This window comes from Myotis yumanensis, unplaced genomic scaffold (assembly GCF_028538775.1).
Source record: "Myotis yumanensis isolate MYYU_CA2020_CCGP unplaced genomic scaffold, mMyoYum1.0.hap1 SCAF_14, whole genome shotgun sequence".
NCBI classification, from domain to species: Eukaryota; Metazoa; Chordata; class Mammalia; order Chiroptera; family Vespertilionidae; genus Myotis; species Myotis yumanensis.
In genome coordinates, this window is record NW_027223765.1 from 26866859 (window position 1) to 27011037 (window position 144179).

Genomic DNA, 144179 nt, shown 5'->3' on the forward strand with positions numbered 1-144179 from the left:
GCAGCAAAATCTCAGACATATGCCAAAACAATTTCTTCACTGATACAGCTCCTAGGGCAGTTGAAACTAAAGAGAAACTGAACAAATGGGACTACATCAAAATAAAAAGCTTCTGCACAGCAAAAGAAACCATCAACAAAACAACAAGAAAACCCACCTCGTGGGAAAACATATTTGCCAACGTCATATCTGATAAGGGCTTAATCTCCAAAATTTATAGGGAACTCATACAACTTAACAAAAAGAAGATAAACAATCCAATCAAAAAATGGGCAAAGGATCTAAATAGACACCTTTCAAAAGAGGACATTCAGAAAGCCAAGAGACATATGAAAACATGCTCAAAGTCACTAATCATCCGAGAGATGCAAATCAAAACAACAATGAGGTACCATCTCACACCTGTCAGAATGGCCATCATCAACAAATCAACAAACGACAAGTGCTGGAGAGGATGTGGAGAAAAAGGAACACTTGTGCACTGCTGGTGGGAATGCAGACTGGTGCAGCCACTATGGAAGGCAGTATGGAGGTTCCTCAAAAAATTGGAAATGGAACTCCCATTTGACCCTGTGATCCCACTCCTAGGAATATATCCCAAGAAACCAGAAACACCAATCAGAAAGGATATATGCACCCAGATGTTCATAGCAGCACAATTCACCATAGCTAAGTTCTGGAAACAGCCTAAGTGCCCATCAGTAGATGAATGGATTAGAAAGCTGTGGTACATCTACACGATGGAATACTATGCTGCTGTTAAAAAGAAGGAACTCCTACCATTTGCAACATCATGGATGGAACTGGAGAGCATTATGCTAAGTGAAACAAGCCAGTCAATGAAGGAAAAATACCACATGATCTCACTCATTCATGGATAATAAAGACCATTACAAACTTTTGAACAATAATAGATACAGAGGCAGAGCTGCCTCAAACTGATTGTCAAACTGCAGTGGGAAGGCCAGAGAGAGTTGGGGGACAGGAGGGAGGGGAGTAAGAGATCAACCGAAGGACTTGTATGCATGCATATAAGCATAACTAATGGACATAAGACACTGGGGGGTAAGGGAGGGTAGGGGTTTGTCAAGGGGGGGGGGGGAAAGGATACTTATGTAATACCCTTTGTAATACTTTAAGAGAAAAATTAAAAAAAAAAAAAAAAAAAAAAAAAGAAACTGAAACCTGTATGTATTGCTAGTAGGAATGTAATATAGTACAGCCACTTTGGAAAATAGTTTATAAATTCTTCAAAATACTTAATAAAGGGTTACCACATAACCCAGCAATTCCACTCCTAGATATCTACCCAAGAGAAATAAAATGCCCACACAAAACTTGCACACAAATGCTTACAGAAGCATTACTCATAATATCCCAAAGTGCAAATAATCCAAATGTCCATCAAATGATGACTGGGTGGTGTAGCATATACAATAAAATATTATTCAACTATAAAAATAAATGAAATACTGATACATGCTATAACATGGATAAACCTTGAAAACATTATGCTAGGTGAGAGAAGCCAGTCACATATGATATGATCCCATTTATATGAAATCACCAGAATAGGCAAATCTGTAAAGATAAAATAAGTAAATAATTAGTAATTGCCTGTGTGTTGGAGAGGAGAATGGGGAATGACTGCTAACAGGTACAAGTTTTCTTTCTGGAACTATGAAAATGTTCTAAAACTAGATTATGGTGATAGCTGCAGAACTCTGTAACTATAGCAAAATCATGGATTGTTTTAATGTTTATTATTTAAACAGATGAACATTATGTTATGCAAATACCTCAATAAAGCTGTTAAAATCAATATTCCTATATACCAGCAATAAAAGCAGAAGAAGATGCATTGACCATAATGTGAACAAATATCAAATAGCTAGGAATAAATCTAACAGAACATTGGCAAGACCTGGCTAAAAAAATGATAAATTTTGTTAAAGAGAAAATCAGAAGACCTAAAAAGAAATGTCATGATCACTGGCTCAAAAATTCATATTAAAAGAATGGACTTTTTGTTTCTGATTTGGCATGTGGAGAGTTTATCACCCCATCCTCATATAAGAAAAATGCTGGACAAACTGAAAACCAACAGCTCATCTTAGATGTACAGAGAGTTAAGGTCATAGGGTAAACAGCTGCCCCAAACCCTGGAGCAATAGACAACCTACCCGGAGAATTCCAGGAGCAGATGCCCGCAGCTGGAGCCAGGAATGGTAGGAACACTTCAACAAAATTGCCAAATTGTCGGAGGCTCAGCATAGATGGGTTTGAGAGTAAAAACTTCGGAGGGGGCCATCTTGGGGATCCCCCACACTTTTATGAATTTTACCTCCGGAACCAACCAGGTTTTCACTGTGAAGATTGGAGAAGGGCTCCCTTGTGCTTCAGGTAGGGAAGGGGGAAAGGAACCATTTTGGAACATGCCCAGACCTTTCTGTTCTCCTTAACATGACTTGCCCTCAAGGGAAACTATTTTACTAGAGCCTAACTGACTTGAGTTTTACCAAAGCCTAACCAACCTGTGGAAAGGGACATCGTCAACTCCAGTCCCTTTCAGGCGTCCTGTCTGTTAAAGGGAGAGGGAACGCAGAAGCACTTGTAAGCTCAGGGACAAAGGCCTACCAAAAGATTGAGACCTAATCATAGAACCACAGAGTGTTCCCCCCACCCCATCCCCCAGAACTTAGAACTCCTGTACAGCAAAAGAGATTACAGCTAAAAGACTGCAAGCCTCAGATCCTATTTAAGAAAGAGTCTGTAAAGAAACCCAAAGGCAGCACAGGAGACAAACAAGAACACTAGAGGAAATTTGAGCCTCTGATACCACAGCTACAGCAAGCAGTACGCATAGCAACTCCTAGCCAGATAAACAAAACTTCACACTCATGTCCTATCAGTTCTTTTATGCATCATGTCCAACTTTCAACAAAAAATTCCAAGCATGCTAAAAGGCAAAAAGCACAATCTGGAGAAACAAAGAAATCATCAGAACCAGACTCAGATAGGACAGAGATTTTGGAATTATCAGTGAGAATTTAATATAACTATAATGAATGTGCTGAGGGCTCTAATGGAGAAAAAATGGACAACATTGAACAGATGGGTAATGTAACTAGAGCAACGGAAACTCTAAGATAGAATCGAACAGAAATGCTAGGAATCAGAAACACTCTAACAGAAATGAAGAATGTTTTTGATTGGTTCATCAGTACACTGGACATGACCAAGGAAACAATCAGTGCGTTTGAAAATATGTTAATAGGAATTTCCTAAATGAAAAAGCAAAGAGAAAAAAGAAACAGAATATCCAAGACCTGTGGCACAGTTACAAAGGGGGTAACATATGTGTAATAGGAATACCGGAAGGAGAAAGAAAAAAAACACAGAAGAAATATGTGAAGTGAAAGGATGTCCATTTGCTCTAATTTGATCTCCATGCATTCCCAACCAAACTACACAATAGGTTTTATTTTGTTTTTTTCTAGAACTTGACAAGCTGATTCTAAAATATATACAGAAATACAAAAAGCTAAGAGCCCAGATCTCTTACAGAAAAACAAAATGGAAAAACTTGCCCTATCAGATATGAAGACACTACAAAACTATTATAGTACAGAACGTGTGCATACATAGCTCATAAACCCACATAAATAGACTAGATTCAGGAAAATGGTAGCACTGCAGAACAATGGAGAATGGGTGGCCTGTCTGATAAATTATTCTGGAGCCATAAAATACCCACATGAGCCCTGTCAGAGGAGCTCAGTTAGTTGAGCGTCATCCTGTGCATGGAAGGGTTGCCGGTTCAATTCCCGGTCAGGGCACAAACCTGGGTTTCAGGATTGATCCCCAGCCGGGGAGTGTGTGGAAGGTAGCCAAGTGATGTTTCTCTCTCACATGGATGTTTCCGTCTTACAATGATGTTTCTCTCACATTGATGTTTCTCTCTCTCTCTCTTTCTCTCTCTCCCTCCCTTCCTCTCTCTAAGCATGTCCTCAGGTGAGGATTAAAAATAAAATGGAGAAGAAAAAAGTATCGATATGACATGCTATACACTTTAAGCTCACACCATACAATGTTACATGTCAAATTTATTCAACAAAAATGAATAAAATAAAGCCTTATTAAAAAAATACCCACAAGAAATGCAAATGAAACTTAACTCCTATAATCAAACCATGCACAAATGTCAACTCCAGGTGGACTATGGACCTAAATGTAAAATGCAAAACAATAAAGATTTTAGGAGATAGTGTAGAAGCATATTTCTAACTATAGGATAAATATTATTTAAAAATAAGGCACAAAACCAGTACCACAAAGGTAAAGGTTGATAAATTTGACTACATTAAGGAAAAAAATATGTTCCTCAAAAGATGTCATCAAAGCAGTGAAAAGGCAAGCAGAGTGGGAGAAAATATTTTCAATATATGTAACTGACAAAGGGTCGTATATCTTATATCTAAAGAATTCCTATAATTCATAAAGAAAAGGCAGACAAATAATTTAAAAATGAGCAAAGGGGTGAACAGGTATTTAAAAGAGGCTACCCTGCCCTGACAGGTTTGGCTCAGTGGATAGAGCGTCAGCCTGCGGACTGAAGGGTCCCAGGTTCGATTCTAGTCAAGGTCATGTACCTTGTTTGCAGGCACATCCCCAATAGGGAGTGTGCAGGAGGCAGCTGATTGATGTTTCTAACTCTCTATCCCTCTCCCTTCCTCTCTGTACAAAATCAATAAAATATATATTTTTAAAAAGGCGCTACCCAAATGAGAGAGAGACAAAAAGGTGTTCAAGCTCATTAGTAATCCCCCTAATGAGATACCACTATACCTCCACCTGACTGGTTAAAATGTAAGTTTCAAAACACATAGTAAAGTATGAAGAGATCCAAGTTGCAGAACAGAAGGCACACTAAACAAATAACAGCGATAACCTATGATGGGAAGTATCAAGGCCACGCCGCAATAACTCACTGGCTTACAGCCAGTCTGCGTAACTGCAGAGAGCCCTGTGAACACAGATTCAAATGAAAACAACACTTCAAGGAACTCTCCCAGTTCCTGGAAACAACATCTGAAGGCGAAGGTGGAGAGCCCTGAAATTCCTCCCCACTGGTTCTCTCCAGGGCCCTTGAGTCAGCCTCTCCAGAGAGTGTGATAGATCCCCTGACATGAGAACCAAGAAATGTTCCTTCCTTCTTTGCCCCAAACAGTAAGATGGACCTTTCACAGGGGGAGGCAGGTAGGACAAGGTATAGCCTTTTACTAACTGGTTAAACTGTTTATTCTCTGGACAAGGCTCCTCAATGTGTGATAACTTAATGATTACTGCTAACTGAACTATAATGAGAGTAGGGCTATCTGTGGTTCCTTTAGGCATGCTGACAATTTTTGTACAGAAATTTGTAAAGAAACCAGTGGAACCAGGTGTTTGGCATTTTCATCCAATGCAAAGGTGTCATGCATTTGGAATGTGCTTATCTCTTCCTAAAAGGGGGAGGGGACATAAGCTTACTGATAGAGGTGTCCTACTTTGGGAAACAAGGGACAAATGTGGGCTTCCTGGTAGGGACATAGACCAATAGAAAGCAGAGAGTTCTAGAACAGGCAAGAGAGCAGAGACAAGCCAGCTGAGGTTGGGAAGGGCTTCCCACAGCACAGCATGGAATGAGCACTTAATGAATGGCAGTGATCAAGGTGGTCCTGAGGATGGGGGAGGAAATAGAATGTGGGACCCTGTGTTGTGTCTAGAACGCGGTTCTCAACCTGTGGGTCGCGACCCCTTTCACAGGGGTCGCCTAAGACCATCAGAAAACACATATATAATTACATATTGTTTTTGTGATTAATCACTATGCTTTAATTATGTTCAATTTGTAACAATGAAAATACATCCTGCATATCAGATATTTACATTACGATTCATAACAGTAGCAAAATTACAGTTATGAAGTAGCAACGAAAATAATTTTATGGTTGGGGGTCACCACAACATGAGGAACTCTATTAAAGGGTTGTGGCATTAGGAAGGTTGAGAACCACTGTTCCAGAATAACATAGCTAAGCTCTATGTTTCTCAGAATGCCCTTCCCTGGAGAGTAGCAGCTTAGATTTGACCACAAGTAATGTGTTCCAGAACTCTGGATACACCGCTGTCTCTGGCCAGAACACTGCCCACATCTCCTCCCCCGAGGCAACTCTACTTTTCCTCAAAACATCGCTCCTAGGAAGCCTTCCTGACACCCCAGTGCTGAATGTGGGACCCCTCCCTCATGCTGCCCTCTCCTGGATCTTCACCACACTGTGCCTGTATATGCTTACTGTCCTTTGAGAGCCACCATCACATTCTGCAGTGGTGTTTGCTGAATAAACAGAAAGAAAGAGGAAGGGAGGAGTGTCATAGTCCTTTATAAACAGTGATGAGAACTTACTAATGTGAGGTTGGTATTATCAGCCATAAATGAAAAAAGAGAGGTAAAGAATGAAAGCAGGAAAAGGGAAGAGGCGGGGTGGGAGACGAAGGGAAGGTAGAGAACCAGAGACAGAGGACTTTTGAGGAGAGAAGGTGAAGGGCAAGCTACCCAGATCCACAGGCTTCCTGTGAGAGCAGACATGAGGTGGGTGGGATCACCAGCTTCCCAGATCTGCTGCTGACCAGCAGGAGGAAAGAGTAGGGTAAGAGGGCTGGTCAGCTTCTCTTTCTCTGTTCCTTATTTCCGCTCTTTCTCACTGTGGCCTCAGCCCTTCTGGGGCTGGCCTGTAGGTAGATAGATGGCGGAGGCGGTGTTAGAATCAGACTACCTCCAAAGAAATTCTCTGAAATGCCTTCTTCCCAGCTCTTCCCTCATTCTTAAATGAAACATCCCTCGGCCTTTTTCATTGTAAATTATGCATGTGGTAGTCTGTCTCAGACTTGCTTGGAATTTGATTGTCTCTCACATTGTTGATTCAGTCAAACTGAACAGGACAGAGAGAGTCCCATTTCAACACTGATTACACTAGTGACAAATGGCAAGCGAAAATAAACATTACAGCACTAAGCATGAAAAAGGGGGCCACTGGTGGAGTCTGAAAACATGACATGGAACCATTCTAGTGGGCAGAGCAGAGGAGAGGAGACAACCAGAGGAGATGAAAACCATTGCTCACTGGGGGTCTGGGAAGACATTGAGGTTCGAAGGTGTAGGCACAGCGGGCAGGAGCCAATAGGGGGAGAAATCAGGGTGAATCCTAGGTCTGTCTGGAAAGAGTTGTGTTCAAGAGCACATTCACTCTGTTTTCTTGTTAATCCTCACCCAAGGATATTTTTTCCATCGAATTTTAGAAAGAGTGTAAGGGAGGGAGGGAGAGAGGGAAAGGGAGAGAGGAAGGGAGGGAGGGAGGGGGGGAGAGAGAGAGAGAGAGAGAGAGAGAGAGACAGAGAGACAGAGAAAGAAAAAAACATCAATGCAAGAGAGACATATGGATTGGCTATCTCCCCCATGTGCCCCAACTAGGGCAGGGGATCGAACCTGCAACCTAGGTATGTGCCCCTGACCAGGTATCAAATCCATGACCCTTTGGTGCATGGGATGATGCTCCAACTACTGAGCCAAATTTGTAAAACCCTCCAGCCAGGGTTTGCTTCTTTCTTGAGTGGGCAGAACAACAAGCCAACATGGTATGGCTGAACCAGAGAGTGTCCCATAAAAGAAGTTGGACAGGATCTCTGGGGAAGGATGGGGCTCCAAGAAAAGGCTTCCCCCATTGTACCAAGTGGGAGGTATGTTCTGACCATGGGCCCCAAATGAAATCCTGCCAGTCAAGAATGACCAGTCAGTCCTGTCCAAGCCTCCCACTTAGAACAGAGGGCTATTGAAGAAAGAGATCAATATGATGGTAGAGAAGACCAATACCAACCACCTATGGGAATAGAAAATAATTTCTAAAACATCTACTAAGCATCTTTATGAAATTCTAGGTTTTTCGCCTGGCCGGTGTGGCTCAGTGGTTGAGCTTCAACCTATAAACCAGGAGGTCATGGTTCAATTCCAAGTCAGGCCATATGCCCAGGTTGTGGGATCAATCCCCATTAGGAGATGTGCAGGAGGCAGCCGATCGATGATTCTCTCTCATCATTGATGTTTCCATCTCTCTCTCTCCCTCTCCCTTCCCTCTCTAAATCAATAAAAAAAATTTAAAAAAAAGAAATTCTAAGTTTTTCTTTTGTAGACAAAGAAAAAAAAGTCATGAAAGAGAAAATAAAAAAACAATAAAATGTTCTTGAAAATTAAAAATGTAATTGTCAAACTAAAAAAATGCAAAGAAGAAATACATGCCAGAGAAATACAGGGAGAATCTGAATTGTGTGGCTTCGGGGTGAGGGCTGGAGGGACGGCTGACACTGTCCCTGTGTTGAGCCCTCCCCAACACGACCAAACCTAATTCTGCATCAGCTTGGTGATCTCCATTACCTCCACCCTGACAACTCCCTGAGACTCTTGTCTCATTCAGTCTGCACTCCACCAGGGGCTCTATAAACAGCCGAGCCCTATGGCAGCCAGCAGGTGGCAGCAGCTCTCAGGGCGCTTTGGGCCCTGACCTGCCCCAAGCCTAGTACTGGTGGCAGCTGGCCTCTCCTGCAGCATGGTCCTTCCTATGCACATCCATCCAGACCCAACAAAGGTGGCTATCAACTGTGAATCACTTTGCAGCTCCTAACTGGTAGCCCCGGGCCAGTCACAGGCAGCATCTGACACTGACCACATGGGATTCCCTCCCAAGATACTCCAGAACCAACACACCCAGTGGCTAGTTTCAGACCACAAAAACAAAACAAACAAACAAAAAAACCCACCACCCAATTAGCTCCACAAAGCAGCACACCCAAAGAGAGGTAACAGTAGGTATAAGACCCCACTGTGGTGAATCCCTCTGTAGGGTCAGCCCCAACACAGTAGCTCCTCCACTGTGGTTATGGCCAAACCTCACAGCCAGTCAGCCTGAAGGTCAATCCCACTGATGTGCCAATAGCAATCAAGGCTCAACTACAACAGGAGGGCACACACAACCCACACAAGGGACATTCCAGATGATCAGGGAGACTGCACCACTGGGCCCCACAGGACACCTACTACATAAAGCCACCCTGCCAAGACTGGGAAAGGTAGCAGATCTACCTAATATATAAAAACAAACACAGAGAGGCAGCCAAAATGGGGAGACAAAGAAACATGTCCCAAATGAAAGACCGGGAGAAATATCCAGAAAAAGAGTTTAATGAAATGGATGCAGTAAGTCTACCACCAGATAGAGAGTTCATAACATTGGTTATAAAGATGCTCAAGAAACTTAATGAGAACTTCAATAGAGATAGTAAACATTAAAAACGACATAGAAACCATACATAAGAACCAGTCAAAAATGAAGATACAATAACTGAAATGAAGACTACACTAGAAGGTGTCAATAGCAGATAAGATGAAGCAGAGGATGGAATCAGCAATCTAGAATACAGAGTAGCAGAAAACACTCATTCAGAATAGCAAAAAGAAAAAGACTTTTAAAAAATGATGATAGTTTAAGGGACCTCTGCAACAACATCAAGCATAACAACATTTGCATCATAAGGCTATAAGTAGGAGAAGAGAGAGAAAGGGATTGAGACTTTACTTGAAGAAATAATGACTGAAAATTTCCTTAACCTGGTCAAGGAAATAAACATACAAGTCCAGGAAGTACAGAAAGTCTCAAACAAGATGAAGTCCACACCAAGACACATCATAATTAAAATAGCAAAGGGTAGAGATAATAAGAGAATCTTATAAGCAGGAAGAGAAAGACGGTTACCCACAAGGGAACTCCCATAAGACTGTCAGCTGATTTCTCAACAGAAATATTCTTGCACATTCTCTTCCAAGTAAATTTTAGAATAAGCTTGTGAAGTTCCTTTTATTTTACATTCACTTATTCCTTTATGTAGACCTGAGTTCCTGACCTATATTATTTTCCTCATTATTTCTAAAGAATTTCTTTGAACATTTTTTGCAAGGGAGGTCTACTGGCAACAAATTCCAATTTTTATTTGTCTGAGAAAGTCTTTATTTCTCTTTCAGTTTTGAAGAATAATTCTGCAGGGTAAAGAATTATAGGTTGGTAGGATTCTTTTTTCTCTCAACACTTTAGTTTCATTCCTCTCTTTTCTTGCTTGTATGGTTTCTGGTGAGATATAATTCGTATCTTTGTTCCTCTAAAGGTAAGGTTTTTTTCCTTTGGATCTTTTCAGAATATTTTTTTTGGATTTACTATAGTTTGAAATTGATATGCTTAAATCTATGGGGTTTTTGGGGGGAGGGGGCGGGGAGGGGGGGTCAGGGTCTGATTATCATTCTTGGTGTTTTCTCAGTTTCCTAGTTCCTAGATCTGTGATTTGGTGTCTGACATTAATTTGGGGAAACCTCCAGTCATGTTTTAAGTATTTAGGTTTCTTTCTTTCTTCTCCTTCTAATATTCCCATATCACATATGTTACACCTTTTGTAGTTGTCCCACAGTCCTTGGGCATTTATTTTTTTTCAGCCATTATTCTGATTTTCAGTTTTGGAGGTTTCTATTGATATGACCTCAAGCTCAGATTCTTTCCATAGCAGTCTAATAAGCTTATCAAAGGAATTCTTCCTTCTGTTAGTATTTCGAGCTCTAGCATTGCTTCTTCTACTTACACTGCCCACTGCTCTTGCTTGCTATCTACTTTATCCATTAGAGGCCTCAGCATATCAATTATTATTGCTTTAAATTCCTGGTCTGATAATTCCAACATCCCTGCCATGTCTGGGTCTGATGCTTGCTCTATGTCTTCAAATTGTTTTTTGCCTTTTAGTATACCTTGTATTTTTTTTTTCTTGATAGCTAGACATGATGTACTGGGTATAATGAACTGCTATAAACAGTTATTATGGCTTATTGGAAGGCTATTGATTCTGGTAAGTTATTCTTTATTAGGCCTTTTGTTTTTTAAAATCAGTTCTATTAGTTTGTCTAGTAGTTTTATCAGTTCTAATTGAGACTCAGCAAAAGCACAAGCAGTTTCAAGAAATGGGATTAACAGATTTAGATTAAAAAGGCATACGTACAGTGATTAAAAAACTAAAGACGCAGTGGAAAACATAAGCAACTACTTAGAAAAAAAGATATATGTTTTAGAAGGGAAAGAAAGCTTTTAGGAATGAAAAACACAGCCATTAAACTTTAAAAACCCAAATCCATTAAAAAGTAGAAGAGCCACAACTGAAAAAAAAAGAATTGATGAATCAGAAGGTAGGGTACAAAATGTTACCCAGAGTGCAGTACCAAGTTAAAATGAGGAAAATATTAGAGAGAGGTTAAGAGGCAGAAGATAGAACACGAAGCGGCAACATCCCCCTTCAAAAATATTTTCTTTCCCTTTTTTTGTTAGGGTTTAATTAACCTGACAGTAAACTCTAGTCCTAAACCTACAGCTTGGCATTTTCCTCCGAGACAACAGGAAGTTAAGCAAATGCTTAATGTAGCAAGTACACGTTATAAAAAATACGTTTTCCTTAGATCTTCAAAAACAATTTCAAAGCCACTTGGTATCTGGTATCTGTGGCTAGATGAGAAAGTATGTAACAAAGGTACTGTGCACTTTCTAATTTCACTGCATAAAAAAATAAAAAATAAATAAAGGAATAAATCAATCCTGGGGCAGGAAGGCGGGAAGGCCACTTGTCATGAAGTCACCATGGCGGTTGCCAGTGGTTCCCTGTCATGGTAGGTCAGCCAACAGTATCAAGTCTTCCGAAGGACATTCTAGGTGGTGTTTGTGCTGGTGAATTAGAGCAGGGAGTTGGTGATGTCTAGGTCATGGGTCATTTCCTTAGTGGCTCATGGCCACAGGCAGCAGCCCAACCCCAGTAGGCGCCTGTGGTCTCAGGTCTGGGTCCAGAGGTCAGGGCCATTGGTCCGAAGTTGTTGCCACTACTAGAAAAGCAACTCTAGACACTCTAGTCTAGCTAGATAGATTGTGTAGGTGCATAAATACGAGTGAATGTATGAACAGATGAGCCAGACATGAATTTTTTGGTCTGTTAGATTGTAAGCTCCCCAAGCAAAGAAGAACCACTCCACCTTCTCCTTTGCAACTTCTTTTAGCACTTAGGGTTTATTAAATATATGATTTCTTGGAGCAAAGAGTAATTTTACTGACCAAACAAAGGTAGTCTTCAGCATCGTGGGGACACAGATGTGGGAGAGGAAAGGTACCCATATCATCAGTGGAATTCATGTAAAAACTCCTTATACATGGCCATCTCACCCTGTAGATCAACATTAATGATTATCTGGCTGGCTGGCTGGCTCTCTCTCTCCTTCACTCCTTCCCTCCCAGTTTCTTTCAGGAATGTGTCTTAGAAACCATCTCTGGCATACCTTTCTCTAAGAATTTTTACATACATTTACATTTTTTTCCTGCCAGTAGGAACTCTTGGAATAATGAATGCCGTATCTGTATTTCTCATTGGACGTGGGAAGACTACCTTTGTTTGGTCAGTAAAATTACTCTTTGCTCCAAGAAATCATATATTTAATAAACCCTAAGTGCTAAAAGAAGTTGCAAAGGAGAAGGTGGAGTGGTTCTTCTTTGCTTGGGGAGCTTACAATCTAACAGACCAAAAAATTCATGTCTTTGAGACTTCTGGGCAAGATGGCACAGTGAGTAAATGTGGTACTCACCTCCTCCCACAACCACATCAAAATTACAACTAAACTACCAAAAAACCATCATTCAGAACTGCCTGAAATATGGCTGAATGGAAGTCCCATAACTAGGGAATTAAAGAAGCAGCCGCATGGAGACTGGTAGGAGGGGTGAAGACAGGGGACTGGCTAGTCCCACACCCACAGACCATAAATAGAACAAAGCCCAGGGGATCCAGGGTGGCAGAGGACAGTAATGTTGGCCAGAGGGAGAGATGAGAAAGCTCTTCTGAAAGTCCAGGTAGTCCTGTCTAGCATAACCACCCTGGCCATGGTTTGTTTCCTGGGGCTTCCCCCTCACCCAGTTTCCAGAGTAGAGAGGTGATGCTTCCTGTGCAATTCCCTCTGGAATTCTTGTGCAGGCTTGTGGGGTCTCCAGCTGTTCTGGAGCATCAAGCTGTGCCATACTTGTCCACTGTGGTGATCCAGATAGGTCCTTGGTCAGGAAGATCCCGTCACAGGATGGCTCAGGCAGCTGTGAGGAGAGTGGACTGAAGTGGGGGAGGCTGGAGGGCAGCCTGTTAGGAAGAGATTGTAGTTGTCCAGGTGAAAGCCTGGACCAGAGGGGGTGGTGATGAAGTGAAGTGGGGGACACAGAGACACATTTTAGGAGTAAGGGGATGAGAGAGAGAGAGGAACCGAGGCTGGTCTCTCTTACTGACTGAGTGGCATGGAGTGCTGTCATCTGAACGACAGACTTCCAAGTCGGAAGTGTAGGAGGTGACTGTGCGACCGCCCAGAGTGCTTCTTCCCTCCGTGGGAAACCTCAGGGAAGAGAGTGATGTCTGCTCTCCTGAGGGGGGAGGAGGACCCTGGGATGACTGGATGGGAGTGTGAGAGGGGCCACTCCTCAGGTCCAGCCTCAGCAGGGACTTCCCGCAGACTCGGGGCCAGAGTCTCTGAGCCAGCTCCAGGGAGGCTGTGGGAGGTCCGGCCTGGTGAGACCATCTCAGGCCTGCCCCTCAGCTTCTCCCAGCTCCTGCCTGGGGCAGCCATGCAGTCAGGGCCTGGGGGCCTGGCCAGACTCCTCACCATCCTGAGAAGAGAAATCCCCCTTGACCTATGTGATGCAGCTTTCCACAAAATGAGCATTTTTCACTTTTTACCTCTGGGAAATAGAGTATTTGTTTTCCAAGAAACAGATTCTTGGATAGAAAGGGCTGGATTTACAAGTAAAAGTTTTAATAAAAATAGGAAGGTGGGGAACAGAGGAAAGCAGTCTGACTGATTCCAGCTGATGCTGCAGTAGTTTCCTCACTGTGAGGACGAGGCCCTCACACCCTGGGACCGGGTTACACCCTGGGACCGGGTGGTCTGGCCCCTGGGTTTAGAGGGGCAAGGGTTGGGGAAGGGGGGCTTGAAGTTCATAGATGCAGTTTCTCCTCACCCCACTGGGGCCAATTAGGAAACCAAATTCAAGGACAGAAGTGATGGCCACTCATGGGCAATGGTTTGAGCCATTCCTCCTTAGAGCCAGGGCCACTGCCCCTTCATGTCTTTGGAGCTGCCCTCCCTAAATGGGACTTTTGGGTTTTACAAGGTCCTTGAAGAAGGCTCTCTGGGGCTGGAACCTGGGGGTGTCCACAGCTCCAGAGCCTTTCCTCCCACACACACACGTCACCGTAACTCCTGCTTATGTGCCCTAGGTGCCCCTTTGCCCTCCCCACACTACCGACTATGAGGACAGGATGGCCGCCTTGCCTTCCTATTACCAGGGCCTGGCAGAGTGTCTTAGCTGTTCTAGTTGAATGAACAGACCAAAGAACAGATCCCTCCGGTACAGTATAAACTTATTGTTCCTGATGATAAGGAGAAACAGCCAACTTTTATTTCCCTAAAAACCCCTTCCCTACTCAAGGCCTGGCAGGAAGATCAGCAATGATGGGGTTGTATTCCTTCCCACGGCTCTGCCCCCACAGGTCACAGCCTCGGCACTGAACCAGCATGGCAAGCAGCCAGGTTAGTGTCCTGATCTGCCCATTCTGTTCCCCTGCACATGCATGACCAGCTGATGGTAGCTCACATCCAGGACAGCTATGGTCCAGTGTGAAAAGAAGAGAAGAGATGGGCCAATCAGATTGCCTCAAAAGTTTGATACAAAAATAAGTATAGAAACTGCCTGTTAGTAGTAGATATGTAGTGTATATATAATAGGTTAGAAAGGCCAAACTGGTCCAATGTAAGGTTAAGTTACAAACTATAACTAAGCAAAGAAGAAGACAGCTGGTATCCCGACAGAAACAAAGAGACTTTAAGAGGCTAGGGACCAAGGATGGCCTTTGGGAGAGATGACACGTGGGGTGGTTTTTATAGGTGAGGGGAGGAGTATGGATTGATGGGAAGGGGGGTATGAACACCGATTTAGTATTAGGTAGCGAGGAAGGGAGGAGAGAAGGTGAGACAGCCAGGGGCCAGATGGTGAAGGGTACTCAGTGCCAAGACAGGAGGTCTGACCACTGTGCAGGGTACACCAAACATGCCCTGTGACTGCCTCAACTCTGCAAACCCCCACCTCACCATGTCCACCTCCTACACCCATGGCTCCACCACAGGTCGTGTCTCCCAGAACTAAGCCACCTCTACATCCAGCTCTAGCTCCTGCTCTAACCATGAACAACTAATTCCTATCCCAACCACTTCCTCCTTTAGTCTCACATCTACTCTGCAACCTCCTGGACTCAAGGCTTCCAAGGCCCACGATAGCCTGGCCTACCTACCTTGCCCAGCTGGAGCTCTTAGCTGACCCCCTGAACTACATACACCTCAACACCCTAAACTCTCTTGCACTGCTATCCTCACACCTGTCCGGAAGAACTCAACCCTTCATCCACCAACCTACAGTTACCTTCATCTTCTGTGGCAGATTGCTTGCTGGCCCCCCAAATCTATTCTTTTTCCATAGGAATAGGGTTTTAGTTGGGAACGTGGCTGCCCAGCTAGACCCATTTCCCAGACTTCCTTGCGCTAGGTGCCTACGTTCTCACCAATGAAATATGAGCAGAAGTGATGTGTACAACTTCTCTCTTTCTTACCTAAAGGGAAACTATTTGCTTTCCACTTCTCTTACCTCCTTTCAGAGCCCCAGCATTGGCCATGCAGCCATGTTACCATAGTCTACGGAACGGCAGAACAAGACCGAAGGGACCTAGGACTCTGAGTGGTTCTGGAAATTGAGCTACTCCACCAGCTGTGGACTATAAGGTGAGAGAGAAATACACATGTATCTTATATAATCCACTCCTTGTTGTAACAGATTCTATTGTAGTCAAATCCGTGGAGAAAGTGCCATAACCAAACAGGACAATACCACCATACATTTCTTATCTCCAACCTCAGCTCAGTGCCACTTTTGTTTGATCTTCAGCTCCCTTGCAAACTGCCCCCAATAACGGCTTCCAATTCTCATGATGTTTATCAGAGGTCTATCCAACTCCTTACATTTCTACAAATGTTGAGACCACCAAGTAGGGTCTCCCACCCCATCCCAGCCCCTCCTGCAGTCCTGTTGGTAAAGGTGTCTTCTCTGTGCTCTGGACAGACTCCCTGGATTAAAATCACAGCTCCACTATGTATTACCTGTGCAACCTATCTCAGCCTCCCTTCCCTCTACTTTAAAATGAAGATGATGACAATGCTTCCTAAGAGGCATGTGAGGATTAAATGAGATAACACAGGTAAAGTAAGCAGTGCAATGCCTTGCACACAGTAAGCAATGGCCACCTGTCACTAACATTGCTATAACAAGCGTGACCACACCACTACCCGATGGAAGCCCTCCACTGATTCCATCACCTACAAAACAGTCTAAACTTCTTAGTATGTCAGGCCCTTCACGACACATCTGCCATTTGCCTCCTGAATCTTCTCTCTTGCCACTCTCTGCCTTGAATACTATGCTCCAATAATACCAAACTGCCCACAGATCTAAAAAAATCAAATCAAATCAATGTTTACTAATTCGACAGCTGTGAATTAAAATGTCCACTTTTGGAGCATTAATTTATTTGGAGCACACTCCAATAACTAATCCCTCTTCCTGGGAAGGAACACCTACCTCCTTAAGAGAGAAAGAGCCTATTTTTCATCTTGTGTCTAGAAAGTGATACTGAATTCAGTTTCCTTAATGGTAAAAGTATTAGGTTATTCTCCTTTCAGCTCTAAAATGCAATGCTATGCTAAGGTGGCTAGAGGGGGAAAAAAACATTTTAATAGCTCCTTTTAAATCATATTATATTATTAAAATGAACTTGAAATATCACATCCTGTGGAAAGGAAATGAGGTTCCTTTAAGAGGGACATGCAATACATGAGCCAGATGCTGAGGCTGGCAATAAAGGGATGTTGAAGAACAGGAAGAAGTTCCCAGTGGCCAGAGGACGGTGGGGACAGGGGAAGGCCCTTGGGTGGAGGCAATACCAGGTTTCCACAAAGCCTAGCAGCGCCAGGGCTTCCTTTTCCTGCCTTCCCAGAAGGGGCAAGCAGGACCCTGGGGAGCCCTTCACACAAGACAAGCGTCTGCTTAGCTGACCAAGAATGTCTATCAGGTCAAAGAAAGCCGCCCTTCTTTCTGCTAAGTCATCTGTGGGTCTTTCTCAGGAAGAAAAAAGAAAAAACAAAAGGGCAAAGGCCAGAGGGACACTGCCTAGAGATTCCAACACAAAACTTAAACTACAGGAATAGCAAGACACTGCACTTCCTGATGAAGAGATTAAGGTCAAGTCAAACCCATTTGGCCTGAGGAAAGTCAGCGTTAGAGGAAGTTTATTCAGAACATTAAATAACGCTGGTGCTTTTCTGTTGCCAGGGCCCATGACAAGCCCTCCAGTCTCTGGAGTATCTTGTTGAGAGAGAGAGAGAGAGAGAGAGAGAGAGAGAGAGAGAGAGAGAGAGGGAGAGAGAGAGAGAAACATTGAGAACTGAACCTGAGACCCTTCAGTGCGTGAGCCAACACTCTAACCACTGAACAATACTGGCAGAGCTAAAAAATAAATATTGACATCTGTTCTTTGAAGGGTTAGGAGATATCTTCTACTAAGCCCTCTAGGCCTGGTTAGCCTGAATTACTTAAAGAACATCACTCTCAGAAAAAAAACAGAACCCACGGATTGTTTACTGATATATAAAATGTACAAAGTCATGCATGGCATAACATTTCTATCCATGACAGACCACATATACAAGAAGTCCTATAAGTTTATAATGGAGCTGAAAAATTCCTACTCCTAGTAATACAGCAGCTTAAGGTCATATGTAGCTCAACGCATTACTCATGTATTTGTGGTGATGCTGGTGTAAACAAGCCTACTGCGCTGCCAGTCGTATAATATTTGCACAACAACGGAGTCACCGAAGGACACTTTTCCCAGAAGGTATTCTGTCGGTTAAGTGGCACGTGACTGGACTAAATACAGTTATACAAGATAACTGTATTGTGTCCCAGAAAATTAAGTTCAATGTTGTCCTGAAATATTAAAGGCGAAATTGAATGTAGAAACAAAAATTATTAATAAGCAACTGTTTAAATTTTTCTTTTTAGCCCCATAAATTATATCACCTCCTTTTTACTGTATGGTGTTGGCATGAGTGAGGGGCATGGGAGAATAACACCGGGGAAACAATCTTCAAAGTTGATGAATTACGTCGTGTGTAACTCCAAACAAAGTTGGCCTTGTAGAGAAGCTTGAAGCAGAATTTGCAATCAGGCTTAATTATAGGCAGTCCTCGACGTACGTCATTTCGTGGTTACGTTGCCATCTCCCATTTATTTATATTAAAGATGTACATATGTGCTTTATGTTTTTTATTATTTATTTACCACAATTAAAGGTCAGGAATTGTTATCTTTCTTTTAAATTTTTTTTACTGTTTCACTTCATTACATACTGCTGTGTATGTGCTCCATGTGAGTGACGTAGGTGCTTATGTAGGTGGGTTCCGACTTACAGCGAAAATCACATTACGTTGCGCCGTAGGAACGGATCTCCGACGTAACCTGAGGACCTACTGTATTCCTGTGACCAAAGAAAAAGCAGGAAAATAAAGTAAAAAGGGTGTTGGGAAATGAGGATGGGGGTGCTTAAGCCAGCTCTGCAGGGGGATATGGTCTTCCCCACCAATCTGTCTCTTTTTATCTCATGCCTTCTTGGTTTATATTGCATAAAAAAAACTTCCATTTGAATACAAATATTACCGGTGTTAAAACACAATACTTTAAATATGAGATAATCCTTTGAAGGACTTAGTTTTTTTTTTCTTTTAAGCCTCTAATTGCTCTCTTATGTAAATTTAGATATTTTTACTCATCAATGCATTAAATATTCAAGCCTACCATATGTCAAGTGCTAATGAAGCAATGGAGATTGAGATCTCAGGGAAACACAAGTTTCTACCCTCAGAGATGCACAGCCAAGTGGTTAAAATAAATAACCACATGTGCCCCCGTCTTACCTTTGTGGGCGTGCACACCCAGGGAAGAGGCTGAAAAGCTCCTGCAGGGGCAGGGGAAGGTGTCAGAGGAGACTCCTGGAGCCGGGCAATCTAACCCGAAGCCTGGCATTCTAAGAGCAGCAGCACATGCAAAAGAAGGAACAGGTGGAACAGCAGTAGTGAGCCAGCCGGTGGAGAAGCAAGGGAACTGCAGAGACTGCACCCAGGAGTTCTCATCCCCACCCTGAAGGCTCCGGAAACTGCTGAAGAGTGTCAAGCAGGAACGCAGCAGCTCCGCATGGGAGTGTGGGAAGCGTTACTCTGGCAGAGGCTGGCTGGAAGGGTTAAGGGCCAAGAGCAGTTAGCAGTTACAGAGGCAACAGGGAAAAGATGGCAGCTAGCCAGACACTGTGATGGGTCTGAGGTTCTAGGTTAGTCAACTCAATAGAATGTCATTCAGTGGGAATGTTTCACGTTTTGTTTACCGCCTCCCCTCACCCTCACATTATTTCCCCATTAAAACCATAACCTTTACCACAACCAAAGGGACTGGGAGGTAGAGGGCAGAGGCTTTCATGCCTGTTGACCAAAGGGCAAGAGGCATGTCCCATACTCCACAGGGGTTTTTCTCCCTCTACTGGGTCATTCCTGTTAGCCTGTGAAAGAAACATTCTCTGGTACCCGTATCTTCATCTGGAAAACAAACACGCTCTCCTCCCTGTCCCCCACTCCCACCAAAAAACCCCTCCCAGAACACTTCTTTGACCTTCCCTAGTTACCACTCCATTTCCCAATAGCTCTGACGACAGAAGAATCTCCCTTTTCCCATGTGTTCACACCTCAACCTGCTCTGATCCCTGCTGGTGTTGTCAATACTTGTACCCTCCAAACGCCAAGTCCCACAGAAGATTCTCTCTCCACTGGAAACATTTTCTTCCCTGAGTTTCCACGACATCTCATTTTCCTGTTTTTGTTGTTGCTTTTTCCAACAGCAGTGGCTTCTTCTCAGTCTTCCTCTCATACCATTGAATGCCGGTGTGCTTAGGACTCAGGCCTAGGACCTCCTCTCCATCCACACCATTACCTGAAGCAAGTTCATCCAGTGCCATGGCTTTTAAAGATCAACTACATTACATTCCTCCACTTACATGTTCAATGAGACCTCTTCCCTGAGCTATACGCTCATATATCTACTCCATTCAGATGACCATTTGGCAACCCAAACACAGCCTACCACAAATTACTGATCCCCCTGCCACGGCAAAATCCTGTTCCTCCTAGGGTTTTTTCCGTCTCATTATATAGCTTAAGCCATACAGTCAGATGCTCAAGCCCCAAACAAATTAGTCATCCCTGATCACTCTCTTTCCTTCTCCACTCCACCCTGTCTGTTACCTTCAAAACGTATCTCCAATCTGTCCCTCCAATCTCCCAAACCACTATACTTTCTTTCCTAAACTGTGTAACAGTTTCTTAAAAGTCTCATGACTCTTGCCTTTGTCTTCCTACAATGCAATCTTCACAAAAGAGTTGGCATAACCTTTTTTAAAATGACAAATCAGCTCATGTCAGTCAATCCCTTACTGAAAAAAAAATCCTTAAAATTTCATTGTATGTAAATAAAATATAAATATGCCCAATAGCTTGTAAGGCCCTGCTGCCCGTGCATGTCTCCCAGACTTCATGCGGAACCCGCCCTTCCCTGACTACAGTCCGGTCACACCGACCTCTGTTCTCTTCTTCCAGCAGCAGCCGCTGGAGGATAAACAGGAAGGGCTGAGCCTAGAGGCACACTTGTTCCTGCTTTAAGTCCTCTGCAATTATGTCCCTTCTCAATGCTGTCTTCTTGGCATTCAGATCTCAACTCAAATGCCACCTGCTCAGAGAAGCCTGGCTAAATACTACATCTAAAGTTATAATACCACTCTACTTTATTTTCATAGCACTTAGCAAAATCTAAAGTTTATTATCTGCTTCTCCTAACTAGAATATTAGCCCTAGAAAGGGCAGAACCTCATCTGTCTTGTTCCCTGCATATCTTAGAGCCAAATATACAGTGGGCACTCAACACATACATACTGAATAAATAGCCAATCCTCCTTGCTTCTACAAATAAAATATTCTTATAATAGTGGTGTTACAAGAAAGGACAGAGGGGTGACTAGAGCCAGCTTATAATATTATGTCAGTGCTTTGTCAATTTGTTTCTTTCCTATAAAAATATCATTTTCTGCAAAGTCTGCTCAGTGACCTTCACAATCTACGACAAAACAACTGGGAGAACAGCCGGGAAAATCTAACTGCTCTTTTCTTCCTATGGCAATGACTCCACGTAGGTTGGCAAGAAAAATCTCTTTAAATTCTTAAACCACCTACTATGAAACAAATATACATACATACAACAGCTTACAATCAAATTCATAAGGATAAAGGCACCACCAGCCCAGCTAATGGACAGCACCTCTTACTACTCGCTAACTTGGGAAAGAAGTCAGATGTCATTACTTTTTCTTTTGAGCTGACCTTGTACATAGAACTGTGACTTCTAAACAGTGCACTAAACTGAACACAAAAAAAAGAATGCGCTGAATGTTGGAAGGGAAGCCAGCGTTGTACATTATACCATAGTTAGTGCTAAACAATATGTGTTGATTGGATGCCTTCTAAGATTGCGAATGAAAACATCTATAACTTACAAAGAGTTCAAAGAGTTTTTTAACAACTGGACATTCAGGGTGTTGAGTACTTCATAAAACCAAACAGCCAGTGTTAATAAATCGTACATAGAAAAACCATGCTCTTGGCCTGTTTGTGACAGAGGATGGACTGTGTGAGCTATTTTTTCCAGATGTGCTGCTAATTCATAAAGCTTCTTTAGCAACAGCAAAGGCCTCCAACTGCTACGCATTCCCCCTTGTACACTTATGAGGATGGGAGTAGCGGAGGCACCTTTAGGCCTAACCATCTAGGAGGCCCATTCAACTATGCATTAGGCCAACTATAACCAAGCACCAATACACACACACCCCTAATTTAAAGGTTCTGGAGAAAAGTGTCAGTGTTGTGACACTTCTTTGTAATCATAATTCCAACTTTTTATTGGAACCTGAAGGCTGAGTAGAATAGCTGTAATTGTATCAGGGGCTGAAGGCCTTAGCAAAACACTCATGAAATACAACATCCTATCTACCTGCTGCATGTTCAAACCAATCATTGACTAGGAACGATATTTTCAATACTGCCATAACAGAAAACAAATCCTTTAATTTTTCAAGTGTTTTAAAAAACAATTTTATACTTGTCAGCCTTGAAGATAAGCACAAAATTTACCAGTTTACATTTTTTTAACTCACAACTTGAGCACCCACTCTGTGCATAGCACTAGTCTAGGTGCTACAAAGGGATTCCTAACCTTAGAAAACGTGACTTCACTCTCTGAAATTGTATTATCACCTTTTCCAGAGAGTGAAAATAAATAAAATCACCATTTACTACTGACTTGCTCCAAACATACTTCTGGCTCCTGGAAAAGCTAATATCTGACAAATTTATGATGTTTCAATGAACTCAACTCCTACTTCCTCAAAAGTAAAAAAACAGAACTTCTTTTCATTAAAAAAATAAAAAACAATTTTCCATGAAAGGGCAGTTTCCATTTCTAATAAGTATTTTTTTTATTTCTTTTTTCATTCTAGCTTTTCAGTTTTCTTCCTCCAATATTGCCTTTTCTTGTACAAGGCAAACCAGACATCTTTGTATGCTGTTGTTCTTTTCCTAAGAAAAAGTACTTCATCTCGAAGACAAACCATTCCCAAGACTAGTGATAAATATTTTTAAAACTTTAAAGGTGAATCACCTACATTTTACCTTGATGAAGTAAAAAAAGTAAAAAGCAGTTGGCACTAAAATGGCTATTCCAAGTGTTTAAACAATTTTAAAAACTGTTTATTTATTTTGTAAGAAGGTACCCCTAGTCCAAAGTAACTATGTTTTAAAAGTTTTTGGCCAAAAAATTTACAAAAACCTTTTCAGTTCAACCTAATAAAAGTGATATCTAGAAAACATTCCCCATTATTAAGTCTGTCTTTAAAAGTTCAGAGTCTAATGCATTTCTAAGGCACAGTGTTCTGGAAGACGAATGTGCTTCTGCTGGCGTCGCGGGATGGGTGAAGCGTCCATGGCTGGCTCCCAGTGAGCCAGGCGGGCAGTTTCTGCCTGGATGCTGTGGGATGTGACAGTCAAACATAGGCCCCCAGGGCTGCGTGGAACTCCGTGAGACACTGTACCAGCTGCTGGAACTTGGGCCTCTCCTCCGGATCCAAGGCCCAGCAACAAGCCATCACAGCAAATCTGCAGAGTAACAGAGATGGTATAGTGACGATGCAGTACTCCGAATTTTTTAGTAGATTTGATGCCAGTTATGTTTTCTGTCCACATATGGGCGTGGAGAGGATGACATATTAAAAATCAATCACCGTTACTACCTGTTGGGAACTCTACAACGAAAAGAAGCTAAAAGGAGTTATGTGAATTTTACATGTGGATTTTAATTCTTCATGAGAGCATACCAAAATATATCAGCAGATACAGAGACTTCATGTAAATACCTGTGTCATCCTGTAACGTATGTTCTGAGAGAAAGAACCTGGAGGAAGAGGAAGCTTTAGGTAAGCTCTAAGAACCTTGGGTCTTCAGGAAAATCAGGGCAAACGCTGTCACCTGCTGTGATGCAGAAACCTCAGGGGATTCTAGCACGAGATGACAGTCACCCTTGCACTCAATCACCCCTGACCGAGTCCCATTACAGGGGAAGTTGAGCTATGTGATAAAAGCAGGAAACAGGAACTATTTCACTTACCAGCTCAAAACATCTTTATATATCAATTGACACCAACTGGCACAGCAAGAGGACAACAAGAAAGCCTTTTTATAACTAAACTCGTGGTCCAGTGCACAAATTTGTGCACATCGAAAGGAAATTAATTAGAAGAAATATTTTAATATCGCTATTCGCCCTTTCTTTATAACAGAAGTGTCAACCAAATTCATGATCAACAGTGACAGATCAAAACACACATGTGCGATTGGCACCAGCAAGAGCTTTATATGTATCGTGCATGCATGAGTCAACCTAGCCCTTTATATACATAGAATAAACTTGCTTAATTAGACCTGCTTTCTGATTTAGCTAAACTTTTTCCAGCCCAGTGAAGCACCCCAACTTCGCTTTCAGGTAATTGTCAGCAACACAGCAGTAAATATCAATATGAAGCAGATTATTATTGTAGATCACACAGGGAGAACAAAGGGTAAAATATTTAACTGCAGCAGTGTTTGATTATATTCTGTGCAGTGAGAAAACCTGAAGTCATTTTCAAGGTCCACCATTTCTTACTTCTTTTCAGGTGGGTCAAGTTTTAAGCTTTCTAAATCTCTGTTTTTTGGCTCATGAAAATAGGATTCCACCGAGTCTCCTATCTACCTACTCCAGGACTTCTCTGAGGATCAAATGAGATGAGGCATGGGAAAATGCTTCATAGACATTTGGTTACAGTGTGAAATGTTTCCACCTGGCTATACAGCAAGTTGGGTTCCTGGACTGAAGAAACTCCAAGGAGGCTAGTTGCTAGGAAGAGGAAGCCGGGAGTTGCTATGTGACGTCATTATACAGTGCCCACAGCGACCATTTCCAGGCTGGACTGGGCTGTGAGCCACATTTTGTGCCATGGGGTCTTGGCAGCATTTGCTGCAATTTGGTGGGCTGTTGCTCTGGGGTGGTGGCAGGGCCTGTGTCCCACTTGGGGGAAGCCGAGTGTTGCTTTGTGGGCACCAGGTCCACAGTGCCATTTCTCTTTAAATGGCCAGTGCGTATCATGGTAGCTCCTGCATTGAGCGTCTGCCCCCTGGTGGTCAGTGCATGTCATAGCGACCAGTCAGATGGTCGGACACTTAGCATATTAGCCTTTTGTATATATAGATATGTCCTTAAGACTCTACTAGTATAAATAAAAGTTATCCTTCACTCTGCATAGAGTAACCCACATAAAGTTCAGTGTTTTCTCACTACGTACATTAGTCTCTTGGATGGATTAAGCGCTACAAACATAAGATGCAAAAAGTCCTAATGTCAAATGCGTTAAAGAGTGGACGAGCCTGGCTGACTCTGTGGTTCTCTGGAAGAGTCTAACTCACGTCTGAAGAGTCATTATTCTCAAAGGGAAGCCTTTGGACATCTGCTGCTTTTCTTTTATCCCAACATCGTGAAAGGAATGAAACCCATGTCTTCAAGCACAGAAAAACTTACAGTTCATCAGGACAGTTGATAGGCTGGGCTATTCGGTAACCGTCTTTCAGGTACGCAGCCATCTCAAAGGGGTCGATGTCCACATAGGGCGTTTGGCCCAGAGTCATGAGCTCCCACAGCGTCACTCCGAAGGCCCACTGAGGAGAAGGAAAGCATAGGAGGGGTATTTAGAACAGTTGTCAGAGTGCTGCTGCCTGTGGCCCGGTACAGACTCCAAACAGCAGATTCACCAACTCTTAGGGAAAGCAAAATATTATCTACCACGCCCAGTTAGTTTATCTTGCTGGGACAAAAAAAAAGCATTTGTGGATTCATCCTTTAATGTGAATATCATTAATGGGTATTCTAAGGTGATTAGATACATTGGAAAAATTTTTTTTTACTGTTGATTATAAGTTTTCCTAGTATGAAACTTTGTTACTTTAAATACTGTAGCTCGTATCCACAATTGAGAAGTGGAAAATGAATATAACTTTAGCCTAACTGGAGGGAAGAGCATCCTGAATCAGTGAAATATGCAAAATATGTAAAATATAGAATGCCATGGGTTTTTTACTATATTCACATAATTTAAATTAACAAGTATCTGAGAAGATATCTCCCAACCTTGCTTGAGTAAAAGATCAGATTTATTTAAAAGTAACCTGTGAACTACTGACAGGAGCAGAACTCCTAAGCAGAGGCCACAGTACTCATTCCTGGTCACCCTGGCTACCCGTGGCTCCTGGGAGCGTGTGGAGGGCAGGCAAGATGTCTACACAGAGCTGCTGCCACATGGCCGGGAAGGACGCACAGAGGGGCTCCCGCTGATCTGCTGCCACATGTGAGCCCCAAGGTCAGAAAGGAGGCACAAAAGAGGACACCTGTGTACCCTGGTATCCTGTTTATGCCCTTTCAAGTTCTAGAAGTTGTGTATCCTGTATCTCACTTAAGTTTCACAACAAACCAGTGAGAATCATTGGCAGCCTGATTTTACAGGTGAGGAAACTGAGGCTGAGAAATAACTTGCCTCAAAAATTTTTGAGTGAAGGAGAAAAAAAAAAGGAAAAAAATAAAATGAAAAACACACAAGACAAAAACAAGCCTGTTTACAAAATCTGAGCATAGTGCATTAAATTTTATGTTACTATTTTTTCAATAACATAATCTTGAAATACTCCCTAAAATATAAAGGTTTTTTTTTTTAAAAAAAGCCTATATTAAAGAATAAAAGTTTTATTTCTTATAATCTTTGTAAACAAAAAAACAATGGAACGATATCTTACAGAATATTTAAAAAACTGCTACTGGAGAATACTACACCAAATCAAAATATACTTCAAAAATGAAAGCAAACTACAGTTTTTCAGACAAACAAAAGCTGAGCGAATGTCACCAGGAGCCTGCACTGCAAGACCCAGGAGAGCAGCTCTTCACGTGGAAAGAAAGAACCCCAGACGGAAACGTGGACCAGAACAAAGAATGGAGAGAGGGCTGAAAACATACCAGTAACAACTAGGTATTTTTCCCTCTTGTGAAAATGTCCTCACTAGATTGTTTACAGCAACAACCGCAACCCTGCACTGTGGGGTTTATAATACCTAGACAAGTACAATGCATGCCCATGATAGCACTGAGGATGGACGGGGTGAGTGGAACTATTTCATTGCAAGCTGCTTATATTAAACATGAAGTGGCAGAGTATTATTTGAAAGTAGGTCTATATTGTAAACCCTACAACAGGTTTCCCAGCCTCAGCCCTCCCGAGACCCTGGGGTGGGGAATTCTTTGCCGAGAGAGGTTTTGTGCTTTGGAGGATGTTGCACAGCACCCCAAGTTGTGATAACTAAAAACGCCTCCAGACATTGCTGAAGGTCTCCTGCCTGGGGGATGGGGGTGTGGGGTATGGTAAATTGCCTCCTTCCCCCCAGTTGAGAAACACTAAAGTAGACTGATCAAAGAAAGAAAGACACAGATTACCAATATCAGGAATGAAAGAGGGAACGTCACTACAGATCCTATGGACATAAAAAAATACTACGAACTCAGCTTTATGCCAATAAATGTAATGTTAGAGGGACAAATTCCTTGAAATACACAAATTACCCAAACAGACACAAGAACAACTTGAAAATACTTATAGCCCTATACCGATTAAAGAAAGAGTTCATAATTAAAAATCTTTCCACACACAAGAAACTATGTATCCAAACAGTTTCACTGGGTGAATTCTATCCAACTTGAAAGAAAAAAAAAAAACAAAAAACAGATCGTATTAGTTTCTTAGAGCTGCCACAACAAAGTGCCATAAACTGGGTGGCTTAACAGAATTTACTTTCTCACAGCTCTGCAGGCCAGGAGTCCAGCACGAAGGTGTCGGCAGGGCTATGCCCCAGCTGAAGCCTGTGGGGAGCATCCTTCCTGACCTGCTCCTAGTTCTGGTGGTTTGCTGGCAATCCTTGGTGAAATGCAGCTGAAACATTTCAATCTCTGCCTGTTCTCAAACGACATTCTTCCCTCAAATATCATGGGGTCTCTTCTTATAAGGATATTAGTCATACTGGATTAAATAGTCTACCCTAAATGAGTATGACTTCATCTTAACATTTTACTGTAATGACCCTATTCCCAAATAAAGCCACATTCTGAGGTACTGCACCTATTTTGTGTGTGTGTGGGGGGGGGGGGGGGGGGGGGACACAATTCAATCCACAACACAACCCTACACTAACTCTTCCGGAAGGAGGGCACACTTCTCAACTCATTTTGAGGCCAGCATTACAAGAAATACCAAAACCAAAGCGTTCAGCCTTTTGGAACTTAGTATCTTTTTCATTAACAGTGACCATTTGGGAGCAGTAATGCCCATCCTTGAGGTCTGTGCTTTTTGGTGGTGGTGGAGTGGGGCGACAGGAAATTGATGGAGATGGATGTATACATTTTGAATCTCCACAGAAGCAGAGTCTACTGGTTTAAGGGGACCATTCTATTCCACTTAAAAAAATGAAAAAACGCTGTCAAGTTAATAAAAGTTAAAGGAAGCTGCATGCTTACATATAGGTATTTACTTGTCTACTTCAATACCTTCCTCTCCATGAACTTTTTAAAAAACTATATATTTTATTGATTTTTTACAGAGAGGAAGGGAGAGGGACAGAGAGCCAGAAACATCGATGAGAGAGAAGCATCGATCAGCTGCCTCCTGCACACTCCCCACTGGGGATGTGCCCGCAACCAAGGTACATGCCCTTGACCGGAATCGAACCTTGGACCCTTGAGTCCGCAGGCCGACGCTCTATTCACTGAGCCAAACCGGTTAGGGCTCCATGAACTTTTAGTACTGACACTGATTAGTACAAATGATGCTAAATTTTTAAAATTGTGCCCAACTTCCATCGGGAAGGTAGTGCACTACACAGAATAGAACCCAAAGAAGGGAAACTGGTTAGAAGGGATTTCCCTCCCCTGGAGCAGCTGTGGGGAAGGATAATCAATCCAACCAGAGTTTGGAGGAAGAAATGGTGGGAAGCAATAACATATGGATACTGCCACTTTGTACACGGGAGTAGCTCCATCCCCACAAGGGAGGAACATTCTAACAATTTCGGACGGTAAGGGACTTCCACAGTCATGCCAGTGGTGTCTGAGACCCGGAGTGCGCACAGGTACCGCAACAGTTCAATGAGTAGAAACTGACTTTTAAAAATTACTTCTTTTGCATTGTTTTGTCCACATTATCGCTGAGCATTCACGCAAGGTTCTCATATTAAAAATTGCAATGCTAATAAATGCCCAAAAAGGACAATAAAGCCAAAGGGTGCACTGCAGTTTCATTTCCTTAAAAGCCAACAAGTGATTAATTACATGTTGGCTCACCAACCCTTCAAAAAAAATCAAGACCAATAGCACAAGGATGATTTGTGGAAAACTTGTTCTCTGAAAGTCTTCTGATAACTGGACCATTTAAAACTCAGACAGACTTATTCTATAATTTCCTTTTGTTTGACGTCATTGGAAAGGGAGTGATAAGAAGGTCAAGTTGTTTTTTCCAGAGTTTTATAAAAGGCTGCGGCTACTGTTAGAAGGGTCTCAAGGTCTGGGCCGTTCTTACTCAGTGCTATTCTTACTAAATGTTAAAATGTGGTTGAGTATTTTGCAGATGCAGCTGTAAACAGAATGAACTAACAGGAACTCAACCAGATAAGGAAAGCCAATCACAATGAAGAAATCAACATGTATTTGACCACATAGTGTATATAAGCAAGGCCTAAGCCTCCTTGCAGAGAGGCAGAGCTATGGCTGCGAGTCCCATCTTTGTCACTTGCTGAAAGAAAATAAAACTACCAACAGCCCTGAACCCCTTGAGTTCAGTAACACTATGTCCACTTAAAGAACATTTAGAGAAGAACAAATTCTATTCATTTTATTCCTCTTCTCACAACTTATTTTATAGATTTTTAATATACAGGATATAAAGCATTCTTTTCAACTAACAACGTATTCTGATGTGACTTGTCAAAAACTGTATAGATAAAATTATTTCTTACTCTATTATGTCATGTTAACTAACGGTGGGGCTACTAAGAGATTTCCATGCTGTTACTTCAGGAACTTAAAATGCAAGGCTGAGCTCAGTATACTACATGGATGAGAAAAAAATGTTGTCAAATTCTTGATTATTCTATCTGACCACAGTAAGAGCATAATTAAGTGTTCTATGGCTAGGCCTTTCTGTTAATACTAGATACCTAACATCCCTTTCTCGTGGAAAGTGGAAATGGGTTCCAATCACCAAAGTGCAATTAATTTAATTGGGCCAAGGGCTTTCCAAGCCTGACTAACAAGAATTATTATCTGGGGTACTTGTTTAAAGTATAGACTTCCCAGTCCTATCTTCAAAGTTCTGAGGCCTGGAACACAGTATTTTTAACAAGAATCCTAGCTGTGTCTTAAGAGCCAGCAAATTCAGGTACTCGTCTTAGATATGTTAGCGGAGGTGGTCAGATCACAAAGACCTTTTTCATTTTTATTGTAGGATGGCCGACACACAATGACCTGCGCATAAAGTGTTCGATTTGATAAGTTCTGACCTATGTATACACCCCAGAAGCCACTGCCACATCAAGAAAATAAACACCTCCATAACTTCCAAAAGATTCTTCCTGCTCTAACCCTTTCCCATCCACTCCTACGTAACCATCGGCTTTCTGTCATTATAGATTAGTTTGTATTTTCTAAAATTATATATAAATGAAATATTTAAACTGTACACTTTTTTTTTTTTGCCGAGCTTCTTTCACTCAGAATAAGGATTCTGAGATTTATCCCTGGCACAGCACGTTTCAACAGTTCATCCTTTTTCGTTGTTGAATAAGTAGTCCATTGTATGAATATAGTGATTTGTTTATCCATTTACCGGTTGGACACCTGGATTATTTCCAGGTTTAGCTACTAAAAATAAAGCTGCTATGAACATTTGTGTACAAGTATTTGTAAGGACATATGCTTTCATTTATCCAGCAGAAAAATGACTGATATGGTACATATACGCTTAAATTTTTAAGAAACTGCCAAAATGTTTTCCAAAGTGAATGTACATATTAGATCTCCGCCAGCAGTGCAGGAGCTATAGTCCTCCATATCCTTGTAAACAGTCTTTTCCATTTTAGTCATACTGATGGATGTGTAATGGTATTTCATTGTGGTTTCAGTTTGCACTTTTGCCGATGACTAATGATGTTGACCCTATTTTCATGTGATTATTTGCCATTCATATATCTTTGCTGGTGAAGTGTCTCTTCAAATATTTGCCCATTTTTGTCTTGGGTTGCTTTGTTATTACTGAGTTTTGAGAGTACTTTTATATATCCTGCATATATGTCCTTTATCAGATGTGTTGCAAATATTTTCTCCATATGACTTGTCTTTTCATTCTCAACACTATTTCAAAAAGCACAAATTTTAAATTTTTATGAAGTCTAAATTGTTCTTTAATAGGTCTTGGTGTCTTATCTATGAAATCTTTAACACAAAGTCCCAAGATTTTCTTCTAAGTACGTTTCTAGACACTTTATAGTTTTAGATTTTAAATTTGGTCTATAGTCTATTGAGTTAATTTTGTGTATGGAGGAAGGTATGGATCCAAGTTCATTTTTCTGTAGTTGGATACCCATTGCTCCAGGACTGTGTGTTTAACAGAAAATTCTCTCTCCATTGAATTGCCTATGCACTTTTGTTGCAAATTAGTTGACCGTACATTATGTGGGTCAACTTTTAGATACTCTATTTTGTTCCACTGATCTGTCTACCTTAAGGCTAATACCAGTCTGTCTTGGTTACTATAATTTGAAATCAGACCTCCAATTCTGTTCTTTTCAAAGCTGTAGTGGCTACCCTAGGTCCTATTATGTTCACATGAATTTTAGAATTAACCTGCCAATTTCTACCAAAAAAATTTAAAAGCTTGCAAAGATTTTTTGGGGACTATGTTAAATCTTTATGTCAACTTGGAAAGAACAAATATCTTAACATTAAGTTTTCTAACCAGTAAACATGGTATACTTTTCCATTTATACACGTCTTTAATTTCTCATAAGGATGTTTTATAGCTTTCATTGTATAGGTCTTCATATGTTTTGTCAGATATATTTTTAAGAATTTCATATTTTTGATGCTTTTTATGTTTTAAAAAAACCTTTGATTTCTGATTTTTCATTATTAGTGTACAATAATCCAACAAATTATTGTGCATTGATCTTGTATCCTGAAATCTTTATAAACTCATCTGTTAGTTCTAGTAGCTATTTTGTGTATCTCATTGGATTTTCTTCATAGATGGTCATATCCACAAATAGTACTTTTTCCTGTCCAATCTTTTATTGCCGATTATTTCCTCTTCTTGCTTTAGTGTGCTGGCTGCAACCTCAAGTACAATACTGAAGAGAAGTGATGAGAGTGGGTATCCCTCTTGTCCCTGTTATCAGGTAAAGAGCATTGTCTTTCAGCAGGAAGTATGATGCTAGCTGTAGATTTTGGTTTTTGTAGATGCCCATAATCAGATTGAGGGAGTTCTCTTCTATTCCTAGACTGCTAGCAAATTTTATTAGGAATGAACTTTGAATTTTCTTCTAATACTTTTCTGCATCTATTGAGATGATCATCTGGTTTTTCTTTTTTAGTATGTTAATACAGAAAATTTACCATTTTGAAATGGTAAAACAAACTTGTATTCTTGGGATAAAGCCTAATGTGGTCATACTATTTTTAAAATATATTTTTGAATTCTATTTACTAAATGTTAGGTTAAAATTTTTGAATTTAGAATCATGAGAAATAATGAGCTATAGTTTTCTTCTCATCTTTGTCTGGTATTGTTTCAGGTAATGCTAACCTTATAGGATGAATTAGAAAGTATTTTTTTCTCAATTTTCTGAAAATTATATAGAATATGTATTATTTCTTCCTGGAATGGTTGGAGGTACTCAACAGTGCCCTAGAATTCATTATGGACCTAGAGTTTTCTTTTAGGACAGGCTTTTAGTTAAAGACTCAATTTGTTTAATGTGTATATAGGGCTATTCTAATTATCTACTCCCTGAGTGAGCTTTGAAAGTTCTTCTCTTCCAAAGAATCTGTCTGTGTCTAAATTTATTGGGAAACAGTTGTTCATAATATTTTACTAATGAATACCTATGAGAACCTATATTACCTCTTATTCATTATATTGTTAATTTGTAACCTCTTTTTTTTCTTAGTCTGGAAAGAGATTTATTGTTAATGATATAATTAAAGAGTTAAGCATTGGCTTCACTGATTTTCTCTCTTGTTTTTCTGTTTTGCATTTCACTGTCTTCTATTAAATCTTTATTATTTTCCTTTATCTACTTACTTGGTTTTTAATTTGTTCTTTTTCTAGTTTCTTAATTTGAAAACTAAGATCACTAATTTGAGACTTTTCTCCTTTTCTAATATTGATGTTTATTAGTATATATCACCAAATTTTGAAATGTGTTTAATTCAAGTCTAAATACTTTATAATTTCCCTTTTGCTTTTTTCTTTGACACATGAACTATCTAGAAGTATATTATTTAGTTTCTAAATATTTGGGGATTTTCTAGATTCCTATTTCTTATTTTTAAATCAATTACATTGTATTCACAAAACCCTACATTTTATGAATTAAATCTTTTTGAATTAATGACTTACTTTATGGCCCAGAATATGGTCTAGCTTAGTAAATATTCCATGTGCTCTTGAGAAGAATATGCATCCTGCTGTTGTTGGAATGGAGTGTTCTATAATTGTTAATTAGATCTAGTCGGTTGACACTGTCATTCAACTTACTGACTTTCTATTTGGTCACTTCCTGAGAGGGCTTGGAAATGTTTTCAATTATCTTTTAAAGAGATATAAATAATAAGAAAAAAACTTATGTATTACCCATGCAGTTACCATTTCTGGTGCCCTTTGTTCCTTTGTATAGATCCGTATTTCCACATGGTATCATTGGTTCCTAAAGGATTTCCTTCAACATTTCTTGTAGTGTGGGTTTGCTGGTGATGAATTTTTTTTAGCTATTTTGTTCTGAAAAAGTCTTTATTTCTCCTTCATTTTTGAAAGATACTTTCCTGGTTACAGAACTCTATGTTCATAGCTTTTTCTTACAGTGCTTTAAAAACGCTGCTTCACTGTTTTCTCCCTTGCATTGCTTCCAATGAGGTATTTGCTACCATCCTTTCCTTGGTCCCTTTGTTAAACATATTAACATGTAGTTTTGTTTTTCTGGTTGCTTTTAATATTTTCTTTTTATCACTAGTTTTGAGCAATGTGACTATGTGCTGTGGTTTAGTTTCTTCAGGTTTCCTGTGTTTGGGGTTTGCTGAGTCCTTAGATCTATGGGTTTATATTTTTCCCCAAATTTGGAATTATTTCAGTGGTTACTTCTTCATTATTCTTTCTATCCACCCAACCCTCCACTCATGTCTTTGGGGACCTCAATTACACACATACTCAGCAAACTGAAGCTGTCCACCAGCTCAGTAAGAGATCCTTCTTCAGGAATTTTCTGTATCTTCTCTTTCCTATCTCTTGCTTTACTTCCATCTCAGAAGGGAGGTGGACTTCCTCCTGTGCCAAGACTGTATCTTTACCTGGACTCCTGGGCGCACTCACCCATCATCTCTTAGACCTCCCCTCCAATAACCACGTTTCCAACCTCTTTCTCCCTCTTGCTTCCCTGGCCTAAAAACAAACCAAACAACCCAACATAATAAAAACAAAACGCAAAAAATAACAAAATAGAGCCTCTCTTGATCCTGCCATCCCATCAAGCTATGATCTTTTCATTTCTCTTCATAGCTGAACTTCAAAGTGTAATATATTTATTGCCGCCATGTTTTCACCTTCCACAGTGTCAAATATCACATCTATCTTTAATGATTTACTAAAGTTGCTTGTTCAAAAGCCTCTTTCTTCACTCGTCACCCCCCCCCCCCCATGATTTCCTCATTCTTTCTGACCAATGCAAATATGTTTACAGACTAGATTCTCCTTGAAACTATTTCCTTCCCCAGCTTATATGACACAGCATTCTCTGGATTCTCTTCCTATCTCTCCATTTTCTTTCTTTTCTCACTAATGAAAAACAAACAGTCCCTATTCCCTTGGCTTTCTTCTCTCTAGATATTCACTACCTCTAGGGTCAAATGCTCTAGTTCATTCAATCACCACTTGTAGGAAGTTAATGTCCAGTTTCTAATATCTTGCTTCTATGCCTGTACAGAATTCCAGACCCACATTCTTAAACTCAACATGCCCCATATCAAATTAATCATGTTTCCCCAAACCAGATATTCTACCCACTGTCTTCAATTATGTTGCATCTTCACAGTGGCTTAGGATTTATTGCAACAGCATAACTAAATAAAAGTACAAATCAAAGATTGCACTCAAGTTTTCAGAAACATGGGCCCTGAGTAAAAAGGCACAGTAGACATTTATGCAATAGATCTAATAGTTAAAAGGGTAGGTGGGTGGGGAGCTCTAGCCACGAAGGTGAATTAATAAATCATTTACTCAGATAATAACTGTGGTCAAGAGAACAAATGGGATATCTGATGGGAAGTCTATGGGAGTGGGACAAGGAGAAATGTGAGGATTCAACATGGAAATAGAGAGAAGAGGCCAGTGTAAGGCCATTCAGGACTCTTTCACACAGTCAAGTACACAGCTCTCCAAAGATAAGATCAGTACTGCTGGCTGAGACTGTTCTTAAAATAAATGACCCCAAAGGCATATATATGGATGTCAACTTCAATTCTGTAACTATGGAACATCTGCTAAGGGAAAATAAGTAAGGCAGTGTTCCCATTGCCCATTCTGGGGAGAATGACTTGTCCATAAATATATGGGGCAGCATGTGATAGGTGGTATTAGGTCGGTACAAAATTCTCTGGGGAATTGAAAAGACAAAATCAAAGGTCATAAAGGGCCTTGGCAAGGTGGTTCAGTTGGTTGGAGCGTGGTCCCATGCACCAAAAGGTTGCAGGTTTGATCCTTGGTTGGGGAGAGTACGAGAGGCAACTAACTGATGTTTTTCTCTCTAAAACCAATGAAAAACATTCTCAGGTGAGGATTAAAAAAAGGTCATAAAAGGCCTTGGTATGTTTGGAACCAGCAAGAATTCCAGATTTGCTGTAATGCAGAATATAAGGAAATGTACAGGGGATTTATGAAGCTAAAAAAGGACTAGGATAATAAGATTAAGGAATAGAGGCTCTAAAAAACAGGGGAAGGAGTTTGGATCTTTAAACCTTCATTTTGAAGAAATATTCATGGAGAAATATTCCTAGCAGTGGAAGATTGCGTTTACTAGACTTATTAACATTAAGCAATTTTCACAAGTTTTCAAAACTGACACTCCACTGTGCACAAGATATAGGCTTTATTAGTATATATCTCTTCTAAATATCCAATTTTTAAAGATTTTATTATTCTGTGAATTTTAATTTTTCAGACACATTTTCTAGGCCTTTTCAATAGCTGTAACTGAAATATACAACTACAGGATTATGTTACTCTAAAAAAGTTTTACTACTTAAACTTTAAGATCCAATAAATTTATACAAGTAACCCTTGAAGGGATCGGGTCCTTTTAATAATTCTTCAATGTTAACTATTAACGAAAACTCTTAATACTCCTCCAGATTTTATCACTGTGGCTAATATTTTTTTATTCCAGCTAAACAACATACCCAGATGTACAATGACTATATAAAATGCATTGATTGCATCACATATCAAATTCAGTACGTGTTGCTAACACAACTTTAAAAATCAGCTATCTTTAGGCATAATATTACACGTGACTGAAAAGATACTCCTACTGCTGTAAATCTGTCCTAGGCTCTGTGATTAGGGAAGACAGAAGAGCCAACATTGGATGCCTACCAGGCAGGCATACATTTCTGCTATTCATGGCATGTTCCTCCACTGTCCCAGATGCCAAGACACTGCTCCACCAGAGCACTGGGTCTATCTGAAGGGAGTGTTACATACAAAGGGCAGGGCAGGAATGCTAACAAGATCTCTTAAGGAAAATATCTATTCTTAGGGAGAGCCAAACACAGGAAATACATCAGGGCAATTACTCAATCAAAAAATAGCAACTGGTCACCTCTGAAAATATATTAACTGTTCTTGAAGTGAACCCATTTATTCCTCATTCCCAGGAAATATTAGGGCTAATAAATACTTTTAAATAAAACTAAACAGTATCTTAATTTTAAACTTCAAATCTTTATTTCCTAGTGTCTGAATAATACTATTATCTCTTTAGCTTTTCCGTAATGCCTTTATATCAATTCCTCTTAACCTGAATTTCATATTTAAACAGTAAGTCTAAGATTATTGATATATAAAATCTGCAACCATAATGGCAGCAAATACATATTAGGCATCTCAGCATTATTCTAAAATTAATAATGAAGATAAAACATAAAACAAAAAGTTTTCTAGAGGGATTGAGAAAAAAAGAGAAAGAGCTCACGGACACGGACAACAGTGCGGTGACTGTGTGGGGTGGGGAGGTGGAGAAGGGTATAGCGGATATAATGGTGATGGGGAGGGGAAAGGATTCTCTGAAAAGTACAGTTTTATCTTTGATACTAGAGTAGTTTTAGGTCAAAAGACCAATCCTCAGGGGTAAGTTATGAATGTGAGTTTCTCCTGCTCAGGTCTGCTCAGGGCGTGGCCATGACTTTCCCAGGGACCAGGCAGTGCTTACAGGTAATAAGAAGCCCTCTCCTTTAAATGTCCTACCCAGGTAACTTCACAGATCTCCCTCCTCCGGGCAATGCTTCATGTTTACAAAATAAACAGTATGGAGGCCCTGCACCCTAAAAACTGTTCCAATATCTTAAAGGATCTCCTTGTGGCCATAAACCACACTGATGTGATTAGCATTAAAACCATTTCCTTGACTTGTTTATCCCAAGAAAATGCTTTTTAAACACAATGTAATACCATAAAGACAAGAAAACCAACAAGAACGAAACTCTTAATTGTGCATTCTTGGTTGCATTTAGTCTCTTAATAAAAGATAGTCTTTTAACAGCAGAATTGTTAGCTACAATTAGCTAAAGAATTCAAAGAAGATATAAATCAAAAAATTATTTTCAAATAAAGGAAAAGAAAGTCACCAAAAAAAAATCTATGATGGAATTCACATCTGATGAAAACAGAATAAAAACAATATCCAGAAATTCTTAAGAATGCCCATGATGACATCATATCTTAAAATAATGTTTGAAGGAGATTTATAACTAGTCAAATCTAGTTGTGCGCATTTCCTAAGTTCAACAGTTAAAAGCTGATATTAGCTTTATAAGAATCTTGACATATTGAAATATAGAATCTTTCCATTAAAAATTGTGAAAACACAACCCAGAGATAGAATGTATTATTTGTATGATGGAAAACATTAGTATATTCCTAAAAAAATCATGTAGAGTTATTAACTAAAAAAAACCAAAAAAACAAAAAACACAAATGTTAAAAGGACAAAGAAAATGTCCCCTCCAAGGCAGTAATATAATTAGTTGTTACATTTATACCTAAAATATGTATTTTACATGTGTAGGGACTCTGGTGGGAGTGAGGTTATATTATTTGTTTTGCATGTGAATCTGCATGATGTTTTTCAGCCCAAAAACAGAAAATTAAGTATAGCTTTTAAACTCCCAACTCCATCCATAAAGAAAAAAAGCATAATGATTATACCTATACATTTTCCTGATTTATACTATTATTTTTAAATATATTTTGAATTATAGTTAACATACAATATTATATTAGTTTCAGGTGTACAATACAATGATGCAGTATTTATACTAATAAAAGGGTAACATGCTAATTAGATCGGACATCTTCTGGACATCCTTCCGGACAAAGCTATGGTGGCTGGGCCGAGGCAGAGGTGGTTAGAGGTGATGAGGCCAGCAGGGGAGAGCAGTTAGGGGGATCAGACCGGCAGGCGGGTGAGCGGTTAGGAGCTAGCGGTCCCAGATTGAGAGAGAGATGTCCAACTACTGGCATTCGGACATCCCCCAAGGGGTCCTGGATTGGAGAGGGTGCAGAAATGGCTGAGGGACGCCCCCATGCACGAATTTCATGCACAGGGGCCTCTAGTATACAGTATTTATATACCTTATGAAGTGATCCACAATAAGTCTAGTAACCATCTGTCCATTACAAAGTTATTACAATATTAATAATTTTGCTGTTATTAAAACTATTCCCTATGCTGTACATTACACTCGCAAACATTTATAACTGGAATTTTGTACTTAATTACCTCCCCCTCTGGGAACCATCAGTTTGTTCTCTGTATCTATGGGACTGTTTCTGTTTCATATTTTTCTTTTTTAAATCATGGTGTGTGTTTTTAATGTTTTTATTGATTTCAGAGAGGAAGGGAGAGGAACAGAGAAATAGAAACATCCATGATGGAGAGAATCACTGATCAGCTGTCTCCTGCATGCCCTATACAGGGGATCAAGCCTGCAACCCAGGCATGTGCCCTGACTGGGAATCAAACCGTGGCCTTCTGGTTGGTGGGTTGACACTCAACCACTGAGCTACACCAGATAGGCCACACAGCTTTATATTTAATCTCTTCATTAAGAGTAGTACATATTGCATTTGGGTGGTGAATTATCTTTCCTTTTTATCAAGTAATTTTTATTATTATTATCATTGATGTAGCTGATTTAAGAATTCAAAAAATATTCAATCCTATAAAATTGAAAAACAGGATTTTTACACTAACAGCAACATCATAGTCTTAGGAAACAAAAGGGTATTCCTCTTCCTTTAAACCTCAATTATCCAAGGCAAAAGATACTAGTATTTGGGAGGGTTCGATACCCAGTCAGGGCACGAGCCTGGGTTTGGGCTTGATCCCCAGTAGGAGGCGTGCAGGAGGCAGCCCATTGATGATTCTCTCTCATCACTGATGTTGCTATCTCTCGCTCCCTCTCCCTTCCTCTCTGAAATCAATAAAAATATATTTAAAAAAACAAAAAAACTGTATTTTAAAACCAAAGTTAAACCTGTTTTCCCCCACACCCTATAAACAAAGCTTTGCTTAATGTAGAAACTGGTGAAGAATTCCAGCTACGATTCAGAACTCCTGACTAAAGATTTGGTAACCCTAAAAACAAGCACCCTATCAAATAGTACAATTGGTCCTTACTGTCATTCAATACAGTAGCTGTGTGCTGGCCTAAAACTCCAATTCTGTTTTCTCTTTTTATATTATTTGAGAAAAATCAAAAAACAAAAAAGCAACCCTTCTCCCTAAAGAAAGCTTCCAGGTTTTCTTTAGATGCTTTGCATATTTGTACTGTTTTACTTGAAATTGTAACTTCTTGACAATGTTAGAGAAGTTTTATTCTATTATGAAAGCTCTGAGGAAACAGAGGCCTAGTTCCCCACTGCTATACAAGCTGAGCCCTTAGGGTTCAGATCTGAGAGACTAGATGTATTTTCCCACCCAAGCCTCTGGCTGGGAACAGCTATGGCAAGAAGTTTTTATACACTGTGAACTTGTGCAGCTGCTCCTCAAGGAAAACCTCCCTTCCTCATTATCACTCATATTTACTCTGCCTGTATGACAAGTGTCAGATATGTTGTTTTTTTCCCCTGAGAGTGGTTGATTTTAAGTTAAGTTAAAACAAAGTCTTTTGAAGATATGCACAATAGAAGACTTTAATTAACAGAAAAAAGGCAAAAGACAACGTAAGTAAATTGTTCACCCACATCAAGTGAACACATTTAATCAAGACACTTGGTATATAAAAAGGCACCCTATTATCAAATAACTATCCTCGCTTCTGAAAAAGAAAAAAAGGTAATTAGATTTTAATTAATAAGAGAGGGTTTCTCCCCTTATCAAATCATTCTAATGTCAAGGATTTTAAATGAAAATATCAAGTTTTTAATACAGAAGTCTTAAATAATTTCAATTACTGAATGATCACTGATCATTCAGTGTTTGCAGTTAACACAAAAATTATGATGGCAATTGCTTCTTTTTTAAAGTATGTTTTTATTGATTTTAGAGGCAGAGAGAGAAATAACAATGATGAGATAGAATCATTGATCAGCTATATCCTGCACACCCTAGGGCAGCCGTGGGCAAACTATGGCCCGTTTGAAATGAATAAAACTAAAAAAAAAAAGGACCGTACCCTTTTATGTAATGATGTTTACTTTGAATTTATATTAGTTCACACAAACACTCCATCCATGCTTTTGTTCCGGCCCTCCGGTCCAGTTTAAGAACCCATTGTGGCCCTCGAGTCAAAAAGTTTGCCCACCCCTGCCCTAGGGGATCAAGCCCCCAACACAGGCATGTACCCTGACCGGGAATCGAACCATGACCTCCTGGTTCATGGGTCAACTATTCAACCACTGAGGCACACCAGCCAGGCACAACTGTTTATTTTATTCCACAATCCCATTTATCCCAAAATACTTCTTTATACCTACACTCTGAATGTTTCAAAAAGCTACTTTGTGACCAAAAATATGTTTCCATAGCTCCCTGTACTTATACCTACCTTATCTGCAGTTTAAGTTAACCTCTGAATATTCACTACAATAAAGTCCAGTAAGAGACAGGAAAATAAATTCATCTTTCAAAACAGAATAAAAAGTGACAGAATTTAAAAATGCCTGCAAAATACCCATAAGTATATGTGACTTCTGAAACTGAACATCACTAAGTATAAAGAATCCCACTACATGATCTGCTCGAGTGGGCAGACCACCCAGAAGCTGACAGAGGGAAAGAGTGACATCGGAAAGAGTGACATCTGAGGAATTATAAATTACACAGGTCGTAATACTTAGGAGAGGTCATTTTAAAAAAGAAAACAGTAAATTTTTGTGATCTTGGGACCACTTAGTCATTCTGAGACTTCAATGAGAAAATAAAAATAATCAAATATTGTAACCTCTCTAAGCCTCAATGTTGTCACCTTTAATACTGAGATAATAGTAGTTAGTTAGCTGCCCCATAGTGTTAACAGTGCTCCTCATCGGGTTATTGTGAGATGCCACACAACGATGGACCATAGTTTGGGTCACAGCTTCTCTCTGTAAACTGGCTGACTGAGCTAACTACACTTGCTTTCTCAATGAGAAATTTCAGGGAAAAGTTACTAGATTTCAATAATAATAATAATAATGGTAATTATTATTATTATTTTAAAACAGAAAGCCTTGTTTCCATTTTGTTGAAATCCGGGCCCCAGCACTTACCACATCACTAGCGCTGGAGAACTCATTATTAACCAGACTTTCCAGAGCCATCCACCGAACTGGCCTGTTTTCGTTGTCCCCCAGACAGTGGTAGTCCATGGGGAACAAATCTCTGGAGAGGGCATTGTCTGTGATCTTAACTTGAAGTGTGTCATCAATGCTGAAACGTAAAGATACAAATATCAAATGCAATCAGGATATTTAAAAAATATAGGTCACAGTGACTCTTAAATACACGTAATTCCCACTGTGATTTCTGGAAAGCACCCCAAATCCAAGGAACACTAAACATCGGCTGACAGCGATGAGCCTGTGGCACCTACACACAGTTCCTAGCAGCCAGGTCTTTGTGGATGACTTCCCTTCTGGCCAGATAGCTCATTCCACAGGCAATCTGAATAGCCATGTGTACCAGGTCTTGCTGAGAAATTGCCTGTGGGAACAGAAAATGACAATGTTTGCAGTTAGCACAAAAATTATGATGGCAGCTGCTTATTTTATTCCATAATCCCACTCTATCCCAAAATACTTTTAATACTTACACGCTGTTTGTTTTTTTTAAAGCTACTTTTGACTAGGAATACATTCCTTGTACTTCTAGCTACTATAGTCCTTACTCTGTAAAATAATTTACCATTTCCTTCTCTCATCTGTTAGGTATATATCTCCCCAGCATCCAGCACACAGAGCAGCTAGTTGCTCATAAGTGTCTGCTCAATGCTGAACACACAAGGTAACATTTCAGATGCTTATTACTCAACAACCAGTTCTTTTCTTCTCAAATAGTTTTTAGTAGGAGATTATCCCCTAGGGACCATTTTCAGATGACGACAAGCCTACAGCTCTCTCCACGCTGGGGTGCTCCCTGGAGCCAGGATGCCCGTTCTGTGGGCGGAGGAATGACTTTCCTCCCCAAGTGATGCTGGGGCTTTAGCCTCCAACCACTGGTTAGGAACCAGCTTTAATCCTGCCCGTTTACAAAGTATGTCAAACATATTAAGCCAAATACTCAATGCAGCCTCTGAATCCATGTTCTCCTGGCAACCGTAGTAAGTACATTATTATAACATCTTGAAACAAACTTAATGGGGCTACAAGGTACAGCGGCAGCAAACACCTACTAGGTTTTGGCACCACTACCATCACGATGCGTTTGCAATGTGACTAATGCTTCACAGCTATGGCACAAGCAGTGCAGAGAAAGAAATGCTTAGATGACAAACATCGTACAGCCGTGAAATGACTGGGAGGGTGTTACTGGGAGGGTGTTACAGAGATTTTGAGGTGATTCTAAATAAACACACAATGGGTAGACAAGGAAAAACTTCAGCATCAGCAAAGTGTACACCTTTAGGCAGGAATCATAAAGCAATCTTCCTCTAGACCAGCGGTTCTCAACCCGTGGGTCGCGACCCCTTTGGGGGTCGAACGACCCTTTCACAGGGGTCGCCTAAGACCATCAGAAAACACATATATAATTACATATTGTTTTTGTGATTAATCACTATGCTTTAATTATGTTCAATTTGTAACAATGAAAATATATCCTGCATATCAGATATTTACATTACGATTCATAACAGTAGCAGAATTACAGTTATGAAGTAGCAACGAAAATAATTTTATGGTTGGGGGTCACCACAACATGAGGAACTGTATTAAAGGGTCGCAGCATTAGGAAGGTTGAGAACCACTGCTCTAGACCAACAGGTTATACCTTCTGATTCACTTTGAGTTTCTTTTTGCAGGTCTTCACACAGAGTATAGTTAAGAATGTAAACATCTGCTTTCAAAGACAATATCAGAAACTACTGGTAAATAACTGGTACTTGGCAAATTTTCTCACCTGAGGATTATTGGCCTCTACTAATTTGCACTGCCGTAAAAACAATTTTAGATTCCCCCAATTCATGTAAGGCAATATCACCATGGGCTTTTCTCCTTCTTCTATACACACATGGGTAATAGGAAGAAGATTTCTATAAAATAATCAGAAATCAGGAGAAACACAAGTGAAAAAACTTCAGGAGCTTACTTGGAATAAACAGCAATACAATAAAGAAAACCTAAAATAAAATAAGAATTATCTCTAACATATGTACTTAGAAACATGATTACCATTAAAAACATAAAATTATAAATGCTCCTTTAAAGCAGACTTTAACATTTCCCATAGATGCACTCTCTCGATGGGGAAAGTTATAAACTCAAAGCTGGTTCCTGTGGACTGAATTCTCTGGAGACACATCTGGCCACACTCAATCTTTACTCTAAAGGATAATTAGAGACAAATGTTTGACTATGAGAACATTATGATAATAACCGATTCTGTCCATCATCACACTTTTAAAAAAGGCCTGATGCAGACGGTGGACAAGAGTATGACAATCAAGAAGGCCTTTCAGAGGCTGAAACTGTCGCAAAAGCCAAGACGGTCTTAGTTGGTCGCATGGTATTTAGAATCCAATTTCCAAAACCATAATTTATCATTAACTGTCTGTGCGACCATCTCTTTTGGCCTTAGTTTCCATACCTCTAACATAGGAATCCCACCAACCATAAGATGTTGCTGTAACGTGCAAAGTTAAGCATGTGGTAAACAATCTTATTCCTTTTTTCATTTCTATGGCACAATAAATACATTTCACCCTACTGCCTAATTGGTATCTGGAAATAACCGTTAATTTTTCCCACAGTTATGTGACTTTTTATATAATTACCTTATCTTCCCCACTAAGCTGAAAACTCCTAGAAGGCAAAAACTAACACGGACTCTTATTTTTACACCTAATGCCTCATATTTTATATCACAGAAAGCAAGCATTTAATAAATAGTTGATAAACACAGAAATAATATAGCTTTAAAAACATTCCTGTTCCTTAACTTAGCATAATCTGCTTCCAAACATGTTTAATAAGGAAAAAAGCTACAAGAGCAAGTACAATTACTATTAATTACAAAAAGTTGCAAACCACTTGAATGTCCAAAAGGTCAGTAAAGAAGAGCTGTTACGAGAACATGAGTAAAAGCTGATCTCGTAGGAAAGCAAGACACAAAAGTCACCTGTTTGCAGGGTAATTACAGTCATGGGAGGTGAGGGAGGGATAAAACTGCACAGAAAGATGCCACGATTAAGGAGTTGTTGTGTTGAGTTGTGGGACTCTGGATCAGTTCTATCTTGCTTTTCTGCATTTCCTAAACTGTCTCAATTGAGCATACGTGTTTCTCTTTTAAACCCACCATCACATTGTGGCCTGACCATCAGTGTGCATGTGAAAGCTGTGGGCTCCCCTTGTGTGTGCAGGAGTTCCCAGAGGGGAAGCACTGGCTCGAGGGGCTGGGGAAATGTGGACTCAGACAAGTAAACCTGTATGCGGTAACCTCTCCGTAAGGCTTCTGCTTGCACTGCAGCCTGAGAGGGGCAGTGACGATGAGTCCCACTTCGCAGGCAGAAGTGAAGAGAGAGGTTAGGTAATGTCAAGGTCAAAAAGCAAGTACACAAAGAATAAAAAGCAAATCTTCATCTGATTCCAAAACCCTCACACTTCCCCCGGGACATTTCCTCCCAGGGGAACAAAAGGGAGCACAGGGGAGATGAATACTCCTGGAAGTCCCATGCACACTACAGTGACTATAGCCAGTGTGCCCTCAGGATTAAGTGAGCATTCCAGGGGGGATGTGAAGAGGTGCCCAAGCTCTTTACCACCACCTCCCCCCAAATTATTCCTCTGCTCCTTTCCTCACGACTGCAATTCCCTGAGCAGAGTTTAAGGCATTTATCCAGGCACAGCAAGTTTGCTAGAGGAGACCACATCATTTTTCAATCATCAGAGGATTAAAATCCCCTCTGGGAAAGGTAACAAGTGGCACGAAAATGTTTCAAGGTACAAATGGCTGCTCTTCATTCCACCCATTTCATAAAGTAAAGGAGGACAAGGAGGAAGGTCTGTGATCGAAGAAGAGTGGATGAGAGCAGAAGCAGGTGCCGTAGAGAAGAACACGGTGGAAGAAGGGTGGGTTCTGTGGGAACTTAGGCGAGAACTGCATCCAGCTCTCAGTCTGCCGAGTGTCCTTGCAGAGTCCGAGCTGGAAGGCAGCGATGCTCAGCCTTTTCATCTAGTGGCACACATAAAGTACTAAAATTCTGCGGCACCCCCAAAAAACACTTTTTGCTGATCTGACCAAAAAAAAAGTGTAATTTTGATTCATTCACACCAACAGCTATTGTGTTGGCTCAGAAGGTAAAAGCTTTTTGTCATAGCTCTATGAAGAAGACCAATATCAAGCTTTTAAAAAAGCTCTTTAGCCCTGGCCGGTGTGGCTCAGTTGGTTGGGGGTCATCCCATGCATCAAAAGGTTGCTGGTTCGATTCCCAATCAGGGCATATGCCCAGATTTCAGGTTTGATCCCAGCAGGGGGCATTCCGGAGGCAGCTGATCATGTTCTACTCTCATACCAATGTTTTTCTTTCCCTCTCTCTAAAAATCAATAAAACATATATTTTAAAAGCTCTTCATATAGAACTACAAGTATCTTTTTAAAAATCATACTATGAATGCCCTAGCCAGTTTGGCTCAGTAGATAGAGCGTTGGCCTGCGGACCAAAGGGTCCTGGGTTCGGTTCCAGTCAAGGGCACATACCTTGGTTGCAGGCTCCTCCCTGGCCCAGGCCCTGGTCGAGGCTCTTGCAGGAGGCAACCAATCGATGTGTTTCTCTCACATCGATGTTTCTCTCTGTCTTTCCCTCTCTCTTCTACTCTCCCTAAAAAAATCTATGGAAAAATATCCTCGGGTGAGGATTAAAAACAACAACAACAACAAAAATCATGCTATGACCTAACAAGAGATTGGTTAAATGAAATGTGGTAGCACACGGATTTAATGAACTACTAAGTAGCCTTTTTAAATGTGGTCATGAATTTATAGTGACTGACATGAAAAGTTAGATATTGTTTTGTTATACCAAGAAGCATGTTAACCTTGCTAAGGATAATAACAGTATATAATTATATAGAAAGATTTTTTTTTAATATATTTTATTGATTTTTTAGAGAGAGGAAGGGAGAGGGATAGAGAGTTAAAAACATCGATGAGAGAGAAACATCGATCAGCTGCCTCTTGCACACCCCTTACCGGGGATGTGCCTGCAACCAAGGTACATGCCCTTGGCCGGAATCGAACCTGAGACCATTCAGTCCGCAGGCCGACGCTCTATCCACTGAGCCAAACTGGTTAGGGCATAGAAAGATATTCTTTTAAATGAATCAAAAGTGTTAAGGTGTCCAATTTACTTTAAAATACTTCCACACTCACAAATATCTACCATCTATCTAGACAGATGTTACACATACACTTAAATGTACACATGCAAATAAAAATGGCAAAATGTTAATAACTAACAATGAATTTAGGAGGCAGTCTTTTCGTGTTTATTATTCTTGACTTCAGCATTCTCTAGGTTCAAAAATTTCATAACAAAGTTTTTTAGCACATATACTATCATTATTCTATTTTTAAAGGGAAATATGCACATAAATATGTATAAACTCTCCAATGCTTAGCTATGATTATCCAGATGTGGGCTTATATGCTCTTGTATAGACTTGATTGCATTTTTAAATTTTATGCTATGAGCATGGCTTTCCCTTTTATACTCAGAGAAAACCCAAACTATCCAAAAAGACACTATTCAATTCAGAACACATCACAATGTTCTTAAAATAAAGATGTGAAGTACAGTGCCACCATGCTTAACAAGTGCTGGTGGCTTTTCCTCTCACCTGTGATGAAGGCCTCGCAGCTTACAACTTTCAGTGAGCATCATTGTCACCTGAATTTCAGAAGCTTGATCTACGTCAAGAAAAAGACATTATTTTGAATGACAATACTGTATATACATATGGCATTACTATTCTCTGCTTTTAGTAAATAATTGTCTCAAGTAAATTTAAATAGGTCTTGCTTAAAATTCTATTGCAGTAGGTAGTGTCTTGTTGAATAGGTCAATACTAACAGAAGTCATTAAAGATAAATCTGACTACATAAAACTTAGAAATTAAGGTCCTATAAACAAAGTAGAGAAGTTAATAACAGATTGGAAGAATATCTGCAACACATAAGGCATACAAAGGGCTAATTTCCTTTTCCTTTCTGTCCCCCTTCTTTAAAGAGTTTATACAAATCAATAAGAAAAAAAAATTAAAGAGAAGGCATTTCTCCACTCTTTGAAAAGAACATTTCCAGTAAGCAAAAAGTATATTTTCATTATAAAATTAAAAATGAGTGTCATTCTTTAAAAAAAGGTCATAGATGCCAAAAACATGAGTATACCCTTAAAAACACTTTCAAAGAAACCATAAAAATAGTTTTTACTGTCAACAGTAAAATTAGTAATAACAGTAAAAATAGTAATAATAATTTATAAAGCTTCTGACCAATGCAATATTAGAGGGAGGAGAAGATACAAAGATTGGCAAAGCCAAGATCCACATCCCAGCCCTACCTAGTAAAATGCAAAACCAACAGTAAAATCGGGACCACTGAGCTCAGGCACTAGGATTACATGTCACATTCACTCCTTAAAGCTGATAAATTGCAAATTTCATTTACTTCCAACTCTAACAGATGTTTAATTTACTTCCCTCTCCCACGACTTGTTATTAGTGTCCCTTTCCAGGAAGCTTCACTTAGTTAAGACTTTTGTCGGAATGTCAAATACGTGGACAAAAAGCCAAGGATGTGGAACACTTGGTACTTCTTTGGAAACGGTGATCCACACCAATGTCCAGTGAAATAAACTCTAGTTGTCTAAAAACTGCTAAACATTTAGGATCACTCAGTAAACGACAGGCTGTGCCTTATTATTAGTCTTTCTGTAATCTAAATAATTTTTAACAAAATTATAGCCAGACTATTTGGGGGCTGGCAGGATGTTTTTAGGATAAAAAACTAGTAATCACTGGAGGGCCACACCAGTTGGTAAGCGTATACCACTTTCCCATTAACTGGTACAGAGACCCAAATAGAACAAAAGGTAATTTCAGGATGTGTCATTTTATGCATAGTATTTTTTCAGTTCTTAACTTTGATATAAACATGTTCTATTAAGTAAGAGATACCTGAACTGGATGATGATCTAAGAAAACATTGAATTGGAGAAAAAATAATTTTACCCACTTATTAAGAAAAAAATAATTTTCCTGGATCCCTTTTCCAGTCTAGTCCTAGTCTTTTAATTTTAAATACTGAAAGATCTATTTTCAAGATGGATACGTTTGAAAAGGATATCATAAAATAATTCACACTGTAAAAGCTACGAGAGAACAAAATGATATAAAAAAACATTCACAAGTTACAAAAGATTAGCTATTAAATAAGAACTTAACACAAAAAAACTCAAATTAATTCATTTATTTTATTAAATTCAATTTCATAATCCTGTGTGAAATATTCAGATTCCTAACTTTAATCTCTAGAAATTTATATTGGAATATCTATTAAGTGTCTTTGCAAAACTATGAATTTTTTAAGCCAAAGTTTGCCCTAAGGTAAAGGTCAATGATCATTTCAAAACATATTATTTTTGCATTTAAGCTGCACTTCTAATTGTGTGGCATGTAACAAAGCATAGAGATTTGCGAAAGTACTTTCAGTTATATATAGGCTTAATTAAGAAATAAACATAACATTGTAAAAAAATAAATCTCAGAGAAAATCATGTGAAGTTATCTAACGATTTGGAGGCAAGGACTGTGGTCAAAGCACTTCCTCTTTGTTTCCAAGCAAATCATGACCATATATTGGCTAAGGACTCACTGTGCTTTCTCCTGTTTCCTCCTGGCTCAAAGAGAACATTGCCATCACAGTGGCTAGGCGTAGAACCAAGCAAGTGACTCCAATTCAAGTGTATACGGAAAGAGAAGCCTTATCTTGTGAAACAGTCCCAGCATCCACATTGTGTTTCCTTATCACTATTATTTCCTTCTTTCTCCCCTTCCAACCCTTTATCAACCCAATTCTGTACAGAAATCTCTTTTGTTAATTCAAGATTCATTCAGGACTAATTAATAACAGCCCAGGCTAAACTGTCCAAATAATATTTATAAAGCCCAGAAGAAATACTAGAATTAAGGGGAAATGTTTCCTTAAAAAATGGGGAAAGTGTAACCAAAGGCAGTGGTTATTAAACGTAGAGTTCAAAGTTTATATTTACGAAGAGTACTATGTACACTATCCCTCAAAACTAGACAGAAAATCTGGTGGGACCTGATTTAAATGTTAACCTTTAAAGTTATTTTGGGGCTAGAAAAAGTGGGTGAATAATATAAGTACTGAACAATATACTGAGTTAAACCATTTACTTAGAAAAGATAAAAAGTGTGAGTGTGTGTTTGTACCACCCTTAAACAAGCAATTTTGCTAAATTCAAAGAAATCAAATCCCAAAGAATTTTTGTTAGATTAGTACAACCCAACTTTTTAGAAACAATAAACATGTGTCCATGAATCACTTTAAGTAAATTTAGAAACATGTTCTTACAAACTAACTTTGTAAACTTCATAAAGTTGTCACCTCCTACTCATAAAATTGAATTTAATTTTGCCCTTAATTTCTGCATTCAAAATGCTAAATTTGTTTTTTCAAAATTATTATCTTATCATCTCAATCTATATCAGTGTCAGACACTAAGCACCTTATAAATTACCACATTTTTCTTTCTCTTAAATACTAAGAATTATTTAAGCTCTTAGAAACATCAATTATAAATAATTAAAATTCGAATGTTTTAAAGTCTTACTAGTATTTAATTTATATTAGGGAATAAGCCATATATAAATAATATTCTAATATATTCTGTTAGGAAATCTCTAACTAAAAAATTTATGTAAATCATGCCCTAGCGGTGTGACTCAGTTGATGGGGCACCATTCCATGCACTGAGGAGTGGCCAGTTCGGTTCCCAGTCAGGGTGCATGCCCAGGTTTGGGCTTGATCCCTGGTCGGGTTTGTGCAGGAAGCAGCTGCATGATCAATGCTTCACTCTCACACCGATATTTCTCTCACTGCCTATTCCTTCCTCTCTAAAAATTTCCATTAAAAAAAAATCTTTTAAAATGTTGATATAGCCGAACCGGTTTGGCTCAGTGGATAGAGCGTCGGCCTGCAGACTCAAGGGTCCCGGGTTCGATTCCGGTCAAGGGCATGTAACCTGGTTGCGGGCACATCCCCAGTGGGGGGCGTGCAGGAGGCAGCTGATCGATCTCTCTCATCAATGTTTCTAACTCTCTATCCCTCTCCCTTCTTCTCTGTAAAAAATCAATAAAATATATTTAAAAAAAAAATGTTGATATAAATCAATAATTGAAAAAGTAGGTATCACATTTCTCGAGGTGGTTAATATATTCATGAAAATATAAACTAGTATTACACCTTTTAGAAAACAATCTGGCAATATCTTTCAAAAAAAATTTTTTTTTTCTTTCAAAATTTTAAATGTAATACCTCTTGGGCAGCCAAGTCCAACTACGGCCATACATGCAAAACTATACCAAGACATGCCCACACATGGCCACATGGATATGGATATTTTCTGCAGCATTATGTAGCAAAGGCAGGGGCAGTAGGAAGGAAATTCACATAAGGTACAGTGGGTCATCCCTTTTTAAAAAATCATTACCTGAGGATATTATTTCTATTGATTCTAGAGAGAGAGGGAAGGGAAGAGAAAGAGAGAGAGAGAAAGAGAGGCGGAGAGAGAAACATTAATTGGTTGCCTGCTATATGTGCTCTGACTGGGAATCAAACCTACAACCCCTTGGAACATGGGATGATGCTCCAACCAACTGAGCCAGGGCTCATCTTTTTTCTTTATAGTGTTCAGTACTGGGCAGGTAGAGAGAGAGGAGGGAAAACTGTAACAATGTTGTTTTTCTAACTGAATTTATTGGGGTCACACTGGTTAATAAAATGATGTAATAATTCTATAACATATCATCTGTATATTGTACAATGTATTCACCACCCCAAGTCAAGTCTCCTGTCAACATTTATCACCCCTATGCTCTCTTCTACTCCCCCTCACCACCTTTAACAATGTTTTTTTAAGGGTGAAAACCAAAGATTTTTAACTTAGGAAAACCACAATATTATATGTAGCAATAATGAAGTCAAGTGGATGCAGTTTAACTAAAAGCCTGAGTAATATCTAATAAATGTTTAAGGTCTTAATTTATTAGGCTTCTATACCTTAATGAGAACTACCCAAAGCTCCTTAATAGTCTCATATGAGCTAAATTAACATGGACTGATTTATAAAGGTCTGGCACACACTGAGAATTTAAGGCAGAATTTAGCTGGTATGAGCCACCTTAAACAGGAAAGCATTATGGAAATAGTATGGAAAAAATTCCTACCTTTAACTGTTTTTACAAATGCTTGCTTTTCTTTATTTGGATCTTTTTCATCTATTAAAATCCCATGGAAAATACGCCCAAAAGTACCTAAACGGGAAAGAAATGAGAGATCATAAAATAACCTTCATAAAATTATAAGTACAAAACTTTCTGTCACAATATAACTTAAACATAACAAGAGTGTATGTGATCAACAACATTACTATAGCCCTGGAGTAAGAAGACCCAAATCTTTGTTCTTTTAATGACTGTTAGAAGTTCTTTGTTACTATGAAATAATTTGCTTTCACCCTAGCTGATTTGGCTCAGTGGATAGAGCGTCGGCCTTCGGACTAAGGAGTCCCAGGTTTGATTCCGGTCAAGGGCACATGCCCAGGTTTCAGGCTCGATCCTCAGTAGGGGGCATGCAGGAGGCAGTCAATCAATGATTCTCTCTCATCATTGATGTTTCTATCTCTCTCCCTCTCCCTTTCTCTCTGAAATAAATAAAAATATATTTTTTTAAAAAGAAATAATTTGCTTTCAGAAATACCAGATCTCACAAGTACATGAGAATTCTTTCTGAATTATCCTAAATAAACCAGTGATACAGCCAGGAGCACTGAAGCTCAGCAGTGGGGTATCCACAGAGGCATCTGAATTTCTGGGCTTAGCCTCAACACAATGACAAAGGAGAGAAATGGACTATTCTCACACATTCAAAAACAGACACAAAACATCTGCATTGGTTAATTACTATTTGCCACTGGGGACAGTTCAAGATCCCCAATTAGCTGTGATTGACCTACTGCATCCCAACCAACAGATAAATTCAAATGCCTCATGCATCCAAAACATTCCTAACCGAATTACAGAGGGGGGTGGTGGTGGAGGGGCGCGGGGGGGGGGGGGGGGGGGGGAGTAACTGTATTTAACAACTTGAAGAGCTCAACAAAGTATTTATTATTAATTTCTGTCCTCCTCTTTCACCATCTCTCCAATCAATATCCTAAAACTCAAAGCAAGGACCAACAAGTGGGGAAGGAAAGGGTACTAATATCTATCTAACACCTAAATGTGTTAGTTGATTTAATGTGCATCATTTCATTGTAACTAGCCTAAGAGTAGACCGGGTAGTCCAAATTTACAGAAGAGAAAATTGGACACAGATATATGAAGTGATTTATCCAAGGTTGTAGGAATGGAACTGGAAGTTGGGTGTAACTCCAAAGCCCATGCACGCTCCTTCTGCTAGAACCCCACACTATATGCCACAGAGAAAATTACTTAGACTATTTCAAAGAGGTCTACTAGGTTGTGATAATCTTTAAATAAGAACTAAACAGAAAGAAAATATACTTTAAAGGGAACAAGCATTAATATAAGTGCTTTAATCTACTTGAAAATCAAGAATTACACCAAAGCCGTACTAAGTCGAATTAAAGATCTAAAGAAGGGAAAAATAAAATCAGTTTTATAAAGGAAATAAATTATGCACTGCTTTCTATCCTTAGACATAAAATCAAATTCTTAAAATTTGAAACAAAAAATGTGTTAGTGCTAACATTAAATCTTCTGTGAAAACCTGATTTTGAGATAATAAATACCTTCTTGGAGTACATCTTTTAGAGTTATCCTCTCCCTGGAGATTGCTATATCCTTCACCTTAGCTTTGGCCTCCAAAAGAGTGACACTTCTTAGGTCGTTCTTCTCTATTCGCAGGGTAGGATAACCTGAGGAGCCAACAAAGCCAAACCAAGAAATATAAATACCCTTAGTATGGCATCACGGTCAATTAGGTCGGTTAGGACCTCAGGATTCAAGTCACAGGAATGAATGAATGTGCACACACACGAACAGGGGAAATTATTTATGTAGGCCATACTTAATTTTAAAGAAAAACTTTTCCACCTACCCCAAAATCTCAAAATGAAGAATTAAAATAAGAAACACTAAAAATAATATTACCATTACTGCCACTTCAATTGCCTTTCAGCCAAATGAAACAAGCTTTGATTCATGGAATTCAATTTAATCCATCTTATGGACTGTTTGCTTCCCAAAAGATTTTCTAACATAGTCTCCTAACAAAAGAACTTTTCAAAGGAAGATGTTTGTAAAAATGTCTAACAAAATGTGTACTCAATTTAATCATTCTGATATCCATGGAGCCTAGTCCTACCATTGTGAGATTCATATTTGTTTTTCTTTTGTTTTTTTTTTATATATATATATTTTTTATTTTTGCTAAAAGTATTACAAAGGGTATTACATAAGTGCCCTTTTTATCCCCCCCACCCTTGACAAACCCCTGCCCTCCCTTACCCCCCAGTGTCTTATGTCCATTAGTTATGCTTATATAGATGCATACAAGTCCTTCGGTTGATCTCTTACTCCCCTCCCTCCTGTCCCCCAACCCTCCCTGGCCTTCCCACTGCAGTTTGACAATCAGTTTGAGGCAGTTCTGCCTCTTATCTATTATTGTTCAAAAGTTTGTAATGGTCTTTATTATCCATGAATGAGTGAGATCATGTGGTGTTTGTTTTTCAGTACCCTTAACTCTCACTCATTTTTTAATATGACAGCAAAAAAAAAAAAAAAATTCTAGCCATAATTAAAATTTTCATGCCCCCTCTCCCCCAAACAAGTTAGAATAAAAGGAAGATCCAGTGTTAGCAAGGGGAAATTGGAATGGTATCTCCAATGGTTTGTTTGCTTTGGGAGAGATTGGGAAGAAAATCCCAGAAGTATTAGTGGACCTAGATAGTGGTCATCAATGGCTGCTAGAAGAATGACATGCAAGGCTGTGGGGAACTTCATGATGGATGGATTAGCCTGACAACCCGATTGCACTATCAGCAGTTTGACCAAGACATGCCTAGTAGTGAGTATCTGTATCTGTTTAATCCTGCCTAGAGTTCTCTGAGTTTCTTGGACCTATGGTCTGTTGGGTTTTGTTATTTTGGAAAACTCTTGGCCATTATGTCTTCAAATATTTTTTTCTGCTCCTTTTTCTTTTCTTTTTTTAATTTATAAACAAATGTATTTCCATTGAGTTTTTTCAAAAAGTATTCGTCTTATCATATATAATAAATAATCTATCTACTTAAGGTTATAGTCACAAAAACAAGGAAATTTTTTATTGATGGTAACTAAAAAAGTATTTTAATAAATAAATGTATTCCCACTGACTTTTTAAAAAAGTATTTTGCTTTTAGCTTATACAATAATTGAATTATCTGCCTCTTTAAGGTTATATCCACCATCACAAATTGACTCCCAAGAGCAAAGCTTGACATTTGAACATTAAAAGCAATGTTTTGTTTATGCTGAATAGTCTGGACTACTTTCACATTCATCATCATGTTTCCTGAAGAGCATATATTTCTTTCTTTTGTTGGTGGTCATGGCAATTACTGTTAAGATTTCTTTTAAATTTATTTTCATCTAGAGTGCCCCCTCTACCCGCCCCCCTTTTTTTTCTTGCCACGATCTTATTAAAGAAACCCGGTCAGTTATTCCAAAGAATATCTGGCATCTGCTTTTTCGAATATCATTTAACTTTTGCATTTCTTGTAAATTGTAAATCAGTTCTATCACCTTCATTAGATCTGGTAGGTCCAGGTAACTCTTGAGGGTGGGAGGAGAAACAAGCCCAGGGCCGGTGCCTTACAACCGTGAATATAAAGTATCTGTCCTACTTTTTGTGATGCTAGATTCATGAGTGGATTCAGGTGTGACAATATGATCCCTCAAATGGTAAAGTTCCCATTTCCCTTTGTTCACAGGGATTTAAATATTGATGAACTTTTCCTGAATCAAACATTTTATTGGGATTACAAATATAATTTCTAACTCTACGATTTCTTCCATATTTATCAGCTGAGAGTCTTCTGTGAAGAAACATTTTCCTCATGAACCAGCACTATCTGGTTACTCTGAAATACCGTCATGGAGCCAGCTGTTAGAGTAAGGTATTGCTGGTGCCTTAGTTACCTGAAAATGATCAATTTTTTTAAAAGGTATCATTATGAGCCCATGGATTTATACAGTTTATGTTAAAATCCATTGTCGTCAACATCGTTTTAGATGCTCAAAAGGGCCCATTTTGGGAGCTCTTCAAGTCTTTCGCAGCTCCCTTGATTTTTGGCTCAGCAACAGTTTTATCTGGTCCATTCCTGATTAAATCCTGGAACCATGCATTTCGTCAAAGAACTCCGGTTCTTTTTTTGGGAAACGGTATTGAAAGACCACAATAGGGCAGTGGGTGAAGAACAGATATTCTTAGTATTAGTTCACTAAAGAAAAATGCTAGCCCAAGGAAGGTAACAGTTAATGCCTATAAGAACCTAATTCATCAACAGCTCCAATGAGTGGAGCCCTGACTTGTGACCTAGTGTCTATCTTGATGTTGCCTTGTTCCTTATTTGTATGGTGACTGATTCCTCTCTGTCTATATTATACTCTGTGAATGATAATTTCCCATCTACATGTTCCACTATAAGAACTTTTATCAAAATCCTGTTCAAGCCCTGGCCAGTGTTGCTATGTGGTTACTACATTGGCCCACACACTGTTGGGTCATGGGATCAATTCCTGGTCAAGGGCATGTACCTGTGTTGCAGGTTCAATACCTGGCCCTGGTTGGGATGTGTGTGTGAGGCAACCAATTGATGTTTCTCTCTCACATCAATGTTTTTTCCCCCTCCCTCCTCCATTCTCTCTAAAAATATCCTTGGGTAAACTTTAACAAAACAAAACAAAACCCTTATTCAAAAAAACAGGAAATCAGATCTCGAGCTCTCAATTCTAATAGCAGCTAGTGTCCTATCCAGATTAGGAAACAATGTAAAGTCCTTACCATAGCCCATCAGACCACCAAACAATGTATTAAAATCCAAGTCTCTGTCTTCATGCAGCTCTATGGCTACCTAAATACCTGAAAACCTTCCTTCCGAATTTCTATAGGAGTGATTTTATAGCTCTTTAATATAATTAATCTATGGAAATCTCCACGAAACTAAATATAGCAATTAAATGTAAATTTTATTTTCATACTCCAATTCCAGAATGTTTCATTCAATGCTCCAGAAAGCAAAAGTTGAGGATCAAGCCTAATTCTGCAACCAGACACTATGTACGTAGTATGGTACACTTGTCCTGTAAGTAACTAACCACACAGGACCACTGACAGACAGACCACGGACAACTTTAGTAAATCAACTTTAGAATTAAATTAACTCTTACTGGTGATAGGAGTTGCATTGTTGGGTGTGTCGGCTCTCAGATACTGAGTCGTCTGGGTAGATGGCTGAGACAGCCCTTGGGAACTGCTGCTGGCACTGATGCTGCAAACAATTAAGAGAAATATTTGGCATGTCAGCTTCAATGAGAAATGTCCTTTCTCCAATCACACAAAAAGCATGCAGACATTATAACTAGCTTAAAGTCCTGACAGAGATGGCAATAATGCATGGATCTCCATCACAAATGTTTCACATTGAAAATTTTAACTACCTCATAATGCAAAGCTGGATTTTTTCTTTCCCTTCTACTTACACAATCATCAAGCAGGTTCACCTATCAAAGTCATTCAGAAATGTAGGTGCCAGTCCTAAGATACCACAGATAATAGCTGTCCTGAACCTCATACAACGATAATATTTTACGGAACTATGAATAACCTCTTACAAAAAGAGTCCATGCCATTCAATTAGATTGTTTTTAAGAAAAGGAATAGAAAGATAGGTCTCTTTTAATGATGGTCCAAAATCAAATGGCATACAGATGAGGGAATAACAGAGCATTTACAAATTATTATTACTAATTATTTTTGTTATTACTAATATTATGCATCCCAAGCCTTAGAATGACAAGGAAGCACAAGACACCTGTTTTTGGAGTGCTACTCAAAGATCACCCAGAAAACAAAGTTGTTAAAAGTCCAGGATTCAATAACAAGGAGGGAAAAGAAGCATCCCCATCCCCCAAAAGGGGGGAAATAAGGAACTTCAATTTATTTCCCATAAAATAAAACGAAAAATAACCTACACCCAGGACTTTTTGAGGCTCAAGTTGTATAATATATATGAAAACACTAGTTAAACATTCCCTTCCAACCAACATACACTAGTGGGAGAATGCTCAGACCCCAAATTATTTACTATCTCCAGTAGGTGGCACTCTTGTACCAACTCAGAATTCTTGAAAATACTGTGGGCATACCAAGATGTTATGAGTATGTCCATGCCAATTTTTTGTTTGTTCAACAGATATTTAGTGAGTCCCTACAATGAGTAAAGCACTACGTTAAGTGGTTAAACAAACCTTTAAACCCCAGACTTACTGTTAAAAGAGAGGCGAGCAGCAGTCGGGGATCCACCCCTGGTAACTATTAAACCCATAACCTATATACCTGTATCACATGAGGTAGAAAACGGGATAAAAATGTACGCTTTCTAGCACTTAATAGTTTAAAACCAGTCTAAATAAATTACCTAATTTGATTTTCATAATCAAGTAAGATTAGTTATGGGGATATTAACTCTGCTTCAGAGTTGAAGTTAGAAGTTAGGGCAAAGAGCATCATTTTCCTTCACAGCACTTATTACAATTTGTTTCTCTGTCTTCTCTGTAACTTTATTTTATTCATCCCACAAATATTTGTTAAGTGTCTACTACATGCCAGATGCTGTGCTGGGTGCTGGGGACCCGGCAGTAGACATAATATACAAAGACACCCCTCGTGAAGCTGGACAGCAGGGATTTCTTCTTCACTATCCGCCTTGCCCAGGCCGCTGTCAGGCCCTGAGGCGGGGAGAGTGCCTGCCTGTTCACTCCTTCCTGCCCAGCACTGAAGCCAGCGCCCGGAACTGCAGGCCCAGGGGGCCCAACCGAGCCTCAGTGACAGCTCAGTGAACAACTACTGACTCGATCACTGAGCAGAGAAAACCATACTTCCTTGTAACAAAAAGACAGAACAGTTGCTTCTGACATGAGTTGGTGATATATACCGAAAGAGGCAAAGAATTATTGGCATAACGCAAAGGTTGGGAATGTCCAGGCCGCGGGCGACAGTATAAGGCCCGAGAAATCACTTGGTCTGGCCCTGCCTCATTCCCGTTACCTCATTTCTCCCTCAGTGCTGCCAGGGCATTAGGGGTGAGTTAATTAAATGCTTGACCAAATATAGCAGGCTAATTTTTAAGTTGTTAATTTTGCATGGCCCATGAATGATGTTATGAAATATCCAAATAGCCCTTGGCAGAAAAAAGGTTCCCCACCCCTGGTATAACAGAATGGTTTTTGCCTCTCTCTACTCATTCTTCATTCAACAAATTTTCCATCCGACATTCATTCGGCTGAGACCTGTTAGGCACTAGATAAAGAAACAAAAAGAAATACAGGTGACCTTGTCACTCATTAATCATGGTGAGGGTGGTGGGGTAATGGAGATAATGGAAAATGAAGATATTGCAAAATAGCAAGTTCAAGTACCCACAAACGAGGAACGAACTTCCCTGCAGTCACAAGCGAACAGGGGAAGACCACAGTGTGGGATGCTCTGCACCCACTGGGGCAGGGCCTCGGAGTGAACGTGGTGAGAAGCTCTGCCTCTCAGGACAGTCTCACCCGGCATAGGACTGAGACGGAAAGATCACCTCGGGTGTCAGGACAGGGACAGCTACACACATGGGACCCAAGTGCTCCTGGCAGGAGCACCACCCAGGGAGTTTCCTTCTCTGCCTCTAAAGAAACTCTGTGTGTAGCAAGACTCGGCTCCTGGCTGCCTGGAATCGAGGAACTCTCCATCACCCCTGCCCCAGGAATTCCATGGAGCCACGGGTCCTGTCAAACCGCACAGGGCTGCTGCGAGGATTAGGGGAAATAACGGGGGTCAAGCATGTGTAACAGCGCCTGGCACGCAGCAAATGCTTCGTACAGTTACAATATGAGTTACTGCAATAATGAGTCTCCTGCTGCTCTGCCCTGGTGCTAGCACTGCTGTCCTGGAAAAGTTAATCGCTTTAAGCCTGTGTGTTCATCTTTATAATGAGGACAATTTCACACTGTAGGTGACGTGAGTGTCAAATCAGATCATACATGTGAAGTGCTTGTACAGTGCCGGTGAACAGAAAACACGCAATACAGCAGCAGCCACTGCGATCTCAGTGGGCCCTGTGCAGAGGGAAGTATGTGTCTCTTAAATGCTCTTGGATTACTGGACGGGAACTTTCTAGTCACCCCTGTTAGCTTGCCAGGCACATCATAAATAGTGGCTAACAGAACAGAAAAAAGCTGAAGGAATTAGTCCATCACTACTAACACACCGAACTTTTCTGAAAACAAAAATCGTAATAATGGCACTCACTATATGTAAGTTCACAACATCCCCAGTAAGTATGTGCCATTATTATCTCTGCTTTAGAGACGAGGAAAACTGACACATAAAGAGGCGACATAACATACTTGAGGCCAGAAAGCTAGTAAGCAGGACACCAGAATTCAGAGACGCTCTGGCTCCAGAGGCCAAGCTCTTAACTACTACGCTATGCTCTGAAAACAGGTGACAGTGTAAGCTGCTTTTATTCAGGCAATGTCTGGAAACACCCACCCGAAAGCTAGAGAGAACTGGGACCAATTCATGGGTGGTAACAGATTATTTCCACAGGCAGAGGTATATGCCCCGAGGAATCTGGAAGTGCCTGCACAGCTCTGGCCGATGTGGGCTCCCAGCCCTGGCACTCATATAATACATGTAAAGTGCTCGTACAGTGCTGGTAAACAGAAAACACTCAATACAACAGCAGCTTTCCTTGAGGCAAGCACTCAAGGGAAATGTGTGCATGGAGACTGACCTCCAAGTGTCATGCTCTTCATTGCCCTCTAACTCTACCTGTTCCCTCACCTCATTTCTCCCTCGGCGCTTCCAAAGACCATTTCTTCCTCTATAAAACCGAAGTCTAACTTCAGCACCACCATACATACAAAACATATGCTGAAACACATCACCCATGTATTTCTCTTTTCATTCGCATCTCCTTTCTCGTTTTTTCTCGACTCAGGTAAAGAAAGGAAAACAATGGGAACAGAGGGAACTTCAGGGCAGGTGCTGAATTCAACCAGGCTCCCTGTCCCCTGGGGCTTTGTGCCACAAATGTGCTTACCCAACGTATGAACAACACTGTTAGGACTGGGGATTCAGCAATAAGTAACACACACTGCTTTCTAACTGGAAAAAGCTTACATTCTAGTAGGAGAGAGAAGTACACAGAGAAATGATTTCAGGAGGAAAAGGTATAGAAATTGTTACCCCAAAGAGAGAGAGACAGAAAGGGAGGGGGAGAGAGAGAGAGAGAGAGAGAGAGAGAGAGAGAGAGAGAGAGAGAGAGAGAGAAGAGCAAAATGGGGAGTTGGGAGGCTTAGAAAAGACTTCCTGAAAGAGATGACAAGAAAGCTGTAATGTGAAGAATGAACAGGGTTTGGACTGGTGGAAATGTAGGGAGCCTGGTGGACCAAAGGAAACTGTGAAAAAAAAGTCCCAAAGGGCAGAGTGTAGGGCTGAAGTGAGGGACAATAATCACCTGACCAGAGCAGCTGGAAAGAACATGGACAGAAAGGGGGAAAGGTTCAAGGAACACGGGAGATACACCGCTGCATAAAGCAGGGCTTTGACAGCCAACCCCTGCAGCTGGGGATGTCTTCAGTCAGCAACTGGGAATCCCGGAGGCGGGAAACGAGAATCGTGTCTTGGAAAAATAAAACTGTCTATCACTCCTTCTTGACCTCTCACCCTATCCTGGTGGTAATGTCTTCCTTGACATCTCTGACTCACCCAGGCTAGGACCAGCACCTTTTGTATCCCACACTATAATTCACATACCATAATCATCAACTTCATAAAACTTCATAATTATGGGTTCATGTCAAAGATTAAATACCTGAAGCTAAGGGGTATATCATTAATTTTATTATTCCCAGCACTTAGCATATATAACCTAGTTCAGTGGTCGGCAAACTGCGGCTCGCAAGCCACATGCGGCTCTTTGGCCCCTTGAGTGTGGCTCTTCCACAAAATACCACGTGCGGGCGCGCATGAACAGTGTGATTGAAACTTCATGGCCCATGCACAGAAGTCGGTATTTTGTGGAAGAGCCACACTCAAGGGGCCAAAGAGCCGCGTGTGGCTCTCGAGCCACAGTTTGCCGACCACGGACCTAGTTTATCTCAAAGGTTACACGTTAAAATCATCCAGAAGCTTTAAGAAAAAAAAATGATGCCCAAACACCGCCTCAGACCAATTATGTCAGACTCTCTGGAAGGTGGGACCCAAGGACTGGTATGTTTTAAAAGTTTATCCATGATTCTAACGTGCAACCAGGTTGAGAACCAATGGTTTAAATTATAGCAGATTCTCAACAAATGTTTACAGGGGCTCGGCCGGAATGGTTCAGTGGTTGAGCGTCGACCCATGAACCAAAAGGTCACCAGTTTGATTCCGGGTCGGGGCATGTGCCCAGGGTTGTGGGCTCAATCTCCAGTAGGGGACCTGCAGGAGGCAGCTGATTAATGTTTCCCTCTCACCAATGTTTCTATCTCTCTATCCCTTTCTCTCTCTCAAATCAATAAAAACATCTTTTTTTAAAAGAAATGTTACTGGATGGATGGATGGATGGATGGATGGGTAGATGGATGAATGGACAGATGGATAATGATGGAGGAACAAAGCAGGAGGAAGAAACAGGGCTATTTTTAAAAGGTAGCAGGAGTCTGGTGTAGGGTCACATCAAAGTGGTTGAGGTGGAAATTTTGATCTCGACTTCTCTACCAACTAATAAACTGTAATTTCTGACTTCACAAATTAAAAAAAAGATTAGAGAAACACAACGACAGCAATCACAAAGACAGTAATTTTTCCTTTGCTTAGGGACTTGATCATCCTCCCTCCCTCCCTTGCACCACTGTACACCAGAGTGCGTGGGTGTCTGTGGGCTCCCAGGCAAATGCAGATAACTGCTTTTATTTCCTTACTTTCCCAAAATATGTACAATACCTGTCATCCAGTTCAATCCTTTTCATACTATGAAGGTGCAAAACAGCTAATATTATTGCTACGAGAAATATTACTGCACAGCAAACCCCTACGCTGATATAAAACACACGCGTAGAAGTGGTGGGAGCTGCATGTACAGGATCATCTGAAATAAAAATGAAAAGCACATCAAGCTTTTTAAACAAATTCACCAATTGCTTTGTGACCCAATATGCACTATAAGAATCCTGTTCTTTGTAAAAAAAGATTTTCATTTCATGTGTCCATTCTCTGATAAGATCAGTTACCGGTAGTGTGTTGATGTAAGCTCACACAATTTTTTAAATGTTTTGTTGTAGCTTTTCAGAAAAATTTTTAAATAGAACTTTTGGTTAATGAGTATAAAAGTCACAGTGGCTCCATATAATAAACCACCTGCAGTGATGGAAATGTCCTATGTGAGCCGGCCAATACAGCAGCCACTGGCCACCTGTGGCTACTAAGCACTTGAAACATAGCTAGTGCAACTGAGAAACTGAAGAATTACTTTTATTGCATTATAATTAAAGTTAAATAACTGCATATGGTTAGGAGTTATCATATTGGACAGCACAGATCTCTAGATCCTCATACTTCCTCAGCAGTGATGCTGAAGTAGGCAGATCAGCCAACCACCCTGCTCCCAGGACAAGGAATATACAACACAGCAACCCATATGTTTAAAAACAACAACAATAAGCATTTAACTTTTTTCTCTTTTGAGAGCAACAAATTATTTTGCTTATCTGTTTTTAAAGATAAAAGCAGAAAAACAAGACTAATCATGAAATAAAATAATATTTCGCGTTATATTATTCAAAAGGGAGAGAGAAAGGAAGGAAGCCTCGGCAATAGAGAAAATAACTCAGAAGACAGACATACACACAGAAGCAAACTGAGAAAGAGACAAAGAAAAATGAGGAACAGAGTGGAAGACAGAGAACAGAACTGGTGTGATTGGAGATTTAAGTAAGTTTTGATGAGTACTTCATCAAAGTAATTCTACTGAATAAAGCCTGAGGAATTTGGGTTTTATCCCAAGTGAGATGGGAAATCATTGCAAGGTTCAAGCAAAAGAATGACACACATTATCACAGTTGAAGAAAAAACAAAGACGACTGACTGCACGCTGTGTAGAGACTGCTGTGGGGGCAGCAGAGCAGATGCACGGAGAGAGTGAGAGGTCCAAGAAAGAGACAGCAGAGGCTGGAGCAAGAGTGTGGAGTGGAGAGAGAAGTGAATGGATTGGGAAGCAGATTAACAGGCCTTGCTCGTGGATTATACTGAAGTAGAAAGAAAAAGAGGAATTAAAGCTTTGGCTTAAAGAATCAGGTAGAGAGTGGCACCTCTACAAAGACAAGGAGGAAGCAGGCCAGGGGAGAAGAACCCAGAGCTTTGTTCTGTCCGAGAATACTTCGTGCGCCTCTATGTGACGTTGTCAAGTGTGGGGATAAGTTAGGCCAAAAGATACAAGTTAGAGCTTTCAAGCCCATGGGGAAAACATTGCTTTCTAAAACTTACACTTGGAGTCCACAAACAATAAATCCGAACAGATTAATGCAAAGAGACCAAATGGCTTCTTGGTCCTCCAGACCTGACTGCACAAGTACAATCTAGTTATCTTTTAAGGTACTGCTATTAAAACTACCTCAGGGAGAGTAGGTCTCAATGATGCGTCCATGTCAGAAAAGGAAAATGGAAGTCTAAGTTACTATCTAAATACAACCATTACCATAAAAACAAAAAAATTACTTTGAGTTTCTGCTCTGTAGGTTTAAATAACATAGCATCTGTCTTTAAGCTGATACTTTCACCTGGAAGAAATTAGCTGAGGGTTAGGTCCAGGTCACAAATCAGATTTTCTAACCTGCTAAAGAGATGAAGATCTTACATGTATTTCACCTTCACACTTTAATAATTATAACCATCTGCAATGTGATATGAATTCTTGCTTAAAAGTTTTTCTAGATCACTTGTTATGAAATATATTAGAGGCCCGATGCACGAATTTGTGCACCAGTGGGTTCCCTCGGCCTGGCCTGCGGGATCAGGCCAAAACCAGCTCTCCGACATCCCCAGAGGGGGCTTGGATTTCGAGAAGGCGCAGGCCAGGCTGAGGGACCCCACCGGTGCACGTTCAGGGATGCAGGAGGTTGGTCTGCCAGGGAGGGACCGTGGGAGGGCTCCAGGGCATGTCCAGCCCGTCTCCCTCAGTCCTGATCAGCTGGACCTCAGCAGCAAGCTAACCTACCAGTCGGAGCATCTGCCCCTTGGTGGTCAGTGCAACTGGTCGACTAGTCGACTGCCCCCTGGTGGTCTGTGCACATCATAGCGAGCGGTTGAGTGGCCTTAGCATATCATTAGTATATTACACTTTGATTGAACAGCCGACCGACAACTGGACACTTAGCATATTAGGCTTTTATTATATCGGATATGAATTTTACCTCTGGAAATGTGTAGTATTCTAGTAATTTCATCTGAATATACCAATCTACAAAACAGCAAATTAAACAGCATGGTGTTTATCTTTTGACAAACTGGAAACCTCAAGGCCTCCAAGCTTCATGTAATCATGTTCATTTCCAATCACCATTTTTCATTCCTAATGAAGGAGAAGGATAATACAGAAACACTTACAAATAGTTCTGCTAGTGTTTTTGTCCAATGCTGAAGTTTTTACTTCTTCAAGTTCTGAATTAAAAAGGAGATAGAAAATGCTTTAGAAATTATTTTCTGTGAAAATCCTTAAATATTATAATTACATTTTCTAAATTTTCTCTAACATAGTTTTATGTTATAGCAGAACACTGCCTGAACTAAGATATTTGTTGCAAACATAATACTAAGATATTGTTTCTAACCTGCTAAAGAGATGAAGATCTTACACGTATTTCATATTCACACTTTAATTATAACCATTTGAAATGTAATATGAATTCTTGCTTAAAAGTTGCTTAAAACATAATAAATGATAGATTATTATTCTGATAATCATCACTATAATCATCATTAACCAAAGAGTGATCCTTATAGATAGATGCTCAATGAAAAGGGGTTTCTGTGCCCAGCTGGTGTAGCTCAGTGGCTGAGTGTTGACCCATGAACAAGGAGGACATGGTTCAATTCCCAGTCAGGGCACATACCTGGGTTGCAGGCTATATTCCCAGTAAGGGGCACGCAGGAGACAGCTGATCAACGATTCTCTCTCAGCATTGATGTTTCTATCTCTCTCTCTCTCCCTCTCCCTTCCTCTCTCTAAAATCAATAATATATTTTTTAAAAATGATAAAATAAATGGGTTTAATGCTGTAAAGTACTTGGAACATTATAAGCATAATAATTTGAGTAACAAATTATTCAAAAGCAAAATCACCTAATATTTACCCACAAATGGTATTCTAAGCTTTAGGCTAGATTCGATTTAAAACAAACAATACACACCTCTGAAACAGGTTATTATGCCCAATTTTTAGATTAAAAAACCTCTGAGATTTGGATTAAGTAATTTGTCCCAACCTTCTGCCAAGAGCAGAGCCATAATTCTAACCCCGGTCTCTCTGACCTCAGGCAATGCTTCTGTACAGTAGTAACTTTATAAGAGAAATACAATAAATACTCCTTTACTGGGGCCCCTGTCAGAATCACCTGATTTCTTTAAGTCTTTAATTACTACAGTGCTATTTCGCATTCCTAATATAAGATTCCCTCGCAATTCTGGCAAAAGATTTTGAGAAAGCAGGAGCTGTGGGGGGCCTGGTTCCTGGCTAGAAGATGACCTGGCGATTACCTTGGAATTTCATTTGGCAGTGTTCTTCCTTTCCTCATTTACAATTATAATAGAGATTTGGTTACAAATCTGTAAAAAACACTACAAAATCTATTTTTGACCTTCTTACAATCTATATAGAATACATAAATTGGTAAATAAATTCCTTACTTTTGTAGCACATTTTCCTTCGCTTAAAATTTAAGACTGTAAAGTTTTTTGAAGAGGTTACTGTCAAGTTGAGCTGCATTAGAATCATAACCTCAGAATCTACTTTGCCAGTACAGGAAAGCTCAACCCGGAACACTGTTTAAAAAAAGAAAAAGAAAACTTATTTTAATTTTCTAAAATTCAACACTAAAGCCCATCAAATATCTTTAAATTATTTGATTTTTGTTTTAATAAAACTAAAAATACATAAAATTTTAAGTAGAAACTTTCAGAAGACTTATCTTCAGGCTACACAGCTTGAGACATTATTTCATTTATTACAAACGTAAAAGTTAGTGTTAAAGAACAAACCAAGAAATAAGTGGAGAGATAATTATTTCCAACTTTTGCTCATGATATTAATATCACTTTGTCTCATATGTTCGCTTACTGCAGCGGTTCTCAACCTGTGGGTCGCGACCCCTCTGGGGGTCAAACGACCCTTACACAGGGGTCGCCTAAGACCATCGGAAAACACATATATAATTACATATTGTTTTTGTGATTAATCACTATGCTTTAACTATGTTCAATTTGTAACAATGAAATTGGGGGTCACCACAACATGAGGAACTGTATTAAAGGGTCACGGCATTAGGAAGGTTGAGAACCACTGTCTTACTGTGATATAGTTAAGCTACAGAAACATAAAGCAAACACTGCCACCTTACCAGCCACGTCGACTATAATAAACATTACTTGATAAAAAGGAAAGACAATTCACCACCTGAATTCATTATGTACTGCTCTTAATGAAGAGATTAAATATAAAACTGTGTGGCATGACCAGTATGGTCCGTGGTTGAGTATCAACCCATGAACTAGGAGGTCACGGTTCAATTCCCAGTCAGGGAACATGTCTGGGTTGCAGGCTCGATCCCAAGTGAGGGGCATGCAGGAGGCAGCCAATCAATGATTCTCTCATCACTGATGTTTCTCTCTCTCTCTCTCCCTCTCCCATTCTCTCTCTGAAATCAATCAAAATATATAACAGTGAATAAGACTGCCAAGAAGACTTCCTCAACACCACTGTGGCTTATACTTCCAAGTTTCAATAATTTCCATTTTCTTAAAATTTCACAGCTTCAGGAACCTTTCTCAAAAGGATGGTCCAAAAGTAATTAAATGGATGTAAATATGACACTTCAATAATTTACTCAGACAAGCCCCGAGTGCCTATCCCAGGCCAGATGTTATGCTAGGTGCCAAGGATAGAGAGTTGAAAAAGACAGCACCTGCCCTTTGGGTGGTCACAGGCTAGCAGGGAGAGAACAAAAACAAAGAATTACAAGATAATGTCTATCTGTTCAAAAATAGTGAAATAAAGCTTCTATGGGGAAGCAAGAACAGAAGAAAGGGTTAACAATTGGAGGGAGAGGAGGAGGCAGGAAAAGAACAGTGCAGATTTTGAGACTTGTAGACTATTACATGTGAGTGGGAGTTCACAAGAGGAAAAGATGGTTCCAAATACAGAGACCAGCACATGCAAAGGTGTGGATATCAGAACTGCATGGATTTGGAGCTGCTGGAACACTGGGGCAAGTGCAGCAACAAGGCCAGACAGCAAGGGGCAGACGGTCAACCTACAGCATGCTGGGTAGAGCGTCTGGGATGCATTCAGTTGATGGAGGTGGGGGACACGGTGTGGGAATTACTCCCAGAGGAGCAAGACCAAACACGGGGACCCACACAGAGGCCAATGCCAGCAATGCAGAAAAGGAGGTAAGGAAGAGCTGAGCACAGACAGTTCTGGAGGCGATGGAAAAGAGGGAATGGTTTAAAAGACAGTACAAATCATCAATATTTATAAAAATTACTTTTCAAAGTACTTGTATATCTTATGCCTATCAAGTAAGATGCACCACACAGCAGTAAGGAATAGAAATTGTTCTTTTTGGGGTAGGGGAGACACAGTTGTAATCAGTGGGGTAAACACTGTCTTTGAGACTCACCTGATAAAGTGCGTGGAACTTCCCCCTGAGCAGAAATGTTGACCTGGGGCATGTCCATTGCCACAAAGTTGTCTACTTGGAATCCCAGCTTATATTCAACCTGTAAAATGGAGAAATAAACAAACTGGACCTGTGATAACAGAAGGGACACTGATAACCTGACTTCACTGATTTGGCTCATTAATGAATACGTGCGCCTTTCATGTGTACAATCTAGCTATAAACAATGCAAATAGAAACAGTCCTAGGAATTTTCAACTGGACACAAATTCAGCCCAGTAAGCCACTGTCTACTTCCTATCCACCACATTCCTGTAAATCTGCCATGTAGATTTCAGAAATTCTGCTGAGAACTACACAGCCATTGAAAAGGAAGCCCTGGAGAGCCCCTGAGATGTGTAATTCACAGACCAAGATTAGCCCAGCAATGCCTTCTCTGGCTGATAAAAGCCAAGCTCTGATGGGCTACATGTGGCTGGCAGACCCACTCCCACAAGCAGATTCCAAGGCTGGAATTTCTAATAGAATATCTAAGCCACAGTCTCTAGTCCAACTTTCACCATTAAGCAAATTCATGGTTGGATGTCCATCTAACTTCTGAATCTGTTTCTCAAGTGAGTCAGAATCCAAAAGGGAAAAGAGGTGATTAAGAAGTTATCTCTGGAATACCAATATTTATCTATCAAATACCTGCCCTACACAGTTTGACTTAAAAGAACCAACCAGCATCAATGTATAAATAGTCTTGCTGCTTAGAAAGATGTTCATGGAAGAAACAGCTCAAACCGCAAAGCAATAGTTGAAATTCAGAATGGCTGCCACCTTCAATAAGGCCATATATCTCTCATTAGTCTTTGTTCTGCCCATGGGACCTTTTTCTCCTTTTTAAATCCTCATTCAAGGACATTTTTTTCATTGAATCCAGAGAGAGAGGAAAGGAGAGAGAGAGAGACAGAGAGAGAGAGAGAGAGAGAGAGAGAGAACACCATCAATTGGCTGTTTCCCATTGAGGTTCGAACCTGTAACCTCAGTATGTGCCCCAACTGGGAATCGACCTCACGATCCTTTGGTGTGTGGGACAATGCCCTCACCATGAGCCACACTGGCCAGGGCCCATGGAGTCTTGATAAGACTATTAGTAGTACCTGCTCCCATTCAGGGGTCACAAGAGCAGCTTTGGTGGAAGGCTAGGATAGATGGAAGCCAAGGGGCAGTAGGTTGGGAAAAGAGTAGCAGGAAAGAGGTTCAAGAACCCATTCTTTAAAAAAAAATTTAAATTTTCAATTATAGTTAACATACAATATTATATTCACTTCAGGTGTATAACATAGTGATTAGACATTTATGTAACTTACAAAGTGGTCACCCCAATAAGTCTAGTACCCATCTGACATGATGCATAGTTATTATGATATTAATGACTACATTCCCTATACTGTACTTTATCATTGGCAATTTGCAAATCTTCTTTAAGAAACAATGAGGAAGAATTGGAACCAGGCAGTAGCTGGGAGGGGGGGCGGGGGCGGGGTGGAATCCCAAAGCTTTTTTGTCTTCTTTTATCAATGGGAGGTATTCCCAATGTATATGCTAATGAAAAAAGCCAATGAAATGGGACATCATAAAATGAAAGGAAACTGGGAAAAAGGATCATCCCATATGTAAGACAGGGGTGGGGAACCTTTTTCCTGCCAAGGGCCATTTGGATATTTATAACATCATTCAAGAACTATACAAAATTATCAACTTAAAAATTAGCCTGCTATATTTGGTCAAACATTTAATGAACTCACCCCTAATGCCTTGGCAGGCCAGACCAAATGATTTCGTAGACCTTATATGGCCCGCTGGCCGGAAAATGTTCCCCACCCCTGCTATAAGAGAACGGACTGGCCTTTGGTATGGCTCCAGGGAAGGGGGTGTCTACCCATGGATAAGAAAAGGGACTCAATCCAATGAATTTAACTCTCTGGGTTCCTCCTTTCACACTCTATCTGAAAGCCCCTGAATGCTGTAGGGAGATGCCAACGTTAAACTACTGCTTTGCAGTTACAGGAGGTATACAGATTACTGTTAACGGCTGTATTTGATAAGTGCAACTGTTTATAAAGGAAATGTTCTTGCTGCTGCACATCAGTAAGTGACTTAGTGGTACCTTGGCTAGAAAGGGTGCACTCTCACCTTAGCACAAGACAGGGTCACTGCCACCAGGAGGTGCTAGCAGGCTTTTCAACAATTCTCATTCGCTAACAGTGAGAGAATGCACTCATGTATCCCTGTATCCACGCTATCTCTGAACAGGACCATACATGGAGAGCAAGTGCACACATTGGCAGTCAGCAGGAACTGGGTTTGGAACCGTTAGACTATGTGATCCTTAGGAAAATTGTTAACTTTTCCAAGTTTCAGTTGTTGTAAACTGAAGACAAAGGAACCCATTGTGAGGATCAAACAGGGAAACAGGACAATTAACGCAGCACATCTGTCAGTGTGGCACAGGTTCCTCTTGATGTGGCATCAGCAGTTATTCCAGAGTAGCTGCCCTATGGTCCCGCTGCACTTCCCATAAGCACCAACCTACTCCTGACCCTAGAGGTCCTGACAGCCTTCCTGTGCTCTGCCAAGATCACTGCTGCAGCCCTTCTGTTTGGTCCCCCACCCTGAGAACCCCACTATTCTAAACAGCCCTCACACTCTTAGCCTCATCACAAATGTCTTCCCCACCTTGTCCCCCAACCTGGCTTTCCTCAGAAGTCGTGTCCTCCTGTTTATCATTCAGTTCGTACAACACCTGACCCTCAGGGACTAGGCAGTAGGGGCAGCATTCTTTTAGAATCATTAGGTCCTTTCTGGACATCCCTTCCTCATGCAAAACCACCTACACGCTGAAGCTTGCAAGTTCTACTCATAACAGCTCTTCCTCATGCCATCAACATGAACAGACTCAGGTCTTTGCAGAGGCCTTCGCCCTTGGCTCACTGTATCTCCTGCCATCTTCCTGGTGGCTCCAATATTCAATATTCCTACCTACTAAAGAACTTGCTCCATAACCAAACAGTGCAAAAATCCCACTCTATCAAAGATCCCATCACTACCTCTGATTCCTACATAACTAGGTCTTTGTCTCTATTCTAATTCAGCCAACATTTATGAAGCACATTTATAAGCAGGGGCTGTGCTCACAGCTGAGATGTAATAGCCAATTATTTCCCTCCTTCCCAGCCCAGCCAGGGACCTGGTTTCACTTTCCACATCAAAGAAGACAATGTTACTGACACTGTCATATCAACACCGTAGGTTCACTCCCATCCCCCTTAGAGGGCAGCCCCAGCTCCTGATGCCCCTCACTCTACTCCTGCTACCCAGCACTGCCAGAGGCGATCACATCCCAGGGGAGAAGGGTGCTCTCACACAACGTTGACTCCAGGCCCAGGGTAGGCCCTTAATCCTGCTCAGCTATCCTTCCTCATCAACCCTCTCTCCCTAGTTTTCTCATTCCAAACTTTACAGGACCTCATGCTTCACCGCCTGCTGCTCTGCCTGCTTCCTCACTCAACAACGTTCTTTTCTCCTTTGGTGACCACAGAGGAGCCCCCTTTCTGCCTTTCTTTTCAGCACGAGGAGGATCTGTTAGAACACCCATCCTTTGCACCCAGTCCCAAGGAAAGATCTATTCTCCTCTATCTGACAAATGACAAACCCTTCTATCGAGCACTCTAGGTTCCAGCCCATGGTGATCTCATATTACCAACCAGTCTTCCTCACTCTCCTCTATCTTCAATCCTCTCATGTGCCCAATTACCTACTACACATATCTACCTAACAACCTTATAGCCCTCAATGTAACAGATTCGAAGCCAAACTTATGTTTCCCCACACGTACTGTCTCCTTTACTGGAGGACTCAGTTATTATAAGCAGAGGCACAGCTAACCAGGGACCAGAACCCCTAGGGAAGCCGAGAACAGCACACGGGGTCAGGGCCATAACTGCAGTGCCCAGGACAGGAGTGGGGAGAAGGGCAAGAGGCGGGGAAGTGAGCTTGTGAGTGGAGCCGGGTAGAGGAGAAGTGGCACGAGGAGAGGTGGTGAAGGGGCTCAGTAACAGGTTTGAGAAGGACAACCCTGCTACCAGAATCGCAGCCTGGCAGAGGAAGTCTGCAGGTGTGGAAGCCTGCCTTTTGCTGGCTCCCTTTTTGAGGGTCCCTCAAAACATGTGAGGCATTCATTAGGCAGCAGTTCTCTTCTCCCTCTGGAATCTTTAAGATACAAAGTTTAAAACTGCAGTTTCGGGGGTCAGGGAAGAAACTGTCCTCCGTTAAATCCCTTTTCTGTACTTTGGCGTGTACTGATCTATACGGAATCACACTTGCCAATAATCCTTTGAAGAAACTGATCTGCTCTACAGCTAGCATTCATAATCTACGGCAACAAAGGAATTCTGAACAGCAGTTGTTTGTCAGAAAAGAATGAACCAAAAGACTTCAGAAAAGAAACTAGAGAAAATATAAATATTTGAGTAAGCTAAAAAATAAACATTTTTGGCAATCTTCCCTTACTTGGAAATGAATGGCAACTGCAAATAGGCAACCGATGAGTAAAGCCATTTCCTTCTGAAACATAGTACAGATTTAAAGTGAATACACTTGCCCACAGCCTAACAGACTTTTAATTTCTCTGAATTTCTCACAGAAGCCCCACTCTGCTGGGGACACTGCAGACAGCTCCCCGGCGCTGCTGTTGGAACTCTGGACCAGTTCCCTGCAGACCCTCCTGACAATGATGAAAATTTCCTGAAACCAGAGAACAGCTATGGGGTGGGCATGTGTAGGGGAGGTATTCTGCTACCCTTTCATATATTGTTGCATTTCAGCTATCTAAAATATAGACACTTAACAAATGCAGGGTTGTTTTTTTTTCTGGACATAGGAGAATGTTCCGGAATACAGAAGAAACTAATTATTTGTTAAAACAACGCAGTAGCTTTTGCTTTTTTAAAAGTGTGTGGCCTTGTGAAAGAGAAGCAATATCAGAGTTCTCATCCCATCTGGAAATGCAATTAGCCAATGGTATTTATCCACCACTCACTACGGCAATGTGACACATATCGAAAATAAGATACAGCTCCAGCCTCCGAGGAGACCACAGTCTGTTTGGCAAGACAAAACAGAGTTGTGTAAACACTGAAGAACAGCACTATGAGCAAAAGCTTTGATGTGTGAAAATGTAAAAATTTCTACAATGTGAACTGACATACCAACGAGCTCAGGGATCTTTGGAAGCAAATATTGCATCTTCTGGCACAGTCTGAACAGGCAAGAACCAAGAGCTTCTGATCAAGTGTCAGAGCTTGGGAGCCATGGCTCTCCTTCTGAAAGCTCATGACTACATCCCAGGGCCAACATGACCAGGTGAAGAACCTTCTCTATGTCCCTCCTGCCTTCTTGCATGACTTTCCCATTTCAAGTCAACTCTACTTCCTGCTTCCTCCCAAATATGAGTCTTAGTTTCCTCTTATAGTAACTGATCAATAAACCAAAGTACAACCATATAATAGTATCTGATACAGTCATCTAGAGGGGAAAAAAGTTCAACTCGATAAGCAATGAGACACTTTACTGGAATACACTAAAAAATATGCAGTATATTACTTGTTCAAAAATGCGCACACACACACACCTTATCCACACACAGAGCATCTCCAGAAGGGGAGGCTAGAATCAGGGAACAGTGGTTGCCACAGGGAAGGGGACTAGGTGGCTGGATTGCTTGGGATGGTACTAAGAAGGAGTGAGAGACTTATTTTTCACTATATCCCCCTTGTGCCTTTTGAATTTTGTACTATGAGCATATATTGAATATTCAAAAGATTGATTTTGAAAATTAAAAACTTCAATTAACCAACTGTGCTAAAATCGCCAGAGATTATGACCTAAAACTGGAATTATGAGCTCCAATGGTGGTCAAAGCCTGAAACTAGATTCACACACCCCCATTTCTTAGTTTTTTTTATTATAAAATGTTTTACGATACAAGATGATTACTTTTCTCTAAATGCTTATACCTGTTACAGGTGAACTTGTGAAATTAGTTTAGCTATATAGTTAAGCTATGAATTCCATTCATTTATTCACATTTACAGCTTTATTCAGAGTAAAACACCTGAAAAAGCCCATGTGTGCAACTGGTGTCAAATGTACCCAGGCTATGTTTTCATGCTCGTAGAAACAGGAAATTCACAGCTCCTAAAGGAGCACACTGTAATTCTAAAAAGCTCTACTGTTCACAAGTTCCCTGTCTGATGAGCTGTGCCCTGTGGCTTTTACCCCCTGCATCTCTTCTGCAGTCAGTTAAGGAGCACCTGTAACTAAGTACCAGGTGCCACACCAGGCACCGAGGACACAGAGAAATATGAAAGGGATTCCCCCCTGGGGTGCTGAGCTTCGAGGAGGAACGCAGAAAAGAAATCACTACAACACTCTCAGAACATGATGAGGGCTGTGGGGGACAACACTCTTAGAACATGATGAGGGCTGTGGGGGACACACTCTTAGAACATGATGAAGGCTGTGGGAGACAACACTCTTAGAACATGATGAGGGCTGTGGGGGAGGAAACAGCAACGTACTGTGGGGACAGAAAAGGGCACTGACACCGCCAAGGAGAGGTGACACCGAGTCTTATGGTTTTATGAGATAAGTGCGAGTTAATGAGATAAAGAATGAAGAAAGCACATTTCTAGCAGAGCCAATAGCAGCATGTAACAGAGCACAGGCCATTCAAGAAATTGCCAAACAGACAAAATGGCACTAACCAATTAGCTGGAGAGACACAGAAGAGAACGGCAGGGACGAGATCGTGAAGGCTTCCTAACTGGATCCTGGTGACAACGGAGAACCTGGAGCAGCTCTGTGCTGGGTGCACCAAAAGGCCACCCAGAGGCAAGACCATTTACAAGATCATTTGCATATGTAGGTAAGAAATAAATGAGGGTCCAAACTAAGGATGAGGCATCAGGTCCCGACATAGGGAGGAAATTAATTTAAGGTGTAATTATGAGAAAGAAGCAACTAGACTTGAAAGGTCTAAGAGGAGAAGTCTAGGATCCTGTCTGGGCTTCTGGCCTAGCCATGTAACTAGATGGTGACACCCTCCAATAAGTCAGGGAACTTCTGCAGTACCAAGAATGTCCTACCAGCAACGGCAGCCCAAATGTGCACTAATGATAGTATTTAATATCTGCCACAGAAGTAGTTTAGAAATTATGCTGTACACGACAATGTGAAGAAAATGGGTGCACAATAGAGCTATGCAACATGTACCCCAGGCCAACACTGCTTCCCATTCAAACGTGTGTTCACCTGAGCTCCTTCTTCTATCTACACTCCTCTACTCCAAGTTCCTCCCATGACAGGCTCCTAAAAACTCCTCATGCACCCTCTAACAGTGATGTCAGATCCCTGAAACTAATTCCAAATAAAATCATTAGTGTGTGTGTGTGTGTGTGTGTGTGTGTATACACACATATATATATTAATCTCTATTGTTGAAAGTATTAAATATGCCCCCCACCTCCCCCTATTGTTTAATTTAGTTCAATGGTAACTGTGACATCCCACGTTGTCTTTTTAGCTACAGGTCCCCCCATACACTTGCCCAGGAAACATTCTCATAATATATCAGCATTCTTTTTTCCTAAGTGAGCCCAGAAATAGTCCCCTTGCTCAAGGTTAGTAGAGTACCTAGAATAGAATCTCTACTACTTCATTAGATTTGTCTCTATTTTAAAAATCCATCTATTACTTGTTTTTATATTCATCAACATTAAAGGTAGGAAAGGTAACAAATGATTGATTACCTATCAGTTTTTTTTGGAGAACACAGAAGCTTCTCTGCCTGAAAGCTATTCACAGAAACTGGATCTCAGAGTTGCAAGGAAACTTAAAATTCAAGACCCGCCACTCCACTAATGCTTGAATTCCTTCTACAACAGTTCTACCAGGTGGCTGCCCAGTGCAGATCTGACTGCTCTCCGTGACAGCACTGGCTGGAAAGTGAAACCTATTTTTAGCAGATATGCAAAAACTAGTGGTTGAAAGTGTGGTAAGGAATGGGATTTTTAAATACAATTTCAAATTCTCTCTCCACAATTACTTGTCCATCACAAAGAAGAAAACAGCAGTGTGAAAAACCTGGTGAACTGGGTGATCAGAGTTAACAGCACCAGCGATGGAACAAGCTGGCAGTGTGTGCACTGTGAAGAACAGCACTTCTGTGGTGTTTACAGCCAGAGACGTTCCTGAATCGAATCAAGAGGAAACCTCAGACAACTCAAAATGAAGGACTTTCCACAAAATAACTGGCCTGTATGTCTCCAAAGCGTCAAGGTCAAGAAACACAAACAAAGGCCACGGATATATCCAGTTTAAGAGGGGCCTAAAGGGACATCAACCAATTGCATGCATGATCCTAAATCAGGTGAAAAGAGCTATAAAGATTTGGATAACTGACAAAATGTGAGTCCTGTGGTAAAATAATATTAGTGTATCAGTGTTAAGTTTCCTGACAATATTAGTGTATCAGTATTAAGTTTCCTGACTTTGACCATGTTGTGTAAAGACTGTCCTTGTTCTCAGAAAATATACACTGATGTATTTAAGGTTAAAGGGATGTGATGCTTGCAATTCCCTTCCACATAGTCAAGGGGGAAAAAGTGTGGTCATGTGAGAGTGGGGAGAAAGAAAGATAGAATGAATGATAAAATAAGTAAAGGAACAAACCAGTAACAACTAGTGAATCTGGGTAAAGAATATATGAGAATTCTTTTTACTATACTTATAATTTTTCTTTATGTTTGAAATAATCAAAATTAAGTTTACCAGTCCTCTCCAAATAAGGTCACATAATCTTTATGCAAGAATACTGAAAAATGTGTAAGCCGGGTTTCCTTGAAGAATTCAGGTGCACACTCATTGAAACGGACATATTTCAGATTAAAATGTCTCAGGTGAACCTTTTCTGAATTATCAATACCACACCCAGGTTATTATGTACTAAATGTCCTTAATTATTTCACATGAATTTTTCTCTCTTCACCTCTGTTTCTGCATTTATCTACTCCTAAAAAAGAACCCCCATATTAGAATACCCCAAGGCAACAATGCTGGACAGCTGGGGTGCACAGGCAGTAAGGCATACATGTTTTACCCAGGATCCAACTAACAACTTTAACCACGACATTCCTGCAGCTATGTTTTAGTGCATGTATGTGTATGTGTGTACTGTTTCTATAAAGTATGCATGAGTATATATAAGAAGAATATATGCTTATTTTTATAATCATTTTTACCTATACTTACTCACTTTGTAAGGAATGTTGGTTCATTGGTACCATCTTGGGAGAGGGAAGGGAGAAATAAAGTGGCATTGTAAATCAAAATTTTTTAAACATAAACATTTTTGACCTAATCATTTCTTAGTGATAATTTACTATTCAGAAATAATGCCACAAATGCACAAAAATTTCTGAACAAAGATGTTCTTAATGTGTACACATATATACACACATATACACACACACACATTTTTCCTGTTTCTATAGTCATCAATAACAAAGGTAGAAACAGCAACTACCAGTTGTTTTCATCATCCTGTTACCATGGATTCTGCCTGCCAAATGAAGTGAAGGAAACTATTTGTAGGAGTGAAAGGAAGCACTGTTTGAAATAGTAAAATGCTATTAAAAATCCATGTGTCAATGAGGCACTTAAATAACTATAAATCATACTTCCTTACAATATCATATTACAAAGCCACTAAAGAGAATGAGTTAAATCTATAAGTAGAGAAATGGAAAAATGCCAAGATATAGTATTAGGTAGGGGGGAAATACTGTACAACACATGTGTCATAAAATCCCCTTTTTGTTTAAAAAGAGGGGGAAAAAATGAGCCTTGAAGTATACCAAACTATAAACAATTATTACTTCTGGGTACAGATCTACAAAGTTTTAAAAGTTCTTAAAACAATTCTATAATATTTGAATTTTCCCAAAAACCACTATTGCTTTACAAGTAGAAATAAAAATCTATATTAAAGTGGTCAAATTTAAAAGACTGTGCAAAAATACAGAACAGCCACCACTTTACAATACTTAAAAAAACACACACACACACTCCAGCCCAGCTGGCGTGGCTCAGCGGCTGAGCATTGGCCTATGAACCAGGAGGTCAGGGTTTGATTCCCAGTCAGGGTACATGTTCGGCTCAATCCCCAGTGGGGGGTGTGCAGGAAGCAGCTGATCGATGATTCTCTCTCATCATTGATGTTTCGCTCCCTCCCTCCCTCCCTCCCTCCCTCCCTCCCTCCCTCCCCCCCTCCCCCCTTCTCTTTCTCCCTATCCCCTCCTCTCTGAAATCAATAAAACATACATTTTAAAAAAGCACACTCTGACAATAGGTATTCTTATTTGTTTTTGAGTAGCAAAATTATTTTTATTTCCCAAATAAAATCCTACTCAGAAGCCTATTACAAAGCTGAACCCAGGAGGTGGGCTCCACACTGAGCCTCTCACTCTTTGACTTTTGAGAAAACTTGTATTCAAGGAGTCTGGGAAATGTGAATAATTCAGCAAACCAAGCAAGATGTGCCTTAGGGTTAAGGGAGCTTAACCACAGCACACATGGGTGCCTGAAGCAGCTGCACCTCACTTCCACCGTTTCTCCATAGATGGGAGAACTATATCCATTATATCAAACATGTCTAAAACCCCTATCTCACCAATTCCCCCACCCTCGCTCATGTTGCTTCACCGTAACAGCATAGTCATTAGCAGGTGCAAATGCCCCTTCAAACTAGACCTTCATCCCTGCTTGAAAAGCCTGAAGGGATGTAAGTGTTCTGTCATAAGCTAGGCACATAAATGATGGCTACCACATTTTAAAAGACTTGAGGAAGCCTAGAGGAATAGGCTAAAGATTTAAAATAAAAATCTGAAAGGACCCAGTACTGCTACAGCCCTCCACCCACTGACCCTTTGTGCAGATACAGCCCTTGCCTCAGCCCAGGGCCTAGGTGGGGCTAGCTTGGCATCTTTGGTTGACCACGCTCTTACCTTGGACTTTGCATGCCAAGTGAAGTGCAGGAAATTTGTCTCACTGGGTACTAACAGGTTAAAGGATAGAGCGTAGTGACTAACAAGGTCATTTCTCACATAATAAAGTTCTGCATCGAGACCTAGAAAAAAAAATAAAGAAAAAATAATTAAACTCCTAAAAATACTCTCAAAATCATTAACCATCAGTATTTCAAGTACAAATAATAGAGTGAAAATAAAACTGATGAACACACACGTCGCAAATGTCTCCCATGGTGCTGCCTTATGAAGCAGGAAGGACACCGGGCTCCATCAACACCCACAAAGATGAAGAAACGGGTTCCAAACAATTAAGTAGTTACCTGGCTAAACACAGGGTGCTGGAACCAGAACTTGGTAACCAACACTCTTCCTTTTGGACACAGTGCTTCTCAGAGTAACGCCTACAAACACTAGCCCCTTCTCCCCCCAGAACTGATGGGGCTTTAGGAAGAGAGTCAAATGGAAGGAAGAAAGGCACCTGGGTGAGAACACTGGTGTGAGCCAAGGCCTCAAGCCGCCCAGCCAGAGAGGACCTCGGCCTGCAGCCTGCTCCACAGGCATGACGCCTGGTGGCTCTGCAGCACGGACCACAGCACACTCACAACAGTTGTTGCACAAACATACATCCTCCCCCCTACCTGGACTATAAGGTGGAGCAAACCATGTTTCTCCTTGTATTCTCACACAGTTTTCTGCACAAAGTAGATGCTCGACAAATACTTGTTAAACAATGAGTTAGTACTGCAGATAAAGGAGAAATAATCGGGACGCCTGAGAAATGCTGGGGCAGTCACTCAAATTTCACTCATTCCCACACCACCTTCTTAAGCAGGGCCACATCCAACTTCCAACACATACCACGTTCTCCAATTTTGTCATACTCCTTCATCCTTCATGCATTTAATATTTTTCTTTAAAATTGATTCAGTTTTTAAAACAAAAATTTTAAAGGCCTAAGTTCATCACTTTCTTGAATAAAAAATCAGTAATAACTGTGAAAAAAAAACAAGGTAACTGCCAAAAATATCAATTAAAAAATAAAATAATATTACTAAATTCTAGCTAAATACTCGTGTCCATCAAAGAAGTGAGCTTGAGCCCTTACAAAAAGGGGGTGGGGGAGTTAGCAAGTGTTTAAGAGAGGTAAAGAATCAAACAGAGACTTTTCCATGATAATCCAAAATAACTGAAAGAATAAAAGCAGGGAGTAACTTTCTCTCAGTTGATTTATTGTTGTTTAAAGTTGTGTTCAGCTGTCCTTCTAGTAATGCATGACCTATGTATTTCATGCATTGGAGGGGGAAAGATACAGGTAAACCAACTGAAATGTAAATTTCATATTTACTGAGCCTATTCATGGGTCTTACACCTCTAGTATGCAGAGGAGTCAAGATGGGGGTCTCACACCTCCTAAGAGAGGAGACATAGAAACAACTGCTGCAGGCACTGTTCCTATAAAATGAGTTTGTCTCATTTCTGAACTAAATCTAATATAATCATCAATTTGGAAATAAGATTTGAGGCTTCCGTAGGGGAAAGCTGCTGCACTGGCTGTGTAGCACTGTTTTATTCATCCTATAGAGCAGTGGTTCTCAACCTTCTGGTTCCTCATGTTGTGACCCAACCATAAAATTATTTTCATTGCTACTTCATAACTGTAATGTTGCTACTGTTATGAATCGTAGTGTAAATATCTGATATGCAGGATGGTCTTAGGCGACCCCTGTGAAAGGGTCGTTCGACCGCCAAAGGGGTCGCGACCCACAGGTTGAGAACCGCTACTATAGAGGTTACCGAAGGCAATGGGAGAAGGTTCTAGAGGTCTTCAGCAAAAGGCTCTGCCTGCTGGCAGGACAGGAAGTGCCAGCAAACATCTGGAGGGAGGATTGGAGGTGCTACAGAAAGGGAGAAAAGGAGGAGAAAGAGGGTGATAAGATGGGAGAAAGGAGGAAAAGCAACAAGAAAGCTGGGAACAAAGAAAACAGTGCAATCACAATAATTGCAAGTAGCATAAATTGATAGGTTAAAAAAAAGAAGAAAAGCAAAGAAGTAAATGAGGCACTATTAATAAACATGAGACAAACTAGAACTTAAGGTGAAAGACTTTACATTAATAAATCCATTAATATCAAATTTATTAATAAGAAAATTGTCTTATTAATAAAAAACATAAGAAGGTATAATAGTACAACTAACAAAAGAGTTTTAAATAGAGAAAGCAAAAACTGATAGAAAAAAAAAATCAAGAAGAAACAGACAAATAAGTCCACAATAATAGTTGGAAACTAACAGGCTCTCAGAATACAACAGATCAAAACAGATAAAAATTTAGTGTGAATATATGATTTGAACAATACAATGTGGGACAAGAAACAAGGAGGGTTAATGAATTAGACCATACACATTAAAAATGATGGATTCTAACTAGAAATAACACAGGTTACCTTTTCTGATCAAATACCATGATAAAGAAATTAACCGTAAGATAGAATAAAGCCAAAAGATGATTATTTGGGAAGGTCAATTAAATAGTTAAAACCTTTGCAAGACTGATTAAGAAAAAAAAGAGATAATACAAATTACCAATATTAGGAACAAAGAGGGAATATCATTACAAGTCCTATAGATGTTAAAAATATAAAAATATTATAAAGCTTATGACAATAAAGTCAATAACATATAAAATAGAAAAATCTTTGAAAAACAAAATTTACCAGAACTGACAAAGAATTAAAAATCCAAATAATTAAAAACCTTTCCTCAAAGCTCCAGGTCTGGATAAATTCTATCAAACATTTAAAAAAGATATAATACCAATCTGACATAAACTCTTTCAAAAAATAGTTGAAGAAAATGCTTCCTAATTCATTTTATGAAACCAGTATCACACTGATATTAAGACCTAACGAAAACATAAGAAAATTATAGACAGGCATCTCTAATGAACATAGGTACAAACATTCTCCATAAAACATTAGCAAACTGAATCCAGCAATATATATAAAAAGAATAAAACATCATGACCAAGTGTATATGAAAGGTTAACCTTTAAAAATCAACATAATTGATTTATTAAATTCTTATTTCTAAGATCAGAAACTAGGCAAGGATGTCCACTTCATCATTTCTACTCAACCTTGTATTGGAGGTCCTAGCCAATGTATTAAGACAAGACAAAAGCATAAAGTTAAACCATACACCTATTCTATGACCCAGTAGTTCCACTCCTAGGTAGTTATCCAAAAGAAATGAAAACATATGTCCACATAAAATACTTGTACATGAATGTTTACAGCACTTTTATGCAGAATAGCCCAAACTGGAAACAATACAAATGTCCATGTTGGACAACCAATTTTGATATATTTGTACAATGGAGTACTATTCCGCAATAAAAATTAACTATTGAGGCTTTGTAACAAAAGGGGTAAGTCTCAAAGACTGTATGAGTGAAGAAAGAAGCTATACACAAGAGTATATACTATATAATTCTATTTACATAAAGTTCTAGAACAGGCAAAACTAATTGATGCTGATAGAAATCAGATAAGTGTGACTACCTGGGAAGGGGGGTGGGAGGAAGACTGGTGAACTGATTGCAAAGGGGCACCAGGGAACTTTCTGGGATGATGGAAATGCTCTATTTCTAGTTGGGGTAGTGTATGCATTTTCCAAAACTCAAACAGCTATACACATTAAATCTGAGCATTTCATTACATGTAGTAAAGTTTGCCTAAAATTTTTAAGAGAAGGGGGGAAAAAAGAGTCAACAACAGATTTTACCTCTTTGTTCTAATCTTAAAAAGCTTACATACCACAGAATGTTACTAGCACTAAGATAAAAGTTTTAGGAAAACTAATTAACCTCACATAATCAACAACTTCCGAATTTATACTTTAAACATCTTCCACAGAGAAAAAGAACTCTGGTCCTAATAAATAGCATTATAATGTTATTACTGGTAATAATAACAGCAATGTGTAAATATTTAAGTTTCCCAGACACAGTTCAAAGTATCAAGAACATACCTATAGGAGTTCTGTAAATCCAACTGCCTAAAATAGCTAGGTTAAAAAGAGCTGTAAGCATAAAAGAAATAAAGAACAAAAGGAGAACACATCCTCAAGCCAGTCACTCAATCATTTAATAATTTATGGTTTATGTCCTACTTGAAATTCTCTAAATTCTTACCTCTCGTGAAACTGAGGGATACAGCCAATTCCCTTTCCAACATCCTGGGGACATCTGTTCTCCCCAAATTGCTCAAGGTCTCTCCTATTCTATCAACTCAAACTCTGGATAGAAACCATGGTTCCTAACTAGTAAACATTCTTTGGAGCACCTATGAACAACTTCACAACGTTCTAATTGACGGCTCGGCAAAGATTGGAGTCTGTAACTTTCTTAACCTTAAAACCTATCTGGACTTCAACTTTTGCTGGCATGCTTACTACCTGGTCATCCATCCATGATCCCTTCTCGTCAATGACTCTTCTGTATACTGTCATCCCCTAATGCAGGGGTGGGCAAACTTTTTGACTCGAGGGCCACAATGGGTTCTTAAACTGGACCGGAGGGCCGGAACAAAAGCATGGATGGAGTGTTTGTGTGAACTAATATAAATTCAAAGTAAACATCATTACATAAAAGGGTACGGTCTTTTTTTTTTTTTAGTTTTATTCATTTCAAACGGGCCGGATCCAGCCCGTGGGCCGTAGTTTGCCCACGGCTGCCCTAATGCCACTGTGACATCCATAATCACCTCACCTTCTTGAAGCATCACTGGCCCTGTAGAGACCGAAGGACCCATTCTCCTACCCTCAGTGGGCACTGCCCTGGATCCCTATGACCTCTTCAGATGATTATCTGAGCATCCTATTAAAAGTCCTGTTTCCATTTAGGCACATGCCATCAAACTATGCCACCTTCTATCCTCCCATTATCTTAGCTACCTCATTCCCTGAGGACTCTGGAACCAGTTTACTAGTATAAGGTTTCTACACATCCTTCTCCTGTGACTTAATATGACAGACTCCAATGTCCCTGAGACCAACTCACTCTCAACCTGTCCTTCAATGGTCTTTTTATTCTTCAACTCCAACAACTTTTATCCAAACCAAAGCAATCCATTTCTATGAACAGTAACAATATATAAATTGCTCCACCTCCCAAACCTTGAACTGTATATCTCAATAGCTAGTAGCTCTTTAGCTCCTTCCCTTTATTGTTGTTACACTAGCTGTTCTCTAGGCTCATTTCTCCAGTGTCTATAATCCTCTCTTTCTCCCATTCTATTATACCAGTGGTCGGCAAACTGTGGCTCGCCAGCCACATGCAGCTCTTCGGCCCCTTGAGTGTGGCTCTTCCTAAGCCTTAGGAGTACCCTAATGAAGTTAATAACAATGTACCTACCTATATAGTTTAAGTTTAAAAAATTTGGCTCTCAAAAGAAATTTCAATTGTTGTACTGTTGATATTTGGCTCTGTTGACTAATGAGTTTGCCGACCATTGTATTATACCAATTATTTCTCATTTTCTTCTTACCGGCCTCAATACCAATTACTTCAGGTACTTATCAGTACTTTCAACTTTTCCCCACCAGCCTATGTCAGATAAGCATATGCCACCGTAAAAACACCCAATTTTGAACTGACTTGATTCCCCTACTTTGTGTTTTCTCTGGTGGTATAATTGAATACTGCATAATCCTGGATGAAGCCATTCCCACAAATTAGAGTCAGTACAAAACCATAACTACTATCCTCAACAAATAAATTAACATTCATAAGCTGCTGACAGTTTGGAGCCCTGTGACCCACCAAAATATATTGAAAATTTGAAATTCACTGCAACTGAGGTATTGAAATTGTAATGCAATCGCTAAACAAGCTGCTGTTTTCTGACTACAGATTTTGAGGACATTTGTTTTGAAATAAACATTCTTTATTAACTAAGGTAGTTAACTCCTAGTTGGGAAGAGTTTGAATTTTTTCAAAGAAACCATTAAAATGAGATGCAAAGTTTTGCCTATCAAATTAGCAAATATAGTCTGTTCTGTCCTAAGACAGGTTCCTGTAAAAACCAATTGGCTTATAAGTGGTTAGTAAATAAAATAACAATTGCCCATATAACATAGAAATTGTGTGGGCTACCATTTGAATTTTCCCAGGCAAGGGGAACTGGAAACGCTGGTAAAGAAGTACAATATTCAGTGGGAAAGGGAAAGACCCTTACTCGGCTCAGATGCTAGCAGGCAGAAGCCCCCTAGCCCTATTTTAAGAAAACTAAAAATGAGCACCTGAACCCAGAGCTCCCCGCTCAGAGGAGCACTGCCAGCCTGTGCATGGATCCTGGATCCCAGCAAGCTGTACTTCCTCTTGTGCCATCTCTATGGCAGCCCCAGCAGCCTAGAAAGGTACCCTCAGCTGCACTATTCCAAGGCGATGCAAGCCAGCAATTTCCATCCTGTTATCTATTAATATCTTTAACTCTCCTCTGAGGCAGCCTCAGCCACTATAAGTGGTTTGACTGGGCTATCCAAGTTATCTCATAAGGTACCAATTATACTTTTGTTAGTACTTGTTTGAAAATTGCAGAGGTCTTGAGTGGTTTACCCTTAACCTTATTTTTCCCATAAAGTCTGTTGTTTTTAGTGAATAAGTAATCTTAAAGGCGTTTTTTTTTTTAAAGGAATGTATTTGATGTAGTAACAGAAACACTTATATTCTTTAAATATAATATTAAATGTTAGGCAGGGTATGGTAAGTAAGCAATTTGTGAATATATATCAAAGTTCTGTAAATATTTATACTCTTTGATCCAGTGATTCCACTTCTAAAAATCTATCCTAATGAAACCAAATATAGATACAAATTCTTATATAAAAAGGTATTAATCAAAGCAATATTTAAAATTGAAGAAAGAATATATATGACTGGCCTTAGAGCATTGATTAATAAACTATAATGCATCCATAATAGAGAACAATAGTTTTCACGGTTGCTTTTCTTTGGAGGAGAAGAGATGGTACCCCAAGCCGCTATATCCCTTCAATCAAATCCTCCCTGTTCATCTATGTGACATATTGAGCTTCCCCTATAAAGACAGGCTTTAAGGACCAAAAAATACTGAAAAAGACCAGGAAGCCATGAACAGCACTACTGTAATAAATTTTAATGAACTGGGTTTTGCTTAGAGTGTAACATTAAATAAAAACAGGTAAGATATGAACTGCATACAGCAAATTTTTAATATGTCTGACTTAGAATAGTTCTTACACATAACAGGTAATAATAAATATCCAGTGGATTAAAGTTAAAAGCATATGTATATGTACAACGTGTGTGCTCCATTTCTCAAAAAAGAAAGGAAACACCAAAATAATATTAACAGTGGTTAATGATGAGTGGTGAATTATGGGTTACTTTTATTGCATACTTTTGTTTTTTTCTTCTCTTAGCTTTAAGTTAACTGAAAAAAATCGTTTTCAAAAAAGTTTAAAGAAATACACATACAGCTGCAGCAATTAACTAAACAAAAATCCAATTACTGCCTAAAATAATACATAAAGGCCAGTGGGAGCTAGAGAAAGCCCTCAAACAATAAAACACAGTTGAAAAAAAAAATCACACCATTACATTGGTAACGGTAACATCTATGATATATCAAGATTAACACTAGTAATAATAAGTTATTAAAACTTTCCTCTGCCCTGACCGGTTTGGCTCAGTGGATAGAGTGTCGGCCTGCGGACTGAAGGGTCCCAGGTTCAATTCCAGCCAAGGGCATGTACCTTGGTTGCGGGCACATACCCAGTAGGAGGTGTGCAGGAGGCAGCTGATCGATGTTTCTCTCTCATCGATGTTTCTAACTCTCTATCCCTCTCTCTTCCTCTCTGTAAAAAATCAATAAAATATATTAAAAAAAAAAAAAAAACTTTCCTCTGACTTTCCCTTAAAGTACCTAAATATACTAAAAGGTAAAATTTGGCAAAGCACTATGAACTGAAGAGAGAACATGAAAACTCAGAAAGAATTTCCACACTAATCATTGACAACAGGATTGAGAAGAAAATTCTTAGACTACCCATCCTCACTATTTAATGAGAATAACATGGTAAAGAAACCTAATTATGGAGACAGGCCATCTTCATGGATTGGAAGACTTACTATTTATTGTTAAGGTGGCAATACTACCCAAAGGGATCTATCAGTACAATCCCTATCAAAATTCTAACCATCTTTTTTTTTTTTTTGCAGACATGGAAAAGCAGATTCTCAAATTAATATGAAATTGCAAGTAGCCACCAAGAGCCAAAGAATCTTGAAAACTGAGAACACAATTGAAGAATTCACACTTCCCCATTTCAAAACTCACCACAAACCCACAGAAACCAAAACATTGTGGTACCAACATAACTAGGACATACACACCAAGCCCAGAAATAAGCCTATATATTTCTAGTCAACTGATTTGTGGCAAGGATGCCAAAACCATTTAATGGGGAAAGAATAGCTTTCTTCAACAAATGGTGCTGGGAGAAGTAGATATTCACAGGCAAAATAATGAAATCAGACCATTACCAAATACCATAAATAAAAACTAATGAAAATAGATCAACAACCTAAATATAAGTCGTTATGCTAAAAAACTCTTAGAAGAAAACATAGGGCTTCATGACTTTGGATGTGGCAATGGATTCTCAGATATGGCATTAAAAGCATGAGCAACAGTAGTAGATAAGTTGGACTTCATAAAAATGAAAAGCTTCTGTGCATCAACATTATCAAGAAGGTGAGAACAACCTAAAGAATGGAGGAAAATGTTTGCAAATTATGTATCTGATAAAGGCCCAGTATCCATAATATATAAAGAACTCATACCTCAACAACAAAAAGACAACTCAGCCTGGCCAGCATGGCTCAGTGGTTGAGCATCGACCTATGAACCAGGAGGTCACGGTTCCATTCAGGGCACATACCCAGGTAGTGGGCTCAATCCCTAGTAAGGGGTGTGCAGGAGGCAGCCAATCAATGATTCCCTCTCATCATTGATGTTTCCATCTCTCTCTCCCTCTCCCTTCCTCTCTGAAATTAATAAAAATATTAAAAAGACAACTCAATTATGGGCAAGGGACTTGAATAGACGTTTCTCCAAAGATACACAAATGGCCAACAAACATATGAAAAGATGCTCAACATCATTAATCATTAGGGAAATGCATATCAAAACCATAACGAGGTATCACTTCACATCCACTAGGATAGTGTTAATTTAAAAAATAAAAATAAACAGAAAATACCAAGTGTAAGCGAGGATGTAGAGAAATTAGAACCTTTGTACACACTGCTGGTGGGAATGCAAAATGATTCAGCCACTGTGAAAAACAGTTTGGTGGTTCCTCAAAAGTTAAACAAAGAATTACCATATGACCCACAATTCCACTCCTCGATATACATCCAAAATTGAAAACAGGTACTCGCCGAAACCGGTTTGGCTCAGTGGATGGAGCGCCGGCATGCGGACTGAAAGGTCCCAGGTTCGATTCCGGTCAAGGGCATGTACCTGGGTTGCGGGCACATCCCCAGTAGGAGATGTGCAGGAGGCGGCTGGTCGATGTTTCTCTCTCATCGATGTTTCTAACTCTCTATCTCTCTCTCCCTTCCTCTCTGTAAAAAATCAATAAAATATATTAAAAAAAAAAAAAAAGAAAACAGGTACTCAATCAAGTGCATTTATACATGTGCTCATGATAGCATTATTCATAATAGTGACAATGTGGAACTAGTCCTAATGTCCATTGACAGATAAATGAATAAATAAATTGTGGTGTATATATAGAATGAAATATTATTCAGCCATAGAAAGGAATGAAGTACTGATACATGCTACAATGTGGATGAACCTCTAAAACATTATGCTAAATAAAAGCCAGACACAAAAGGTCTCATACTGTATGATTCCATTTATATGAAACATACAGAATAGATAAATCCATAGAGATAGAATGCAAATTGGTCATTGCCAGAGGCTGGGGAAAAGGGGAGTGAGAAGAAACTGCTTAATGGGTAAGGAGTTTTACTTTGAGCGTTGGAAATGTTTCTTAGTTTGATAGAGTTGGTGGTTGTACAACTACACATATACATACTAAATGTTATTGAATTGTTCACTTTAAAGTGATTAATTTTATGTTATGCAAATTTGACTTAAAAAAGTTATTATTTTTTAAAAAGAAAAGAAAAAGGGTTGACCCCTGACCCATAAATGGGGAGGGAGTATAATAAAACCGGCTTCCAGAGACGTGAAAGGATTATGAGGAAACTATCACTTATGAGAGAAAAAGAGGTTTCAGTTAAACTGAAGAGATAAAGAAGCACTATGAAGAGTCAGAGACGTCCAAACAAAACTGGAGCTCCGGAGATGATAGTGAAAGACCAGCAGGAAAGAGGACAGAGCAGGTGAAATAGAGTGGGTAGAGGGAGGAAAAGGCCTCTGCTGGAAGGCAGACAGGAACAGGAGTGGACAGCTGTGGATTGATGAGGTAGCATTTTATTAGAAAGCACAGAACTGTTCTCTTCTAACCTAGTTGTTCAATTACCATCACCAGGCTGCCAATTCCAGCAAAGTAGGAATGTTGCTCTCTTGTTAGAAAATATGACATTTGTTCATAACTTCAAACATCCAAAATCCAAGCTGAAAAACCAAAGTTATTCCTGCAAAACTCAACACCCATTAAGAAAAATCCTTTTTTCCCTAGACAATCCTAAGTTCAAACTTAATTCAGATGTGTATTTATTCTACATGACCTGGCCTGTCTAGCTCAAGTTCAAATAATTTAATAGTTCAAAATTTTTTCCAAATGATCTTAAAAGTTAACTACATAGCCCTAACCGGTTTGGATCAGTGGATAGAGTGTCGGCCTGTGGACTGAAGGGTCCCAGGTTCGAATCCGATCAAGAGTATGTACCTTGGTTGAGGGCACATCCCCAGTGGTGAGTGTACAGGAGGCAGCTGAATCGATGTTTCTCTCTCATTGATGTTTCTAACTCTGTATCCCTCTCCCTCTCCCTTCCTCTCTATAAAAAAAATCAATAAAATATATATATATATATAAAATTATTTATAAAAATAAAGTTAACTACGTATTTCCCAAAGCTACAACATTGGTTGTTGAGTGTCACTGAGCAAGCCATCTCCCTTTATAAAAAGAGTGACCTTTACAGCACTTGACGAAATACATTCCAGGGAGTTGTTCACATGTCTGTCTTCCCCAATACCTCACAAGCAGGGTTCAATCTTAGAACTGGTAGCTACTCAAATGTTAGACGCATGAATGGCTGGCTGTTGGTAAAAGTCAACTACATCAAAGATGGATTCTGAGGAACTGAATGCAATGGATTTTCTGTGTATGTGTTTTAAATTCAGAAATCAGTTAAGGCAAGAAGATAAAAGTGATATCACAGAAAGAGAACTAAAGCAGGGTTTTGTTAATCAGTAGCTGAGTGACTTTTGGCAATCAATCCTTTAACCACCTTCTCCAGGCATCAATTTTCTCAACTCTAAAACAAGGGAGGTAAACCAGATGATGTTAATGTCCCTCCCCAGCCACAAAATCCTATTATTCTATGATATCATCCACGGTTTCCAAATGTCAGCCAAAACTCCATTATTCTATGATATCATCCATGGTTTCCAAATGCTAGTCAAACTCAAGTAAAAAAATGTATTTAGTCAAAATAATCTAGGTTCTGAGGATAGTATGGTATATGAGCCAAAGGGGAAAAAGCCAAAATCACTTAATACGTATGAAATCATTAAATACTCTATAGTTTAACCGACGCTAAAAGATAATATGGAGCTCTTATTTCAAATTTTTCTAGTTTATAGAAACTAACACGCTGAAACAGATATAATAAAATAATTTGTCCATCAGAATCTAATAAATCTATAGTCAAATTATACCAAGAAAATTAGCTGAGACCTAATATTTAACTAGAAAAGGCATGTCTTCATAACTAAAGAAGAAAAGGCACATAAATCTTCCATCGCCATAGCTGTTTAAACAATAATCTTGTAGATTAAATACAATTTTTCATGTAATCCTCTGTCCATTCAGCACTGGCCTCCTATCCTCAGGTGACCTAAAGTGCCTTGGTAGAGCTGGGTTGAGGTGTATACATGTACACACAGAGAGTATAGAAAAGAAATAAAGTGAGTTTCTAAGAGAAAGAAGATATGCAGGATCAACAAGAGAAGGCAAGGTAAATATGCCACCACCCTCCACACCCTCCCTCCAGGAGGCCTCCACATCTCCTTCCTAAGACTGGACTAGCCTCCTCAAAGGAAAGGCAAGTGGACCCATCCCCTTTTAGACCCTGAGAGGTAAATGGGGAGTCAGTTTCAAGGAAGGGAATCTCCTGATCCTCCCCAAAAGCCAGGCATCTGCAGTCACTGCGCACCTTTCCTCACTTGGCCACTTCAGGAAGAAAACATAATATGAGGTCAAAATCAATAGTTCACTTAACAACAATCCACTGGAGTGGCCCATAGTTACCACTGCATTAACAAACCAAGCTACAGGGTGCAAAGATCCACTTAGCAAGCATCTGTGCCCCCACACCCCGCCTCTTTTCCAGAGATTACATTTCAGATCCCTGAAACTGGAAGCCCAAAGCTGTCCACCTCCCTAATACCTGTGATAATATCATCTTTGGAAGAAGTTATGTGAAATCAGAGGGAAAGCAAGGTCACTTGTGATTTCAAATGGATGACTCGGATGATGCACTATCACCTTCCCTGTGGGAAAATACTACGGCAGTTGGAGAAGAAATTACAGAGGAGCTGGACGCTAAAATACATGATCAGGGAACAAGATTTCACCTCCAATTAATATATTTGTCATCTGTTTAAAAACCCATAAAAGAATTCCCACAAAGATGTGATTTGTACCACAACTGCACAGATGTTAAAGTTGATTCCCAAATCCTATCCAAGGATAATAAGAAATAAGAACATAACCCATGATCTCCATCACTATAACATAAAATATGAAGCATGCCCTGCCATAGTGCCAGAATCTGGTAAAAAGATACTGGGAAAGCCCTGGCTGGTTTGGCTCAGTGCATAGAGCGTTGGCCTGCGGACTGAACTGGTCTCGGGTTCAGTTCAGGTCAGGGGCACGAGCCCAGGCTGCGGGCACGATCCCCAGTAAGGAGCGTGCAGGAGGAAGCCAATCAATGATACTCTCTCATGATTGATGTTTCTCTCTCTTTCTCTCGCCTTCTCCCTTCCTCTCTGAAATCAATAAAAAAATATATATATCTTTAAAAAGATACTGGGAAATAATTTGTCAGTGGTTCCTGCCCTATAACAGAGATTTAGCAATTTACACATAGTTTGACATAATCACCATTCAACTTCTTTCACAGGCAACTCCTAACAGGAGCATGCTCCACACAGTCAGCTGTGGAGGCCATCAATAACTTAGAGTTTGCTGTTACGTTCATGGTCTCAAAGCACAATGGAAAACTCACAAACACATTTCTCCCTGCCAGCAACAGGAAGCACTGCAAAGTGCTAACTTGGAGTCCAGATCCAAAGCTACCTGAACTATTTTCTCAGGCAAGTCACTTAGCGCTCTGCTAGAAGTCAGTTCCATGAAGGCAAAGATCTTTATTTGTTTTATTCACCAGAATACGTCCCATACCCCCCAAATACAGCCTAGTATACACTCAATAAATAATTGTTCAGGGAGTGGTAAATGTTGCTACTAAAGGCAATCAATCAACCATGTGATATCTAAATGACCTCTCTTTTTTAACACTCTATGATTCTAGTTTTCATCCAAAAACATGCAAATCCCCCACCAATAACTAAAATAAGTTGTTTTGCCAATTATGTAGCATTTTCACATACATCATAGCAACTATGGTAATACTCATCCTATTGTTGGTTGAAAAGCATCTTAATATGAAGAAACCCACCCACACTCAGAAACATTAATTACTTGCCTACACAAATAGCAGGAGAAGATGGAATTAAAACTCAATATGCAGATTCCAAGTCCAATATTGTCCCACACCATGTTATCTACTATATACCTATACTTATGTAACCATGCATGCATACATACAAAGCCTTGGAATTTTTTTCTTTAAATTTGACTAAGTTCTCTCCTTTAACAAATAATTTAAGGAGTTAAACAACTGTGGGAAAGATGCAAACAATAAAAAAGATAATCCTTGGTCATTTCCAATTCTGGACCAAATAGAATAACAGGACCAGATTAACCCTCTCATCTGAAACAACCAAAAAACAGACAAAATATATGAGTTCATAAAGAAAAAGACAGCTATAATATGTAGGACAAAGAACCAGGGTTACCCTCCAGCCTTCAGCTGAGTGCTAATCAGAGCAAGCACAGAAAAAGGATAAAAGGTAAGTGTCTAGCTAGCACCTACACAGGATCTGAAACATTGCCTATTCCCACCAGCCAGACTGGAAAGCCTCATGATTCACAGGTCACTGGAGAAAGGACACAGAATAGACTTGACTAAGTAGTGGGGGATAATTAGACCTACACTGAGCACTGCTCCTGTGCTACCTAACAAGTCTTACAAGCAAGACCTGAAAGCATCAAACTTTTTACAAGTAACCTAACTGAGTCCTAGAACAAAAGCCAAGAATATTTAGCCCGGCTGGAGTCGCTCAGTAGTTGAATGTCGACCAATGAACCAGGGGCTCATGGTTGGATTCCCAGTCAGGGCACATCCCCAGGTTGTGGGCTTGACCCCCAATAGGGGGCGTGCAAGAGGCAGCCGATCAATGATTCTCTCTCATCATTAATGCTTCTCTCACTATCCCTTCCTCTCTGAAATCAATAAAGAAAGATATTTTTTAAAAGCCAAGAATATTTATACAAATACAAAAATATCCAGCACCCACCAGGAAAAACTCACAATGTGTCTCATCCAGTCAAAAACTACCAGGCATGAGAGATAGAGAGATAGATAGATAGATAGATAGATCAATTGAAACCAACCTAGAACTGGCACAGATGTTAGAATGAGCAGACAAGGACATTTAAACAACTTGGAACAATTATTATAACTGTAATTCACATGATCAAAAGTTAAATAGAGACCTGAAAGATATAAAAAGACCCAAATCAAAGTTATGAGATGTATGAGATGAAAAAATACACTGGATAGAATTAACAGCAGGTTAGGCATTTCAGACGAAAAGATTAGAAATTATATTTCCCAGCTTTTAATTACTGGAAAAGACCAGAATCTCCCTTGAATACTTCACACCCTTTAACTGGAGTGTGTACCAAGAGTCTCCTGAGAGACTGCTATGTGCCAAGATATGAGGTGGCCTTAGTGCAGTAGAGGAAAGAGAATGTGATGGGTACAGTGACAGGGATTTGTTGTAGAGGGTATAGAGTACTATGGAAGCCAAGATGGGGGCACCTTACCCAGGGAGTGGGATACAAGGAACAGAGTCTTGGGGAAATTAAGCAACTTCAAAGAAAATAAGCTATTAAAAACTAATTTATTTAAACTTCCATTCATAAGTATACGTTCAGTCCAATTCCCCTTTTGAGACTTATCAGACAATGAGAAATGACCAAGAGAATGATGACCCCAGTAAGGTATAAGACAGTGAATAAAAAAAATAAAAAAGGTAGGATTCATTCACTGATCTTTTACTGAGCATCTAATACATACGAGGTTTTAGGTGGTAGGGATATAGAGTAATAATATAAATAAGGTCTCTACTCAAAGAAAATAAACTTTCCTATGGGAGGGAGGGGGGATAGAAACAACAAAAGTATTAATTGCTTAAAATAAAACAGGGTGAGAGAACAAAATGGCACAACCCTAGAAAGGCAAGGCTCTGAGAAAGTGGCATTTTCAGTTGAGACCAAGAAGGCTCCAACCATGTAAAGATCTGGGAAAGTATGTGAGGCAGAGCAACCACGTAATGCAGACCCCAGGGTGAGAAGGCGCATGGCACCAGATAACTAACCACATGGCAGGGTTAGGAGAGTGTCAGGCAAGAGTATCAATATAAACATCCATTTATAAACCAGGAAGACCTGAACAGCCTAGATATTTGATATGTACCAATTATTGTTTATTTCTTAGGTATAACAATAATTATTATAAATTTTGAAAGGGGCTCTATCTTTTAGAGATACATAATAAAAAGTTTTACAAAATTTTATGTCTGGGTTTGCTTCAAAAGAATTGAAGTGAAGGATGGGGAAGTGAGGGCAAGGGAGTGGACTGGGGAGTGGAGTGGTATAGACAAAACAAAATTGGCCATGAGTTATTGTTTGAGATTTTCCATAATGAATTTTTTTTTAAAGCAAACTTATTTAAAAGATCAGGGGAGTATTTATAAATATAAATGCCCACTACTCAGGGTTTTTTTTTTTAGGGTAGAAAAACTATTCTGTATGATAATCTGGTGGATACATGACCCTGTACATTTGTCAAAACCCATAAAACATTAAGAACCTTAAAGCAAATTTTTTAAAATTCTGTAGGACAAGCATGTCAAACTCAAAGGCTAACACAGACCAAATAAGCAAGGTTTAAGTTTATGTGGGCTGCAAAAAAACAAAAGCTTAAATTTTCATAGAAACATAGGTTTATTTCAATAGAGACATGCTGAATACAAAGGGCTGAAATAAATGAGTAATTGTTAACATAAATAGAACATTTTAATAAAAATTAATATTTTTTCTTGAACTTAGTTTACCAGACACTGAATAACTGCACATATTAATAAGTACAACGCAAATAAACCTATTTTTCTTGTTCTCTGAAAGCGAAATATTTCCTGTTACGCACACCAAACAAGTCATACAAGACAAGACTAATGACATGGCAATTGGTGCTAAAATATTTGCTGCTAGTATTAATGGAGAGAAACGGTGCACCTGTGCAAAGGGGCGTAAGATAAATGAATGCAACACGATTATAGTAATCAGTCATTAGCGAACATTGTAGTTCATTATTAATAATTATGTATAACAGGATATTGCAAAAATTAAGTTACGAAATTTTTATTAAAACGTTTCTTACATACCATTATATTGTCTGGGCCGCAAAAATACTTGTTGTGGGCCACATGCAGCCTGTGGGCCACGAGTTTGACATGCTTGCTGTAGGAGGTCAGTGAATGCAGGATGAAATACAGAATGTAACAGATGCCCCCTTCCAGAACCAGCTTTTGTCGGACTCAGATGCACCCATAAGCTTTCAACAGGTGCCCCTGCAAGGCCCCCAAAGTCCAAGAATCCCATGCACAGTATACAAAACTTACAAAGTTTTAGGTGCTTATTATGTGGGGTACCCATGCCTTTGTCTAGCAAAAGGCCCTAAGGCTTTCACACACAAAAAGGTTGAGAACCACTGACATTACCCTTGCCAGCAACTTCCTAGCTAAAAACTGAACTGCTTTTGCTCTTAAACCTAATGGTACCATCTCACTGCAGTCATTTGGATTCCCTGCAAAGACACAGCCATTACCATAAGCAAATAATAAATATCACCAGTGAATTTCACAACTCTGGAAATTGTAACAGGCACCCAAAAAAAGGGGTGGAAAATTATGTGTAAGCTTCCTTTAATCTAAAGAATGAAAAATAAACTGTCAATTAACTGATGACTCTCCATTGACTGTAAAATGGTTCCAATTTCAGAGATGTTCAAATGTAGAAAAACTATCCATTTTACAATCAATGAAACATGGCATTCAAAAGGTTCATTAGCTGTGGCCCATCTCGGATCTCCTAAACAAACTGCTCAGAGTAGGTCTAGGAATCTGTGTTTTGTTTATGTCCCTCGGATGATTCTGGCCAGATAAAAGACTAAACTGCTAACCTTCAGGGGCAGCACAATAGAGAAAGCATGTGCTCTGGAGTCACAGAGCCCCAGACATCTCTGTGACCTCCAGCAAATTCTGTAATTCCCCAGAGCCTCAGCTTTATCTGTACAAAAATGTCAATGCCACCTAACTCCTACAGTTGACAAAAGAGAACACACTTGAAGTACTTGTCACCCAGCAAGAGGTGCACTAAAACAGACGTATTTATACAAGAACATATTTATTTATGAACCAGACATAACTTACTTCTCTTAACGAATGAGACCTATGAAATTACTTGTCAGAAATATTCTACGATTCACACTGTCCCTCTCTAGGCACAGTAAAAAGAATCCTTCGATAAGTAGTACGTATTATGTAACTCAGCAATACGCATGCATTTTTTTTTTTTGGCACATTTTAAGAGGCCCTACATAAATGAAAGCTGTTTAAAAACATTTTAATTAGAAATATTATACTTGATTTACATTAAAAAAAATAACACCTCCAAAAAGCATACTTTTAAGTGTGATATAATTTCAGAGTAGCTAATGGCTCTGTTTCATGTCCAAGTTTTTGTGTGCTTTAGTTTTAGTTTTTGTAGAGCTGGCGAGTTTTTTCAGCACACTGGCATAACTACATTAAAACCCCAAAAGTAATGCTGTGGAACTCCTCAGTTCACGGTGCTCAAAGAATACCTCCATGTTTTCATTTGTTTCTAAAGTGACTCTTAAAATCTGAAAAGTATTTTAGGCAGCACCTTCAGAACTGGCTAGTCAACTCAGGATGTGACTCATAGGGGACAGGTTTAGTTATAATTGGATAGGGTTCTCCCACATGTGTAGCACGAAAAAGGAAAAAATAACTCAAAACCCACAATTGCACAATGTCTCACTCAGCCTTGCTCTCCCAATGAAGAACACATGGATTCAAACTGATGCTGCGTCAATGCCACCAACCCCACCCAGAAGGCCCAGGGTGAGGAGGTTGCTGCAGGGTGCTAACCCACCTCCACCAGCACCCCACCTCCTGGGGGTTTCGGCAGTGGTAGGTTATGCCAGACTCAACAGCAGAGAGGACACCCTCATGCCCTCCCACACCGAGCACTTGGCCTGAGGTTGAAGAGGAAAGAAAGATGCTGGCGGAAGAGGAACACATGGCTCATCTCATTTTTCTTTCCCTCAACCACTTCCCAAAAAGAGAGAGTCCTTCCATTCAGCTGCCCAAATCTGAAACCCTGGATTCCTCTCTGACTCCTTCCTTTTCTTTAACCCTCAGGTCTCCACTAAGTCGCCTACAAACTCCCTGTAAATTCCTCACAAATCCATCCCACCCCTTCAACTGCCCTAGTTGATCCCCTTATCACAAGGCTGGCTTTGTCCCAGTTCCCAGATCCAGCTTTTCAGTCTACAAACCCCCATTCTCACTGGGGCCAAAGCTATCTTTTCTATAACTCAGTCCTGACTGTGCACACTCCTTTCCTAAGTTCTTCTATAGCTCCTCATTACCTATAAGATAAATTCAAATTCCCAATCCAATCTTAACCTACCTCCCAGCGTTATATTCTACCACTCTCTGACTTTGCCAATTTTTTTTTTTTCATCTTAACCACATGAGGGGCTTTCTACTCCTTGATTTCCCACACCTCTGCTTCCACAGGACTATGGCTTTGGTCATACTCTTTTCTCTGCCTAGCATGAACTGTTTCTCTTTTCTGCCTATCTAACTCATCCTTCCAGATGACACTCAAATGTCTCCTTTCCTGGAACGCCTTTCCTGAAACTCTCTAAGCTTCTCCCCTCCCTCCTATAGTCAAAAGTCATCACAATAACTTACTTACATCAACCAGCAATATAACTCTTATGTCAGTGTTACAGTCGTAGATATAAGTCTTCCCTACAAAATTCTAAGTTCCTCAAGAAAAGTTTAATAATTTCGAATCACCATTTTCTACCACAATATGGGCTTCAAAATTCTTCACTGGACTGATATGGAGAGCAATGACCTCAACTAGCATTGACCTGATTTTAAATAAGATGCGAACAATGAATGCTTAACTCTTCCAGGGGAAGCAAGTTGTCCAGAGCGAAATTCTAATTGGTGGGAGGCAGAGTCTATTCTTAGAAGTCCCTCTAACCACTACAGATTCCCTATCACCACCAATACTGCTGTCATGACCAGTTTATACCATACCCCCCACTCACCAGCATGTTATTCCTAAACCTCAGCACTGCCCCAGCCACATGCCACTTGCACAAGCTCTGGACTTCAGGAAACTCACTTAGAGACCATGGGAGGATGCTGACAGGATCCGGACTACAGCAAGCACACGTGACAGCAGGCTTGCAGATTCTACTCTCTGAGTATTTTGGTTAATAGCTCCTCCAGAGTTGACAAAGCGACAGTAGGGATTCAGGACTCAGGCAGGACTTAGTCAAGAGTCCTCGCTACCCCAAGGGCCCAGAATCAGAGTCCTCATCAGTAAAAGGAAGAAATGGATGCCTAGAATGCATCCATGTTAAGAAGAGTAAATGAGAGCAATGAAGCAGGGCCCTGGGGCACATCTGATGAAAAGCTCCTGAGGCTTTGGAGTCTCTGGACCAATGGGCTTCCGTCAGGACTGCATGTCCACTACCAAGGAACTGGGCTGGTCACATACCTCCTCCAAGTCTGTTTCCTCATCTGTAAAGCGGAAATAACAGTACATACCTAACACGGTGACTGTCTTAGGACCTGACACAGACAAAAGATCCACTCGTCAGCAGCTTTCTAAAGTGTTGGCTGCTACTTCAGCCACCACTACTGGTCTTCATAGCGTTATTACCAAAAACTGCTACGCAGCGCCAGTTAGTTCTTCAATAGTCAAAGCCAACCCTAAGCGCCACTTACACATTAGGGAATGACCACTAGCCTTTATCCCCATGTCCTCCCAAAACTCCCCTAAAATGATAGCAATGAAAGCATAAAGGCATTAAACCACAAAGACAAACAGAAAGGAAAAGAAGACAACAACACATCATACATTTCAACAACTTTTGCAAGAAGTTAAGCAGTTGAAGGAAAGGTCACTGACCCTCAGGACTCCTGAGGGGCTCAGCATTGGAGCCACCAAAGGCCTGACAAAGGGGGAGCTTCTGCAGGAGCTATTCAAAGCAGTTGGGCCCCCAGGTCCAGTAGGAGACCTAAAGTTGTTTTTGAAAAAACTGAGCCACGTTGGCAGGAGCACTGTAAACAGAAGTCAAAATCTAACCCACACCCAGGCTGCTGGTGTATTGCCAAACATACCAGAGGTAAGAAATTGGAGGTGTCTTCTCTGTAGACACTAGTCCCAAAGAAGATGTGAAAGTGCTGATATGTGGTGGAGATTCCACCTGCACCCCAAGAGTAGTCAAATTAGACCACCAGAGCTCATGCACACACACACACACACACACATGCTTTCTCTTACCTAATCAACTTTTCAGCATCTCGCTCTTAATAACAGACTGCCAAGGGTCACCAGACATTTATGATATAAACAAATGTAAAAAGAACCCTGAAATTAACAACACACTGGAGGAAGCAGAATATTAAAAACATATTAAATATGTAGAAAAATTAAAAACAACATGCACACACACCTCAAAGATAAGGGAAGATAATCCTATATAATAAAAGGGTAATGTGCAAATTGACCGAATAGTGGAATGACTGGTCGCTATGAAGCACACTGGCCACCGGGAGGCAGACACTTAATGCAGGAGCTGCCCTCTGGTGCTCAGTGCGCTCCCACAGGGGGAGCACCATTCAGCCAGAAGCTGGGCTCATGGCTGGTGAGCGCAGTGGTGATGGCAGGAGCCTCTCCCGCCTCCGCGGCAGGACTAAGGATGTCCGACTGACAGCTTAGGCCCGCTCCCCAAGGAGCGGCTGTCAGTCAGACATCCCCCGAGGACTCCCGGACTGGGAAAGGACACAGGCCAGGCTGAGGAACACCCCTTCCCCTGCACCCCCGCCCCCGCCACCCCGAGTGCACAAATGTTCTAGTACATTTATAAAATAAGAATAAAATGGAAATGGACACAGAGAACAAAAAGAGCTTATAAAATTTAAAAACATCATTAAAGTTTTATTTTATTTTGTTAATCCTCACCTGAGAATATTTTTTCATTGATTTTTAGAGAGAGAGTGGAAGGGAAGAAGAGAGACAGAGAGAGAGAGAAATACCAAAGTGAGAGAGACACATGGTTGCCTCCTGCACATGCCCTGACCAGGGCTGGGGATAGAGACTGCAACCAAGGACTGTGTCCTTGACCAGAATCTAACCTGGGATCCTTCTGTCTGCAGGCCAATGCTCTACCCACTGAGCCAAACCAACGAGGGCCATCATAAAATTTTTAAAAATAAAAACTTGGGAAACAAAATTAAGAAACTCTCCCCTTTTACCACCTCTAATATAAAAATATAAATAAGAGGCAACATAAGTTAAGAAAACTTGAGCATCAATTCCAGGAGATTCAATAACCAAACCAATAGACATCTCAGAAAGGAAGAAAAAAAAGTGGAGGGTAGGAAATTATCAAAGAAGTAACCAACATTTTTGAAAACTGAAGGATATGAGTCTCTAGACTGAAAGGGCCCAGACAGACAGACAGAAGGACCCACACAAAAGCTTATAAATTTCAGAACACCCAAGAAAAAGATTTAAAGAAATAAAGGGAAAAAAAGGAATCTATTGCTTTGGATTTTCATCAGAAAATCCCTTAAGGCCAAAAAACTGTGAAAATGCCATCAAAATTGTGAGCGGGGGTGGGGGTGAAGGGATGGGGGGGGATTATTTTTAACCTAATACACTAAATTCAGCCAAATTACCTATAAACATGAAGACAGATAAAACACCTTCAGACATTCAAGGCCTCAAATAATTTACCTCCCATGCACCCCTTCTAAAGAGGGTGCACTTTAACAAAACAAAGCAAACCAAGAGAAAGGAAGACAGGAGATCTAGGAAACACAGTCTCCAAGAGAGAAAAGGAACATAAGTCACAGGAAAAACAATCCTAGTGTCCAGAATTAGAGGATGGGAGGCTCTGGAGGGACAAGTCTATAAGGGGAAACCAAGTGGAACTGATAAATGATCTGATGTGCTTCCCTGGGGAAAATCAAAAGGCATTTAACATATTTCTTGGAATATTTGAGGAAATGTATATATAACTAATCAAAAAGTTTAAAAGGCAATTAATTGCCGTAGCCAGTTTGGCTCAGTGAATAGAGTATTGGCCTGCAGACTGAAGGGTCCCAGATTCAATTCCAGGTTAAGGGCGCACACCCGGGTTGCAGGCTCCATCCCCATTAGGGGGCATGCAGGAGGCAGCCGATCCATGATTCTCTCATCATTGATGTTTTTATCTCTCCCTCTTCTCTTCTCTGAAATAAATAAAAATATATATTTTTTTTTAAAAATTAAAAGGCAGCCCTGGCCGGCTTGGCTCAGTGGATAGAGTGTTGGCCTGTGGACTGAAGGGTCCCAGGTTCGATTCCGGTCAAGAGCACATGCCCAGGTTTTGGGCTTGATCCCCAGTGGGGGCCGTGCAGGAGGTGGTCAATTGGTGATTCTCTCCCATCATTGAGGTTTCTCTCTCTCTCCCTCTCCCTTCCTCACTGAAATCAATAATAAAAAAATATATAAAAAATTAAAAGGCAATTAATTACTTGCTCCAGCAAAAAACAAAAATATATAGGGAAAGAAAATATAATCATGGGTCACTATTTAACTCAGAAATGAGCAATAAATATATACACAATAATGTAAATATTGACTGCTGGTTTTACCAAAAATTGTTACATAACTATATTGGGGGGATTGGGGAAGAGAAGAGGGCAAGTACTCAGTTATGATACTAGGAAGTCAAATGCTTATTATACACTGATTTAGAAATATGAAAGTAAAAAACGGGGGGGGGGGGGGGGCTGCAATAAGCAGAACTAGTTTAAGATAGTAGCTTCCACTGGAAAGCAGAGCCTGGGGTTAAGGGCAAAGGTAGGAAGGAGACTGCTGTTTTTCACTTTGAACTTTTTAGCACTCTTTGATTATTTTATAAATTATGTGCATGTAGTAATTGATTAAAACAACAACTTAGTCTCATATCAAGGCAATCAGTTCAACTTAGAAAGTTGTCACTATCAACTTCATTTATAAGTTTCCTACTCAGAATTCCAAACTCATTGTCTTAGAAATATTATAAAATGATGGTTGGTTTCCCAAGTCAGCTTTCTGAAGGCATTTAACCCATAAGGATACAAAAATATGGTACAAAGTATTATTTCAAGTAGTCGTAAATACCATAAGATTTTCCGTGGGAAACTGCATTCTAAGAACTCAGGATGCCTGGTATCCACCCCAGTCCTACCCACTTGCTCTTCTGCACCCAGGTGCAGCCAAGGAATACTTTAAAGGTAGAATGTATAAGGGACATGGGAAGGGGACTGGCAGGAGAGGACCTGGATCTGGCGGGGTGCACAGTCAAGAGACCCACTGTAACAGGTCAACTCTGTTTGCATTAGAGAAAATACTGCTGAAGATGGCTCTGGACCAAAGGTGGACGGGGTTCATCAGCAAGACAAACCTCCCTCTTTGCTCCCAACAACCCATTCTGCTCATCAATTGGGTAACAAATACATCACTGCAAGTATTAATTAGCAATCATTATTTTTCCACCATGCCAGAAAGCTGCTATAGAATAAACAATATCTTCATTTCATTCAATAAAACTTTGCAGCTTATATCATCACTATATTCGATTTTTTAAAAAGATGATAAATTGTGTGATCTTGAGCAAGTTACTTAAAGCCTTACTTTACTCATCTCTAAAATGGGAATAATAACACCTATCTCACTGGGTCATGAGAAAAGTAGAGGAAATGATGTATACAAAACAAGTTGGGGCAGGTATATGTCAGCCTCTGGTTGTCCCATCCTCTACCCCAACCCAGACTGGTTTCTGACATGTAAACAAAGTCACAAATTATATACATGCTTTTAACAACAACAACAAAACTTTACAACACCATGCATAATACATTAAAATTTTTAAAAAATTAATTGTATGAGCAGATTTATAAGTATTCATTCTTTTTCCTAAACCTTAGTTTTATGTTCCAAGCACTAACCCAATTTGCAATTTTAATTCAGCTAAACTAAGTTCAGTTGATTCAGCTAGACTAAAAAGAGGATTAAGAATGCAAGACATTATAAAAAACACAGCATTCCTCTTTGGTTAAAGACTTCCAACCCTTATATGTAACAATATCTAAACAGTCCGCTAAAAGCAATTCCTTAAAAGACCTCAAGGTCTTACAACTTAAAAAAAAAAAAAAAGAAACTGACCGATAATCGATCCCTCAGATGCACCACAAACCTGAGATGAAATAACACACAAAAGGAAGTAAATGTCTAAGTATCTGCGACCATCAAAAACTTCCCCTTCGGGGCCATTTCTATCAGACCTTCCTCTGAGGGGTCATTTCCAAAATCCATAAAGTCCCAACATGAGAACACCATTATTTTTTTTTTTAATTAATTCCCAAACGACAAAGCTAATTAGGTAGAATAGAACCAACTGACCCAAAGCCAAGTTCTCCTTTCCCTACCAAGTATTCCAAGTTAGGACAGTGGCCCAGATATAAGGATCAGTCCAACTCCAGCACATCCCAGCCACGAAGCTAAAAGGTGCAGGCTACCTGGAGATTCATTCACTATTTACAAGTATGCCCCTCAGACGCAAGATCTGGAGACTGCCACGAGCATGTAATAATCTCTCATATTTTTTTTTAAGCGTGATAACCAGAAAGTATGAGCTCAGTGGTGTGGCCTCTCCGGGGGCATCAAAACCACCGCCAAGGGTTTACGGGGTTCGTCTACATAAAACGTGGGTTTTGAGATATCCAAAATGCAGGGCCCTACAGTGACACGCATAGAGAGGGTCAAAGAAACCTGGTGCGGCGGCGAAGACAAGTTGGAAGGGTGCTTGACTCGAGGGAATGGGTGAAGGGCTGGAGAGGCAATTTGGAGGAGGGAATGGGGTGCAACCCCGGTATTTGGCGGCGGCCAAGGTATCCCCAAGTCCTTTGGTGGCGGAGCAGCCAGGGCGCAGGGGAGAAGCCAGAAGGCTGACCCGAGGCTGGGGCGAGGCAGGGACCACACCTCCCAGCCAGCACGGCAGGCAGAGGCCGGGCCCCGGAGGCGACCCCGGGTGCCGGGACGGGATGCGGAGCACCGGGGGACCAGGCGGGGACCGGCCCACGGGCCACCGCGCGCGGACTGGGCCGCCGACGGCCGGAAGCAGCCCGGGCCCGGCCCGACCTGCCCGCCCCGGCGCAGGCGGCCCCACTCACCGATGAGCCGGCGCACCTCGTCCTCGCTCAGGTAGAGGCTCACGCTGGGCCCCGCGGCCGCGGGCAGCAGCGCCGGGGGCCGCGGGGCCGGGGCGGCGGCAGCACCGGGCGCGGGCTGCAGCGGCAGCAGCGCCAGCAGGAGCAGCAGCGGCGGCGGCGGGACCCTCAGGCCGCGGGCCCCCAGGAGGCGGCCCCGGCACGGCGGCCCCGGCCGCGCCGTCCCGCGCATGGCCACCGCCGCCGCCGCCGCCGCCGCCGCCAGGAAAGAGCGCTGGCCGCCCGCCGCGCCGCCGCCGCCGCCCACCCCCGGCCCCGAGCCCCTCACAGCCCCGAGCCGGGGGCGGCCGCCCAGCTCATCGCGCCGCCGGCCCGTGGCAGCCGGCCGCCGCTTCAGACCGCCGGAGCGCGCCGCCGCCGCCGCCTCCTCCTCGGCGGCATCGTCCACTGCGGGGGGCTGGCCGCGGGGGCGCGCCCGTGCGCGTCGCCGCCGCCCCGAGCGCGCGCGCGCAGGCACCGTCCGCTCCGTGCGGGCCCGGCTGGGCGCGGAGCGCTTTGATTTTAAAGTGCCGTCGCCCGCGAAGGGCTCCCTGGTCACCCTCGAAAGAAGCCTGTCCCCGCCCCACGTTGTCACCAGCCTGATGTTTGCTTGTCTATTGTCTGCAACACCCTCATCGCGGCAGGGAGTGCGGCCAGGCCGGTTGGGGCCGCGCCTGCAGCCGAGGGGGCTCCCCAGCTCCAAGGAAATGCCTGGATGTGGCCGCTCTGGTTGCAAAAGAAAAAGTTGCTTTTTTTTGTTAAGTGGGAAAATGGAGAAAAATGTAAATCACCTTGTATCCCCCCCATCAGAGGTCCACGTTAACATTTCTGTGTGTGTTCTCATGCATATATACTCTATACATTTATTCTCCAAAAAAGAGCTTAGGAAACTCCAGTCGCCTCTTGTTAAACGTTACAAATTTTTATTTTTTATAGTCGTTCTGCGTCCCTATTAACATCTGGGGTTGTTGACCTGTGGTCCACGGCAGGCATGGACAGCCCCCTCTCCCAAGGATGTAACATTGTGTGGAAAGGTGTGTCTGTGTCTGTGTCTGTGTGTGCTTAAGTCTGTGCACAACAGCTATGTCTGTGTACGCTGTGTGTACGCGTGAGCACACACAGAGAAGTGGTATGTACATCTCATCATTTGTTGTAGGAGGTCCCTGTTCCCCAAGAAAGTTAAGAATCACGGATACATGGTCCTTTTCAGAGGCAGCCAGCGAAGCCACGCAAGTGTCTCCGGGCCTCCTGATGAATTATGCCAGCCACCCACTGTCGCGGTCAAATTTACGCCAGAGTCCCTCTCTCGGTGAGGCTTCCAAGGGTCCCTGCCGGGTCCGGGTCACCTCGCCCCTATGGGCAGGTCCAGGGCCTGACCCCAAGCCTTCCGCTGGCCCGAGCTGGGGGAGCAGCTGCTCCTGGGCCAGGCAGCTTCCATGGGCAGTTGCTCCACCACAGTGAGGCCCTAGGAGGAGGCGGCTATTTTTATCCTCGGGAGAGGCTGCGGGAAGAGAGAGGCTGATCAGGCCGGAAGTCTTGGAACTTGATTTTCTTCTTCTGGAGTGAGACGGATGGGTTCCATTTTAGAGGTTAGCTGGCCTCGGCTTATTCAAGCGTCAGCCCCCCAGCACAATACTGCACCCAACATCCTGCAGGAGGAGGCTGGGCAGAGCGTGAGGGTTGAGGAAACTATTCCACCAGAGACTGATCAAAACCACACAGATCAGCAAAAAGTACCTACTTAGTATGATGGAAAAGGCTCTACCTATTAGGGGACCAGGGTTCTATCAAGAATAGCATGGGGCCTGGGAGTGTGCTATGTGAACAGGGCTCCCCATTCAGACAGGAGGCATTTTTTAAAAGGATGGCATATTCCCTGAGTTGTTTTTTAAAAAAAACATATTTTATTGATTTTTTACAGAGAGGAAGGGAGAGGGATAGAGTTAGAAACATGGATGAGAGAGAAACATCGATCAGCTGCCTCCTGCACACCCCCTACTGGGGATGTGCCCGCAACCAAGGTACATGCCCTTGACTAGAATCGAACCTGGGACCCTTCAGTCTGCAGGCCGATGCCCTATCCACCGAGGCTAACCGGTTAGGGCTCCCTGAGTTTTTTAATACAGCTCACAGTTCCCAAGAAAGGAAGTTCCTGTGGGCAAAGCAATCTCCTCTTATCAGTGACTCCTTGAGGCAGTCTGTGATATAAACAGAGCAGAGCTGTCAGTCCAGCCTGGCTGGGGTCTGGTACTTGTTAATAGTGTGACCTTCAGAATTTAAACTCTGCAAGCCTTGGTTTTCTCATTCACAAAATCGGGGTGATGATGCCAGACTCAGGGGTGATGATGCCAGACTCACAGAGCTTTTACAAGATTTAATTGGAGAAGATGTGAGTAAAACCCCTAGGCAGACTCTGGACTGGGTGTCAGTCACACCCATTGTTATTACTATTATAATTAATCCCTTCCCTCTAATGACCACTTTCTGGAAAGTTTCATCACCGGTAACCACCAAACCGTTCAAACCAGGGATTCTCAAGAATGACATTCAATATAGCACCATATCAGGCCCAGAGCCAAGCTCAATACACTCGTGCCAGGCATCATGCTTGGCACAGGGACACAGAGGTGAGCAAGGTGCTTCCTCGAGGATGTACCATGAGAGTGTGATTGTTGCACACTGCCATCAGTGCTTTGAAGGAAAAATTAGTGGGTTCTCAAATTGTGGTTGCCAGACAAGCAGAATTCTCACCTGGAACCTTGTGGAAATGCAAGTTCCTAGGCCTCACCCGGGACTAACAGAAGTAACTTCCGTTAGCAACACACGGAGAACTGGCACATATATTTTATTGCTTGTTCTAAGGAGTCCTTATACTCCAAAGAGCATCATGGGCCCTCCAGGTGATGCTGGCCACTCTGTCACAGAAAACTCAGCTACACTATCTCTCCTTTGGGCGATTGCATTTGTCATCTCACTGGCCTCCCTGCTTTCCCCTACTCCTTTAGTCTATTCTCAACACAGCAGCCAGAGCCATCCTGTCCAACATCAGCCAGATTGAAAAATCAGACAGAGGCTGAAAACCAGGACTACGGGCTTTATTAGAGGAGAAGGACTTGCCGGGCTGTCTCGCAAGGGGAGAACAGCAACTCGTGCAGAGGTGGGCACGCCTTTTGAGGGGCAGAATGGGAAGGAATGGGGGCTTAGTGTACTCGTTGTGCTTATTGGTGGCTTACTGTATGGTCCATATAGGAACAAGGGCTTAGGGTATTTGGCAGGTGTGGATTGGTGGTTCAATGTATAGTCCATATAAGGTGCCTGGTTATGTACTCAGGTATTTCCAGGCTGCAGGTTACGTCATACTCCGCCCACCAGTTGGGGGAAGGGAGGATCTATCACAGATCATGTCGCTCCCTGGCTCTTAGACTGCCAATGGCTCCCTAACTCATCTAGAATAAAAGGCAAAATCCTTACAAGATATCAAGGCATTTAATACGTCACCAACTAGTTTTTTTAAAAGATATCAAGGCAGTGCTCACACTCTACCTTTTCCCCTTCCCTTCTGATCTTTTCTCCTTCTATTCTCCCCCTACTCACTTAGCTCCAGCCACAATGGCTTCCTTGCTATATTTCCAACACACCAGACACAATCTTATCTTGGGGCCTTTGCACTGCTGTTCCCTGAACTGGGAATGCTCTTCCTCAGACACCTACCTACATGGCCTCATCTCTCACCTCTTCAAATCTATGCTTAAAGGTGAACTTCTAAATAAGATTAAAAGTGTGAACTTCCCAACACTTGAACTCCCCAGAGGAGGAACCGGTTCCATCTCCCCTGACTCTCCAGAGTAACTTGGTTTCACACCAAGGTCTTCCCACAACCCCTAACCCATCCCTGGAGAAGGAGTCCCCTTTCCCTTCCCAGCCAAAGTGTGGGTGGCAACTTTTGACATTTCCCAATAAGCCTCAGCGTGAAAATGCTGGGAAGCCCTGACCTCATCCTCCTGGGGTTTCTTTGCCTGGAGGAAATGAAGGCCACACTCACCACCATACTCTATGCCCTGCCCCTGCTCTTGGTTTTGCTTTTCACTGTGGTTGACCTTATTCTGTTCCTCCAGGAGTCAAATTTCAGAAGGATTAAAAAATAGCATCATCAGGACTTGTTTCACTGCTCCTTAAGAAAGGACAGCCTTGGGCTTGAGATGCAGCAGGGTGGGTGGGTGGGAGCACTTGGGAGGCAGGGGAGGGGGAGACATTGCAGGGTGGGGCCTTTGCTATAATAGAAATGACTGGGGTGTTCCATGCATGCAGTCTGATGCGCCTCTTAAAGTCCCAGCTCATGTCCTCAAGGATAGACACCCAGCTCAGAACGCCCTGGGGGAAAAAAAATCCCCAACCTGGCCTGTGCTCATAGCTGGGTAAGGGATCTACAAGGGGTGCCTCTAAGTTCTAAAAACAGCTCCTTCCTTTGCCAAAAGCAGTTGGGGATGCTATTCTGTGTACTGGAGGGCAGTTTACTTTTTAAAACTTCTCCCTCCACAAGGAATATATTAACCTGTTGTGCTGTGAAGGAGTCAAGTGGCACAGAAGTACATAAAGTGAAATATGAACAACCTCCTTGACACAAATCGTCCTCCCTCTCCCCAGCCTCCCAGTTTGGTGTATGTTCTTTAGCCTTTTATGTAGACATTTACCTACATATATATGCATTTAGACATGCCACATGTGTGTAGTTTTTTTTTCCAGTTTTACATAAATGGAATCAGACAAAAAGTAATGGTCTACATACTTTGCTTTTTTCACCGATCAAAATAAGTTGAAGACGTGAGGATACTTGCACGACAGGGCACACGGAGGCACAGTAACCGTGCTCTTTTGGTTGGGGTGGACCATGATAGACTGCATCCTTGCACATGCTTCTTTGTGCACATATGTAGATAATCAGGAGGGTAGATTCTCAGAGGTGGAATTGCTGAGTCCAAGGGAGTTACCTTTTCATGTTGATAGATTCTGCTTAATTGCCCTTCCAAAGACTTTGCCAATATATACACTACCACCGATGGCATAAATGGAAGAGACAAGGTAACACAGAACATCAGTGCTTTTCATTTTGCTTTGGACAGTTTGAGGAAAGAAAAATAACTTGTTGTTCAATCTGTATTTCCCTCACTAATGAGGTTGAGCATCTTCTCATATATATTTATCGCCCACTCAGTTTACTTTGTGAAGTAACTGTCCACATCTTTTGACAACTTTTCTAGTGGGTTGTCAGTGTCTTATCGATTTGTAGGTAATTTCTTTTACTCTATCTCTTCTCATTTAACTTTGGTTATGATGTCCTTTGCTCAATTTAAATTTTGGACTTTTATTTTAGATCAATCTTCCAATCTTTTTCTTTATGGCTTCTGGACTTTGTGTCTTGCTTAAGAAGGACTTTCCAATTAATAATGTTTTATATTTTTCTAATGCTTTTGTACTTTTCTCTTTTAAAAAGTGAGCTCCTCGGTCCATCTGGAATTTATATTTAGGAATGGTATATGACATGATTTTATTTTTTCCATATGGGGAGGCATTTGTTTCAAACACTATTTACTGTATTTATTGAATATTCTGCTCTTAGTGGTTGTAACCAATTATATTAGTCGGGGTTCTCCAGAGAAACAGAACCAATACGAGATAGAAGTAGAGGTAGATGTAAAATGATTTTAAGGAATGGGCTTATGTCATTGTGGGGGCTGGCAAGTTTGAAATTTGTACAGAAGTCTGGTAGGCTGGAAATTCAGTTGATGTTTTAGTCTTGAGTCCAAAACCTGCAGGCTAGAAACTCAGGCAGAATTTCTATGTTCTGGAGGCAAACTCTCTTCTTCAGGGAACCTCAATCTTTGCTCTAAAGCCTTCAACTGATTACATTGGGGTCCACCCACATTATGGAAGGCAATCAGCTTTATTTCCAATCGACTGATTTCAAAGTTAATCGCATCCATAAAGCACTTCCACAGCAGCATGTAGACTGGTGTTTGACCAAACAACTGGGCACAAGTTAACCCATAAAATGAACTATTGCAGCCAGACTTCCTATTCTTTTCCTTTTCACTGTGTATGGTTGTTTCTTGTTATTCATTGTTATTGATGTTGAGCAACCAGTGTTCATGACCTGTTGACTCCTGTGCTCAGCCACACAGCACTCGGGGCATTAGTGCTACCGTAGGGTGTCATTTTCACTCAAGTGCGGAATCACTCCGTGGTTTTCCCAGCTCCACACAGGATGCTCCACTGGGACTAGGATTTCACTGGACTGAATCTCCCATCCCAGGCTTCATTGTTTTACTGAAACTACCTCTAGCTTTTCCCTTTCTTTTACTATAAATATAATCATAACAAATAAACAATATATTTGTGACACCATGCATTCTTGAAAAACATCTTCTGTTTTCAATGGTGCTGTTAGGAGTTCCTGCTGTGAATTCATCAGCCAAAGAAAGAGTAGGCATTGTTTCCTCCCTGTTCAAGAGGAACTTTAGCTTATGGTATCCTTCATTGCTGAAGGTCAGCCTGGCTCTCCTCACCCCAAAGGAGAGAGTTACCAGATCTGTGCTCTCAGGAGCTCGGTTAAAGAAGCTAAATTGGCCCTAACCAGTTTGGCTCAGTGGATAGAGCATCGGCCTGCGGACTCAAGGGTCCCAGGTTTGATTCTGGTCAAGGGCATGTACCTTGGTTGCGGGCACATCCCCAGTGGGGAGTGTGCAGGAGGCAGCTGATCAATGTTTCTCTCTCATTGATGTTTCTAACTCTCTATCCCTCTCCCTTCCCTTCTGTAAAAAATCAATAAAATATATTAAAAAAAAAAAAGAAGAAGCTAAATTGGATGAATTGGAAGTGGGGCTGGGGCTAGGTTAGGGTTCCCAGGGAAGGAGGGATATGTATCGCTGCCAAGAAAACTTCATGGAGGCTGCGAAGGGGAAGTGTGTCAGGTTCTGTGAGGAGGCTAAATGTCTGCATTTCCTCCAAGTGCTTTTCTGTAAGGGAAGCCAGAGTCCCCAAACACTATTCCACAATACACCAGCTTGGTAAGAGGTTAGGAGTTTATCCAGTTTATTGGGGAAACATGGCACAGCAATGCCTGGCTTGGGAAAATCAAATGCACGTGGACGTATTGAAGATTGCGGGAAGTCCTGTTAAACTTTTCTTAGCTCAGTAATTTCCAGGCCACGTTTCTCACGACACACTTATTGGCATCAACAGTTCTATAGACCAAGTTTGGGACACTGGTGCAGTGGAAGGAGCATGGGGCTTGGAGTGAAGGAAACGTTGTCCTAGTCTACTGGGCCCCTTAATGGGGCCACTGTGCTTCTTTGGAGTAACTCATCTAGTTTGCAAAACAGGGTGGATAGACTTGATATATCTATTTAGACTTGACCACAGTTAGAAAATTGAGACCTATGGGAGTAGCTGAGAGCTTATCCAAGAGCAAAGAGAGAGCACTAAATAGCAGTGAGACAGATCAGGGCTGAGAACCCAATTCCCTAACCACCCCCCTCCCCCAGCTCTGTGACCCCAGGCAAGTTAAAGTCCTTCGTTGTAAATGGAGTTAACACCAACTCTGCAGCTGGAATTCAGAGAGGAGGTCAAGGGATTGTGCATACAAGGCACCCAACCTGTTGCCTGGCCCATAGGAAATGTAGCTGTGAAATTGCTGCCATAGTGATGATACCACACAAAGGAGAAATGGCAACACTCTTAGAAATCCTATATAATAAAAGGCTAATATGCAAATCTACCGAATGGCAGAACGACAGTCTCTATGACATGCACTGACCACCAGGGGGCAGACTCTCGGTGCTAGAGCTGTCCCTGATGGTCAGTGTGCTCCACAGGGGAAGCATCGCTCAGCCAGAAGTCAGGCTCATGGCTGGCAAGCGCAGCAGCAGTGCTAAGAATGTCTGACTGCCTGCTTAGACCTGCTTCCCCCGGGGCAGGGGGGACAGGCCTAAGCCATCAGTCAGACATCCCCTGAGGGCTCCCAGACTGCAAGTGGGTGCAGGCCGGGCTAAATGACACCCTCCCCTCCCTCCCCTGAGTGCATGAATTTTGTGCACCGGGCCTCTAGTTTAAATATAATTGAACTTTGCTTCCAATTGGTTTACCAGACCCACAACAAGAAAAAAAGAAGAAGAAAGCCCTTTTGTTCCTAGGATGTGCAGGCTCTAATTTCATCCTACCCAGAATTCCCAGGAACACACTCCACCTCTGCTCTAAGTTTTCTGAACAGAGCAGGTCCAGACAGAACACAACCCCTTTCCTCCATTTGCAGGATCATGTGGGGCAGTGTTTATGTAATAAACTTTATTAAAGATGTCAAGTAAAGGGAAATAGGGTTGAAAAAGAATGGGAGGGGTTCTAGACCAGCACAGACGGGTCCAAATCTTGAGAGACAAGTTAACACCTCTCACCTCTACATGATAGTCCCACTCCTATCACTGCCCACTTCTCTCCAGCCACTCACGGAGATGGTGAGATGGTATCTCGCGCCCCACCCCTCAAGGCTTTACTCAGTTCTCTTCCTTTTCAGGATGCCTTTTAACTCCCCAACTCTGGTTTATGTCCTCTGCAGAGGAGTTTAACTATCTCTTTGTTTTATACTCTCAACTGCTCACCTTTCACATCTACCCAGGTGTTTTGTCAAACAAAGAGCCTTGTGCTCAGGAGGAATGCATGCCTGAGGGGAAGATGCAGCTGCAGTCTGTTATGATTTTAAATATTAGCGTTCCTCCCTCTCTGCTACAATTAGAATTATTGCTTAAATATGCCTAGGAGAGGCATGACAGTCAGACAAGCATGTTAGATGGATCATTTTGGTGAAGATTCAGAGGATGGACTAGAAGTGAAATGGTAAGATCCGAGGCTGGGAAACCAGGCAGCATGACCTCCAAAATAAATCAGGTGAGAGAGGATTGGGACTGCATAGGAGAGGGCAGTGGGGTTGGGAAGGGGGAACCTGATAGGAGGGATGTGCATGGGTTAGGATCAGTAGGGTTGATAATAGATTGAATAAGATTGGGGGGAGGAGGCAAAGCCAAGGATGAATCCCAAGTGTTTGAAGTAGGACCAGGCAATGGTGGTGCCATTATGATGGATAGAGAATAAGCTTTCAGAGCAGTGGAAGGAAAAAGGAGCAAGGTCATGGAGGCGATGTCATAGTGTCTAGCTTAGATAGTTCCCAAGTGAAACCAGGAAGGGCTAAAATAGAATGAGACATGAGACACTTCTGCTTAAAGATGGCAGATTGAACACAGCTTTTGTCTCTGCAGCCTCCCGGTACCCTACTAAGACGGAAGGAAAGGGAATTTTTTTTTTTTAAGGGCATAAACCCAAATGACAAAGGGCAATAGGAATAAAGACAGTAGTAACTACCTTTTGGAAGTTGAAAGCAGATGAACTGTGGTAACTGACTTAGCTAAAACCTAAGTCAGGGATTGAGGCACCAGTATCTCTGAAAGGGGAATGCAGGAAGGGCTAAGAACGGGGGATGGATTGAGTGTCTTTCTGAGAGGCCGATAGGTGCCAGGTCTTCTCTCCAACCTAAGCACAAAGCTTTAAGTTTATGATCTGGAAAGGCTACCACAGAGGTCTTTAGGCTAGAGGACACCAGGCACTGATGAGAGCCAAGGTACTGTACTAAAGTTAGGAGGACACAGTGAACGTCTGGACCCTGAATAGAGAAGAACCCCCCACCCTTTCACCTTCAGCCCTCGTCCTACACTCGCCTCCCAGGATGCTGGTAGCCAGCTGGGAGACTGGAAGATTTTCTCCAGGGAATGTGATCAGTCCAGAAAAAGATATCTAAAGATACTGACATTTAGTGCCCCTTCCACCTTTATTACTCGAGGTAAAGGTTACCAGTGAAGAATCAAATTTTTAGCCTCACGCTTAAAAGTGAAAGGAAAAGAACAGACATTAAAGGCCACTAGACATTTGAGGTAATTCTTTAACATGAAAGGCAAAGACTTCCCTGGCCAGGTAACTCAGTTGGTTAAAGCATCATATTGATACACCAAAGTTGTGGGTTTGATTCCTGGTCTGGGTACATACAAGAAGCAACCAATGAATAGATAAATAAGTGGACCAACAAATCGATGTTTCTCTCTCTCTTCTCTCTCTCTCTCTCTCTCTCTCTCTCTCAAAAACCCAAATAAACAGAAAAAAAAGAAATCGGTATAAATAGACAATACTGAGAATAGAAGAAAATATTTAAAATTTGATGATAATAATAATATTCCTAGAGAAATTGGAGACAATATAAAATTCATGAAATAAAAACAGATTTTTTAGAGTCAAAAAACAAAGGTGACTTTTAGAAAATGAACTATGACAGTAAAAATGTAAAAGCCAATGTAAAAGTTGAAATAGAAAGTTAAAGAAATATCCCAGAAAGTAGAACAAAAATATAAAGATAGAAAATAGGAGAGAAAAGAGAATTAATATGAGATGAGAGCTGTGCTGCCGACCAAGAGAGTGACAGTGTGCATGCAGTTAGATAGAAGGATCGAGGAGCAGTCTCCAAAAAGAGAGCAATGATTTAGATATAAATACATAGAAGATTTAGCAAAGGGGGAAAGGGGCAGTTATTAACTCCAAGGAAAAGAAAAAGTTGTTCTGAGAAATGAAAGGCAATTAAAGGATACCATAGGGCTCACCTGTGACTAGGGTGTGCCTTGCCCAAACAATGCAAACCCTAAATATTGATGGACGAAGGGGAAGGTAGCGTGTGGGAATCTTTAAAAAGAGCTAAATTTTCATCTCCTCTACTTTGAAATCAGTAAATAGTGCTTAAAATCAAGAAATAGCAGTACAATCCCATTCTCTAGCAACATATTAGAAAATATCAAAATAATCAGCTAAGGTGAGACTGGGAGTGGAGGACTGGAGAGGGGACCAGAAGACTGCTGTTTTTCTGGTATTTAAGAGAATTGACTTTTAAAACTACATGTGTCTACAATTTTGATAAAAATTAAATTAAAAGATGGGAATGGAATATAGAGGGGTCAACTGGAGCACAATCAAGGGGTTCTGCCCGCTGCAGGAATTAGGCAGCTCGGTAGACCTCTTTCCAACGACATTAACTTAGTAAAAAGCCACGTACCTCCCGAGACAGGATTGAACATGAAGTATTAGTTTGCAGCAGAATAATAGCCGAGACATCAAATAGCGAGTTCCCTCCCCTCAACCACTGCACAAAGCCTGCAACAATGAAAAGGGCAGACTGCTTAGCTATCATTTCAAAGACACTCTGTTCTCTGGTGGATGGGAGACAAAACAGTCTGGAAAGTGTGCACCAACTTGGAGAACTGGTTTCTATCATCGTGTGTGTGTGTGTGTGTGTGTGTGTGTGTGTGTGTATCCCTTCCACCTACATAAAAAGAGCTTTGTGCTGGGAGAGGAGGGAAAAGAGGAGCCAGAACTCTAGAGGAAGAACTCCTCCCCCCTAACATTAGTTCTGATATGAAGAGAAAGGGAAGGGGGGAAAGCATTGCTCTGGTAAGGACAGGGGGATCCAAGAGAAAGGAAGACAAGGGTTTTGGGCTCAGTTTCCCAGCTGCAGTGGCTCAGATTGGTTTTGCACCTTCTGACAAGAGAAGCAAGAGGGATGGTGGCATGGTGCATTTAGACATGAGTGGGCCTTAGTTTTTCACAGGCCCAAGTGTAGCTTGGAGGTCTTCTATGAGCTCATAGGGAGCCACGGTTTAGCTGGCCTGACTGTGGTGAATGAGCTTGGCCTGCCCCAGGAGGTAAGGGAGGGACAGGCCTGTTCCTTAGAAGTGAGGGAAGGATGAGGTTGGGTTCCTTGAGATGGAACGGAATGTGTCTCTGACCAGAGCTGCCACACTGTCATCTCTGAGGGAGTGCCATAGACCACAGGACATCAGTTGCTGACAAGAACATGGGTCCCAGAAGCATAGGTCAAAAAGGGACCCACTTCTCCCTCTACGTGGTGACCATGCTGATGACCAGAGTTCTCAGATTATGCCAGACCAGGGAGGAATAGAGGAAGTTGAAGTGGAGCTCTGAGCTCCAATTTGAGACTCATCCCAAATTTGGTCATGGGGTGGGACAGCATACATCAGGATCAGATCGTCCTCCAGAAGCCAGGACAGAACCATAGAGCCAGAAATGAAGGCCAGCACAAGAAATGATTAAGGTTCAGATGTGCACACTTGAGTTTTGTGAATGGCCATAACTGGCTATTATTTCTGTTGCACTTGTTAATATCCTTTAACTCAAGAGGCCACAGAGGCCTGAAAACCTAGTTGTCATAATAGTTTAAGAACTATTGTTAGTAAAGGCCAAGTGCTTTATACCTTGAACCTCATTAAACCCTCACCCACCAAGTGATGGAGCCCCATGACAACCCCCACTTCACAGGTGAAGGAATTGGGATTTAAACAAATTAAGTAACTTGACCAAAATAGGTAGAAAATGGCGGAGTCAGAATTCAGACTCATTCTGTACTGATCCAAACTGTGCTTAGCCACAGGGCCTGATTTCTAGTAGATAGTGTCTGGACATCATTTTCTCTTTCGTGGGGAGTTTGTTTTCACTCCAGAAAGGTGTTGCAGCAGGAAGGTGTGGTCCATGGTGTGGAATGGCCGCCAGGTGAGAGCCCAGATGTGCAGCTAGGTGCTCTAACCTGTTAACAGTAGCAGAGGCAAGTATTGAACAAGAACCCTAAAAGTATCCAGCTCAAGGCACGCTTTTTCCTAAAGTGATTTTGAAACAGTTGAGGAATTTCTTAACTTTGGAATGTGTTCAATAAATTTCTGTTAAGTGAGGTATTCAATTCAACTTCTTTAAACTTGTGCCAAAGAGCTGTCAACTTAGATCACAAAAGATCATAACATTAAAAGCTCTCTCTTCTGGCAAGATTCATCAAGCCCCATGCATTTCCCTGGTAAACTCCTCCACATCTGTCCTCTCTTCTTTCTCAGGTCCCAACTCTGGTTTATACCTTTATCACAGCCAGCCTAGGCCACTGCAACAGCTTCATCCATTAAGCAGGTGTGGATTGGACAGAGGCAAACTCAGTACTGGGGACCAGAGATGGAGAAAAATGTGGTTCCTGTACCAAGGCACTCCCAGCCTTAGGAGATGTGTACAGATTGCCACTGCCCGCCCCAAATCCCCCTCGACCCTAGTGCAAGAATTACTGTTCTCTATGGCTACCCCACTGGACTACATTTCCCCACCTCCCTTGGGCTCAGAAGAGGTCCTATGATCAAGTTCCTGACAAAGGTCTGTGCTGGAAGTGATGGGTGCCACTTCCAGGTCCAGGACATGAGGCGCATCTCCTCCACTTCTCCACTTTCCAGATTGGCTAGAGCCTATATCTGATGCTGACCAAGTTTCTATCATGCACTTGTTGACGTTGCCCAAGGGGATAGCAGAGCAATGACTTAGAAAGACCTGTGTCCTTGAATGACAATGAGGGGCAGGTCTCATCTCATAACTGTTATATGCGAGGGAAAAATAAACATCCATTATAAAAATAAACATCCATAATAACAGAAAAATAACTTAAGCCGTTGAATTTTGGGAACTCTTTGTTATAGACACTTACTTTTACCCTAACCATATCAGGAACATAAAACAAAACAAAACAAAAAAACATTAGCCAAAGTACTCCTAGTGCTATGACAAAAGTGGAAAAACCAGTTTAGGTAGGGCAGAAAGTAGGCAAATGGAAGAAAGCAGCAGGCAATGGCTATCTGTGCCTGGTAGAGGGCACCCTTGCACTGAATCTTGAAAGATGAGTGTTTTCAACAAATTCTACTCATAGTTCCTATCTGCCCTTCATCCTTTGGGTTTACTGTTGTTGTCCATGTGATGTTTGTAAGATATATTCTTCCTATGCTCTACCTTTGAAAGTCTACCCAGCCTTCAAGAATCACTTTCTCCAGGAAAACATCCTTGACCTCCAGAAGTGATTTCTCTTTCCTCCAAAACCCTATGACACTTATTCTTTACTATTTATTGATGACTCATTTAATTATCTTCTCTACCAATATCTGAAACTTTTTGGTACCCTGCCTAAACTTGTTCTGGGTGCCTCAGAGGTGTAGGTATGCCCTATACACCTATTGCTTTCTAACAACCTGCCTCAAAATGTAGTGGATTAAAATAACAATTTATTTGTGTTGATCATGGTTCTAGGGGTTGGCTGAGCTCAGCTGGATGGTTCTTTCTAGGGCTTTGCATGCTGTTGCAGTCAGCTAACAGCTGAGGCCAGAGTCAGCTGAGGGCTTGATAGGTCTAGATGTTCGAGATGGCTAGTAGATGTGACACACAAGAAGAAAGAGGGATTTTACCCATTGGAGTTCATTCCATTCCTCTGGAGGTGCTCTGCTGGGAAAGGGGTTAAATTGATGGGCCATTCCCAACACTGTTCATTCATCAGGAACACAAGGGAATGTAGGGAGGGAGGGAAATTTCTATAACCAGGCCCATTCCCAGACCTCACATGTCCCAAGGTACTTTTGATTAAACTTCACTCTTTTATTTATTTTTTATTAATGTGCTTTTTTAAAAAAATGTATTTATTTGGCTTAAAGAATTGTAGGAATTCTTACATTTCCTACTTGTTGGAAAAACAAATGGCACAACACTAAAGTAAGTTTCATTTGGGTTAAAGATTTAAATATCAAAAAAACCAAATCATAAAAGACAAACTAGAAGAAAATAGAATCAAGTATTGATCAATTTTCTGGACAGGAAATGCATATATTTGTAAGCATTGAAGTGAAAATTTAAAAAAAGACAGAAAAAATAAGAAGAAACCACAGAGGAAAAGACTGATGAATTTGACTAAATAAAAATGTAAAACTTCTGCACAAATAATGCAAAACTGATGCAAAACTTCTGCAAAAGCAATGAAAATAAAACAACCGAAATAAAAGTCAAAGAGACCAGAAAGGGGGTGGTAGGGTGGAGTCTCTAAGAGGCAATTACCATGACCAGAAGACTAACGTCTTCCTTATAAAAGTATTTATAAAAATTGGTTTAAGAAATTAAGGCTGGAATAAATAATGAATCAACAGCTGTGCTGACAAACCAAAGTAGAAACATTGCCATAAACAAATGTGGCACAGATTAAAGCCTGTGGTAATCACAGAAGTACAGGCTGAAGGAAAAAGAATGATTGTTGCCCATTCACAGTGACAAAATTTAAAACGACAATTTCTAATCCTGGTGACAGTGCAAGAAACTGCAGTGACCGTAGATAGTGCTTATCCTCCATGCAAATCTTGGAAAACAATTTGTCGACTTAAGAGTCATAAAAAGTATCTTTTTTTTTAAAATCCTCACTCGATATTTTTTCCATTGATTTTTAGAGAGAATGGAAAGGAGACAGAGAGAAACACCGATGTGAGAGAGACACATTGATTGGTGGCTTCCCACATGCCCCCGACCAGGGCCAGAAGCCTGCAACTGAGGTACGTGCCCTCGACCGGAATCGAACCTGGGACCCTCAGTCCTCGGGCTGATGCTCTATCCACTGAGCCACACCAGCTAGGGCCAAAAACAGTATCTTAATACTTTGACCCACATCTGGGACTTTATCCTAGGGAAATCATCTAAAAGAAAGCAATCTTCTTGGTGATGTCCACTGAGTGTTACTGTCATCTCAAGGGGGTCTGGAAGACCTGGCCCTGAGTCTACAATGCTTCTTGTGGGTAGCACTGGGGACACTCCTCTCCACAAGTGTGTGTTTGCATTAGCTGACGTACTTGGCAACTTTGGGAAAAGTTCCCTTGGGAGGATAAAGATGAGGGCCAGGGAGGATGGAAGGGTTTGAGTCTCCACCCTAGGACTGGCTGCCTCGCTGGTGTTGCTTCGTGGGAAAAGCAGAAGGAGCACAATTAACAAAAGGGCCATGAGAGTCCTCATCCAAGCAGTGCAGCTGCAGAGCCTAATGGTTGAGTGCCATGCAGAGCAACAATAGGAGCATCTCCTCCCCTCTCCCTCTACCATAGACCAGCAGCAGACTGTCGGGGCACAGAGCTCTCAGCAGCGTTCCACAGGGTTCCTGGGAGCAGACGTGCTATGGGCGGAGAAGAACAGCATAAATGGAGTATGTGAGGGTGGGGACTACATCTGTCTCATTTTCTGCTGGATCCTCAGGTGTGTGTCAGACATAGCATCTCGCATACAACAAGCACTCAGTGCATATTTCTGAATGGGTAAAGGGATTTTAGGGGTCATCACCCACCTGAGGACTCTGGGAAATAGTGGGGCTGATCTGGGCGGGTGGGGATAGGAGCTGAGGCACTGCATGAATGGGTGGTGACTCAGCTCTGACAATACAGCAGTATCCATGACAGTGTGGCCCCAACTATAAACACGATGAAACCGGGAAGGGCTAATTACATTTACAATATTGAAAAATTAGAAACAATCTAAGGGCCTAACCATAAATTATGGGTTTCATCATGAGTTCAATAAATATTTATTGAGTGTCTACTATGTACCAAGCGGGGTTCTGGTGTGGATATTCAGCTTGAACAAAATGCAGTACCTGTCCTCATGGATCCTACATTTTAGTGGGGAGACAGAGAGCAAACCAATAACTATGTGTAAGGTGGCATGTTAGGAGATGACACACGTGATGGAGAAAAAGCAGGGAGAGGTGATAGAAGGTAGGGTGGCTCCAGTTTTTAAAGGGTGGTCAGAGAAGGCCCCACTGAGAAAGTAATATCTGAGTAAAAACCTAAAGCAGGAGCTAGCAACGCAGCTATCTGGGAGAAGTGCAAGGAACAACAAGGGAGCCATGTGTATGGCTGGGTCGAGAGTGGAGAAGAGAGTGGAGGGGACGAGATCCAGGAAGTACTGAGGAAGGCAGATCATGGTAAGGACTTTGCTCAGCGATAGGAAGCTCTTGGTGGATTTTGAGCAAAGGGATGTTATGAGCTACTTTACATTTTAAAAGAATGACCCCATGCCACATGGATAGGGTTGCCAGATTTAGTAATTAAAACTTCACTATGTCCAGTTAAATTTGCATTTTATAGGAGTGAATATTTTAGTAGAAGTGCATCCCATGTATTTATGACATATTTATTCTAAAAATGTATTTGTCTTTCATCTGAAATGCAAATTTAACTGAGTATCCTGTATTTTATCTATATATGGAGAAAGATTTAGAGCATCGAGGTGAAGGCAAGAAGGTCAGTTAGGGATGTGGCCATAAACCGGGTGAGGGATGAGGGTGGATCAGACCAGGGAGGTGGATGGTAGGTGGTGAGAAGTAGCAGGTTGGATTCTGGGTATATGATGTCCCCTGTGTAATCTCGGGCTCTCTCTCTCCCTCCACCTCCCTCTCCCTCTCCTTTTATGTGAGCTAGTTTGATTCATTTTGCGCCAAAAACAGAGGAAAAGGGGTGATGGTCACTGGGAGGAGGTGACTGGGGGCCTTTTGGCATGTGGGTAGGATATGGGTTTTACCACAATTTTCATGTCGTTTTAGAGAACCCATGAGAATAGATTGAGTCGCTCACGGGTAGAAAGGGGCGAAGGCCAGGTGACAGCTCCGAAGGAGCTCTGCCCTCCCTGCTCAGGGGCCAGGGGTCAGCCTCTGGAGAGATGGCAAAACACTTTGCTATGGCACCTCCTTTTTGGTTCCTTCTCCTGTAGCTACCAACCAGACATCTCTTGGCTGGAGAATGGTTGGGGGAATGGTGACCTGTAACTGGATCTTTCTTTTCAGATCTTTTGTTCGGAGCCAGTATGCTGAGGATGTTCTCAGAGGACAGGGTCAACATCTAACAGATTGTTGGCGACGGAGAGAGGGAAAAGAGCCCCCGAAACGTGTCTAAGTGCCTGGTGCGTGGCTCACAACAAGCCAGATCCAGATATTATCACCCTTCTCCTGGACCAGGACCTGGCACAGAAAGATATGGCACCCTCCTCAGGGTCATTCTGCAGGACTCACTGATTTCCCATCATCATCACTTGTCTAGTTCAGCAGAAAGCACTTCAGCGCTGATGAACTGAGAGGCCGAGAGGAGAAGATAAGGCAGCTGTACCGTTTTTATTCCACTAAGAGTTTAAGACCACATGTTTGGTCAAAAGAGACCCACATAATCCTTACCAGCTGGCGTGCCTCCTCGCCTGCCTCCTGCCTCATTCCTTCAACTGTTCAACAAAAGTACATGGAGCATCTTCTAGATGCCAAGTTCTGTTCCAGGCCCAGGGATAGATGGGAGGACCAAGACTAAACTGTGAAGCTGAGGTTTAAAGGAAAAGAGTAGTTAACCGGGTCAAGGGCGAGAGATGGGGAAGGTGTCCCACGAGGAAGGCTTGTGCAGATGCTCTGTGGTGAGGGGGAGTGTGGGTAACACCAGGGCCTGAAAGAAGACTGGAGGGGAGAAACACAGAGGCAGGAGGCTGTGAGAGCATCTGGCAGGTCACGCAGAAGGACTTTAATTTTTACCCCAAGAGCCAGAAGATGCCATGGAAGTGCTTTAAATTAAGCAGGACTGCAACTTGATCAGATTTGCATTTTGAGAAGATAAAATCCAAATGTGTGTCATTAAAGGACTAATTGGATCCATTAGCATATATCCACACAGGGAACTCCAGGCATCTGTTCAAAAGAATAAATATAAACTAGTAGCGTGATTTCTAAAATTATTTTTAAAAAAACATATAAGGTACAGAATAGTGGGTATTGTATTCTATCATTTGTGCAGAAACACACACACACACACACACACACACACACACAGTTGTTTGTTGTTATTCAGGGTAGTTGTGTTCTATGAAGTTGCCAGGAACACTGAATTAGCAGATACTGAACTATGGCTCCCGGGAGAAATGCAGGGTTGGGCTTCCATGAGGTTCTGGTCACAGTATTTTCACCAGCCAATCAATGCATACATAACTTTATTTTATGTGTGTTTCCTTTAAAGACATCTTTCTTCACATATAAGGTTGATTCATTAACACTGAATTCATGAGCCAGCAGCACGTAACTCATGCCTGAACAAAGCTCACCTAACGCATGTATTTTCTCGGAAGGCACATCAAAGCTTTCCTGTGTTCTTAGCAACACTAGACAGCACTTCAGCACTATGATCGGAGGCCATTCTAAACAGCGAAATCAACATAAAGTACAAAAATGTGAAGAACGTGGCACTAGATAGACTGCAAACAGGACACTTACTTACGGGACCAGAGCTGAACGGGGAAGGCAGAGCGTGGCCTCATTTGACCTCGGCTGGGGGACTCGCATTTTTCGTTGCTCTGCACAAGTTTGCTTACGCCTGAGAAAATGCCCCGAGGATTGATTTGGGGCTGACAAATAAACGTTAGCAGTAGACAAATGTGCAAATATGAAACTGTGAATATGAACATCAGCTTTACAGGGGAAATCGTCTCAACCTTAGACATAAACTGCAAAAATAAAAATAGTACATGAATATTCATCAACAGTTTACTCAGATTTCACCCCCTTTGCTTTATCAATTATGCAGCCACCCTCCCTCCCATGTACAAACACACTTGTTGTTCCTGAATATGAGGGTAGATTATATACATCGTGACCCTTTCCCCCCCTAAATATGTCAGTGTGTGTTTCCTTTAAAAGGGATTCTCTTTCATAACCACAGTACACTTATCGACCTTGGTACATTTAACATGTATACAATGCTTTTACCTAATCTACCGTTCTCCTTCATTCTGGAACAAACACATCCGCAGCCTTTCACTGTGTTCTGTGGTATTGACGCTTTGTAACCCACACTTTTTAAAAAATAGAAGGTCCCTCAGTTTAAGTTTGTCCGATGGTTCCTCACAGTCAGATTCAGGCTATGCATTCTCCCCTGAAGTGCTGCCTAGGTGATGACGTGCAATATGACTGCTCTAAAACACATGGCGTCTCTACAAGGGAATCTAAAGAAACTGGTGCTGGGACTGTCTTTGGAGAAGAGACCTGAGACCCTGGAGGAGAGACCTGGGGAGGAGAGTGACTTCCCACTCTCTGCCCTTACAGGCCTTTTGAATGGTACTAGGTGTATGCAGTACCCATTCATAAACTAATTTTTTTTAAAAACAATCATTCATTGTTGTTTTTTAAAAAATACATATCTTTACTGACTTCAGAGAGGAAGGGAGAGGGGGAGAGAGATAGAAATATCAGTGACAAGAGAGAATCATTGATTGGCTGCCTCTTGCACGCCCCACACTGTGGATGGAGCCAGCAACCCGATCATGTGCCCTGATTGGGAATCAAAATGTGACCTCCTGGTTCATAGGTGGATGCTCAACCACTAAGCCTTGCCAGCCGGATCATAAACTAATTTCTAAAATCCTATAAGGTCGGCGAGTCTGGTATTATTACCCCCATTTTCCATATGGAGAAACAGGCTTAAGGAGAGTGAGTATCAGGAAGGCCTCGGCTCCTGGCCTGCGGACCTATGCCTGCCGTCACTCAAAGTGCTGCCCTGAAATTAGGTGGGTGTGGATTGCAATGAGAGCAGCAGAGGAACCAGGGGGCCTGGATGTATAAGCCACCCCCCTCCCCCGGCAACTTCAGTGGGTGCAGTAGGGCCCTCACTTACCCAGATAACCTAGGGGAGGAGATACTTGAGCTGAGTGTGGAAAGGTGAGAAGGGTGTCCAAGGTGTCCAAGGGTTACAGGATGGAGGGAAGGAAGAGAAAGCAGGAAGGAGGGTATTTCAGACAGAAAGTGCCTTGGATCCAGGGTAGCGGGCTTGCAAATGTGCACACCACATCCAGGCTTGCAAAGATTAGGATCTTCCCTGGCAGTCTCACCGTGGTGTGCAGTGGGGAAGCCTGGGCTTGCCTTTTAACAATAGACTGGTCTTTGTACATTGAGCAGGTCTCCTTTCAGTCAAAGGATTCCGTCCATTTGGTGATGAACTCCCTCGTGTGGCTGGTTTCCCACACTTGGAAAACTCACTGTCTTTCTCAGCTCTGTCCCTCTCACTCCCTCTCCCCAAGATGCCCCCTGGTTGTCGGGTATATGAGGGCTCTTACTGTACCCACTGAAGTTGGCGGGCGGGGGGGGGGGGGGGCGCATACACCCAGGCCCCCTGGTTCCTCTGCTGCTCTCTCTGAGGAGAGGTGCACCGGGCGTGGCTTTTTATACACTAATTGCAGCTAAAGGAATTGAGAGACTCTAGCTCCCTGGCCTTCAGCACTTTTGTTTTCCCCTTTACTTTGTCAAGGTTTAAACTATTTACATTCTGTTCTGTTTATTACATGTTTTGTCTGCAGATTGAGTCTAAGATAGTAAACCGCACATAAATAACATTATTATAACATATAATTACCATGTTTGTGTAAATATTATTTGCTGTAGAATCAAGTAGTATGAATTAAGAAGAAAATAACTTTATATTGCTTACTAAACATCTGTAGGTCAAAGGACAATACATATTCCAGACATAAAAGTCTAAACTAGTATCATTCATTTTTTTCTATGTTTATATTTATTTTTACACTCAGCTTCCATTTTTAAAAAAATCTCTCTTATTCTTTGTCGAATGACTTTGGTAGGACATCTCCTTGAGTGATTTCTCCATATGCAGTGCTTGATTGGTGTATTTTCTGACTCCCTGGATTTCAGAAAATGTCTTTATTTTGCCTTCACTTTGAGTGGTAATTGGGCTGGTGATAGAATTACAGATTCAAATGAATTTCCTACAAAATCTGATGTTAGGCTGAATCTCATTTTTTCATATGTAACCTGCTTTTTCTTTTGGTAAACTTACATGATTTTCCCTTTATGCTTTAACTTCTGAAATTTTACCCAAGTGCATTTCAATGTGGTATTTCTTTACTCATTCTCATTGGCCCTCAGTGGGTTCCTTAATATAACACAAAACCAAAACCAAACATTTCTTTTTTAAAAATATATTTTTTATTGATTTTTTTATAGAGAGGAAGGGAGAGGAAAAGGGATAGAGAGTTAGAAACATTGATGAGAGAGAAACATCGATCAGCTGCCTCCTGCACACTCCCCTACTGGGGATGTGTGTGCAACCAAGGTACATGCCCTTGACCAGAATCGAACCTGGGACCCTTCAGTCTGCAGGCCAACGCTCTAGCCACTGAGCCAAACCGGTCAGAACCATTTCTTTGATTTAATACCAAAATGTATTATGAGGAAAACAAAGATGGCAATAATGTCACCACCCAATGAACATTTTATTCCAATTAACGTTTTTAACGCATAAAATTATACAATATCACACAAAGGGTGAAACATGAAAAGTATCACTCTTCTTCGTCCTCACCTACAGTCAGTCCCTCTACCCATCTACATTGGCTCATTGGTTATCCATCCACCCAGGGAAAAAATGTTTATACCAGCATATAGTGAATACTATCTATGAAAAAAAAGATTATACAGATAATAAACGTATCACGTTTTCTAAGTATTGCCCATCTAGATGAAAACATTGGTGTTTTCATGTGTATTTCTTCAGCTGGATGTATGGCTTGGTATTGTTTCTTCTGTTTATTGGCCATCTGGATTTCTTTTTCCTGTTCTTGGCCTCAAGGGATCTTTCCCCAATGACCCGTGTCTTTCTTTGCCTCAGGAAAATGTCCTCCGGTCACTTCCTCAATGGTTCCCTCTCCCCTCGCCTCTGCTGCTCCCCTGCATCCAGACATCTGGATTTGTCCTCGTGTCATTTTGTTTTTATCTCACATCTTGCATCTGTTGGTCTTTTCCCTCTGCCTTAAAGGAAATGTTTCTCAACACTGCCTCTGACATTTCTCTTGCTTTTACAACACTTTCAGATGACTGTGGTTTTTTAAAAAATCAGAGTAGTGCATGAGAGTGACATTGTGAATAAAGTATGGTTTATACAGTTTACAGATAGCACTGTTCTGCAATGTCTTACTCCTGATACCCATTATTAAACTTTTTAGGTTTTTTTTTTTTTGCTGCAAATTTCTGTATTTCTTAATACTAGACATTATCTTCCTTTTATGGGAGATGAAGATTTAGCACTAATACTACCTCCATGCCCCCACTGCCCTTCTCTCCATCCCACTGTCGCAGTTATGTCCCAATTTCCTGTTAAATTATTAGTTATTTGGGGGTGAGGGGTTAATATGTGAGTGTAGTTCATGGCTGAGTCAAAAAGTTCATTATGAGCCCTGGCCAGGTAGCACAGTTGGTTAGAGCATCATACTGATATGCCAAGGTTGTGGGTTCTATCCCTGGTCAGGGCACATACAAGAATCAACCCATGAATGAAAAAGTAAGTAGGACAACAAATTGTTGTTTCTTTCTCTCTCTATCTCCCCCTTCCTCTCTTTCTAAAATCAATAAATAAAAAATGTTCACTATGATTTTCCTAGAGATTATTATTATTGTTGTTGTTATTACTTAGATTGATATGTACCTTTAACGAAGGCCTTCTAAACCCTCCCAAAGGAATTTGAAAGGACTTGAATTTGGAAGAGCCCTTTTCCACGGATTGGCCCCTTCCTTTGTTTCTCTCCTTCTTGAGGTTTGAGGACAGAGCCAGGAAAGGCAGGACCAGGATGTCAGGGAGAGACGAGAGGCAGGAAAAGCCTGGGGCCTGGAAAGGGGAGAACAGTCCACGGCAATCTGGGACTGGAACTTTAGGAGTCTGTCGTCTGACCTCACAATGTCTCCACCGAAGCTTTATTTTTCATGGTGGGTGGTTCCCAGTCCTTCTCTCCCACTGCAGCCCACCCCCAAGCTGAACAGCTATACCGGACTTTGCAGGAGAGTTCTAACACTGTAGCACTATTGTTTTTCAACCTAGCAAGAAAGCAGAAACACTGAAAGCAGAAGGGATGCTGAGGTTCTGAGGCAGGACGTGTCTGAGCCACCAGGGGCCGCTGTTTCCCCATGCTCAACCCAGGAATCTGGCTGCCCTCTAAGAATGCAGTCCCGGCTTGAACCAGAGACCCTAAGGGAGTCCTCCAACCCTATGCGGCCCTCCCCATCTTCCCAAGGTCCTCAGCACAGTCTTCAGTCTGCGTGCCCTCAACCTGACAAGAGGGGGCATGGGGGAGCTTGGCAATTGCAGATGCCACAGTAGCAATCTGAACTGGGCCATGATTTTTCTTCGCTATCAGCATTGATCCTGTTGTAGGGGCCTGCCTGCCTGGTTTTCAGGGGCCTGGCTAACTGCTGGGTGCCCTTCCTGAGAGAGGGAAGGCTGGCTTTCAGAGATGTGGGCCCCTGGAGTGGAGGTTCCGGTTAGGTCAGTGGTCTCCAAATTGGGGTGTGCAAGATGGTCTGTTGGAGGTACAGGAAGAAAACACGATGTTTTTATTTATATTTTTAATCTAAAAATGCGTATGTGGCTTCATGAATATTTGATATCCAGATTGTTGCTGACTCTCCCATGTGGGTTATATGCCAACAGCCCTGTGTCAGCAAGCGTGTGTGGTGTCCTAAGCGGGGAATGGGGAGCCTTGTCCACCCAGCACAGTGACGTGCCCTGGTGGACTGGACTTACACAGTCTATTACATAGTTTAGCCAAAGTAATCCTCACAGCACGGACAGGTAGCTTTTAAGGGTTCCTTCGAAGAAACTAAGGTTTGAAGGTAACACCTAGAGTTCCTGCACTTTTGAACCAGAGAAGATAATGACCAAGCTGACGCTTCCACTCCTGTGTGAACACTTAGCTGCATTCTGACAGAAAAACAGATCTGACAAGACATCAGACTCCCAAACTCAGACCTGCCAAAACTATTTAAAATTATATCTATTATCATTGAGGATGGGCCTTATACTATACTATCAAAAATAGCCGTGCCTTGATAGCAGTAGTAGTGAGTGAGACAGTTAGACTCTGCGGTATATCAGAGGTGCCGGCAAAGACCTGTTTGCAGGCTGAGGTGCCGATCGAAAGAGCTTGGAAACCGCTGGGGTGTGTGGCCGACAATAGTCCAGCGTCCCTGTCCTGACATTTCTCCGAGTTGGCTGTGGGCCAAGGGCCTAAGCGCTGGGTTTGTGAAGATTGTAGCTGATGCTGTTTTAGTGCCAGACATTGGCACTTTGATCCTTTGGGATTTGGTCCATATTTTCAAACCTGAACCAAATTTTGAAATTGGGTGATTTTGTTTGGTTTTGGTCTGCTTCATGAGTGTCTGATTCCTGTCAAAGAGGAGGAGGAGGCAGCCTTCTGTTGTGTAGCCTTCTACCCTGCTCACTGAAGTGTGTCTACTTTGTGGACTCCTGGGGGTCCACCCTGGTTTACTGCACATTTTCCCATCCTGCACAGGCAGGGCCGCCCTCTCAGCCCCCTTCCCTGTATTTCCTTTCAGGTGCAAAAGATTTAAAAATCTCATGGGATTTGTCCAAAGCTTGACAGAGCCAGAGGTCATTTAAGTGGACTTACTGAGATCAGACCTAAGGTCCCCTGTGTCACTTCTTGCCAAAGTGCCTTCCAAAGACCAAGGGCATCCGGAGTCCTTAGAATAACTTTAAACATGCAGATTCCTGGGCCCCATTTGCAACCTCCTGACTCAGAATCTGTGAGTGGGCCGAGGAAAATGCATTTTAAACAAACCCTTCTCCCACCAACTGGTCATTCTGAAGCACACTCAGAATTTTAAGAAACATTACTGTGTATAATGATACTTTAAAAAACTATAGTTTTTTTTTTAAGAGTTTCTTACCTCAATTTATTTATTTTTAACATGGGAAAAGTAAGGCCTGGCAGCCTCTATTGATTTGAAGCACAAGGGTGGACTGGGGGGCTCAGTGTGTTTGTGTGTGTGTGTGGCGGGGGTGGGGGGTGGGGGGGGTGGGAGTCGGGGGTGGGGGGGAGGGGAGGGGGTTAGCCATTCACCTAAGTGTGTGAGAGTGTTAGCAGCAGGTGGGACCTGGCCCTCCCTGCCCAGTCCTCCCGCACACAACTGGACACTCAGGGTTGTGAGTGAGATGGGGCTCCACACATCAATGAAGAGGATCCTGGCCTGAAGTAGCTCCAGGGGAAGGAGGTGAATTTCTAGGGCAAATTCATCCCTGAAACCAGATCCCGCCTGGGCCCAGTAGGAATCAGCATCTCACTCATCTTTAGAATGACTTTACAACTCACAACTTACAGGCTAGCCCATCCAGCCACATGACCAGCAAAATCCACAGAGATCCTGTAGCAAAAGATCAGCACAATGGCTTGTTGGCCTCAGACACTAAAGAGCACAGGCAGGAATCAGAGCTCCGTCTCCTGCGCCCCACCCCCTGGTCAGTCACAACTCTCTCAGGCTTCGCTGGAGAACAGCCCCTTCCACAGGAGTCATTGTGCCCACACGCCGTCCCAGGCTGGGCAGGCACCACTCCCCAGTCCTCCCACGGTCTCTGGGCCTGCCTCTATCTTGTCACTTACCACTCTGCCTTATACAGGCCCAGTTGGGTGTCTGCCTCCCTGGACAGGAAGTCTCTTGGAGGTAGGGCCTGGGTTCAGTAAACGTTTGTAAAATGGACCGGCTCATCACTGGGGCTTCTCTTGTATCTAACTTAAGTCATTATCCCCTCAAACGCCCTGGTACCCCCGCTGAGGCAGAGCCCTGGCAGCCATTTGAGGAATGTCAGGGCGGTGAGAAACATCTAAAACAGTGATGGCCAACCTCTGACACGCGAACTCATTTTTTTGTTTGATTTTTCTTTGTTAAATGGCATTTAAATATATAAAATAAATATCAAAAATACAAGTCTTTGTTTTACTATGGTTGCAAAGATCAAAAAATTTCTATATGTGACACGGCACCAGAATTAAGTTAGGGTTTTTCAAAATGCTGACATGCCGAGCTCAAAAGGTTCGCCATCACTGATCTAGAATGTCCATTTTCTGTGTCACGGGGAGGAGGCAAACCTGGCGTCAGGGCTGCAACCTCAAACCAGGGCCGCATGGCCTCTTGCCACCTTGTCACTCTGGGCCTACCTCCAGATGTGCACCCTGCCAGGCAGGAGGGACCGCTGTGTTTTCTTCCTCCTAGAGGCCGAGAAATCCAGCAAGCAAGGCGAACCAGTTATCAAACCCCACCTCCGAGTCAGCTCTCCCGACTCCTCACCTCTTCCTGCAGCCAAGAACGTACGTTCGGTACGTGGCCAATGAGAGTCTGGCTTCTGCTTTCCCACCTTTCCTGGCAACATTCACAGCCCTTCCTGATGGTGAGCAATGCAAGTTCCAGGCATGCCTTGTTTCATTATTGGCTTCCCAGGTGGCCCAGTAACCACCGGGCGAGTCCTTAACTGCTCTGGGCTGATAAACATGCAAATTCCTGTATGCAAACAATGCTAGGCTGCAGCTTCTTTCCCACTAAGACTGACACATGGCAAAAAGCTCAGAGAATGGGTGGCAGTCCAGGCCTTCCCAGCACGGTGCCACATTCCTGGTGACCAGGTATCTGGAGAGACAAGCTGCCTGTCCCCTCATGGGACAGCCAGGAAACAGTACACACTCCACTCCTTCAGGTCCCTAGAGGGTGGGAAGTGACTGAAACAGGAACAGCCCAGTCCTGTTAGGGGTTGTCAACATAAGAAATGTCCAAACTTGTAGAGAATTTGTATATAAGAGTTTGAGCCAAAACTGACAACATATGCTGCTTGCGGAACAATTTCTCCAATGCTCTGGAGAATGACAATTTTGCAGTGTTTTGTCTTTAAACTTAATTTTTCAATTATAGTTGACATTCAATATTATTTTATATTAGTTTCATGTGTACAGCACAGCGGTTAGACAATTATACAAATTTACCAAGTGATTCCACCCAATAATTCAAGTACCCACCTGGCACCAGGCACAGTCATTACCATATTATTGGCTATATTCCCTAGGCTGTACTTTACATCCCTGTGACATATTTTGTGACTATCAGTTTGCATTTCTTAATCCCTGCACCTTTGTCACCCAGCCCTCCAACCTCCCTCCCCTCTGGCAACCATCAGTCTATTCTTTGCATTTATGAATCTTTTCTGCTTCCTTTACAGTTTCTTTTATGCATTTGAGATTAAGGGGGGAAGGAATGGAAGATTACTTGAGGGTGGAGAAAGCAAGGCGGGGATTGGATTACAGGATAGTCAAAATTATGTGCTCTCTCAAGGGTGGTTATGACTTAATTTCAAAGGGTGTTAGCCTAGGTGCACAAACACAATGGACAGTGCTTGCTTAAAGCAATGATACAAACTTTTACTAAAGAATTTGTGTGCCTGGGGTGTGACTACCACCATGACCTGCCCAGTTAGGAATTTTGAGTCAGAGCACCCTGTGAGGTTATTTTCCACAGAACCCCTTTGTTTGTCCACAGGGTAAGAGTATTTTTTGCTTCAGTGGTGTTTTGACATCGGTGCAGTTGTGTGTGTGCATGCGATATGAGGAGTTTCTATACCATCATGGAAAACCTCAGCCCTGTGGCTTTTCAACTTTCTTTATTCTCCTTCTTCTTTTAAAATACGTTTTTATTGATTTTTAGAAAGAGAGGAAGAGAGAGAGAGAGAGAGAGAGAGAGAGATATGAAACCAGGTAGAAACCCGGACATGTGCCCTGACCGGGAATTGAACCTGCACCCTCTTTGGTGCATGGGAGGACACTCAACCAACTAAACCACAGTGGCCCGGCGGCTTTCAACTTTCTTGACGCCTCAAGTCCCGTCAGTAGCTGTGATCCTTGCTATGGGGCAATGGTGCTTTTTTCAGTGGGGACCAAGGAACAGCCCTACTTGGCCCATTTTCTCAATTTTCAACCTAGAGTCACAGGGACTAGGGATGGGCCATATTTCCTTCCCCTAAGCCCTCAGTGGAGCAGGGGGAGTCACCCTGTGGCGCAGGGTGAGGCCTGAGGCTCCTGCATCCAGGTTCCTGGCCCTGAAGGTGCCTGTGGGGAGATGACACTCAAGGGGGGCAGATTCCTGCAGAGGGATCCGCCTGGGAGCAGGTCCAGTAGTGCAGGAGCCTAGAGAGGGTCAGGGTCAGCTCCCCGGGTACCTGATGGGAAGCCCGTAGAGGGAGTCACTCTGGGGTTGGGATTTTTACTGTCAGGGGTCTGGAGGCGGTTGGTTTTTACCTGATTTGTTTGGCATCAAACAACAAAAAACAAAGACAACAGTGGAGCGGGGTTGCTGAGATGGAAACATCAAAAGGAATCCTAATACAGTGCCCGGAAGCTTCCGGGAAAAGGAACTAGGGGATTTGGGGATCCAAAAGGCGGGCTGGGTGAGGGCGTGGAGAGCCAGGGAGGAGGCGAGGAGGGCGGACAGTGGGAGCGCAGTGGAGGGTGGAGGGTGGAGGGTGGAGGGTGGAGGGTGGAGGGTGGAGGGTGGAGGGTGGAGGGTGGAGGGTGGAGGGTGGAGGGTGGAAGGTGAGGTTGGAGGGCGCCTGGCCTCCCGCGCCGCCAGGGGGCGCCCTCCCGGGCTCGGGACCTGCCTCCTGGAGGGCGGGCCGGGCCGGGCCCAGGCTGAGCTCCCGCGGGTCCAGAGGAATGTGGCCTTTGGCTCGTCCCCTGTTCACATTCCGGCGGCGCAGGAATGTGAACAGGGTGTTCACTGCGCGCCCTGAACGCACGAGTTCGGTCCCTCCCGTCAGAGAACGCCGGGCAGCGGCCAGGGCTGGTCCCCTTTGGCCCCTCCCCCCCCCCCCCCCCCCCCCCAGCCCGCAGAGGCTCCGGGTGGAGGTCACGGCCCTGAGGGCAGGCAGGCCAGCGGGGCCTCGGGACCAGGGCCGGGGCAGGGGCACCTTGAGACCAGGTGTGGTTTGGAAAAGGAGGGGAACCAAAAGCAGTCCTACTGAGGCCCAAGAAGGCCGGCCAAGAGCTGGAAGGGGAGACAGGAGCCACGCTCTCCACCAGCAGCTTCAAGGGGCACGGAGATCAGACCCTGAGATGTGCCCACCTTCAGGGCGTATTGTGGATGGCAAGGCCTGGAGAGAAAGGAAGAGCGGTCAATCCAGCTTGGGATTAGGTGCTTTCTGACCAGCCAGGGAGTGACTGAAAACCCAAGAGTAAGCATTCCGTTCATTCGACAAATACTGGCCCAGCTTCTGTGCCAGTCCCTGAGCTCAATCCTGGGAGCACAGAGGTGAACAAGGCATGCCCTGGCCTTGAGGAGTTGACCTTCTAGAGACTGTGCAGAGACACCTAGAGACAGCCAGGAAGCCCAGGCTTGGTGTTGGGGACTCAGAGGAACCACTCCGAGTAGGGGTGGGGTGGGGGGAATCTAGGAGGGATTTTCGGGGGAAGCTGCAAAAGGATCTGAAAGGCCACTTAGGAAGTTAGCCCAAAAGATGGGGGAAGAGTGTTCTAGACACTGAGGGAACCTTGTGGGTGGAGACTGAGGGAAGAGCATGTGGTCCGAGTGCCCCCAAGCAAAGCCTGGGCTTGCCCCTCTTCCGCGCGCCCCCCCCCCCCCCCCCCCCCCCCCCCCCCCGCCCCGCACACACACATACCTGCCAGGTGGCCAGCTGCATCACAGCAGGGGTCATGGTGCCCACCTCAGTCGATTCCATGATCTTGGTTGATTATGAAGCCCATTCTGCAGGAGGCACAGGAGTGGGTCTGTGAGGAGGGTAAGGAGGAAGGATCGGGACCTGGCATAATGCTTTGGAGACTGTAGACTGAGAGGTAAGGCCCATAGCATCAGGCATGGTGCCTGGTACCTAACAGGTGCTCAGTAAACACTGACTGGTCTCAACACTTGACCTGATTTTCAGACTCTTTTTTTATTGATTTCAGAGAGGAAAGAAGAGGGGAAGAGAGAGAAACATCAAGGATGAGAGAGAAGCATCGATAAGCTGCCTCCTGCACACCCCCCACTGGGGATCGAGCCTGCAACCAGGCACGTGCCCTTGAACCCGGGACCTTTCAGTCTGCAGGTCAACGCTCTATCCACTGAGCCAAATCAGCTAGGGCGATTCTCGGACTCTTTATCTTCCCCCTTAAAGGAGCCATTTCTACCCCTGAAAAGGGCAGCTGTCCAGTTCTACATCCCTGAGGGGGTGCTTGGGGGAGGAGGTGGACACAGTCATGGAACTTCCTGTTGTTTTGTCCCTCCCTTGTTGAGGAGAGGAGCATGCTGGAGATGAAAGTGGTGTGATGGGCTATCGTAAGGTCCTGAATGAATGAAGCAGGGAGGGTCAGGGCCAGGAAGGCTGGAATTGGGCCATCGTCCAGGAAAGGAGTGATAAAAGCTGATAAGAGCTGAGGAAGGGAGAAGAGAAAGCAGTGATGGGAGATAGACACTGAGGCGGCAGATGAGACCAAATGTTTTAGCTGCTTGGATGCAAGGTGGGACCAGGGCTCCAAGTCCATGGTCAGATCCGTACCTGGTGTGGGCAGTATGGATCTGATCACAGGAGGCCACCAGGTGTCCTACATGTCCCCACCTGTGTGTCCCGAATGATCCTGAGTGAAGGGACAGGAATGTTTACATCCAGACATTCCTTGTCCGGCCCCCCTCCCAGGAATGCACTGGACCTAAATTCTTCTGTGCAGAGGAAAAGTGCAGGCCTTGGATGTCCTCTCCAGCATTGTTCCTTGGCAAACACAGGAAGATGGGTTTCCTTTAGATTTGTGCTGCTGACAACTGAATCCGGACCCCTTCCCCCCACCCTCCCCTTTGGGGTGGAGGTTGGAGGGTGAGGCAGGAGACCAGGCAGTGGATGGAAAATAAACACACCCCCCCTCTGCTCCTCTGACTTATTTCATGTTCTTAGAATTTCCTCTCTTGGATTCTGGCTTTGTTATGTTAAAATTCCACACATTGGCTGGGCTGGGAAAATCCCTGTTGCTGTTGCCGTGGAGAGAGGCAGCTGTACACTGGGGCCCAGGCCTGAAGCCCTGGCCCGTGAGCCTGCAGCCCAGTGTCCAAGTAGCTCCTGAGTCAGCCTGTGTGAGGGAGGCTCTCGGGGCTGGGTGTGTGCGCCTCTGCATGAGCTGTCCTAGTCCCACCGTGGGGACGTGGCAGTGTTTTGGTTTCAGCTGCCTGGGCCAGGGCCAGGCTAGAGTAATGATGGCTCCGTTAGGAAGTGGTGGCACCTCCAAAGGGACCTTCAGGTGGGCTTGTGCGGTGCGTGCACTGAGAGGACACCCAGGCCACCAGAAAGCTGTTCCTGCCCGCCTGCCTGGGCTGCCCCCTTTCTTGAGCTCTGTGTGGCAGAAGGGGGTAGTTGCTTTCCTGTACAAGGTGGCTCCCTCCTCTTGCCCTTCTCTCTTGACACCCACTGCCCACAAAAATGATCATGGTAGTGTTTCTTTACTTCACCGATTCATTCATTCGTTCATTCCTGCACTTATTTGATAAATATTTATCAAGTACGTACCAGATGTTGGGCACGGTGCTGGAAATCCAGAGACAAATAAACTGGAAAAAATGGAAACAACCTTAGGATCCTAACAGTTAGACACATAACGTATGAACTACTCACATGACTCAGGACTGGGATGAGGGTGAAAGCAAGTGAGGTGCTTGCCGAGGATGAAGACTATAAGGGGTACCAAGAAATTCTGTAATCAAGATAAGTAACATTTTAGCAAATAAAAATCAACCCCTGGTGAACAAAACAGCAACATTTTAAATAAAGACAGGATCAGTAACAGTTCTATGCGAGGCCTACTGGGACCTGAGGCAAAGGAAAAATGAGTAATACTGATCCTATGTTCAGAACTGAATACGGCTTTGAGAGAATGTCATCATATAAGCATTAAAATACGTCGTGGACATTTGCTTGTTGACAGAAAGAAACTCATGGCATATATTTGAGTGAAAAATGAGAGGACACAACCATATATAAAGTAAGTTCCTATTGAAAATATATTTGGGTATTAGAAACTGTAAGAGCATATGCAGAGGATGTAAAAGATCTTTTATCTCTCTTATTGCCTTTTTCGTGTTTGTGTTTCCTGATTATTTTAACAGTGAACATGTAATGCTTATATAATTTTATTAAAGTTATTTTAAAAACACACACACACAAGAGAAGCGTAGCAGAGCACACTGGTCCGCGGCAGAGCTGACCATGAGCTTTCTGACCTATGAGAGCCCAGAGGACTGTCCAGAGCAACACTTCTCACCCTGGCCAGGGGGCAGGGCCAGCATGGCCACCCCCCTTTAGAAAGGAGAAGCCAAGGCTCAGCGAGGTGGAGGCACTCGGAGAAGAGTCTCCAGGTGGCCCAGCTGGTTGGAGGATTGGTCCGGACACTAAAAGATTGCGGGTTTGATTCCCAGTCAGTCAGGGCAAATACCTAAATTGTGGGTTTGATCCAAGGTTGGGACATGTTTGGGAGGCAACCGATTGATGTTTATCTCTCACATCATGTTTCTCTCTCTCTTTTTCTCTTTCACACTTTCTCTCTCTAAAATCAATAAACAGACCCACGAGCTAGAAAAAACAAAACAAAACAAAAGAGTAGCCATTTGGGGCCTGGTGGAATGGGCCTGTGTCTGCAGGCCATCCTGCTGGGATCCACATCGCCCAGAGCATGGAGTGCTGTCTTTTGCTTCCAGCTTCTTCCAACATGAACCTTCGAGGTCTCTCTTCTTCATGGCCAGCTGTCCTCCCTTGACCTACCTCTTCCATTTGGTGCTTTTCTCACCTGAGAGCAGAACTGTCAGAAGAAAACCTGTAAGAAATATCTGGGCAGATGTGGCTGGCCTCTCTTTGGGCCCTCAGTGAATGACGAGCGGGCTTCTGAGTGACTGAGAAAGTATTTGCAATGTTGTGTTTTTCTCTCTGGCACAGACACACTCCGCAGACTGGCATGAATCATCCCCTAAAGCCCCCATCTGCCTGGAAATGCCTGGTGGTTCTTCCCAGAGTTCAGAAGCCATCAGCCCTGCATGCCAGCAGGCTTAGCTATTCCCACCCAGCCACAAACCTTTGCCCCTCCGAGGGGAAGACGCCAGGAGAGGGACCCAAGGCAGAGGTGCCACCCCTGGACCTGTGGCTACTCTGGGCTGTGCTTGCACAGCCTCAGAGCTGAGACCCTCCTGAGTGTCCTTTCTGACTTAGTAGGCTATGGTCTTAAGCGTGATGCCTGTGGGGGACAAAATAGAGGCCTTTTCTCTCCCAAGAGATGGGTTTCCAGGTTCCAGTTGCCCTCAGCAGTATGTGGTCTCTGCTTGTCTACTGAATGCCATGAAGTAAGCGTGGCCTTGGTTCTACGCATCGGTGTGGCAGATTGCACATCCCAAAGGCAGCCGTGGTAGTATTTTCCTTGCAGCTAGCTCTGGCTGTGGAACTGAGTTATGACCAAAGACATGTCAGTGGAATTCTCATGTGGAAATTTCTGTTTAAGTTTCTTTCAAGGGAGGTGGGGTGCTCTTCTTGTCCATTTCTTCATCCTGCTGCCTGTAATACAGATGTGATGGCTAGAGCACTGGCAGCCTTCTTGGGCCATGAAGACTTGAGGTGGGGCAAAGCTTTAACAAATACCAGAAACCCAGAAGCAATGAAAGAAAAAAATGAACATATTTGACTAGATTAAACTTTTAAACTTTTTATTTTATATTTTATCCTCGTCTGAGGATATGTTGTTGTTTTTAAAAATTGATTTGAGAGAGAGAGCAAGAAGAGAGTGAGAGAGAGAGAAACATCGATGTGAGAGACAAACAACCTATGGGTTGCCTCCTATACCCGCCCTGCCCTGAGCTGGGACTGAACCCAAAATCTAGGCATATGCCCGGATCAGGAATCAAACCCAAGACATTTTGGTGAACAGGTTAATGTTGCAACCAACTGAGCCACCTGGCCAGGGCAAACTTTTAAAATTTTTGTGGCAAAAGATAACACAATGACAACAAATCAAGAGATTTGGAAACTGTATTTATAAATCTGAACAAAAGGTGCAAAAAACTTTTACAAATTGACAGGAAAAAGATTATTTAACCAATAGAAATATTGGCGATTTATGGAAGAGCAGTCTCAAAGAGCCAAAAAAAATATGAAAAATCACTAGACGTTAGTGAAAAAAATGAAACAGGAGCCAGTTTCCTTAAAGGGGTGTTTTAATGGGATTGGTAATACCTATTGCTAGTGGACACACAGAGAAAGGGATATTCATATACTACACTGTTTATAAAAATGTGCATTTAATAGTCTTTAAAAAATCAATCTGGCAACATCAATTAAAATTATTATATAAAATTAAGTATAACATACACATTACATGTGTATAAGTATATTTTGACCACCAACCAATTCCTTATCATCTGTTCTCAAATATTTTTTTCCAAATAATGATAATTATTGTGGTGTTTCCATAGTGTCCAAAAATTAGAATTGAATGTCCAGTCACAGGTAAATGGTTGTGCACGTTATGGTACATCCATATGTAGGAATGCTATACAGTCATTAAAAAGAATGAAATAGAACTATACTAGTGATAAATTTTCCTTAGATAATGATGAATAAGGAAAGCTAGATGAGCCTGGTGGGTGTGCCTCTGTCCTTACAGATGCATCCCCCATCCTCCCACCGGGTCTCTGTTAGGAGAGGAGACGAGGAGGCCTGTGGAGCATGGCTCTCGCCCTCCCAGAGGGGAAAGGTGTGCAGACGGTGCTGGTGAGGAAACCTGGCTTCCCCACCAATCGGCCCATCAGAGTGCTCGCCACTTAGTCACTCTCATTACCTCCACTTTTCTAGGGAGGAGGCCTCGCCACCGTGCCCAGGGCAGCACGTGAGTCAGTGATGAGACTCCGGTCCTACCGGCCCCCACCCTGGAGCCCTGGTTCCCAGGTTGAAGTTCCCAGGCTGCCTGGCACGGAGATGCCTGTGAGCGGGCATTCAGGCTTGAACACGACCCAGCAGCTGGGCTGAGCAGGTCCTCAGGGGTATTTACTTATTTCCAGAATGAGTAAGACATCCATAGACTCTTCAAAGTTCTTGGATTCAAATACAATGAAATGGTTTCTCACGTTCCTGTCACACAGCCAGGCAACTTCTTTCATTAGAGGCTACGGGAGCCAGCTTCCTTAAAGGGGTGTTTTAATGGGAAAACACAAACAAAAAAGGCAGATTAAGGCCCACAGTTCCTTATCGGGAACCTTTCGGGGCAGGTGTGTTTGGGAATTCGGAATTCAACGTGTGTACAAAGGTAGGGCCGCAGGGGAACTTCCATTCCGCAGGTGGCTGTTGCTGGGTGATTGTGACAGGCGAGCACATGGGGGTGGGGCCCGCCCGCTGCAGCAGAGGTTGTATTGAACCACTGCTGCCTTTTCTGTGCTCAAACTTTTTTCTTTTTTTAAAAAAAAATATTTTATTGATTTTTTACAGAGAGGAAGGGAGAGGGATAGAGAGTTAGAAACATCGATGATAGAGAAACATCGATCAACTGCCTCTTGCACACCCCCTACTGGGGATGTGCCCGAAACCAAGGTACATGCCCTTGACCGGAATCGAACCCGGGACCCTTGAGTCCGCAGGCTGATGCTCTCTATCCACTGAGCCAAGCCAGTCAGGGCTGTGCTCAAACTTTATCTTTCTTTATCTTTCTTACCTGGAAAGCCCTGTGATGAGACAGCACCCTCTACTCCTGGGACAACAAAGGTAGTGTGTGTATATGTCACACCTCAGCAGGGACTGTGATAACACACGCTAATATTTCTGCACCAAGTAGGGTAAATAAAGCTGTAATCAGCCTGAAGTCAGTTCGGTTAAATTCAGGTTTTGCTAGCAAATATTGTTTGGGCCCCCAAAAAATTTTTTTTAACTTCTGTTCTTTTAGAGATTTTTCAATTTCGTAATTGTGGATAAGGGAATGTGGACTTGTGTTTATACTACTCCTTATTTAAAAACTTATGGTAGTGTTCTGTACACATTGGATCAGTACTGAAGAGCTTTTGTGTGTGTGTGTCATTCTATTAGGTACAGGCATCACAATTAATTTAGCCTGTTTATGGACATTTGGATTATTTCCAGTTTTCTCCCCTGTTGCATCAATGCTGTAATGAATAACATTGTAAACTCATTTAACACATGTGCAAACATATCTGTAGGGTAAATTCCTAGCAGTGGAATTGCTGGGTCAATTAATAGTGATGATAGTTAACATTTGCATGGCATTTAC

At 41.8% G+C, this 144179-nt stretch overlaps 1 protein-coding gene across 3 annotated transcripts; it reads right to left on the reverse strand.

The window, feature by feature from the left end:
- Positions 1-22434: 22434 nt before the first annotated feature.
- RYK (receptor like tyrosine kinase) lies at positions 22435-107310 on the reverse strand. Of its 3 annotated transcripts, none has more exons than XM_070433436.1 (15): positions 107082-107310; positions 80809-80930; positions 69698-69797; positions 67707-67841; positions 66407-66460; positions 63749-63893; positions 57943-58043; positions 54303-54428; positions 52717-52803; positions 48085-48154; positions 44150-44282; positions 42627-42736; positions 42304-42463; positions 25500-25636; positions 22435-23545 (listed from the first exon to the last, which is right to left on the reverse strand). In XM_070433436.1, exons 1-15 carry the CDS (start codon positions 107308-107310, stop codon positions 23434-23436), a joined length of 1821 nt encoding a protein of 606 aa, XP_070289537.1. In that variant the 3' UTR covers positions 22435-23433. The 3 variants fall into 3 exon arrangements, with proteins under 3 accessions (XP_070289537.1, XP_070289536.1, XP_070289538.1); XM_070433435.1 differs by having other exon boundaries at positions 54303-54436; positions 57942-58043; XM_070433437.1 differs by lacking the exons at positions 22435-23545; positions 25500-25636 and adding an exon at positions 40809-40871 and having other exon boundaries at positions 54303-54436; positions 57942-58043.
- Between the last annotated feature and the right edge of the window lie 36869 nt (positions 107311-144179).

Bases quoted from the DNA above. Each gene is read 5' to 3' on its own strand.
- RYK (XM_070433435.1), bottom strand. From the start codon at position 107,310: ATGCGCGGGACGGCGCGGCCGGGGCCGCCGTGCCGGGGCCGCCTCCTG. The intron at 48,155-52,716 runs GTAGGAATTTTT...TTCTTGACGTAG, and splicing joins ATTTGTAAAAACAGTTAAAG to ATCAAGCTTCTGAAATTCAG. The intron at 44,283-48,084 runs GTGAGAGGAAAA...ATTATTTTATAG, and splicing joins CTGCGAGGCCTTCATCACAG to AAATCTTCTTCCTATTACCC.